The sequence below is a fragment of the Phocoena phocoena genome, chromosome 15 (genome assembly GCF_963924675.1).
Source record: "Phocoena phocoena chromosome 15, mPhoPho1.1, whole genome shotgun sequence".
Lineage (NCBI taxonomy): Eukaryota > Metazoa > Chordata > Mammalia > Artiodactyla > Phocoenidae > Phocoena > Phocoena phocoena.
Window position 1 is genome coordinate 44,305,751 of NC_089233.1, and position 141,319 is coordinate 44,447,069.

The following is a 141,319-nucleotide window of genomic DNA, read 5'->3' on the forward strand; positions in this document are numbered from 1 at the left end:
GGTGAGAAGGCCAGTCCCTGAGTGTGGAGTCCAGGCCCATCTCAGTGAAAAAGAAAAGGGCAATCTCACGTGGGTGTGTTTGCAGCGTGGAGAAAGGTGAAGGAGGATACAGGTGAGGCTGCCAATGCCAGTTACCTTGGGGTGAGCGGGGGATGTATCATGGGAATAATGAAATTTTTTACTTTTTTTTAAATTGTAGTTGATTTATAATGTCGTGTTAATCACTGCTGTACAGCAAAGTGATTCAGTTATACACATATATATTCTTTTTCATATTCTTTTCTATTATGGTTTATCACAGGATATTGAATATAGTTCCCTGTGCTATACAGTAGGACCTTGTTGTTTATCCATTCTATATATAAAAGCTTACATCTGCTAACCCCAACTTCCCACTCCATCCCTCCCCCAACCCCCTCTCCCTTGGCAACCACCAGTCTGTTCTCTATGTCCATGATTCTGTTTCTGTTTCATAGATAGATTCATTTGTGTCATATTTCAGGGAATAATGAAATTTTCTTTTTTTTTTTTTTTTTTTTTTTTTTTTTTGCGGTACGCGGGCCTCTCACTGTTGTGGCCTCTCCCGTTGCGGAGCACAGGCTCCGGACGCGCAGGCTCAGCGGCCATGGCTCACGGGCCTAGCCGCTCCGCGGCATGTGGGATCTTCCCGGACCAGGGCACGAACCCGTGTCCCCTGCATCGGCAGGCGGACTCTCAACCACTGCGCCACCAGGGAAGCCCTGAAATTTTCTAATTAAAAAAACTAAACTTACAATCCCAGCTCAGAGAGTCTATGTACATTTCAATTACAAAAGTAGAAAGCACTCATCAAGATGAAAAACTTCTGCTTATGAAGACAAGCCCCAGACCAGGAGAAACTTGTGTAATGTGTATACCTGACTGTTGATTTCTACCCAGAAGATATAAAGAAATACAAATCAATAAGAAGACACGCTAATTTAAAAATGAGCAAAAAACATGAACAAATACTTCACAAAGTGAAATACACAGTTGTCCAATAAGCAGATGAGAAGAAGCCCAACACCATCAGTTTTCAGGAAAATGCAAATGAGAATCTCAAGGAGATGCTGTTGTGCACCCACCATGATGGCTAAAGTTCAGGGTTGACAGTATCAAGTGCTGACAGCACTGCTGCTGGGGGTGAAGAACGGTCCGGCCAGAAAACAGCCTGGCAGTTTCTCATGAAATTGAACACACACTACCCAACGACTCAACAATACCCTCCAAGAGAAACAAAAACAACAACCACACAAGGGCATTATGCAAGAACGTTTATAGCAGTATTTTTCATGGTGGCCAAAACCTGGACAAAATGTAACACATGTCAACAGGTAATGGACAAACAGATGGGAACCCTACTCCTCAGTAAAAGGAAAGGAGACGCTGACACACAAACCACAGGGTTCAACCCCAGGGACGTCACCTGACACAAAAGAAGGGGGATGGAAAAGTCCCTCGTGCAGAGCTCAAGGTGGCCAGTCTCTGGGGACCAAATCAGAACAGGGTGCCTGGGGAGCCGGCGGACTGATGCCGGGGCTCGAGGGAACCCAGGGCTCCGTACCCGCTTGTGTGTATCTGCGGAAGCTCATGGAATCATCCGCTTACGATCTTACATTCACTGCATGTAAATATTACCTCAATCAAATCAAAGTAGCAAGCCTCAAAGATCAATGTTTGGATAAATTTGGATTTGGAGCCAAGGGGAAGCCAGTGGCACGGGGATGCAGGCCTGGCAGGCTGCGGTGCCCCCATCATGCAGGCCTCCACCCCCTCTACCCCCAGGAGTCATGGTGAGGTTGGGCTTGTCATCCCCCCAAGCCCTTCTGGTCTGTGGGCAGAGAGGCAGGGACTGCGGGTGTGGGTGGAATGTGGCAGGTGGCTGCTGCAGGGGCCACAGGCTGACAATGTCTGTCCCCTGGCTCCCACCCTGAGAGGCCAGGCAGCCATGGACCCCAGACCACAAGCCAGTGGAAGTCAGCGTCTCTGCATACACCTATGGCCGTGAAGATGCCCCCGCACCTGGCCGTCTAGGGGCAATATTCCTGCCCTCACCTTCAAATGGAGGGAAAGGGAGTCAGAGGTGGGCGTGACTCGCCCTCCACCCCACAGCTTCCAAGCTTAGATCAAGACCCAAACTTGAGTCCCAGACCCCACGTAGCCTTCAAGGGCATGGCCAAGGTCGCATCTCCAAGCTCAGCACCTTGGCTTCTTTTTTTAAATTAATTTTTATTGGAGTATAGTTGATTTACAATGTTGTGTTAGTTTCTGCTGTACAGTAAAGTGAATCAGTTATACATATGTCCACTCTTTTTTAGAGTCTTTTCCCATATAGGTCATTACAGAGTATTGAGTAGAGTTCCCTGTGCTATACAGTAGGTCCTTATTAGTTACCTATTCTATATATAGTAGTGTGTATATGTCAGTCTAAGCTCAGCCCTTCAGTTTTTGATGCAACAAGTTCTGACTCCCCAGAACAGAAGATACCCCCCACTCGCCCCCGCCATCATCTCTGACGGAGGAACTGCCCTTGAGCTGAAGCCCATAAAGCAACTCAATCCACTCCCGTCTGCCCAGTGGCCTCTGTGGCTTCATGACGGCGGCTGGGAACATCCGTGTACATTAGTCACGGGGGGAGCCTGTCAGCTACAGAAAGTAATAAAACTCTTGCCAGTGCAAGAGTTAATTAAAGCTTTTACAAGAGTTTGCTCATGGAGGGCCTTTGAGTTCAAGCCAAACCCCAAAAGCCTGGAGAAATTCATGAAATTCACACACATCCCCAGCCTGGCCGTCCTCCTAGGTAGTAATAAGCCATTGACAATTAGCACGTTTACACTTTCTTTAATGACTTAACTTGCAACAGCAGAATGTGAAAGACAGCACTGCGCAGTCCACAGAAGGCGGCAAAGGGGTTCTCAGAGACACACACTCGCCTGCTTACAGAACATTTTACTTTGGGTGGTGAGGAAATAAATTAAGCAAAGAAAGGTTATTGGTGCCACGGCCCATCCAGCTGTAATGATGATGCCTCTCTGTGGGGACTCAGCCAGGACCCCATCTCCTGTCGGTCGGTAGAGCCATGGACACCCAGGCATTGAGGAGAGCCACAGAGGCCACTGGGGCGGCCGGCGGCAGACCTGCAGAGACATGCAGCCTGAAACACACCCAGACAGTAGTAAGTCGCCACCCTGAAGGTGCCCGCCCCATGACCAGCAGCATGGCGTGTCCGTGGGCCCAGGAGAGGGGCTGGCCTGGCCTCCCTCGGGGGTCAAACAGTGGTACCCTCGGGCCAGAAGCATGTTTCCATACCTATTCCAAAAGGACACCCAAGACTCTGACTAGGCAGTTATTTTAGGGATAACTGGACTTCCACTGAGCCGTGCAAGCTTAAATCAGTGGTTCTCAAAGTGGAGCCTGGATGAGCTGCATCAGCCTCGCCTACGGCCTTGTTAGACCCACACATTCCAGGCCTGCCAGAGGCCCTGGGCCAGAGGCTTGGAAGGGCCCAGCCCAGGGCTCTAACATCCCCATGGGTTCCACCTCTTGCTTCCCTTCAATGCCTTCTTTTGAAGAGTCACACCTGGGAGAAAGGGAGCCTGTCACTGGGCCCCTGGCACAGAAGGGAACCTGGTTCACCTGGAGCAGTGGAACTGGGCTGCAGCAGGCAGCAGGTTTCCTGTTTCCAGGGGAATTTAAACTGAGGCCACGTGGTCACTGGGCAGCATGGGGTCCCCAGGATTCAACATCAACTGAAGTGCAGCTACTTTGTAATTCATGTGCAAAAACAACAAGAGGAACTGAGGGATGATGGGTGGATGAATGGATGGATGACGGATGATAGATGATGGATGGATGGATGAAGGATGATGGAGGGACGGATGATGGATAGATGGATGATGGATGATGGAGGGATGGATGATGGATGGATGGATGGATGGATGGATGGATGGATGATGGATGGATGATGGATGGATGGATGGATGACAGATGATGGATGATGGATGAATGGATGGATGGATGATGGATGGATGGATGGATGGATGGACGATGGATGGTAGATGGATGGATCATGGATGGATGGATGGATAGATGGATGGACGATGGATGGTGGATGGATGGATAGATGGATAGATGATGGATGGATGATGGATGGATGGAGCCAATGTAGAAAAAGTTAACTGTGGCATCTAGGGGGTGGCTTGTGAATGTCCACAGAACAATTCATTCAACTTTTCTGAAAAAGCTTGAAATTTTTTCTACTAAAATGTTGTGGAAGAAATCAAGTGAGAACCGACTTTCACGACTGTCCCTTTGACCCTGGATTCGTGGTTCTGTGACACCTGCACCCACCACACACACGACATGTAAGTCCAGCCAGCCCTGGTTCGGGCTGGTCCCGGGGGTTTCAGGAGGATAAACACCTCAGGAGATTCACCTGCACAATTAAAAATTCACCAAGGATGGGGGCTTCTCTGGTGGCGCAGTGGTTGAGAGTCCGCCTGCCGATGCAGGGGACACGGGTTCGTGCCCCGGTCCGGGAAGATCCCACATGCCGCAGAGCGGCTGGGCCCGTGAGCCATGGCCGCTGAGCCTGCACGTCCGGAGCCTGTGCTCCGCAGTGGGAGAGGCCACAACAGTGAGAGGCCCGCATACCGCAAAAAAAAAAAAAAAAAAAAATTCACCAAGGATGGGACAAAGGCAAGGGAGGCGGTGAAACCAACCCTAGCTCACCACACAACTTGGAGTCGGAAAATTACAATCTGGAAATTTTACACGAGGGCTACGGAAACTAATGGCAGAAGGAAAGCCAGTGAAATGGGTTATCCACAACAGCGTGGAGCCAAACGAACGAGGCCCGAGAGTTACAGATGCCCGAGGGAAGGTTCGCCCAGGTGCCTAATTAACAGCAACAAATGGGACGTCAGATGCCAAGGGGGACCGAGGCAGAGAAGCCACTGTCGACTTTAAAAAAATGCACAGTGTGAGAGTTGTGAGCTAAGTTTCATTTGGGGCAAAATGAGGACTGCAGCCCGGGAGACAGCATTTCAGATAGCTCTGAGAAACTGCTCCAAAGAGGTGGAGGGAAGGTCAGTATATGTGTGATTTTCATTCAAGGGGAGTACATGCAATCAAGCGCGTATTTTTTTACAGAAGGTTTCTGCTAGTCACGAGAAGCAGTCATCACCATGAAGGATTTTAGTGATTATCTAGATATGAGGAGATACAAGAATTGGGCTCATAAAATCTGCTCCTGAAAATATGTATCTGCAGACCTGTTCCGCCAGTCTTTCCCAGAGCAGAGTGCCTCATTTCTGCTCTCCACCTGAGCTCCTTTCCGGGGGTGTTGAAAGTCAGCAGCTGCAGCAGCACCTCATTTAATCCTTGTAGAGGTAGGTGGCAGGTGCCAACGACAAGTGCCAATTTGTAGTTGATACCATCTTCGTGCATTTAAATCCGCAATCATTCCGTGAAACGAGGAGGGACGCAGGGAGGAAGACAAACCTGGGCCGTGGGGCGGGCGGTGTGTCTGCCTGAGCTCTTGTGGAGACCCAGCTGCGCTCCAAGGTCTAGCTGGGCCCCCAGGAGCTTTGAAGATGCTCATTCCCAGCCCCACACCCAGATCCACAGAGTGAGTGTTCACTCAGGAACAAACGGTCTGCATTTTTGCCAAGTTTGTGGGGCTATTCTAATGAGAGGCCTCCGTAGGAACCAGGACCCCACCTGGAAGCTGCCGGAGGCCAGAGGCAGGTGCTCTCAGTGCCCTGCCCACATCGCAGTGCCTGGTGGGGTGGCCATGCTACTGGGGGGACACTGTGAGCGCCACCTCTGCCTGAGGGCTCTCTCCAGCTGCCCTGAGGGCTGCTCTCAGCCCACCACCCAGCACTTCCCCCACCTCCAGGGGCCTGGCTCTGAGATCCCCAGCCACCCAGCAAGAACCTGTGCGTTAACCCACCTGTACAGGCTGTGTCCCCGTCCCACTGCCCACCCACGTCTCCCGGCGTGGAAATAAACAAGGACCACCCATAGGAGAACAAGCAAAAGCTATCTCCCCTATTCAGAGCGTGAGACAGCAAGGGAACTCAGCCACTGGCGCGTGGCAGAGACGGGCATGCAGGCCAGGGAGGGGGACGGGGGAGGCTGGAAGCAGGCAACTAGAAGCGGGGGATCCCGCGGGCCTGGCAGGGGGTACATTCGGCTTTCTTCTCTTGTTGATGCTAAGTTGAACACGGGGTCAAAAATTAGGGAAGCTGACAGCTCCTGACCAAGCCGGGCCGTTGGGGTGATTGCAGCAGAGGCTGTGGTCTGGCTTCCTGGGCAGGTGCAGCAGGGAGTGGGCAGGGTGCCATGGTCACGTGTGGTGTGGCTGTTGCCCACGAGTGCACGTGTCTCACTGGGACCCCCCCCCCCCATATGCCAAGTGCTCCAGCCACTGTCTCAGGTCTGCTGGAGGGGCGGTACTCAGCGTGAGACCTGCCTGAGGAGGAAGATGAGGTAGGCGGTCTGTGAGACAGCTGAGCCGAGGCCCCCAGAGGCCTCAGCAGCTCCTGGCCCACCACCTTGCAGGGCCCTCCTCTTCCTGACACCCCCTGGAGCAGACCCAACAACGGCCCCAGAGATGCCCACATCCTAAGCCTGAAACCTGTGACTATGGTACTCTTCAGGGAAAAGGGCCGCTGCAGATGTGAGGAAGGACCTCGAGGTGGGGTGATTACCCAGAATACAGGGGTATGGCAGGGGGCTAAATGTAATCACGTGAAGCCTTAAGAGCAGAAAACGCAGCTTTAGTCAGAAAGAAAGATGTGAAGGGGGAAAACAGGTCAGAGAGTTGCCTCGCCTCGGCGGTCAGCAGCCCGTGTCCCTGTGCTGGGGTCACAGCAGGTTCCAGCACCCGACGTGCTGCCCTGAGCCTTTTCCTCCTCATCGTCTAGTTCCAGAATTTCCAGGAGTTTCCAGAGCCCCAACTCCAGACCCTGACAGCCCTTGGCTGTAAAACCCACTCGAAGAGAATGCGACCCGTGGAAACTCAGCAGGCGGGTGGGGACGATACAGGTGGACACAGAGTCTAACTCTGCACACAGCCCTTGGCTCTCCAATGCGAGGTCATAGGTCACTCTACTGCCACTGTCCTGCAGCGTGAGGCTTCGAGAGCCACTGGACAAGGGCCTGGCTGGAGCGGCAGAGCCGCGTTTGCTGTCAGCACCAGCACTTGCCCCCCTCGAGCAAACCTTCCTAGGCTCCGGTGGCCCCAAGGAGGACCCAGAGGTCCAGGACAACACGATGAGGCCGGGCCAGCACAGCACAGCGGTCCTGACGAGGCACCCGGCCCCCACCAGCCTCTGCTCACGACGCTACCTCTGCTTTCACCCCCTCCTTTCCTGCCAAGAAAACTCCTACCCCGTCATCAGAGCTCAACTTAAATATCCCTTCTGTGGAGATAGTAGGGATGAGTCCCTGGGAAGCAAACAAGGTGGTGCTGGGAGAACAGGGGCCTGCTGGGGCATGAGGGCAGCCGGAACTCTGGAGCAGCGACGGGCCTGCGCAGAGGTGCTGCCTGGAGCCCCGGGGGTTCAGGCTGCCCCTGGGAAAGGGCATGACCCTCCCCTCAGCTGGAAGATGAGCACCAAGGTCCTGCCGTGGGGCCGGCGGTGCCCTGTGCCCACCAAGCAGTCAGCAGAGGGGGCAGCCGCTCCCTCAGCCCCTCCAGGCTAGCCCCCTGGTCCCAGGCCCGGGCCTCAGCCCCCCTCAGGGCGGTAGAGACAGCTGTGCAGGCTGAGCTCCTGTCTCCATGAGAAGCCGCTGCTGCAACATGATGTCGTGAGTCGCTGTCTGGGTGACACAGCGGGAGGCCAAGCAGCCCAGCCCTCGTGAGTCCCCAGGTGAGGGGCAGCATCCAGCCCACCCAGGCGAGCAAGTATCAGGGCCCCTGAGGATGCTTCTTACCCACAAAGCGTAAGGGCAAGAGGAGCAGCGAAATCTCGTCCCATCCCGTCACACCAGGTGCTGCTCCAAACCAGGACCCAGGGCCGGCCGGTGCAGTCAGGCTGACCCACCAGGGCCCTGAGCTGAGAGCCCCCGGATCCACACAGAAGAATCACGTGTAAAGAGCTGGCAACTCTGTCCTTCCAGCCAGGTCACCAGACCAAGCAACGGTTGGGCTGCCAGGCTTAGCACATAAAAATACACAAAATTTGGACTTTATAGAATGAATGATTTCAGTATAAGTACATCCCATGCGATATTTAGGATATACTTATACTAAAAATTTATTTGTTGTTTCTCTGAAATTCAAGTTTACAGGGTGCCCTGTATTTTAACTGGCAACCTTAGGTAACGGGTGTCAGAAGCCAGGCCAGGCCTTTACGTGACCTCTGGGCAGAAGCCACAGCACTGGGACAGGGAAGGCAGGTTGTGTGCAGTATCTAGGAACCAAGCCCCACTGTGCCTGTGGCACGTAAGTTCAGCTCCACCTGTGGATCCAGGCTCCCGTCACCACCAGAAAGGTTCTCAGTTCTCCTGGTCAATAGCATTACCAACTTCTCCAGCCTCCCAACTGGCAAGCACATACCCCTGATACCGACCCAGCCACAAACTTGTTTCCCATCTGTCAGTTGGGGCCTTTTATGCTGAGGGAAAGGAAAACAAACCTAGAAAATCCAACTAGAATGGTCTTAAGCAGCAAGAGACTGGATGGGAACTCATAACTGGAAAATCTAGCAGCACATGAGCTTCAGGGTAGGTTTGATCCAGGGGTTTGTCACCTGCCACTCCAGGGGCCACTACACCAACAGCCCCACTGAGATCAAGTCCAGACGCGGCACCAGCATCTTAGGGTGATTCCAGGCCCAGCCTGTGGCTCTTCCCAGGGATGCCACAGACCCCACGGAGATGGACATACCGACACATGCAGCCCCCCACGTGCAGAATGTGTGATCATGACGGATGGTTGCGGGCGGCACTGGGTGCAGGAACCCCACCCGCGAAAGCACCAAGATCCCCCAGGAGGAGGCCCAGCCTGGGGAGAGTGAAGAGCCCCCAGGCCGAAGATTTGCAGGGTCCCTCCCACCCCCACTGAGAACTGTACTTCCCCAGAGAGGGCCCAGGACTGCTGAAATCCATCACCAGTACAGCAGATGTAGGGACAGAAGCAGGGGGGTTCCCAGAGCAGAGGAGGAAGCCTCCAGCCCCCAGCGTGGGAAACGCCGGGCAAGACCTGCTCGTTTCTTGGATCACGGCGCCACCGTGTGGACAAAGTCTGCTCGCCACCCAGCAGCTCTTCACAGACCAAAAAAGCACATTCCTGCCCCTCCACTCAGACAACCACCGTGGACTTTAGAAAAAAAAGTACACACAGGGCGTAAGGTCTCAGAAGCCCATCGGGCAATCCTCTCCTGGGACAACCAGTTTTTGTGCTTCTTCTGTACATTGTTTGGGTGCACAAAAGTCACACACACACACACACCCTAGACTCCTTCCAAGGCCCCCCACACTCCTGCTCTGCAGGGCTCGGTGATGCTTTTGCCAACAGTCGTGCTGGACAGAATGTCGGCTCACTCGGGCCACCATCGGGGCCCCCATGGCCAAGCTGGCATCTGCATGCTGGCCGGTGCCAGCGTGGCCGGCACGGACAGCCCCAGGCTTGGGACCCCAGGCCGGGGGCGGGGGGACGGGGGGCAAGGAGTGCAGGGCAGCGGCTGGGACCACAGCGCTGGGCCTGGGCCCCAACTCTGCAGAACTTCCCGCAACTTCTCACCCCCTTGTGCCTCAGTTTCCTCAACTGTCAAATGGTGTGGGGATTTGAGAAAAGTGCCCGGCACACAGCAAGTGCTGGAACATGCCCTCTCACCAACACCGCGGCTGTCATCAGAACGAATGCAGCAACACTTCTGGCGGAGCCCCAGGCTCCCTGGGCCCGGCTGTGGCCAAGACGGGCTGCACGAGGCAGGAAGCTTGGGACCTGGAAGCAGCAGGACGGCTCAGGTGTCCGGTTCGCTCCAGCTCCTCGGGGCGGTCGGGGGTGGGGGTGTGGGGCGGTGGGGAGGACAGCCTGAGAACTGGACGGCTCCAGCCAACCAGCAGGGGGCACAGCGTGGAGGCCGAAAGAAAAAGTCTCCTGGGGGGTTTGTGAAAACAGATTCCTGGGCCCCACTCATAGAGCCTGATCACGGGCAGAGCCTGAGAAGCTGCATTTCCATCAAGGGCCCAGGGAGTGCTGACTGGGCACTGGGCAGGGAACCACATTTCAAGCAGGAAGGGGTGGCAGGAATGGCGAGTGATGAACAGACCCACCAATGAATGAGTGGGGCTCAGTGCAGAGCCCACGACCCCCAGCAGGCCGAGGATGGGGCAGAAATAGTGCACGTACACACCTACAGTCACACACATGCACAGACACACAGACACATATGAACACACAGACTCGAAAGCAATGTACACTCTCACACACAGATACATACAGGCACAGACACCTGCACAAATGTATGGATCAGTGGTCTCCAGAAAAACAAAGGCAGTAGGGTGTGTGTATGTATGAAGAGATTTATCACAAGGAACTGGCTCATGGGATTAAAGAGGCTGAGAAGTCCAGACCTAGGACAGTCTGAGTCTGAGTCCGAAGGCTGGAGAAGACTGATGTCCCAGCTGGAAGACAGGCAGGCAGAGAGGATTCTTAGTTCCCGGCCTTAGTTCTTCTATTCAGGCCTTCGACTGAATGGACAAGGCCCACCACGCAGGAGGGCCAAGTGCCTTAGTCAGTTTACTGGCTGCAGCACTGATCTCCTCCAGAAACACTCCTCGTGGACACACATGGGATCATGTTTGACCAAATGTCCGGGCCCTCAGTGGCCCAGTGGACACATAAAATCAACATCACAACATACATACAAAACACACACAGACTTATACACATCTGCGTGTTAGCACATACACACCTTTCATTCACACTCAGAAAAACACACTTCCACATGTTCACATTCAGACACATGTAAAGACTGGATGCACACGCATACACATGGCACATGTACACAGCGCACACATGCACACTTCCCCGGGGGCCCGTAACGCTGCTCTAACCCCAGTTCCTTCCTCCTCTCTGAGCCTCTGCTCGCCCCAGGCCTGGGCGGTGAGGTGCACCATCACCCACATTCACAGACAACAGGGCCGAGGGCCAGAGACAGTGCAGTGACAGGCAGGTCCCATAACCGCTCTGAGCTCCCCAACCCCCGGAACTTCTGAAAGTGGGAATGAGCCACCGCACTGAGGACATGCAGGAGTGACCGCTGGCTCCCGAGGTACTGCAGGGTCAAGGCCGTGAGCACAGGGGAAGCCCAACTCCTTGCCATGCCTGGTGGAGGGCACAAGCACAGTGGCCGTTTACATTCACGACATCCCCAAACCTCAGCATAACCTGAGGAACTGAGGCTTGGAGTCCCCCACCCAAGGTGAGCCAGGTGTTCAGAGGTAGAGCCTCAAGTCTTTTGGCTCCAGAGCTCCCACTCCTAACCGTGGGCCTGGCCTAGAGGTTGGGCAGAGTGCCGGGACCTCTAGCCCAGACACTGTTCCTCTCCTTTGCCAGCTCTGAGCCAAAAAGGTTCAAGAATCCATCACTCATCAGCAAATGCTGTTCCTCACCTGGTTCCAGGCCTGGCGAAGTTCATCCTCTGAACTGCAGTCTGAACCCCGTTTTCCTGCTACTTCCCAGGGAAAGTCACCTAATTCACGCCAGCAGGAGGACAGTCTCCTGCAGGGGGCCACTCAGACCCCAGAATCTAGGCCTGAGGAGCGTACCCTTTGGAGAAGGAACCCCAAGTGCGTGTGCTTCTGAAAATCCCTGCTCATTTTTCTGCTGCAACGTCTCTTCCATGTGTTTCAAGGGTAGAAAATAGCAGAAGTTTTGCTCACAGCTCTTACCTCTTCCTCCCCTCCCCTGCAAATAATCGCTGTTTGGAAACTTTTACAAAGGAAGCGGTTGAGCTTGTAGCTGCTAGATGTGGAGATGAAGAGCAAGAAACCACCACCCGCACCCCAGGCAGGCGGTTCGCGGGGCGGGGCTCCCCCAGCACCTCGCTGCCGGCGCCCCTGCTCAGCACAGCCCTGTGTGCAGCCATGCGTCCTGCCGGCGTACTGCTGGTCTGTGGCCTCGTCCTGGGTGCCACGGGGGACCCTTCGCAAGGTAAGAGGGGACCTCCCCACCGTCCAGGCGCCGTGAGCTTGACCCCCAACCCCGTTCCCAAGGCACATTCCAGGGGACCTCACAGCAGCTGCCTTTGTGGGGAGCAAGCTTCGGCAGAGGGGGACTGGGGGGGTCTGGGGACCGGGGAAGTGCCTTCTGTCCCCCACCGCTCCAGGGGTCTGCAAGTACCCAAAGGAGGCCCGCCACGGCCCCTCCATGGAGACAGCGCACAGGGTAGCAGTCAGGCCGTTTCTATTTGATGGTGCACCCTTCCTGCCTCTGCTGCTGCCCTGTGACTTGGCTCGGGGGAACCTAAGTCTTCATCCTTCCAGCCAGGCCAGAGCTAGGGGGAGGGCGAGGGGAGCCGCCACCTGTAGGCCAGGAAATGAGGCACAGAGAGGTTAGGCGACTTGCCCAGTAACACAGCCCGTGAGCACCTGCCCCATGCGCACGAGGAAGCTGGTAGCCGGGGCTGAAGTGACCAGCGGGAGGTGGAGGATACAGCCCCCAGGTAGCAACTGGTCTTTGCTCTCCTCCCTCTTTGAAGAGGTCTGGAGCCTGGCCACGGGTGACCAGGTCTGGGGTGCCCAGGCAGGTGCCCAGGAGACAGCCTGAGCCTCTCAGTCCCTGGAGGTCACAGCCTCGGAAGTGGGTGACATCTCAGCACCATCTCAGGCACCATGCAGACAGGACATCCTGCCTCTGCCCCCTCCCCCAGCCGCGGTCTTAGCTCACACCATGAAGCCTCACAGGTCCTCTCCTCCGGGAGCTGTCTGTCCTCCTGGGCCCCCTTAGTGCCCAACCGAGGAGGCCACGCCAGGGAAGTGGCTGGACGTTCAGACCAGGGAAGTGACTCCCTCCGAAAGCCTGAGTGAGGGGCCCGCCACCTCCGCTGCACTGGGATGTAACGTTCGTGCCCTCTGTCCCGCTTTCCTAAGCTGCTTCTGCCAGCCTCATTCCCTCCCCTAACAAGCAGAGCAGGATTGTGTGGGGAATCCTGGCCCAGGAGGCTCTGGACGCTGGCCTCCTTCCCTTGGCAAGGCTGCCTCCCCTCTGCTGGGGTTTGGTGCTGGACCAAACCCTCTCCAACCCAGTCCTGCACCTGCCCCCTCGGGAGGTGGAAGACGGCCTGCCCTTGACACAGCCCTCTGGCTGGCCTGGCCCTCCCCCATCAGGCCTGCTCTCAGCCCCACAGCCCAGATGGAGGAGGGTCCAGAGTCCAAGCCACATGCAGGGGCCTTGGGACCCGGAGCCTCTCTGAGCCTCAGTCTCACTGTCCATGAAATGGGTAAACCACTGCACCCCTCAGGCCCTGGAGGCACCTGGCTGCAGTGGCCCACGGAAGGCAATGCCCCGGGCCTGGGGTGGGGGGCAGCTGCCCACCCGCACCCCTGCTCCTGAGCCTCTGCTGGCCGCAGCCCCTACGCCATACAGATCCTTTCTGCTGCCTCCTTCAGGTGACAGGTGACGGCCCCAGCGAGGGCCTCGGGCTCGAGTGAGTGGCTTGGGGGCCCCTGTCTGGGGGTCGAGAAGAGACAGCTCGGCCCCAGACCCGAGTCCGCCCCTCAGCCCCACGGCCTTCCTCTAAGAACAGATCCTAGAGCCTTCCGTGGTGGGAGGACAGGGGCCCCGAGTGTTGCCACCTGGGCACCTGGCTTCTCCCCGCCCCTGGTGCTCAACTACGCTGACCTGACCCCGGCAGCCTCCCTCCCCAAGCCCTTCAGAACCTAGGAAATTGCTACATCGATTTCTTCAGCCACTTTTCCTTCAGTTGAAAATGGAAGCCCTTTTTCAACCTGACTCTCATCTCTCCTGGGAAGCCCTCCCAGTCGGGCTCACAGGGGCCCATCTTCCCATCACAGGCCGCCTGGCAAGGTCTGGGGTCCAGCAGCCGTCGTCACCAGTGGCAGGACCCAGAGACCACCCACCACAAGGGAGGCCCACACCGGTCTGCATCCCAGGGTGGCGGTTGGGGGGGGACTGCTGCATCTCGGCGTGAGGGCCAGTGACCCACCCTCTGCATTTTGAGGTTTCTTTTTTCCAGTGGGGACACCCATTTGCCCTCAGAGCGCCACTGCAGCCATTTCCCATATTTGATCATCATGGCACTATGGCATGTCCTTTATCGACAAGATCTTCCTACGGATGGTCTCCTGTATTCCCACCACAACCCTGTGGGGCTGGTGCCATCATCACCCATCATACAGGCTCAGGAAGGTCAAGCAGTTTCCCCAAGGCTGTACAGCCTTTGAGAGGCAGACTTGGGACTCACTCTGGGCATGTCCCAGTGGATTAAGGCAGGGACTAACCAGCATCTTGTTTGTGCCGGGGGACACCTATGCTCTCAAAACAACGGGGCTACTCATTAGTCAGAGCCCCCAGAGCACAGCCGGGTGGGTGTGGCCCCACGGAATTAAGGGCAACCACCAGCACACTGAGTTCTGGTGTCACGAGAGGGGGCGAGGCTCGGAGTGAACCTCCAGGTGGGCAGTGGACACCAGCACCCCGCTCCCTGGGCACAGCTCTCCTAGTGTGCGCTCCAGGACCCCGCCCGTGGCATGACAAGGGCCCCGTGATGCTGGCAGGGAAGCAGCCACCACGAGGAGACCACCGGGGACACGGTGGGGCAGCCTCCAGTGGGGGCCTCAGTGTTTGGCTCCTGAGCACCCTGGCTCCCTTCTAGGGTCCCCCCACCTCCCAGCCACACACAGGACACTCCTGAAACAGGAAGGGTAGGGAGCCTCAGCTGCCTGAGCAGCCCCCTCTCCCTTCCACACCAGGGAAGGAGGGGCTGCGCGGCCTGAGGCACTGGACTCTCCAAAGGGCCCAGCACCCCTGGACGCACAGCCAGCGTCCCAGGCTCCAGCGCCTCCTACAGGACATCATCGCACGTCTTCATTTTTCAGAAAAGCAAGTTGAGGGATGTTTACCAAAAACATTTGCTGCTGACTCATTTTACCAGCTGTTCTTTGTCAGGAAGTTACTGTCCTCTCCTGGGACATTTGCTGCATGTTTGGTGGTAATTGGAGGGCAGACTCCATCCTCTTTAAACTGCATAGAAACAGTTAACTGTTGCCGCAACCCGAAGGGCTGCTGACCATGTCCCCCAAGCTCCAGCCCCACCTGCTCAACTGTGGATCTGCCTTGAACCCCTCGATGTTTGTGAAGTGCCCACACACTGGTGGAGGGAATTGAGTGCCCCAACTGGTGAGGGCAAGCGCAGAGCCTGGCCACCGAAATCAGTGGGGCCGGTGTTAGTTCTGAAGAAAGGGGTGTAGGGACAGGACAGGACAGGAGCTGGAGTAGGAATCACTTGTGATTTAGATGGAAAGTTACACTTTTCAGCAAGAAACATCAGAATGTTTCCTTGACGTTTTGCTTCCCATTCTGATCACATGAGAGGAGAGACTCCTTGACTCCCTTGAATCAGGTTGAATCAGGGGGTGTCGAAGGGGCTTGGGGTGACTTCACAGAAGCAGGTGGCCGGGAGTCCGCTGGTGCAGCCTGAGCAGCCCAGGGGCCTGCAGGATCCCCAGCCGTGCTGGCTCCTGGAGCAGGTCCCAGCTGTGCCAGGGCAGGTGGGACGGATCTGCCAGAGGCAGGTCCCGCACTGGTTCCTGCCCACGCTCTCAGTTCCAGGGCCAGCTCCACCGCCCAGGTCTGAGACGACAGGCGCTCGCATTTCCACCCCGGGGGGTCTGCTCTGGCCCCAGGAAAGCTGGGCCTCTGCCGTCCTCCCTCCAAGCCTCGCGCCCCTGCACACTGCACTCGCCCGGGGCTCTTACAACTGTGCATCCGGGGGCGGCTGGAGCCCCCGCTCAGTACCCAGGCACAGCGCTGCTGTCACCCTAATCTTCCCAAGTCTCCGGCCCCCCATCTCTTGCCCAATCTCTTGCCGTCTTGAGTCATTTTTTTCAAGACCACCTGAAGAGCTACTTCTCTCCCAAGAGCAGTAAGGGGCCCTCTTCTCTCCTTCCTGACTCAGCCCGCCCCTCACCAAGGGGTCTGCCCACCTCCCTCTTCCCAGTGCCTTTCTGGGCCAAAGCCTCCATGCCCCACCTGGCAGGGGATGGGGGAGGGAGTCCGGCTTATTTGGAAACCTCACTTCTCTGCGCCGCCTGGCCCTCCCCCACCCCAGCGTGTGTGATGAAGAGTGTTTGTTCCTCCTCACAACCTCTCCTTCTGGTTGTCCTTTCAGTCCACGTCACCAGGCCACCACCTGCCACCGGCGTGACTCACGATCCCCCCCCCCGTGGCCCCCGCACCCAGCCTGCAGCTAAGGGCAGTCAGGTCTGCCTCGTGCTCTGCCCTCTGCTCCCCTGGCCCATTTCCGTGCCTTCTAACTGGTCCCCACCCCCAGCTCCCTCTTTGAGCCCCTTCTGCCAGATCACTGTCCTGCCCCCAACCTGGAGTTGCCCACAGCACCTACTGAGAAATACTTCTTGAGAGAAAAAGAGCACAGCTTTCACACCTAGGTTTAACCCGCCCTGCACTCCTTCGAGGCCTGTTTCCTCCCTGTAGATGGGACCACGGCCAGCCCAGGGGGTACCCCTTAGCGGTGGTGGGAGGGGGCTAGCTGGCTGGGGCCCAGGGCCCCCGGCTGCCTGTCTTCTTCCGGAAGGAGAGCCCCTCTTTGGGCTTATTCTGCACCAACCTTGCCCTGTGGACGTTCTGAAGAATTGCTCTGAAAATAGGTTTGACTTTTCAACTTTTTAAAATTAAAAATGGGGTTTTACTGTTTGTTTAGATAACTCTGCTGATGAAACCTCACTTAACTGAAGCCTATATTTCAGGAAATGTAGTTAAAAATAAACCAACTTCAAGTTTCCTACAACCTCTTTGTAACTTTACCAAAATTGCTTAGAACTGACATCACACGTTTGGCAGAGACATCATCAGAGGTTTGGCCTCACCTAGTTTCACTTCATTATTATAATCATGTTAAGTTCAAGCGAAATTAAATGTAGTATACTTTATTTAAAAAACAGGTAGCAGTGGTTACCTTTGCAACACTGAGAGTGAGCTCTAATGTTTCTGTTGTACTTTTCTGTGTTTTTCAAGTTTCCTACCAAACAAGTAAGCTTATAATCAGAAAAAGCAATATATGTAATTTGTACGAAGAAAAAATAGCCGTGGATGTAGACCCACAAACACATGGGCGACTGGACCGTCCACCAGGTGGTCCTTCCCGTCTGCTGTTCAGACTATGCTGACAAGCAGAAATCGAACGGTTTTCAAAACAGAAAAACACACTGGACTTCCTGTCGTCAACAGCAGGCCAGCAGCCCTCAAAGCACCAGAGTCAGAGCCACGGGCTCAGGGCCCAGCCAGCCGACCAACCCAGCTGCCGCGTCCAGAGACCTCAGCCACGGCCCACCCCAGAGTCTTTGGGGACGTCATGTGAGGGCCGGATTATGGCAAAGGAGACTCTCAGAGACGTTGGGGACAAAGCTTCGTGGGGGAAGAGCGACAACCTCACCTGCTGGGAAGCTCTCATGGGGGTGGAGCAGGCCTCCCAGCTGAGGGGGCCTCACAGAGCCATCCAGAGCTCCATCTCGACCCAGGGACCCAGCTGGGGCCCACCTGCCAGGAGGGGTCCCGCTTGGGCGGGCAGTGCCAGCCCCCCTTACAAAGAGGCTGTCATGAGTGCCAGCGGCTCACCCCCAGGGTCATGGGCCCTCTGCAGATTCTACCCAGACCAGACCCACGCCTCCTCTGCCCACTGCCAGAGCCCCCTCCACCGCTCCACCCAACTGGAGAGGAGACCCCTCAGCGAGGCCGCATAGGGCCGGCTCTGGCCGTCCTGGTTCTCGCACCCGCTGGGGGTCTCGTGTGCCCACTGCCACAGCAGATGTCCAGTTCTAAGGGGGGCTCTGTGCAGACCTCAGGCGGCGGACGGTGGGACCAGCCTCCTCCGAAAACCTCGTTCTGGGCTGAAGGGCTCACTGACACCCTGGCAAGACCTCCCCACTGAGTTGAGCTGAGCTGGCATCCGCCATGTCTCCCCCTCTGCTGTGACCCACGTACAGGCCGGCCCCCAGAAGAGGTCCCAGCGTACTGGACTGACCTGGCCGAGGCTCCTGGACACATAGCTGCACACGGGCCGTCCTGCCGGGTGCCTGGGTCCCGGCCCAGCAAGGCCACTGACCCTGACCCCAACCCCCAGCTGAGGTGAAGGTCCTCAGCTGGGGGGCCCTGTCTCCAATGGGACACCCGCGTCCAGCCCCTGAGGAACAAAACCCCCAAGCACTGCCAACCTCACACCACTGTTTTCCTCCCACGAGTCGAGACTTCTTCACAACCAGGGAACCGTGTGTCCTCAATACGGCGGGGCCCACACCCAGCACCCTGAGTCTGCAGTCCCAGCGAGTCCCCCGTGAGGAGGGGACCCGGGCAGCACTGCCCCCTCCTTTCCGCACGCAACACCCGGAAGCTCGTCCACAAGTCTCTACTTCCTGTGGCTCCAGCGGGTCCACCACGTGCTGACCCCACCCCCACTGAATGCACCACAGGTGCTCCCCAAGGTCACGGCCAAGGGAGGCAGAGTGACCTTCCAGGGCAGCGCAGGGCAGTGGACCCTCCACACCGGCCAGGATGCAGCTGATCCCCGATGCAGGCCGTGCACGAGGCGCGGACCCCACTCTCCACATGACTCAGTGAAAGAAAACAGCTGAGCTGGCACCAGGGGGTGGGTCAGCTCCGAGTCACTTCTGGCACAAGATGACTTCAGGAAAATCTGGGGAATTCTTAGAGAAGTAATCTACAACCCTAAACCCTCTTCCCATTCTCCCTCCCCCTCATTTTAGATTTTAATATAAAAGTAGTCTGTGACCACTGCAGCAAAACTGAGAAACATAAATTTGAAATCAAGTCACCCCTGAGCCACCAACTAGAAAAGCCACCACCCACCTGTTGCCCAAACACCCCAAAGGAGGCAACACACGGGTGCCGCGGGACCTGGCAGCTGGGCGGATTCGGTCGAGAGTCCTGGGGGCGGAGGACGGCCTTTGAGCACTTCCCCTCGGCCACTTGCTGGGGACAAGCTGAGGGGTCGAAGCCAGAGGGCGGACTCATAGGCCAGGGCCGACTTCTCGGAACACCAGGGCTCATCCTGACAGAGGTTCCAGGCCTGAGGGCGGGCAGGGGTGTCCAGGCTCCTGTAACTGTTGGAAACAACCTGGGTTCTGAAAGGACAGAACCCAGGGACACATGCGGGCAGGGACAGGACGGAACCACATCTTATCCACCTCTGCGCCGCCCACCGCACTGGCCCTCGGCTGAGGACGGGGCAACCACGGGGACGGAGGGCAGACGCATTGGGGGGCGAGAGATGGATGGGCCGGCAGGGTACACGGCCATGGGAGGGGAGAACAGGCCGGGTGGGCGGGTGGGCCGGGCACCACACTGGGAGCAGAGGCGGGAGGCATGATCCCTGGACCAAGGACCCCCCCACAGCTAACGTTCTTGTCTGGTTCTGTTTCTCGTCCAGATTTTTGTTCCCAGATCCTTAACTCAGGTGTGAAGCCAGGATTTCCCAAGACTATCAAGACCAACGACCCGGACGTCCTCAGGGCAGCAAGACACAGCGCCGAGAGCTTCAACAACTGCAGCAACGATGCCTTCCTGTTCCGGGAGTCACACATCAGCAGAGCCCTCGTCCAGGTGGGGTCTGGGCTCAGGACTGCCCAAGGCGGCCAGAACCGGACCGGGGCCACCAGAGTCAAGCACCGAGGCCGGCGCCGTCTCTCACTGCACCAGGCTCCTCCCGGACAGCACACAGGGAGGAGGGCGGGCGAGGGCGGCTACCACGGGCCACAAGCTGCCCCGCCGCCCACCTTCAGGGCTGCCTGCCTGCCGGGCTGCCCGCAGGCCACTGCTCCACAACCCCAAAGCACTTGCGGCCATGTCCCCCAACCACTGCCCCGTCCCTGCAGGAGTGTCACACCCTGCAAGGTCCCCACGCTTCTCAGCGGCCCCATACGAGCAGCTCAGTGCTCCCCCTCCCACGGGGACACCACGAGGCAGCCAGGCCTGGCTCGTCCTGGGTCCCGAGAACACAGGTCAATGAGGGTACAGGACACAGTCAGTGACAGGACGCAGCCACTCTCGACGAGCAGGGGCCCGGTGCAGCCAGTCAGCAAGCTTCGCAGTCACTGACCAGGGAGCTGGCCTTGGGGAGAGAGACCCACAGCCCCAAGGATGTGTGCTGCCCAACACCACCCCACATGCTGACTCACGATAATGGTCACCCCTGGGTACAGGATTGGGGGGGTGACTCTATTATCTCTCTTCTCTTTGGTAACCTCAAACTCTCAGGGCGGGATGCTGTCCCTATCATGGAGGGTGGTCTGCACGGGTATAAGTAGCCAGTGTCAGGACTCCAGGGGCCCAGACCCGGGGACTGGGGTCTTCAGCCTCCACCGTCTGCAGGAGCGCATGCCCAAGCCTGGGGGGAGGGAAGTGGGCCCCCAGCTCACCCCATCTCTCACCATGTCCTAGACCCAGTGACCCAGGCCCGCCCTCTATCCCCTCAGATAGTGAAGGGCCTGAAGTTCATGCTGGACCTGGACATCAGCAGAACCACCTGCAAGAAGACCAGGCACTCGAGCCTGGACGACTGCAGCTTCCAGACCAACCGCACCCTGAAGCAGGTAAGAGGGCTCTGGCCTCCCCACCGCTCACCACCCCCCAGCCACCTCCGCAGCCTCGGAAATCACCCTCGGCACTGCTCTACCTGCGAGGTTCCTGACCCCACCCCTGAGCAGCGCCCACGTCCACCCCCAACACGGGAGAGCGAGAGGCAGCCCCCCAGGACTTCCCAAACGACACCCCTCCTCGCTCCCACAGGCACACCTCCAGGGAGTAAACACTGCAGGTTTGGGGGTGGGGGGAGAGCAAAAGAAAACTTGTACATAATTGAGAAATTTTATATACACACACGGGGAGAGTAGATGTGGCAAAATTTGGTAATTTGTAAATACATGTGTTGAGTATATATTTTTGAATTATTCTTTCAACTTTTCTGTAGGTTTGAAGTTTTTCAAAATAAAGCCAGGGCAGGGAGCAAATTCTTCAGTAAAGAAAACACACATGCACATGCGTGGGCGCACACACAGACACGCACACACGTGAGCACACAAGCACAAGCACACACGTGTACAAACACACACACACACACACCCGCCTGAGGCAGTGGCACTGGGAACCCACCTCTGCGGCGGGTGAGGTTACCCTGGCGGGGTGGGAAGCCTCCGTGAAGGGGAACTCTCAGATCACCCTCGTTTCAGACTCTCAGCTGCTACTCTGAAGTCTGGGTCATCCCCTGGCTCCAGAGCTTCAAGGTGCCTGTCCTCCGCTGTCACTGACTCCCGCCTCCCAGCTCCATCCTTGCTGTCGTGGGCCCTGGGAAACAGCATCTCCTGAGAGCAGAATGGCAGTCGGCTGGATATAACACATCAAGCCTCCTCCCAAACTTAACTAGTCTCCCCAACGCTGTCCACCTAGATTCAGGGTCTGCACAGACAGGGCAAGTCCTCCAATGGGGATTACACGGGTTCTCGACCCCAAGGGACCCTCCCACATCACTGCCCTGAGATCCCAGGCCCTCGAGGAAAGCCCAGAGGGCCATCTTTCCATCTGAATAACTGTCCCTGCACTGGGCAGGGACCAGGCATCAGTGATGTCTTGGGTGAATAGTTAGGAATAAACCTGAATAAAGAACTGATCACCTTGAAGCAATGCCGCTGCTTGACCTGCTAAGGGGAGAATGGGGAAGTCAGGAGGCCCCCTTCCCTCCACAAAGCCCTGGGGGGCCTCGCCACTGAACCGTACTGAAGACCAAAGCCCCAAGGCCCCCCACCTCCAGCTGCGCTGTCCTCTGCGCATCCCACCCCCACGTTCTCTGCTGCCTGAGGCTCGGCAGCTGCGCCTGGGCAGGTAGGTGGGCAGGGACGGAGCAGATCCCACGGCTCGGCCCGGAGAGGGAGGCAGGGTGGGGGACCTGCTGGGCGGGGGGCACCGCCGTGGGTGGGAAGGCGGGAAGGCCTTCGCAGTGGAGGCGGCACAAGGCTGGGCCAAGCGGGAGCAGGGGACCCAGACCCCTGCACCATGAGCCTGGGCGTCCTCGTCCAACTACGGATTAGCGCCAAACGTGCTGTCACCTTTAAAAGAACGACTCGGTAATTCACAGGAAACAGAAAATGTGCATTGAATTCGGCGACTTAGCTCGCTGTCATAAACGTGACAAACGCGAACCCCCAAGTGAAGTTCCTCTGGCTCCTGCGGCGATGAGAGTCACGATGATTCCACAGCTGCCTCCATTTCTGCGGCCCTGACTCACCTCCTGGTCACTAACTCAGGGGCAGTGGCGGCCACTATGCCACACGATGCTGGACTCATTCGAGACTCTGAAGGCCCCTGAAGGCAGCCCTCTCGTGAACACAAGCAAGTTCAGCCCCTGCTTGACCCCGTCCGTCAGCAGGACGGCAGGCACACCGGGGTCCAGCACCAGGGCCAGACGCTTCACGACACACCTGTGGGGCCCCTGTGACTGATGCAGGGGACACAAGCTCTAAGGTCCCCTCCGTCCTCACTTTCAAACACACACCAGAGCACAAGGCCAAGTGTCTCCTGACAACTGTGAGACCAACCGGACGCTGCCCCACAGGCCTCACGTGGTGTGAGAAAGAGAGGTGTGACGGGAAGCAGCCTCATGGCAGCCCTGCCCCCAACTCCCCCTGTGCCCGTGACAGCGTCACTTACCACAGGGAGTGGATGTCAACCAGTGGTGGCCCATGCTGCCACCCAATTCTACCTGTTTCTTAAAACTTATCAGCTTTGCTCTAAGAGGGAATGATTCTGACAGTGGGAAGCTGCACCTTCATCTCATTCACTGTCACTGGGAAAATGTAAAGTTAAGGACACAGGATTCTAAGACATACAGTACCAGAATTATGACCAAGAAGAAGAAACACTTGAGGTCTCAAACTGACCAAAACCAGTCTAACTCCCGACAGGCACGCCTGCCCTGCACTGTGTTCCAGAGCCTCCCCCGCCAGGCCCTCCGCCCCTGCTCACCAGCCGTGCAGACTCTGGGATCCAGCTTCAGGGCCTCCACTCCAGATGCAGCCCAGCCCTCCCCGGGTTGCAGACGGGCCAGGCCCTGAGGAACGCAGCCACCCAGAGGACCACCTGCAAGGCTTAGCCCCGCTGCTGTCCCACCTCGGTGCCCGGGACATAGGCACCCGCAGGCCTGACCCCTGGACTGGGCAGCCACCCTGCCTCCTCGCCCCCAGCCGCCTGTGCCCCTAGGCAGGTCCCTCCCCAGCCTAGGTTCCCCCATGAGACGCGGCCACGTCTCCTTATATCACAAAGAGGTCAGTGCACATGAAAACTCAACACGGCAGAGAGAAGGCTGATGACAAAAACCTCAACGCGGGGCCTCTGTCCTATAAAGGCAGCAACTGACTCCTGATGGAGCTTTTGTAACGATGACAAAGCAGCACACAGTGAATGAATCACTTAATTTTAAGATCATGTTAGTAATTCCCATTAGAGTAAATCCGTTTCATGTTTACAACAAAAACCTATCATATATTTAAGCCTAATGAAGCTATATTTTGCACCTCATCATGGCAAATTACCAGATAAAATACAGGAAATGACACTTTGAGACAGAAAATCAACATCTGAGTCAAAACAAAAAAAAGACACCTTTGCTGAAAACTGTGAAAAGCTACCAGCTTCTCTGCACTGAGAGCACAGCCCTCAGTTCCCAACCAAGAAGAAATGTTCAGGGTCAGCACGCTTGGGTTCTGTGTTTTCGAGGCAGAATGGTCAGGTTTCACCTTACTATTCCTGCAGACTCGATACACGGGTGCACTGTTGCCTGTTAAAAAGCATTTCCTATGAAGTTACAACACCTGACAGGACACGGGTCACATCACGGCCATGCAGCCAGTCTGACTCTGCTGTACGCAGCTATGCGTAAAGCTGGCCCCAAGCAGGCAACTCGGAATGAGCCCCCATCAGACCCCGACTCTCTCCCCTAAAATGGTGCAGAGCAGGTAGGGGAAAGGAGCTATGAACCAGCACAAGGCACAAACGGTTCAAGTCTCACCACGATGTCGGCCATCCTTGACGTTCAATGTCATCCCCTAGTCAAAATACTGCCTTTTCAAGTTACAAAGACAATTCCAGAGACACAATCCCTGATGTGTTCTCACAAATACGCAGGAAAGGAAGGAGCAGACATCAGCCCCACCTTGCAGAATGGAAACAGGAGAGGGGTGTCATGTGGACTGAGTCAGCGTGGGAGGCAGGCGGCCACAGGGGAGGCCCCGAGCGAATCTAAACATGACCCCAGCAGAACGGCCCCTACGACAGGCAGAGGACAAGACCTTACTCACTGTTACAGTAGATGAAAGCACAGAACTTCCCAGGCAACACCATCCAGAGGTTAATCAGCAGGAAAGTCCATTTAATTACCACAATCACACGGATCACCCCCCAACCGGGACCACGTGTGGACACCCCGTCAGGATACAGAGCAGCGTCAGGCTTGTAACACTAGAACAGACGCAACCCCAGCACGTGCACTATTCACACCTGGGTCTGGGGTGAGGAACCAGGTGTGTGAACAGGACTCCTGCTGCCCAGCGCCCACCTTCACTCCCCATCCTCTGATCCACACGGCAGGCTGTCCACGGAGAAGCCGGTGAGTCCTCTGAGCTGCTGGAATCAACGTGCTCTTCCTCCACACACACCCAGGTCCTTGCCTGCAGAGCGCTGGCGGGTACCCGGGTAGGGAGGGGCCAGGTGCAGCAGGAGGGTGGGAGCCACGGGAGGGACGCCCAGGGCCGAGGCTCAGGTCTCACTTGATTTTGGGGAACGTAGCCGTGCCCTCTTCACCTGCACAGCCCATCCAAGGCTTCACACACGTTTCCTCTGAGCTCTCCGCGCCCTCCCGGAGCCCCTCTCACAACGACAGGTATCACCCATTTAACAACAAAGACATCGAGGCTGGCGGGACACAGCCAGCAGCAAAAGCGAGACGCCAGCCGACTCACCCACAGCTCCATCCCCACACCTGAAGCCTGTTAAGTGCACCAAGTCCCTGGGGCCTAAAGAATCACTGCACTTGGGAAGGTTTTTAAGAGACAAGGGACTCATCTTCCCCAGGGCAGATGCAAGGCCAAGTCCAGGTGTCCAGGTAACAGTGCCCCGAGAGGCTGCACCACACCTCTGCGTACCGGCAGGTGCAGGTGGGAAGGGTGTGTCCACGCACCTCCTGGCCCAGGGGTGGCGCACAGGGCAACGACGGGCCTAAGCAGACTGCAGGCGTAGTCTGCAGAGGAAAGGGGACCTAAAGGAGCCCAGGTACAGGTGCCCGTCGTGCTCGTGCACCTCGCTCACGTAAGCGGCCACCTGCCCATCGGGGTCGTGCAGGCTCCTCCGGAAGGCCCCGCTGTCACTGAGCTCCAGGACGAGGCTGTACCGCGGCACGAACTTCATCACCGTCTCCTGGCTGAACAGCTGAAAGGGAAGCACAGTGAGAGGAGAGCATGACACGGGCCACGTGGAGTCCTGCAGGCCGGGCACTGTGGCTCTTGTCACCTGCTGTGCACGTCCCACCCACCCTGCCCCCCACCTCCCCACCGGCTCGCTTCCACACGGCACTGCAGCTGCCTTTTTAAAATACCGGCAACACCCCACACCTGAACAATTCAGTCAAGAAGTAGCTTGTGGAGCCAAGCAGGGTAGGTGCGTGCAGGGGCGGCCCAGACCAGAGAGTCGGTCTGAGCAGGGAGAGTCCACGCTAGAGAAGAGAGAGGGCCATGGCTCCAAGCAGGGTGTCAGGGCCCAAGCAGGGGAGATGGTGTCCTGCAGCAGGGTGACCTGGCACAGGCCATGAGCCCTTAAGAGGTAAGGCCCCTGCACACGGCTGGGAGGAGGGAAAAGGGCTGGCATGGGTGCTAGAGCCCTAGCCGGGGCCATGTGATGCTGGGGCCACATGACAGCCGAGCCACATGACAGCTGAGGCCACGTGACAGGGGACAATGGCTACAGACAGGGACAACTGGGGAATCTGATCACATAGGTATGAAGGAGCATGAGACCCGGGTTTCTCACCTTAGAGAAGGGAAGTACAAACACAGACGGTAAGAAAACTGGCATAAATCCTGTGGTATGGGACCGGAAGCAGAGATACAGCCTTACTTACGGTTTTCAATTTAAAGAAACAGATGAAGACACATAAATGTAGGTGTGAGGGTCTGTGCACGAACACGTGTGCATACATCCCCAGCTCTGTCACGAGGGCCTGGGAGCAGCGACCCCCCGTCAGTAAGCACACTTAGCACCTGTCCCCTCTAGGAGAAGCTGGGCTCCCTGACAAACGGCTGATCCCAGAGCCCGGCAGGGAAAGAACAAGAGGCGCCTGAACAATGTGCGGGGCCAGGAAGCAGGAACTACTCCAAGAACGACTGGGACACATGCAAAGGTCAAGGGGCCATACGGAAGGGGCTCCCACTGGCCACAGCCGGACAGTGTGAGCGTCAAAGTAAGCAACGATGATTAACAGATCATAATCACTGATAAAACCATCAACCCCGAGATCATAATGACACTTACTAACTATCCCCACAAAATACTTATTAATTACAAATGATAAAGAGTAACTTCACAGTGGAAACCCGGCAGCCACCACTGGATGAGGTGACGGGCACTGCAGGGACAAGTGGACACCACGCACCTCCCGACAGGTCACGCTGAGGGCACCGGAGAGGCACAGCCTGAACCTGACCGTGAGAAACACCAGGCAGCCCGAGGCAGGGACATTCTGCAGCAGAGCTGACCGGGGATCCTGAAGGTCAGGTCTGGGAGCCACTCCAGGCTGAAGGGGGACAAGGACAGGTGGCGACTAAGCCAGCCCGATCCTGGGCACAGTCCCATTACAAAGGACACCCCTGGGCCACTGGCGAGCCTGAGCTGGGTCTGTGCACCGGAGGGTCACCCGTATCCGCGGGACATCCTATCCCAAGGGGGTCATCGCTGCTATAGGAACAGCGCTTGGAGCATCCGGGGGCGACAGGTCAGCCACCTGCCTGCAAACAGCTGAGGGAAAGACATCCTCTGTTCCCTTCCTGCTACTTTTTAGGTCTGATGTTGCCTCAAAACTAAAAAAAGAAAATCCTCAAAGACTTCAACAACATTCTGAAGAAAATCTAACCTCCATTTCAAGTCTGCAAGGCCTGTGGTCCTCTCCCACCTCCCACCTCCCACCTGCCCCAGACCCACCATCTATCTCCCAGCCACATGACGACGCCGGGCCACTCCTGCCCAGGACGCCCACGTCCGGGAACACGCCCACCCCGCTGGCCCTTTCTCACACACGGTCTTGGCTCCTGATGCAGACACTGTTCTAGGCGCTGAGGATAACGGAGAGAACTCAACAGAAAAAGCACCTGCTCTGATGGTGCAGAGATGCAGCCTACCAACCAGGGGAGAGATGCGATCACCACGGACAGAGCACATCCTCTGATGGGTACCAGCTTCAAGCACTCACTATACTCAGCTAAGGGCATCATCTGCATATTCTCATTAAATTTTTCATCACCTAATGAAGTGCTATTATTCTTCCCACTTGACAGATGGAGAAACTGAGGCAGAGAGACCACATCCCCTGCCCAGGGCCCCACAGCTGGTCAGGCCTTCCTCAAGACCCTTCTCCTTGCACACTGCCATTCTGCCCCCTCCAGGCCCCAGCGAACAGATTAACTCTGCAGCCGACGATGCGTCATTTCTGAACAGTGACCTGCCGAACTCGGAACAACACTGAAGGCCATGGGCCAGCCTCACTGAGAAGGTGCCCACAGCCCTCGGCAGGGCCCAGACACAGGGCTACGTGCCGCACAGACTCAGCAACTGCTGCCCAGCACCTTCCAGGACCTTAAGTCTCAAACAGGTTAGTATTTGAAACTAAGGACATGGGCGAAATCCCATGAAGGGGGTGATGAGGCTCCGAGGACGCAGGAGGAAGCGGGGCGGGAGGAAGGGGCACCTGCAACCACTCAAGGAAGAGCTGAGTTTGCTGAGGACGGGGTCTCAGGGAGAGCGGAGAGCAAGAGGGACAGGCAGGGCTAGAGGCCCCAACAGGTCACGACGGGGAGGGTGACGATAAAAATACCCAGACAAGGAAACCAAGAGAAAAAACTCAGAGGGCTCAAATGTTTACATTTACGTTACAAGGCAAAGAATAAAATATGTTTTAAAGAAGTCATTAAAAGCACCAAATACTATAAGCAGAACTAGAATTTTCAGAGCTTCCATAAAGGTCAAAAAACCCATAATTAGATGCATTTTCATTTTGTTTTTTGAAATCAATAGTTCTCATAGTTACCTTAAAAATCATTCTTTTAAGATACGGTCTCTCGGATAAGAAATCCAACATGGAAAACCCAGGATTGGAGCGAATGGTCGACATGCCGACCCAGTAACCCCCGGAGCTGCTGGCTCGGATGTTGTCTGGGAATCCAGGCAAGTTCTCCACAAACAGGTCGGCCCCTCCCTTCATCAGGCCAGACACGTAGAACCTGAAAAATTCGCCCAAGCAGGCAATGAGTGGCAGCCCCCCAACTGAAGGAAAAATTTTAGCCAAGCACCAAATTGGTCTTGGTCCCAATAACCAAATGGATACAACTGTAAACCCGTCCATCACGAACGATGGCACGTCTGCTCCAAGAAGCCCTCAGCACCCTGGGCCCACCCAGCAAGAAGCAGGTGCGGGAAGCAGGGCCGGACCAGGCCCACCAGCAGGGAAAAGGGCCGGGATCGCAGCCAGCATTCCATCAAGACTCTCCCAGCCCATGACGCGCAAGAAGGCTGAGGAAGGGAGAGGGAAGATGACTCTCTCATCACACAGGACAGGCACCCGCTGCGTCCCAGGCTCTGCAGCTGACACCTCACAGCCGCCTGGCCCACAGCTCGGTGGACTTGACATCAGCTCACGCACCTCCTGATCCTCGCCATGGTCAATTCCGCCACCAGGACAAAGTCCTCCGCAGGCGAGAGCTGTACCCCGTTGGGAAACCGCAAGTGGTCCAGCAAAACCTTCACCTCCTTGGTCTCGGTATCGTACTCCAACAGGCTGCGGGCGCCAACAGCGGAGGTCACACGGGGTGTCTGGGGGCCCCTGCTGGGCTAGAGCCCTGCTCCCGGTCTAGGCCCTCAGGCACCCTCCTCCAGACAAGCCCACAGTCAGCTCTCTTGCTGACCTGAGCACTGGTTCAGCACCAGGGAGGGCCACCGTGGCTGCAGCCTCACAGGAGTCCCCTTCAGAGGTCACCTGTGAGGTCTCCCCCCGCTGCAAGACCACACCCTCAGACAGCCTGGCCATTCTACCTTCATTTCTCCAAAGAAGAAAGTGAGAACATCTCGCTGTTTCATTGTGTCCGTCACCTGTTTCCAGGAGACAGTAAGATCCTCCCTTAAAAGCTGAGTACTATGCTCAGAAACACCCCAACAATTCCTGGATGTAATAAGCTCTGTGAAGTCACCCTGCCTGTCTACAGCCTCCCTGAGGAGAAGATCCAGAAGGAACACTCACCGACCATCATCTGTCCCCTCCATCACCAGCAGCAGATAATCTCGTCTTTGCCATTTGCTGCTAGAATCCGTAAAATAAATCTTCCTCCCATCCCGAGTTACTGTAAGATCATTCACGAAGGACATTTTCCTCCCCTCAATGGGTGTCTCGGAGGACAACAGCAGTTTTACTTCACCTGAGGCAAGGCGGGGGGAGGAAGAAAAGGAAAGAAGGGAAGAAAGAAAGAAGGGGAGAGACTTGCTTGTATTCTAAGAACGTGTAACTCAATAATTTCAAAATATCAATCGGCCTAACTGATTTACAAGGAAAAACTAAATGAGCTTCTCCGTGTCCTGACAGAAGATTTATTCCTTCTTACAGTAAAAATCAGTGTTTTCCTTTCTTTCTATTAGGTGATGAATTGTTTTAGACCAGCTCCACTAAAGGCAGAATCCTCCCTCTAAGGATGAGGAGGAACTCCTTTTATCAAGACCAACTGACTTAAAAATCTGGTAAGAATCTTAGGCTAAAAAGGCAATTTTCTATTTGTCTGCTTGAGAGAAATACAGAAAGTTCACCTCATCTGCTTTTAAATTTAAAAGGCAGGAATCATAGTAAATCTTTTTAGATTGTAGCACAAACGTTCAAGGAGCGCTCAGCACTTCCCACATATAATCCCATTTAAACCCCCCACAACTATCGCGCAAGGCAGGCACTCCCGTCATCCCTGCCCCGTGGGTGAGGAAAGCAGGCACAGAGAGGCTGAGTAACTCTCACACAGCCAGCACCCAGCAGAGCGGGGGCCGCCCAGGGGCCCGGTGCGCCACCCACGACGGCAACTCCTCCCTCAGCATGAACCTCCCGCTGAAGCACACACAGCAATACTGTGGCACTGATCGAGGTGACATCGTGCTCAGTCAGGGGAGAGAAAGAGGAGAAGGAACTGGAGGAAGGAAAAGACAGAGAGGCAGAAAACAAACAGCAAGACCAGATGCAGAGAAATACAGAGAAGTAAAGATAGGAAGAGGAGCCTAACATCCTCAACATGAGTCCTTCTGAGATCCTGTGGCTCAAACACAAAGGCCAGGGGAAAGGAGGGAATGGGCCAGAAGCAGGCATAAGTGAGGAGCCACACGGTGTGAATACTGGCTGGTATCTGCAGGTAATATTTTCAGTTCCATTCAGTGAATAAGAAAAACATCAGGGTCTCCAGTAGACTGTACTGAACAAATTCTACTAAATCCATTTATAAATAAATGCACATACTGTTTAAAAGATCAGCAATCATCACAGAAGGAAACAAGTCACTGTCACTTACGTTTCCAGGGATTTACTTCAAATAGCCCTTTGTATGCATCAGCCACAAAAAGGGTCCCGTTGGGCCCGGCCCGGATGCCCAGGGGTCTCCCACAAGCAGGCTCATCATCTCGGGTTTCTAGGGAAACAGACAGGAATCAGTGGCTGGTCCAAGATTTGTGGCCCCTCAGTGTCCAAACACCTCCTCCACCCCGTCCTAAACCTGCATCATGCTGTAGAGAACAAAACAGACCATGGCTTCAGAGACAGACTCAGCCCCCCATGTTCCAGCCCCCTAGAGCTTAGGACAATTGTCCAGCATGTCTAGAGGCACCACCCGAGAATCTGGATGTGGACATAAGCACAGCAACTGATACTCAAGAATCAAGTTCACATCAGCATCCTGAGACGCAAACAGTTCACTCAGGGACGTCAGCAGACACAGGCCCCACTCCCAAATCCCCCAGAACCTCAGGAGTCGCATTTAGGCCCAACAGCTGGACCTGAATGCTGCGCCCATCCAGGGACATGGCGGCGTCCCTCCTCCCGTCATGAAGGGAAAGCTCCTGTTTACTGCTGAGATCCACTCTCCTGTTCTACTACCTATACTCTTTTTAAACCCGTGGCAGAGCCTATTTATTGCCGGGCACTCACTGCAGGGCACTTACCGCAGAGTGCTTACTATAGGGTGCTCACCGCAGGGTGTGCTCCTCAAGGTGTATACTGCAGGGCACTTACTGCAGAGGCACTTACAGGCAAAATACGGAGTGGGAAAAAGCAGGTTAAATACCCAAATGTAGAGTATGATTCCATCACATAAAACCATGTGTGGGTGTGAGTATCCATGAACAGAAAGAAATCTGAAAAGTTATTCATTAAATTGTTAACAGTTACATCTGAGAAGACTCTGAGGTGATTTTTACTTTCTTCTCTGCGTTGTTTGCATTTCACCATAAAAATGCATCATTTTTAGAAAAACATTCTAGCTCTTAAAAAAATAAGTCTGGGAGCTACCAGTTTTTAAACAGTGAGTTTCTAAAAGCTGAGCGACCTAAGGGTATTTCACTCTGGATGCAGGGCTGAGGTTCCTGAGGGGCTAGAACAGGAATGCGCTCCAGCATGTGAGGAACAAAGCCCAGCACCTCCTGCAGCAGCTCTGGGGTGTGGGGGCCCGGCAGGGCCACGGCCACAGCTGGATGGGAAACTGCAAGCACAGGTGGCAAATGAGGAGCCCAGGCAGCCTCTAGCTGGGCCGTCAGGCTCTCCTCCTCCAAGGACCCGACTTCTGGGGAAGACAGCTCCTCCTGGCACCCTCCTGGGTGCCTGGAAGAGACACACACCAGGGGTCACTGACTTACTGCATGGGCCTGAGCCAAACCGGGCGATGGTCTCTACTTCACCGTTTTCAAGTTTTACGACTCGACCATCTGCTGTACCAGTGAACATTACATCTGTTTAAAGACAGGAGGGAATAAGGGTATTACTGGGTTAGCCTAAAAACTGTGCTCTCACAACCTTCTACAACAGAGGCGGCCAGTCTGTGCTTTTTATCTCCAGAGAGGAAACGGCAGTTTTGAAGATGAAGGCAAGTGGTGTCTGGGGACAAAAGTCTTAACACGTGCAGCGATAAACCCCACGGGGGCCTCAGACAGCATGGCTGTGACCCCGAGGCTGGATCCAGGGCACAGCAGACACCAGTCAGGGATAAAAACAGGATTTTCTACCCTCAAAGAAGCGGGGACCCTCGGGCTGACGCTCAGCACTCGGGGCTGTTCACGTCTGCTTCATGTCAGTGTCTGCTGCTGAAGCCGATTACACCCAACCAAAGGGGAAGAACTGCTAGGAAGGCCCTCGGTGTAAAATTAAGTGCTCACTTCAGCAGCACATACACTAGAACTGGAACCACAAAGATGATGTGCAAATTCATGAAATGCTCCATATTTTTAAATGTATATTGCAAACTCTAGGGCAACCACTAAAAAAAGTTTTTAAAATAAGTATAACTGATATGCGAAGAAAGGAGAGAAGATAGAATCATAATGTTCAGCTGAAACTACAAAGTCAGAAGGAGAGTGGAAGAGAAAATAAGAAATAAAAAAACAAAGGCAATGAACAGAAAACAGTAACAAATATGGGAAATAGAAATCCAACTACAGTTAACCCTTGAACAACCTGGGAGTTAGGGGTGTCAGCTGTCACCCTGTGCACTGTCGAAAGCCTGTACACAACTTTATGGTCAGCCCTCACATCCTCCAGGCTCTGCATTCAAGAGGTTCTGCATCGCAAGGTTCTGCGCCCGCGGATTTAAGCAACTGCGGACCGAGTAGTGCTGCAGAATGTATTTACCGGGAAAAAAATCCACGTGCAAGTGGACCCACGCAGTTCAAACCCGACTTGTTCAAGGGTCAACTGTATATCAATTATCATTTTCAACATCAATGGTATAAAAACCCCAATTAAAAAACAGAGACTGTCAGAGTGTATCAAAAAACAAGACCCAACTATATGCAGTCTACAAGAAACCCTCTTTAGATATACAGACACATATAGAGTAAAAATGAAGGGACAGAGAAAGATATACTACACTAACACTAATCAAAAGAAAGCTGGAGTAGTTCTATTAATCTCAGAGCAGCTGCAGACCTAGGAACACAATCAGGGATAAAGAAGGCCTCCACGTAATGACAAAGGGTCAACTGTAGAGAAGACATAACAGTCCTTAACATGTATGTGCCTAAAAACAATCATCAAAATACATGAGGCAAAACTGACAGAACTGCAAGGAAGCAGATGAATCCATGATTAGGGGAGGAGACCTCAGCATACCTCTCTCAGAAATGGACAGATACTGATGGACAACAAGGTCTGACTGTACAGCACAGGGAACTATATTCAATGTCCTGGGATAACCCATAATGAAAAAGAACGTATACATATGTGTAACTGAGCCACTTTGCTGTACATCAGAAATTAACACAACATTGAAAATCAACTATACTTCGATATAAAAAAAAATTAAAAAGAAATGGAAAGATCCTGCAGACAGAAAATTAGTAAAGACACAGTTGAACTCAACAGCATCACTGATTAACTGGATATCAACTACCTCATCCAAACAACAGCAAAATATATATTTTTCTCAAGTTCACATGGAACATTCACCAAGACAGACCATATTCTGGGCCACGACACACACCTTAACAAATTTAAAAGAATAAAAATCATACAACGTCTGCTCTCAGACCAAAATGAAATTAAACTAGAAATCAATAACAGAAAGAGAGCTGGAAAATCACAAAATACTTGGAGATTAAACAACGTGCACTTCTAAATAACACATAATTCAAAGAAGAAACCTCAAGAGAAATTAGAAAACATTTTGAACTAAATTAAAATGAAAATACAACTTATAAAAATTTTCTGGCTGCAGAGAAATCAGTGCTTAGAAAGAAAGTTGTAGCATCAAAGGCATATATTAGAAAAGAAAAAAGACCTAAAATCAATCATCTAAGTTTCCATCTCAGGAAACTAGAAAAAGAAGAGCAAATGAAACCCCAGGTAAGCAGAAGAAACAAATAATAAAAATTAGAGCAGATATCAACGAAATTGAAAACAGGAAATCAACAGAGAAAAATCACCAAAACTAAAGCTGGTTCTTTGAAAAGATCAATAAAATACTGGGTTGGTCCAAAAGTTTGTTTGGGTTTTTCCGTAAGATGCTACGGAAAACCCAAATGCACTTTTGGCCAACCCAATAAATAATCCTCTAGCCAGGCTAACAAAAAAGAGAAAAGATAGAAATTACCAATATCAGAAATGAAAGCGGGAACATCACTATAGACCCCGTGGACATTAAAAGGATAACAAAGGAACACTACGAACAACTCTATGTTCACAAATTTGATAATGTAGATGAAATGGTCCAATTCCTTGAAAGACACAATCTGCCAAAACTCACGCAAGAAGAAAGAGACAATCTGAATAGGTCTGTATCTATTGAGGAAATGAATCAATAATTAATAACCTTCCAAAACAGTACCAGGCTGAGATGGGTTCATTGATGAATTCTACTAAACATTTAAGGAAGAAATGATACCAATTTTCTATAATCTCTTCCAGAAAATAGAAGCAGAGGAAATACTTCTTAACTCATTCTATGAAGCCAGCATCACCCTAATACCAAAACCAGACAAAGTCATTTCAAGAAAACTACAGACCGGACTTCCCTGGTGGCGCAGTGGTTAAGAATCTGCCTGCCAGTGCAGGGGACACAGGTTCGAGCCCTGGTCCAGGAAGATCCCACATGCCGCAGAGCAACTAAGCCCGTGCGCCACAACTACTGAGCCTGTGCTCTAGAGCTCGCGAGCCACAACTACTGAGCCCGTGTGCCACAACTACTGAAGCCTGCACACCTAGAGTCTGTGCTCCGCAACAAGAGAAGCCACCGCAATGAGAAGCCCGCGCACTGCAATGAAGAGTAGCCCCCACTCACCGCAACTAGAGAAAGCCCTCACGCAGCAACGAAGACTCAACGCAGCCAAAAATAAATTAAAATAAATTAAAAAAAAAAGAAAACTACAGACCAACATCTCTCATGTACAAAGATGCAAAAATCCTCAAGAAAATATTAGCAAATCAAATCCAACAATGTATAAAAAGAATTATACACCCCAACCAAGTGGGATTTATCCCAAGTATGCGAGGCTAGTTTAGCATTTGAAAATCGGTTAAGTAATCCACAATATCAACAGAGTAAAGAAAAACTACATGAACACATCAATAGATGCAGAAAAAGCATTGACAAAAACCCAACACTCATTTCATGATAAAAACTTTTAGCAAATTAGGAGTAGAGGGGAACTTCCTCAACTTGATAAAGAATATCTACAAAAAACCTACAGTTAACATCATACTTAATGGTGAAAACTAGACGCTTTCCCACTAAAATCAGGAACAAAGCAAGGATGTCTGCTCTCATAACTCCTTTACAATACTGGACTGAAAGTTCTAGCTAAAGCAATAAGACCAGAAAAGGACATAAAAGGTATACTTATTGGGAAGGAGGAAATAAAACTATCTTCACTTGTAGATAACATGATTGTCTATGTCGAAAATACCAAAGGATCAACAATAACAAAAAAAACTCCTGGAACTAATAAGCAATTATAGCAAGGTTGCAGGATACAAAGATAATATACAAAAGTCAATCAGTTTCCTACATACCAGCAATGAACAAGTGAAATTTGAAATTAAAATCAGAATACCATTTACACTAGCTTCCAAAAGAATGAAGTATTTGGTTTAAATATAACAAAATATGTACAAGATCTAGATGAGGAAAACCATGGAACTCTGATAACAGAAATCAAAGAGCTAAATAAAAGGAGAGATATTCCATGTTCATGGATTGGAAGATTCAACATTGTCAAGAGGTTCTTCCCAACTTGATCTATAGATTCAAAGCAATCCCAAGCAGCTATTTTGTAGATATCCACCAAATGATTCTAATGCTTATATGGAGAAGAAAAAGATCCAGAAGAGCCAAGACAAAAAGCTGGAGGACTGACACTACCTGACTTCAAGACTTACTATAAAGCTACAATAATGAAGGCAATGTGGTAATAGCAAAAGAAGAGACAAATAGATCAAAGTAACAGAATACAGAGCCCAGAAATAGATTCACAACTCATCTCTAAGAAAGAAGCAAAGGCAATATAATGAGGTATAGATGGTCTCTTCAACAAATGTTGCTGGAACAACTGGACATTCACCTGCAAAAAGATGAACCTAGACACAGACCTTACACCCTTCACAAAAATTAACTCAAAATGGATCACAGACCTAGATCAAGTAAAAGACAAAACTACAAAACTCCTAGAAGATAAAAAAGGAGAAAACTTAGTTGACTTTGGGTGTGGTGATGACATTTTAAATATAACACCAAAGACATGATCCATGAAAGAAAGAATTGATAAGCTGGACTTCATTAAAACTAAAAACTTCTGCTCTGAGAAAGACACCATCTAGAGAATAAGAAGACAAGCCACAGACTGGGAGAAAATATCTGCAAATGATGCATCTGATAAAGAACTTGTATTCAAAATATATGAAGAACTCTTAAAACTCAACAATAAGAAAACAAATAATCCAATTTAAAAAATATCCCAAAGACTAAAACAGACACCTCACCACAGAAGATATACAGACAGCAAATAAGCATATGAAAAGATGCTCCACATCATATGTCAGCAGGAAATTGCAAATTAAAACAGCCATGAGGGCTTCCCTGGTGGTGCAGTGGTTGAGGGTCCGCCTGCCGATGCAGGGGACGCGGGTTCGTGCCCCGGTCTGGGAGGATCCCGCGTGCCGCGGAGCGGCTGGGCCCATGAGCCATGGCCGCTGGGCCTGCGCATCCGGAGCCTGTGCTCCACAACGGGAGAGGCCGCAACAGTGAGAGGCCCGCGTACCGCAAAAAAAAAAAAAAAAAAACAGCCATGAGATACCACTTCACACCTATTAAAATGGCCAAAATCCAGAACACTGACACCACCAAATGCTGGCGAGGATGTGGAGCAACAGGAACTCTCATTCACTGCTCGGGGGGAATGAAAAATGGTACAGCCACTTTGAAAGACAGTTTGGCAGTTTCTTATGAAACTAAACATACTCTTATTATACGATCCAGCAATTATTTTGGTATTTGCCCAAATGAACTGAAAACTTAACTCCATGAAATAATTTGCACACAGATGTTTACAGCAGGTTTATTTATAATTTCCAAACCTTGGAAGCAACCAAAATGTCCTCCAGTAGGTGAATGGAAAAATAAACTACGCTACATCCAGACAACAGAATATTATTCAGCAATAAAAAGGAATGCGCTATAAAGCCATGAAAAGACATGGAGGAACCTTAAATGCATATCAGTAAGTGAAAGAAGTCAGTGTGAAAAGACTATATGCTGTATAATTCTAACTCTAAGACATTTGGAAAAGGCAAAACTAAGGAGACAGGAAACAGATCAGTGGTTGCCAGAGGCTGGGGGCAGAGAGGGATGAAGAGGTGGAGCACAGAGGATTTCTGGAGAGGCAGTAAAAATTTTCTGTATGATACTATAATGATGGATGCATGTCATTAAACATTTGTCCAAACCCATAGAACGTACACACCAAGAGTGAACCCTAATGTAAACTGTGGAATCTGGTGATGATGATGTGTCAATGGAGGGTCATCAATTATAACAAATGTACCATCTTATGGGAGATGTTAATAACTGGGCAAGGGGCTTCCCTGGTGGCACAGTGGTTAAGAATCTGCCTGCCAATGCACAGGACACAGGTTCAAGCCCTGGTCCAGGAAGATCCCACATGCCGCGGAGCAACTAAGCCCATGCACCACAACTTGAGCCTGCGCTCTAGAGCCCGCGAGGCACAACTACTGAGCCTGCATGCTACAACTGCTGAAGCCCCCACGCCTAGAGCCCGTGCTCCACAACAGGAGAAGCCACTGGGATGAGAAGCCCACATACCGCACGAAGAGTAGCCCCCGCTCAACGCAACTAGAGAAAAGCCCGCGCACAGCAACCGAAGACCCGATGCAGCCAAAAATAAACAAATAAAATAAATTTTAAAAAATAATAATAATGGCGAAAGTAGGGGGTAGGGGATATATGGTAAATCTCTGTACCTTCCCCTCAATTTTGTGTGACTCCAAAACTGCTCTAAAACATAGTCTATTTAAAAAATTAAAGGATGTTCATCGGCAACTCCGGAGGCTAGTGCCTCCCTCCACTGTCAGCAGCAGTGGGTCCCAAGGGCCTTTGTGCGGTTCACACCTGCAGCGGGTAACCAGAAATATCACCAAAGGACAAGCAGCTCCTTTAAGAGAGAAAAGCGAGGCGTGATGAGAGAGCAAGATGAGGCATCAGGCCAAGTAGAAAACACAAGAAAAGCATCCTCTGAGAGATTTTTTTAAAAATCACTGTAATTCCTCAAAGTTCCAGTTTTAAATGTCAATACCGGATTTTTTTAACCAAAAACACAAAATCTGTGAAATTAATAAACATCAAAATCTTTTTAAGAGAAACATGAAGCTCTATCACGAAGTGCCCATCCCTCCTGAACAATTCTGACTTTGCCACCAACTGCAGAAACACTCAGTCCTCGGGCCAGCCAAACAGTAGGGCTGGGAAAGAGGGGCTGGTCCACAGCAACAGAGGTGGAGGCGTGGGCCTGACAGGCCTTTGGAAGGAAACAGAAGCACACTGGCCGCCCATGCCCACAGCCGTTCCACCGTGCTTTGGAAAGACGGCCAATGAGCAGAGGTAAGCAGTGGCTGGGAAATCCTCTCATCTCAACCCTCGGCAAACTTTTCATTAACTATATTTTTTTATTCCTGAGCTTAACTCTCATTCTAACAGACAGAAAAGACCTGTTCCAGGTTGCTACAGACTCAAGAATTAGAACCAGACCCTATTCCAGTTCTTAGGTTTGGGCAACTTTGAAGCAGATGGTTACCCTTAAATGTACCCACCAAAGTGAGCTTTTAAAAAAAAGTGGAAATATTGAGAATGGTTCCTGTTCTTTTCAAAAATGAAATCTACACAAAGACAATCTGTGCTAGGAACGTCCTATCAAGTAACACCTACCCAATGTGATAAATGAACTGAGCACCAATGTTTGTCCACATTTTTTCCTTTCTCCTTTCACTTTAAAGGGTGCAACAGTTTGAGCAGAAGAAAATGCTTCACAAACATGAACTCAAAATCACCCAGCACTAAAATGGCCTGCAACTCGGAGAGGTGAGAGGTTCCCGCAGGGCATCTGGTAGACAAACACGCGCACGACCGCAGCCAAGTAGGCTGCCCGGGGCTCCCCACGGAGCTGCCCCCACAGGACCCCACTCAGGCAACAGACAGCGCCAAGTCCCAGGGGTCTACTTACCCCCAATATGTGCTATGGACTCTGGCCCAACAAGCTGATTTTCAAAAAGCCTTTCCGCCTGTCGCAACTTCGTATTTGGTTGCAGGACACCAAGCAAGAGCGGGGGTTCTTTGAAGCTGTAAAATAACGCAATTACAGGGATTTGTCTATAAAAGTACATGAAGAAAGTATTCACGGAGAACCTACAAGGACCTACACGCATAACTCCCCATTCTTTGACAAAGAGCACATGTTCCAATAACATCCTTAGTTGCCAGAAGCACAAGTTAAGAAAAAGAACTTCCTGGGATATCAGGAAAGGTTACAGCACAGAAGAGAACTGAGAACGTAAGCGTGGCTGATGCAAGAACTCCGCAGGAGCAGCCACCCAAGGCCACCGGGCCTCCACCCACCCATCCAACCTGCTCCACCCTGCGGTTCACATACCCAGGCCTTTATCCTCCCCCGGGCTGCCAGGCCACCCAGGTCCAGCTGAGACGGAGGGAGCGGAGTGGACATTTCACAGTGACAGCCTCACCTCCCACTCCAGAGGAGACAGAAGATGGCTGGGCCTGGCGCCACAGCCCCAGCGTCTGCACACGCGCACCTGTCTCCCGCCTGTCACTCTTGGGGGCCCCCCAGCTCCCTCTGGCCTGGACCCCTCCCCACACGAAGAAGCCGCCCCAGGAGCTCTCCCCTTTCCACACACAGGCAAATACGCCATTTCTCCCAACCCGTCAGCAACTTTTGCTGATGCCACCTGTACAAGTCAGGTCCTCTGCTGCCAGCCTGGTCCACGCCACCATCTTCCCTCCCCACCTCCTCCCTTGTCCCCCACAGTCTGCTCGCAACCCAGCAGCCCACCTGCACCTTAGGAAACACAGTCAGATCACGGCATCCGCCCCTCAAACCCCTGCAACGGGCCCTCTCCCCCGGAGCCAAGGTCTTCCATGAGCTCCTCACCCTGAAGTCCAGCCACAGCCTCCTCTCCTCCCCTCACTCTGCCTCCCTGCTGGTCCCTGAGGGCACCAGGCATCTCCCATCCTAAGTCTGCTGCCTCCTCTCCATCACCTTCTCAGTGAAGCCTGCTCCCACCACCCAATTTAGCATCCAACACGGCCCCCAGAAGCACAGACCCCACCCCACTCGACTTTGTTGGCAGCACTTTTCAGCTCTCACTTCTCTATGTCAACTGTCTGTCCCCACAAGAACACACGAGATCAGGGATTTGTTGTGTTTTTTCCCTGTTGTATCCTGAACACCTGGCACCCAGGAGGCTCCCGGGGAGTACCGTGGGAGGGAGGGAGGAAGGGAGGAGAGCTCCCACTTCCCCCCCCCACTTCACCCACCAGAGTGGGACAACCAAGGCGGGGGGGGGGGGGGGGTGATGTGGGAACTCTCCACCCCCATCCCCCTCCAGGCAGAACTCTTCACTCCCTTCCGCCTCCTACTCAAAACACAGCACAACTCCCCCCAAATTAAATCCCCCCGCTTCACCATCTGCTGCCTCCCAATTATGGCTTTCTACCTGCTTTTCAAAAACACACTCTTGGGTTAACTAAGGAGTTTTATTTCCAAAGGGAGAGAACAGGACCATGACTTGCAACACACCTGGGTTCAAACTCTGCCCGGGAAGGTCACACCTCCCAGGTGCAGGTACATGTGTAAACAGAACAACAGACGAGCACACAGAGCAGGGGCAGAGGAGCCTCCCCTGAGACTCAACCTCCCTCTGCCCACGTGGACGCTGCTGGTTTCCCTACACTCAGGAGGTCCTCGGGGAATGGCTGCAGCATCAAACTAGTCAGTGTATCATGTGCTGTCCCTGCCCCCAAGGAGTCTGGGTAATCTCCGCGGGGAAACAAGGAAACATAGGAGAAAATGCAAAGGACACACAAAAAGGGCCCCCAGGCCCGCCGCTGGGCGCAGAAGCATCAGGGAACAGCAGCCCAGGAGGCCCAGCCCAGCACCTCGGGCCGGCCCAGGTCCAGGGACTCGCATTAACTCATTAATTGTTAACTCCTATTCACTCGTGCTACTCCCCCTAACTTCAGTCACCACTTATGCTCAGTTTCCAATTTTATCCTGTTTCTCCCCATGGTTCCATTTGATCAGGATCACTCTTTAGTCTTCCTTCTGAGGTGGAACTGAGGAAATGCCCCTCCGACTGTGAGCTGTGAATGTGTCTCACAAGCATGTGGCCAGGACACAGCCCATGGGCCCCAATTCAGCAGTGGTCACCGCAGCCTCCACCCACCACTTTGTGGAAGGACTCAGCTTCCATCCAGAAAGGAACAGAAACATTATTTTTCATAAAAGGATAGGACTGTTTCTGCCATATTTAAACCATATTTTTCAGTTACTGTAAAATTTAACATAAAAAACACGTGTTTTAAAGAAGAGATTTTTGTGGCTATGATTTAAAAATCCAACAGGAATAGTAATTCTTCTAGCAACTGAAAGCTATTACCATTACTGTCAAAAGTATGCATTCTATTAGCAGAGTGAAACTGTAAAACTCAAAGATAATAAATAAATAGTAGCAATAAAATGCTACAGGTGGTCAGAGATGTGAGGAGCAAATAGAAACACAAAAAATAAAACTCAGGCAAGGCCCACGGGAGACCTGCAGGGGAAGGAGAGAGACAGTGTCCCATGCCCCCTGACCCCTTCAGGAGGGAGACACACTGGGGTCCTCAGAGATGCTCAGGAAACCTTTGAGCCACCCAACCCCTCTGGTTCCACGAGCGGACGCTCCTGTGCAGTGAGGACCACCAAGCTGATGCAAGTTTCCTGCGCCCGTGCCAACCACAGGTGACCACACCACTGGGCTCCCATCTCTCCACATGCAAAATGTATCTTGACGTACACTGAGCAACACCCTCCAGGAATCGGGATGTCACTTATGTCGTGTCCACTAGTCCCCAATCTTCCTAACAAAGAAAAGAAGGCTGCTCCGCACAGCAGGATCTGGCCAAGTCTGGCAGCCTTCCCGCTGACTCTGCTCCCTAAGGACTGCCACCAACTGCATAACAAGCCACCCTGGGTCTCCCCTAGTCTTGCACCCTCTGTGTCTGTCTGTCCTCTGTTTTCCTGAATCCCCTGCAGACAGAGCCCCCAGGACACCTCCGCCAGCTGAGCCCCACCAGCACTGAGACTGCACCGCTCACCCTAGTCAGTGGGTCTCCCCCTTCCTTGTTCATTTTGCTCTGAAGGGAGTTTTACAAAAGTCCTGTTTGCTGCTGTTATCAGCACTTTTCCCCAAACCCCAGATCGTTCCCGTTCTCACCATCTGCCAGCCTTCTGCCTTCATTCTGGCTTTGGGGGCCCACAGCCCCAATGTGGGAGCCAGTCATTCCCTAACTCTGAGCCCAGGAGAGGCCCGTCAGCCACACCGGTTTCTCTGGGTTTCTCCTCACCCGGCACATCTACTCCACAGACGGGGCTCATTCTGCACAACCTCAAAACCTTCCTGGCCTCGCTCCCCTCCAGGCTGTCAGGACTTCACACCTTCTTTCCCCGAATTGCTTCACCACTCTGCACAATAAATGACCTCTACTGATATCATAGGTCTTCGGTCATGGAAGCTCTAACCCTCCCTGTCCCCTCAGATGCCGGATGCTCACCTGCTCCCCACTGCCTCCTCTCTCCAAGGCCAGCTCCCCAGCCCAGGTTTTGATCCCCAGCTGTGGACACAATTCATGCTCCTGCCTGGCCAACTGGATTATCCAGAAAGGCCCAGGCAGTTTGCATTTGGGGCAGGCTTAGCCGCATCCTTCTACCCAGTGAGGGGGTCGGCAGGAGGGAGCCCCTTGGAGAGGACGCCCAACACACCACCATGAAGCCTCAACTCTCATTCACAAACCACCAACGTGTTATTCAGTTGTACCTGTTAGATTCTCTCTATACTGAGCCAGGGTTCTTATCTAAAGCTTTAAAGTCTTACACGAACTCACTCATAGTAAACTTCAGACAGCCTCATCACCCTGGGTGGTTCTGAGGGGAAACAGGAACTTACTGAACCAGACTGCACAGCCCTTGATGTCATAAATAATTGTACCAAGAGGAGCCTGGCTCTGCGTGACTGTAATTACAAATGTGAATACATTCACAAGACCCTGAGGTGTACACTATTTTTTCAAGTTATAACGGACTGCATTACCCACAGATCCCCACTGATAAAGGGTAACTTAGGAAAAATAGAACAGTAATTACAAGGTTTACTAAAAATCAGCTACTTATAAATCCTTATTCCAGCAAACATATTTGTGACTGCTGAACAAATAACACTTATCAATTAAAAAAAAATCAGTTACCTAAAAAATGTAAAGAAGGCAACTTGAACTTAACCTGCATTTACGTGTGCTTTTGACACTTCAAATGAATTCAGGTTAATCATCTCTAATACTTAAGCTTCTTTTGTTTGGGATTTTTCTGGTTTTTAATTTTGCTTTGTACAGTTTTGTGTTTGAAACAGTAACATGGATAAAACTGTACAACATCTAACTTAACATGAAACACAGGCACTAAAGAAATCACTGATCTCTATTTCCCATAATAACTTACCTTTCAGAGCAGGTTGGTTTATCAGTCGAGAAGGCATTTCAGCCCGTTTACTATATTTTGTCAAGCAACAGCCCCAGCCCCCCAAGTTGTGCAACAGCTCACCTGAGAGGCTGTGGGTCTATGGGAGAGTCCAGCAGCATCATGGCACCAAGCAGGGGGACGGTGAGGAACACAGCCAGCATCAGGAAGGTGGCTCGGAACACTCTGCCACTGAAGGAGCTGCCAGAGACAAAGCACAGGAAGGCACTGGGCAGGGCTCAGGCAGAATGGCCGCAGTCTCGGCCCTCTGGGCAGGGGCAGCCCTCCCGCCTGGCCTGCCCGCCACCACCTCCATGTCAGTGACTAAAGGTCAGCACTGTGCACTCCATGCCCTTGCTCTTTTGTTAACCTTTCAGCGTGTGGGACACTCTTCTCGGTTATTTCCAAGGTAGTCTGCTAAGCTGTATCTTGGATCCTCTAGCAGAGGTTAAAAGTGGGCAACCCAAAGAACTGATGGGCACAAAGTGACAGAGGAGAGAGTGGCGCTGAGGCAAGGAGCCACCCTCATCCACGGGGAAGACAGCATCCCTCAGCCACCACCTCTGGCCGCCTGGACTCAAAGAAGCAATGCTCAGAGACAAACTCAAGAAGGAAACAGGGCTTCCTATTAACCAGTGGTGCACTGGTTAAGAATCCGCCTGGGCTTCCCTGGTGGCGCAGTGGTTCAGAGTCTGCCTGCCGATGCAGGGGACGCGGGTTCGTGCCCCGGTCCGGGAAGATCCCACGTGCCGCAGAGCAACTAAGCCCGTGCGCCACAACTACTGAGCCTGTGCTCTAGAGCCCACGCGCCACAATGACTGTGCCCACAACGACTGAGCCCACGTGCTACAACTACTAAAGCCCATGCGCCTAGAGCCCGTGCTCTGCAACAAGAGAAGCCACTGCAATGAGAAGCCCACACACTGCAACAGCCCTCCCTCGCCACAACTAGAGAAAGCCCATGTGCAGCAACAGAGGCCCAACACAGCCAAAAATAAATAAATAAATACATAAAATTAATTTAAAAAAAAAAAAAGAAGGAGACAGAAGCAGAATGTCCTGAGCATCCAACCCCAACCATTTTGGGCATCGCACCTCTAAGAGCTCAAGAGGTGACCCCAGCTCTTCTGCCTGGGAGAAGCCTGACAGATACAGACAGAGAACCTACAAGATCACACCTCCAGGCCGTCACTGCAAAAGCCATGGGGAGACCTGACAGTGCCCTGGGACCTCTAGCGAAGCGTGTGGACAAATGACCATGGGCGACTGAAACTCCTCTCCAACAATCTTCACACACATCCTCACTCACCCATGGACCAGGGAGCACGTGAAGCCTCCTGCTAAGAAGTAAACTGCCCAGGATCACTGTTCCCTTGCATCAGCGTATTCAAATTCACTGAACACCTGAAATCAAAAGTAACTTAAAGCAAATTAAAATCATGAGCTCCTAAAGTGGAAAATCTTTTTCTATCAAAATAAGTTGACTTGAAAAAAATCAGGACTCACACTTAACAAAGCAACTTGACGTGAGGGCAATGTTTCACTTCACTTTTGACAAGATGGTTTCAATGAAGAATGCAGAAATGTGGGGGCCTGGGTGCCAGCCCCAACTGTCCCAACTACAGCCACGCCACTTCAGGTGAGCTGTTGCACCCCAAAGCCCACGGTTCCCCACTGTGACTCGGGGTTTGCGGCAGAGTAACCTCAAAGTCCTACCCAGTTCTGAACATTCATGATTTTAATAAGCAAATAAAGCAGAAAACAAATCGTTCTGCTTCTACTGGGGGTAGGTGGAAATGAAAGAATGACAGAGTGCCCCCTGCAGACACATGGACAGCATGCTGAAGTGCCTGAATCCTGCCCCCAGTCTAAACAGGAGGACAGACTGTCCTTAGGGCTGCCAGGAGGAACGTGGTGGCCCTGCTGATACCTTGGTTTCAGCGAAGTGAGACTGTGCATGACTCCTGAGCCCGAAACTGTGAGAGAATCAATTTGTGTTGTTTATATTAAGTGTGTGGTTGCTTGTCATGGCGGCCACAGAAAACTAATACAGTTTTTTTTTAATTTATTTATTTTATTTTATTATTTATTTTTGGCTGCGTTGGGTCTTTGTTGCTGCACGTGGGCTTTCTCTAGTTGCGGAGAGCGGGTGCTACTCTTCATTGTGGTGCACGGGCTTCTCGTTGCTGTGGCTTGTCTTCGTTACGGAGCACAGGCTCAGTAGTTGTAGCATGTAGGCTCAGCAGCTGCGGCTCGCCAGCTCTAGAGCGCAGGCTCAGTAGTTGTGGCAGACGGCTTAGTTGCTCTGTGGCATATGGGATCCTCCCGGACCACGGCTCGAACCCATGTCCCCTGCATTGGCAGGCGTATTCTTAACCACTGAGCCACCATGGAAGTCCTAATACAGTTTTCTGATTAAACTAAATCTGTTACCTGGAAACGGGGTGCTGCTATAACGAATACCTAAAAATGAGGAAGTAGCACTGGAATCGAGCTGTAGGTGGAGGAGGAAAGAATCGTGAGGATCAGGAAAGAAAAGGTCTAGATTTCCTCGAACTGACTGTTGTTAGAAACACGGACCTTAAAGACTCTGCTGGCAAAGGCTCAGGACGAAGTGAGAACAGACTGTGAGCTGAAACATGGACATGCAAGGCACTGCTGGTGAGACCTCAGGAGGATGCCAGGACAAGGACCAGACCTGGAGGAAAGCAGCAGAGAGCCGGGATGACTGTATCCCACAGTGAGGGGGACAGCACGCCTGTACCTGATGAGCCGGGACACCTCCAAGCAGAACTGAGGTGCACCTGTACCTTCATGCACAGGGGACAGTGCTGACCTTTGACATTCCCTTCTGCTAATGAGTACCCCAAACTGCACCTATTTTCCCTCTAATAACCTCCAAAAAGCAAGTTTTGTTCCTAACCCCCTTTTCACATGGGATTGAGGACGCCCCCCAGCAGATGAAACGCCGAGTTGCCAGGCTCCTGGCAGAAGACAGGTGACCAGGAAGGGAAAATCAGGCAACCCCTCCCTCCCAGGCCGGTCTCCAAACCCCATCAGCCTTCTTCTATCGTGACCGACTCACGTGGTCAAGGGTACAAGAACAGAGAGCATGCAGCGCACACGTGGCACAGATCAGCACTGACCACCAGACACAACAGCAGGCGGACACGACCTGAGAGGCCTGCGAGGGGCAAGGAGCAAGGGCCCCGAAAAGTATGATGACAAAGACGGTGAAAACAAGAGGTGCCATGCAACGTGCTCAGGAGGGTGACCAGGCGGAACTGGACCGTCCGCTCCAGGACGAGGGAAGTGGATGGGGCACGGTGGCCGGCGCACGGCCCACTGCCAGAAGGACGAGACCGAGGGCCAGGTCTGACCCCAAGCCCACAGTCACTGCTAGCAACGCCACCTGCCAAGGACCGGAGGAGACGCCTGGACCTGGAGCCTGGAGTAGCATTTGAAACACTCTGCACAAGATGACTGTGTCTGCCCTTCTGGGCGTTGCAGGTAAATGGAGCTACCGGTGTGGCCTCTGCGAGCCACTCCGTGCACTCAACACAACGTGTCCGGCTTCATCCAAGCTGCAGCACATGTCAGCACCTCTGCCTTCCGCAGCTCAACACCACCAACGTTTATCCGCTCGTCTGCTAACGGACACGGTGGGAGGGGAGATGGGGAGTGATTATTTGATGGGAACAAGGAGTTTCATAGGACGAGGAAAAGTTTTGAAACCACAGTGGTGGTTGCCCAACACTAAACATCACTGAACTGTACACTGTGAGGTGGTTCCCTTTATTTTATGTGAATTTCACCTCCAAAAAAGTTAACGGTGATGAAAATATTCTGAACTTAGACTGTGATGACTGTTGCAAATCTCTCTGAATAAACTAAAAACCCCTGAATTGGACATTCTAAACTGGAGAATGATGGTGTGTGAATTACATCTCAACAAAGATGTCAAGAAAGTAAACAAAGTCAGTGACCAGCTCTGCAAACCGCCCGTCCACAGGCTGGGACATGCATCACTCACTCGGTGCCCAGTCTGTCAGCGTGGTGGCCACAGCCAGTGTCTGCACAGCAACAGGGCATCTGCAAGGGTGCAGGGAAGGAATGACTGGTCCTGTGGTTCCTTTAAAAGTGGAGTCCCAAAGAGCGGGCCACACGGCACCGCACAAACCCTTCCTTCCGCAGGGCCCCCACAAAGAAGGACGGGCCGTCCTGCATAGGGGGCTGATGTAATCCCCCTACCCCCGGCCCCTGCTCCTCAGGGGAAGCTGCCTTGTGCAAACTCACCAACAAAAATGGTGACACTGGCCAAAGAGCCCCTTTCCCTTTTCCTTGCTGAACACGATTCCATATAAAACAGATCCTTCCCATCTAGCTCGGACTCTATGTTGTTAACTCTCCTTTTCTACACTGCTGTGTACATTTGAAAATCTTAATTTAGGAATGTGATTTAGAGCTTGTGGCAGCGTGCTTGAAGACCTGGTTGCCCCTTCCTACGACGGGGAAAACGAGGAGTCCAGCCAGGACAGAAGGCAACTGCATACAGCTAGAAAGGCGGCCGGAACTGAGACAAAGGCCTGTGTCCACATGGCCCATCCTTGCCGGGGACCCAGCCAGCCCCCTCTTACAATCAGAGTATAAAGAACTGGAGAAGAACTTGGAGGCCACCCAGCCCAGTGCTCCTGAAGGGGGCACCTCCCCTGGGGCAGCTGTAAACAAGGCCCAAGATTCTGTCTTAACCCTACCATTAAGGAAGAAACCCCCAGTTGTGCCTGATGTGCGGCCGGACATCACTGACCTGATTCAAACCCCTCCCCAGTGAAAGAAGTCCATCAACACCCTGGCTGACCGCCGGCCAGCCCCTTTGGAAAGTTCTGCACAGGGTCAAGTTTTAGAAACAGCAGCTCAGCCCCAGGCTGTTTACTTCCTCACTGCAGGCTGAGACACATTAGCTCAAAAGACCCATCAGCGCCAAACTCCAACTTTACATATCCAATTACTTTAAAAATAGCCCAAACACAAATTTTTAGCCATTTAGAGCCTGCCTGCTTTGCATTCTCTGTGAAACCTCACCAGACAGCTATTACCCATCGATAAAACAGCCTCGCCACTCCCACCCCACTCCTGCCCTTGGAGCTCTCTGACCACCTGCCTTGACCCGGGAGCCTCTCTCATCCCCTCCCCCGTGAGATTCCCCCACACGCAAACCCGTCAGTGTCACCCACGAAGCTCACGTGACTGCTGCCACCCCACAGCCACATCACTTTCCTTCATCAGCCCCAGCATCCCTCAAACCCGCTACGTAACACCAAAAAGGGACTGAATTTTTAATTTTGGTTCATTTTAATTAATTTAGACTTAAGTAGCTACATGTGGCCAAGCGGCTGCCGCGTCAGACAGCACCACCTGGGAGCCCACGAGCATTTAATGACCACCTCCATGCACGGCAGGCATGCCAGGCCCCATCAAGTTCCCGCCCTCCATGCATCCTGGTGTGAACACGGCCCACCAGGGAGTGACAAGCACACAGGGGAACAGTACAGCAGGTTGGGCAGAGGGCGGGGAGAGCTCGAAACCCATGAGCTCTGCCCAGAAACTTCACGAGAAACCACTGAGCAGAGCCATGCAGCCGAGGAAACACAGGACTCAACGAGCTCTCGGCACAGGCGAGAGCTGCACTCCCCTGGGCACTGAGCCTGTAACTGCTGGGTGCACAGGTCCTGGGGGTGAGGTCGGAGGGCTTCCCACCCAGGCTCTGGGCACATGGTTATTTTAGCCCAAGGTTCATTAACTCTTTGACAGGCCCATCTCACTGCCAGCTCCTGTGAGCTGGCACAGTCAGCCACAGTTCTGCCTCTCCTGCACGGCTGCCCCCACCGCACACCTGCCCTGCGTCCACTCAAATAAAGGACCCTCCATTCATCCATACCATTTTCACCGACAAAGTGCTGCACGTGCCCATCCTACTCTCCTTCCCAATCTGGGCTGACACATTCCAGAAGGTCAGCAACTTCCCTCCCAGGTGCCATCTGGGAAATCAACTTGTTTGCCCCAACCTCTACACCCGCACCCTGAAATTTCCTACAGTCTCTAAGGCAAGAGAGCGATCACAATGACGCAACAGGATTTGACAACTACCATCGGCTCAGCCACGACTTACAAAATCCTGTTGCGGCACCAGCCAAATGCGGCAGAGGGCATTCTCTAACCACCTCTGCACACAGGACATCAGGGCCTTGAGTCGCAGACAGAAGTCCTGACCAACAGATTCAGTGAGATCAAAAGAGACCTGTGATTTTTATGGAAAACCTGTTAGGCCCAAATCCAGGGGAGACTGGAACCCAAGGTGCCAAGTATACCTGGAACCTGAGAGTCACACACAACTCTTCACAATGCTTCTCACTGTCCAGCGGCCAATTCTGTCCTTCATTCATTTTCATGTCACTTGTGACTCCATTCCTCTGTAACTTTACATAAACCACATGACTCACAGAGACCTCAACGACCTCACCAGGAAAACAGAGCTAATGCCACCTTTCATGCCAAGAGTCAGGAGATTGAGCAAGGTATCGTTCAGTGTCCTGTCCACCGAAATCTATTGTCCTGCTTCTATTAACTGAACAGTATGTCCTTCAAGACTTCCTTTATTCTGTTCAGCATGTCTAAAGTTTACTCTATCATCATCACGTTTCTAGCTCCTTCAGATTCCTTTACTTCACCCATTATACACAACGTTTTCCCGTCTTAGGGTGAACCCTCAACTTTTAAGGTAATCCAAGATGACAATCAGATAAACTACTAGAAACCACCACAAAAGAAGTGAAAAACAGAGAAGAACTGCATGGTAAAAATAAGAAAAAACTAAAGAATTACAATATACACATACAAAAGAAGGTGGGTGACAGGAAAGAGACTGTTACAAAGATACAGAAGAAGAGCAAAGAAGAGAAAGAGGGAAACACAGGAAAGCCAAGAAAATGTCTTAAATCAACACAGGGCAAAAGGCACCCAGGGAAAGACCAGCAACGGGTGAGGACTTTGGAACATTCAATTAACCCTACCATTAAGGAAGAAACCCCCAGAGAAACTGAAATACAGTTGAATTAACTCTGCCCCCTGCCCTGGGGCCTGGAGTGCCTGGGGGAGCCCAGCTGAGAGTTGGGCCCATCAAACGAGTGCCGTCGGGCACTCTATGCCCTGCACCTCCAGACAGACCCAGGCCGGCTGCTTCCTGGTCTTCTGGGCATGAGTGTGTAGAGACTCGGTGTTGGCACAGTTTCAGGAGCACAGCACTGCCAGTCCGATCATGTGTGTTCTAAAGGCTCCTAAGTCATCAGCAGATGATTTCACAACACCCACAGTCAAAAAGGTGTCCAACCTGTCCTGGTTTGCCTAGGGTCAGCACTTAGAGTCCCACGTTCCAAAGTCCAGGGCAAACCAGGATAGCTGATCACCCTACAGTGAGGACTATATACGAAACATATATCCAACCTTTCCACTGGCCCCGAGACATATTATTGAAAACTCTCCATGAATCTCCTTTCTAGAGCCCAAACGCTCCTCTCTGCCATGTCTCTCCTTCAAATGTGTTCCTCTCGTTATCATCAGGGAATACATTCGGTCTCTCTCGGCAAAAGCTGTCTCACATTCAGTATGTACCACACCCGCTGGCACTCCAAGAAATATTCCCAATATTTCTATCAACATATAAGTCAATCAGTTCCACACTTTGAGCTTGGTCTGTGTGGGGCCTCTTGGTTCTTCCTAAAAATCCAAAGTTAGGACACTCAGGGCATAAAGTTAAGAGGAGAATTTTAAGAATTTTATAGGCTTATGCTTCAGTTTTTAGTTAACAAAGCAAAGTATATTTAAATTCCGGAAGGTCCCTATGCATCTCCGTCCCTACCAGGAAAATGTGCAAGCCTGGACCCTCACAAAAACTGCCCAAAAACGCCCCTTCGGCTCCCCGTTCTTCCTGAAGGCGCGGCAAGAAGGGCAGGTGCGGAGGCCCTCTCCGCGCGCCCCGGGCTGCTCCGCAGACGTCCCCACGGGGAAGTGCGGCAGGGCCGGGAGAAGGGGGGTCCCGGGAGCCGGGCAATGACCGAAGGGCCGCAGGTGCACCGCGCGGCGAGAGCCCGCTTCCTCCCGTGAAGCGAGGCCCCCGGGGACTAAACGAGGCGCTCGCCGCTGTCACCGCCTCGGGGTCACGGTCCCGCTCCGGGCCCGGCCTACCTGCCGCCCTTGGCCTCCGGGACCCGGGCATCGTCCGTGACAACCTGCGGCCGCACGGGACGGCGCTGCCGCAGCCCATCCGCCTCGCTCATGGCGCCCGCGCGCCTGCTGCCTGAGCCCCGTTCCCCCGCCTACGGCCCGGCGCGCGGAAGTGACGAACAAGCCCCGCCTCCCTCCTCGGCCGTGCGCGGAAGTGACTTGGGCCCCGCCCCTTCCGGCCGCCGGGGCGGGAGTTGCTGCAAGGCGCTCCCCGGCTGGTCCCAGCGAGCGCGCCGTCCCGGAGGCGGCTTCAGGCGTCTGCATCGCCGCGTCCTAGCCCGCCGTCCCAGCCTTTCACGTCTGTTCTGACCTCGAGGCGAGGCCCACCAAGAATCCCGTGGCCGTTTCCTAACCGATGGGGTTAAGGGGAAAACGCGCCGGAAAAGGGCAGCCGGCCGTGTTCGCCATTGTGTCGGTCGCAGCGACGTTCGGCGGTTTGTAAGCGTGTGGACGGAGCTGTCGCCAGGAGCAGCGGACAAGCCGAGGGCCGCGCCCGCCGACTGACCCGCGCGATCTCCTCCCGGAAGAGCCGACTCTAGCCGGTCGTCGTGAGACACTTTGGGGTTTTAATGAGGAATTTTGCCGAAGGAGACCAACGGGCTCGTGAGGGCGTCCGGCAGATGACGGAGCTGAAGTTGTATGGGATTGGGGAAGACACTGGGAGGAGGTTTTCCCGGCAGAGGAAGCCGGCTCCTGTTACTCGGCAGCGTCTCCAGAAAAGGCCACTCAAAATGAAACCCTGAGAATCGATTTTCTTGCTACTAGGCAAGGCGGTCCCCAGGCCAGTGTGCCACGGCCTTTCTGGGTGCTCGAGGGCACCGGACTCCCACCCAGCTGTCCCCAAGAAAAGCTCGGAAGACCCAGCGTGGGGGAATGAAGATTCCTTGTGTGAATCCAGGTCGGCAGGGTCCCGGATTATAGTTCAGGCCTTGGCAGCATCTTACTTCATTCCCCGCGGGATGCAGCCAGTACAGCTGCTCTGCCGGGGATGTTTTTAACAGCGCTGCATGATCGGCCCCTTCCTGCCTGTCTGGAGTGTCCCTACCCTGAATCCTGTGTTTCACACACTCAGGATGCTTGCTATTTCTAATTCTGTGCCTCCCTGCCTTGGTCCTTATTGTTCCTTCACCTCCACTTGGTCAGACCGGTTTTATCACTCAGGACCCACTTCATTTGCTGAAAATCCCTCCCCTAATTTCACAAGCAGGACATCTTCCTAGTGTCTAAGGCACTTTCACTGGAGTTATTTGTGTTCCATGCCAACTGAAAACAGCCAGGAACATGGCTGTCCAAGAAAATAATAAAAGGTTAGGTTTATTCAACTTGCTGCAGCAAAGGAATGCACCAGAGGACACATGAGTCTCCTCAAAACAGGGGTGTTATGGAAGGGTCCTCGAGGGGTGTGGGGCTGTAGTTGGCGGTAGATGGTCTTGGCAAGGATGGGTCAGAATTTGTAATCAGGAGAGCCACTGGAGGGGTCAGTGGTTTTGTCTTGGAGCACGTACTCTGCGTGAGCTGAGTCAGGCGTGTTGCACGGCATGGTTTAGTCCTGTTTTTCTGTTTGGGTGTCATGGTCAGGCCCACTTTGCTAGCTGTGGTTTCTTTCCTTCTCAGTCCCCCCACCCACCCTCCAGCATAGCTAACACCCCGTTCCTGGCAGGGGGGTGGGACCACTCTGATTGGTTAGATCAGGTCCCTCAACCTCAGTGGTGTTGACAGTTTGGGCCAGATAATTCCTTGGAGGGAAGGGAGAGCCGGGAGCTGTCCTGTGCACTGTAGGATGTTTAGCAGCACCCCTGGCCTCCACCCACTAGATGTCAGCAGCATCCCACCTAGTCATGATAGTCAGTAATGTCTCCAGGCCTTACCAAGTGTCCCATGGGTTAGACCAACCAGAACCCACTCCCCTCACCCTGAGCCTGTGCCAGCGGTGCTGCTTCCCAGTCACTTGTTTTTAAGTCACCTGTGCCAGGAGGACCGTCCCAGGGGTTAGACGCCATAATCAGAGTCTTGAGGCCTTCACAGTGTCGGCACCTGGCTGAAAGGCATGACATGAGGGTGAAAATAAACACGTTTGCCAGGCAGCAGGGGCAAGTGCCCCAGCTGGTCACTGTGATTCGTGTTGCCCCAGGATGCATCACTCTTTAAGACAGGGGTTCTCAACTTTAGCTGCACATTACAATCATCCAGGAAGCTTTGAAATATCCTGATGCCTCAGTCCCATCCCAGAAATTCCAGTGTAATCGGTCTGGGGTGTGGCTTGGGCATAGGTAGTTTTAAAGGGTCCCCAGACACTTTTCCTTTTTTTCTTTTTGGCTGCGTTGGGTCTTAGTTGCAGCACTCAGGATCTTCATTGCGGCATGTGAGATCTTTCGCTGAGGTACGCAGGCTAGTTGTGGTGCACGGACTCCAGAGCATGCAGGCTTGCTAGTTGAGGCGCGTGGGCTCTCTAGTTGAGGCGCGCAGGCTTAGTTGCCCCGCGGCATGTGGGATCTTAGTTCCCTGACCAGGCATTGGACCTTCTTCCCCTGCATTAGAAGGCGGATTCTTTACTACCAGGGAAGTCCCTCCCCAGACACTTTTAAAAGCCAAAGTCGAGCATCACTGCTTAGAGAAGAAATAGAGACATATATACAGCATATATCCAGTTTGGGGGGGACAGGGGTCTGAGTCCAGTGTCCCTAAGATTGGAGACCAAGAGAATCACCCCACCACCACTTTGCTTTGGAAGCCTCAGAGACTGTCTGCAGGAAACATGAGAGAGGCAGCTCTGCGCCATGAGGGGCTGGGGGGACTCAGGCATGACCCTGAGGGCTTGGGACCGGAGGGGCTGTGACTTGTCAGGGGGAACACAGATTATGATGAGGAATGGGCTGGGTGGCTTCCCACACACAGGCGGTTTCCTATCATGACCTTGACGGGAGTTACCTGGGTGTTTGTTTACGTCAATTTGTTAAGCTGTACATTTATGTTTTGTATACCTTTCTATATATGTTTGTTATATTTCATCCCCAAAAATGTCTGAAAGCAAGCTGTTGCCTAGATTGAAAGCTGTCTTTGTCCGGATCACTTTCTTAAATTGAAATGGAAATGCATTTAGTGTTGGGCTTGATCAGTGATCCCCGAAACTGGACCAGGGCCTTGCCAGCTGTGCAAAACACCTGGGAATTGTTGAAAGCCCAGATTCCCAGACCCCCAGCCTCCCAAAGACACCACATCCTGACACCATCACCTTGAAGGATAGGATCTCAACATGTGAATAGGAGGGGAGGGGGGCAAACATTCAGGCCATTGCAGGGGTCGAGCATTCCTTTTGATCCCATGGTGCAAAGATGGGCATGGATGTCCATTTCAGTCTTGTTTCTAATGTAGACAAATTGGAATCACCTCAGGTGTCCATTAATAATGGTTAAATAAATGCTCACATTCAGTGGTTTGCCATATGCAATCAATACAAGGAATAAGATGGGGAGATACCTGCATTATATTGGGAGGGAACAAACAAGTACAAAGTAATATGTAAAGGGCCTCCGTAACTTATGAGAAATGCTTGGGTGAAGTGGATGTTGGAATTGAGAACCTTTCACATTTAAGGAACATTATGCATGACTTTCTGTTCGTGTGATGGCAGATTAGATAACTGAGACTCACGCTGGCAGTGAGGACAATGATGAACGAAATATTTGAAACATCTGCGTGAAGACACTGGCAAGCCCAGCATGGTGACCAGGTAACAGAAAGGACAGAGAGAGGCCCAGGAGGATGAGCCCAGGGTCGGGAGCCACTTTTTCCCCCGAGTGCATTCGCAGGTCCAGAGGAGGAAGTTGAGAGGCCAGCCAGTTCCAAGACACATGTATAGGATTCCTCGTGAGTCCTGCCAGGTCAGCAGCGGTTGCCATGGTGTTAGTTACCCTCCTTCCCTGTTTCACACCCATCCCTCAAACTTGTTCCTGGAATCACATTCCGAAGTAAGAACAGGGAAGGCTGCATACAAGCCTTCATCTCAGGCTCTGCTTTCAGGGCAGTCGAGACCAAGGCAGGAAGAGAGACTAGAACATGAGAAGTTCCAACATATGGGATGTCTGCGTCCTCAGAAAAGAAGTGAGAATGACAAAAACTATATTTAAAGATATAATGAATGATGGAGATATTTCCAAAATTGATTCAGGTAGACATCAAGCGACAGACCCAAGAAGCCCTATGGAGCCCAGGCAGGATAAATAAAAACAAGTCAGTGAAAAATAATACTGTGGAACCAAAGACAAATGGTTTTCACAGACCAGAAAGGATCTGTTTGCTTGGTTTCACCCTTGTTACACAGCAGAAATTCCCAATGATGAAGGAAAAGCCTCTAACTCAGATTGGACGTCACCACCTTGCCTCCTACCCCCCCCCAGAGTCACTGCCTCTGGGGAAGCTTTCTCTGGGCCTGCACCTGGGTGCTGCTGTCCCCGGCCCAGATACCAATACAGAGGCCAACAGTAAGATGCCTTAAAAATTATAAATAAAATTAAATGTAGATGTTCCCCTAAGCTCTCCCAGGAGGGGATCTGAGCATGGGGGTCAAAGATGGAGTCAGCTCCATCCAAACCCAGCTCCGCCATCTTCCCGCCTCCTCTACCAAGTGGGGACGTGTCTGCTCAGGAGGCGCCAAGGGGACGAAGTGGGCTGAGGAGTGGGGCACCTGGCAGGGCCTCCTTGCCCACTGTGCTCAGCGGCAGAAGCATTTCTGTTCCGACATTGGGTATTGTGAGGGCTGGAGGTGGGGGCAGGTCAGTCTGCGAGGACTCGAGTTAATTTCACTCGAGTCAGGCCGAGGCAGTGGGGTGAGAATTCACACTACCTTTCCTGCGCTACAAGTTCAGCAGCTGTGGGTGAGCCAGGACAGGCATTTGCCTGAATCACCTCGAGATTTACCCTTAGATAAATGTGCGGTCACATCACGACGGTCTCTGAGTTCTGCCTGGTCCCTTCGCTGCTTCCACACCATCCGACATCCGTCTCTGCTCTGCATTCTGCATCTTGGCCACTCCAAGTTGGGTCTTTGTCAGGACATTTCAGCCTTGACAGAAGATCCGAAGCAGGAAGTGAAGCCTGGGGCCGGGATGGGCAGGGGCAGCTCAAATGTCCCTGCGCATCCCCCAGCTGGGCCCCAGGCAGGCCCTGCTCGAGGCTCACCTCCGTGTCCTGTCCTCTCTCAGTGGCCTGATGCATCACATGGCCAGGGACTGTGATGCTGGGAATGACCTTCACAAGCCCCCAGCAGCCAGGAGACAAAACCAGGATGGCTTCACCAGAAGGCGGGGGGGGGGGGGGGCGCTGTACAACTGGACTTGTTAAAAGCTTCTATAACCCTCTCCTGCTGCCCTGCCCCCGGCCAGACTATTCTGATGAGAGGAAAGTCCTGCTGTGACTTCCCAGGCATCCAGAGGTGCAGATCTGGGTTGTTCCCGGGTGAGCCGCCTTTGTAAATTCAGCATCCTCCACAGCCTCCCTCCCCACACCTGGGGCTCGGCATGGACACTCTCCCTGGGACAGCCCAGCTCCTGCTCTGGAGGAACATTTCTTGTCCCACCTCTCAGGGCACCAGTTCAGTGCGTTCTTCTCTAAAGCCTGCATCTCATCCACTGAAGGACACAGAAACCCTGCCCACCCCTGGGCAGGGGGTGGGTCGCAGGCAGGCTGAGCTGCTCACCTGTGGGTCTGCATGGGCGGCGCTTCCTGGGTGTGGTTTTGCATCCTCGTTCTCTGTGCTCTAGGCCAGCATCCACGGTCAGGGCTCCACGTGACGAGGGGGTCTCGTGTCGTCCAGCGTAGTAGCTCCTGGCCATGTGGCACCTGAGTATTTAACTATGGCCACTGCCACCAAGGGACTAAGTATTTTATTGTTTTTTTTACTTATATCTAACTAGCCACCTGTGATTAGTGATTGGCCAGCACAGTGGTCTAGAGACAGGTAGGTTTACCAAATAACAGTCTAAGATAGGTGAGCGCTTGTTGTGTATTTCCTCCCCGGAAGAGTGAATTTTTTAAGTGTTCTCTTTTGAGTGAATAGGTCTCTTCCAGTTTTGTGCCAAGGATTATATTCAACAACAAAGAATAGTGTTATTTGATCAAAAAACATCACCACAAAAAAGAAGAGAATGAACAAAATAAAGCTTTATTCGAACAGCCCTGCAGGTCATTTTGAGGCACTGGTCGCTGTCCCAGTCTATAGCTGTCATTTCATAAGTAGCGCCCTAACCATAATCTGCCAAGTCCAGCAAACTGCTACCGGTACAGGCGGTGAGAGCTGCCAATCTGTGCTACAGCCAAGACCACCCGTCCTCACCTTGTCACTGAGAGGCCAGCACAGCCACGTATGGCGGGTGTTGAGCACTCCAGGTCCCCGTGAACACCTGCACAGCTGCAGGGTACCGCCCTCTGTGGGGTGCAGGTTGAGGCAGCCCTCCCTGTCCTCCAGGACCCAGCTCAGCAGGCCACCCGCCCAGCACTCCACATGTGGTCCCTCTCGTGCTTGGCTATCAATAGGCACTTTGCAACCTAATGGTCGACGTTGTCTTGCTAAGTCCAGAGAACCGAAGGCATATTGGAAAAGGGAGAGACCAGGCTCAGAGTAGGGAGGTAGGGCAGTTTTCAGGGACCCAGTTCCGGCTGCATTACTGAGTCCCTGGCTTCCCTGAACAGCCCTAGGCATGGAGCGCGCCAACCGGCTGCTGAGTGTCCAAGGCCGGGGGGAGGGGAATGTTTCCAGACCGCAAGCTGCAGAAACCACATGTGACCAGAGCCCTTCAGAGCTGAAAAGGGAGCCCATCCCCACAGGTGCTTTTAGCAGTTAGGTTTCATCACACACAAACCAAGAGAAGTGGAAACATACACCAAAAACAGATGCTGTGGGCTTGAGAGATTTCAAGATGGCTGTGCTCAGACGGAGGCACAAACATTTCCAATTCGGATTTCAAGTAGGCCAAATGGTACCCAAAAGTGCACCCTCCAACCCTCCACATTTCCCCAAGAGCGGAGGCAAAGAAGGAGCTTTTCATAAGTGTTAAGAAGAGCGTGTACAAGTAAACCACACATTGCACGTATGTGTTTGCACCATTTTTCTTCTAAAATATAAAAGTATAAAAATAAAATTTCCACCTTGCGTTTCTAGAAACACCTGGAGAAAACATGACTGCTTGTAGTTTCCAGTCACCCGAGCAGGCACAGGGGCTCCACCTTCCTGTGCTGTCGGGAAGACACGGGAACGGAGGTGACGGACTTTTCACCGGGAAACCAAATTCAGGGCAAGTGGGAGAAAGCTCACCCTGTGTGAGGACCTGTCATGGGTCCCCACGTGGAGGGAAGGCAGGGACTTGGGGCTTCGTGTGGAGGGTAGCATGGGTTCCGCTGGGGCGTCTAGGAACAAGCCGACTCGGGAGCTGTGTTCTAGGAGCGTAAGTTCGGGGCCTGGCTCGGGGTCTCGGCAGAGCCATCGTCACTGGGCGGCCCCCGACTTGTCTTTGTACTCCTGGTAGGCGCTCAGTATCTCCGTGATGACAGTGGGGTCCTCCATTGTGGTGATGTCCCCCAGGTCCTGAGCTCTGCCTGTGACGATCTTCCTCAGGAGCCTCCGCATGACTTTTCCAGACCGAGTTTTTGGAAGACGTTTCACTACCTGGCAGGGAAGGCGCAGCATTAGCCTTCGGGTGGTGCCCAGACTCCCAGCCCATGTCCGATGGCGTTGAGATGAGGAGGGTACTGCTCAAGGGAGGACGCCCCTCCCTGGGCACCCAACAGGAATGGGTGATGTACAGCCCACCCCAGAGAAGAGCGGGGCCGTGGCCTCTGGTTTTATCCTCCTCCATCTGGACCTAAAGCTGAAATCAGCTGTGGTCAGGGGTTTAGCTGAGCGTCCACCGGGAGGCTCTCCCCTACCCAGGTGGACCTCACTGCCGACACGCGTTTCTCCTGCCCGCTACACTGGGGGGCTCCCAGGTGGCAGCAGAACCAGGCATTCTCGGGGCGCCTTGTCTCCTCCCCCAGCCAGGGCCGTAATTGGCTTTTTCTAACATAAGAAGCAAGGGGTGCTCAAGAGGAAAATGTCTTGCTTAGTGTTTGAAACTTAGCCTTTGACATTTTCCAACTACAGGCATCCAATGTCAAGGCGATATGTAACGGATGCGTTTGGGACCTGTAACAGTGGCCTGTCTTTTGAAAGAGTCCAGTTAACTCATGGGGAGTTCTGGTGAAGCTCTGGTCACCGGACCGACAGTCTGACTTTGTATGGCACTGAGTGAAGCTGGGCCCTCCTGCCACCGAGGCCCAGCTTCCAGCCAAGGAAGGAGTGAAAAGCCAGCAGGGCTTAGAAGGTGGCCCAGTTCCTCCTTGAAACTGACCCCAACATAGGCTCCCAGACAGGGTCTGGTGGTGTCTCCTCACCGTCCCGGGGACCTCTGGTCCCACTCCAGGCCTCTGTTTACAATCCACGATGCTCCACGGCCCAGCCCGGCCCCTGCACAGGTGGCTGTGTCTCCCTCCGTCCGAGGACGCAGCAGCCCACCGCCCTTGCCCACCTCCTGCCACCGTCCCCCATCAATGGTGGGAAGCGAGGAGGAGCAGTGCTGTGGCCCCTGAGGCGCGTCCACTCACCAGGACTTGGTCGGGCACCGCATACTTGGCAATCTTGGAGGCCACCACCGACCGGAGCTCCTTCACCACCACGTCTGCGTCACCCGCGTCATCTTTCAACACGATGAAGGCAAACGCAGCTGGAAGGAGACCAGAGGTTCAGGTGCATCAGACCACGACCCACCTCCTGGGGCAGCGTGTTTCACACAAATCGCCATAAATCCAAAGGGGCTTTAAATCATACGCCGGTGACCCTGTGGCAGCTGGTCTCTTTAGCTGCAACCCCAAAGGTGCATTTCCATTTTCATTCAAGGTGGAAGTGACTCCACTGGCTCCGCTGAGCGCCCCAGGTGGCGGGCACGTGTGGAGAGACCCTGGAGCCGTGACTCACGTCTGTCCGCACACCCATGACACAGCCGTGACGTGGGCTGTAGAAGATTCACTCTCCACCCCGTGCGACAGGTGTGGAAACACCGCCCAGGCACTAGTCTCTGGGCACGTGTCCAGCCTGTGGGCACCAGCCACGTGGCTATTTAAAGGTAAGTTAAATGTAAAATGCAGCTCCCCAGTCACGTGGGCCACGCGTAGCCGGGGCCCACCGTGTGGACAGCACAGACAAAGAATGGCTCTGTCGAGGCAGGAAGTTCTGTTGGGCTGTGCTGGTCAACCAGTATTTTAGCACAAACACCAGGTTTTGTTTTCAATACCCCAGTGAGGATCAGAATGGCTCCCACGGGTGTCCAGCACGTTTCTCCTTAACCCACCGGGGATGATCTCGCACACGGACCCAACTCCAACTCCATTTCTCTCCACGTGAGCAATCGCTATCCCAGTGCCACTTAGGACGGTCTGTCCTTTCCCCCTGACCCACACTGTCCTGCCTCCAAGCCAAAGCTCTCTCCACTGTCTCCTTCTTGCCCACTGGCCTGTCCGTCCCTGCACTAAGCCCACCCCATCCTGATCTACACTCCCTGCGCACCACCTAACCCCCACTGGTCCTGTCTGTCTGCCTCTCCCCTCTCCCCTAGCCCCTCCAGCACATGAGCCCCCGGGGCAGGGACTTAGGTCGCTCTCCAGGTCTGCGTCCTAATCACACGAGACCTGGGGGCTCCCCTCCGTCAGATCGAGTGCAAACAGAGAGAGTGGGGACAAATACACACCCACAGCTTTTGCTGTTGTTCATGTTTTACAAGTGGACAAATGCTCAGATTTGTTAGAAATCAGGAAAATGCACATCCTCATCACACCCAATACACAAATTCTCCCCCAAAGCCTGGCAGGCAACGCCCGAGTTGCTTAGGATACAAGGAAGGGCTGCTGGTGGGAGCGTGATGTGGGCCGAGGCCCCTGAGATGCACACTCGAGGGCCCGTCCTGTCTCATCCCCTTGACCCCCACCAGCACCCCGCATCCCCGCCCCTGTTATCATGGGTGACATCCTCACGGGCACATCCTTCTGTGGCAACTGAAAACGCTTGTTTAAAACACTTAAATAAGTGTTCAATTTTCCAACAGGTTGGCTTAGGGACAGTACATAACAGAAGAAGAGCACACAGACGTGGCTGGGAGGCAGGTGACACTGGGTCATGGTGCATCCTGACAGCAGGAGGGAGAGTGCCCCGGCCACTCAGCCAGGCAGTAGACGTCAGTGTGCCCAGCAGTGCAGCATAAGGTCAGGGAGTGTCTGGGTCACGCCCGGCCAGGCCAGGCCAGTGTGACTGCTACATGCCTGGCATTACAACACTCAGGTGACCCGGCCCCTTCCCAGACCCACCGCTTAGGAACTGACGAACTTTGGAACAAAGTGTGTCCCCAGTAAGGACCGGTCCGATCACTGGCTCTGTGCTCCCCTGGCCCATCGCTGTGCAGGGGGAACCACAGGTTAGACTCCTCCAAAGAGTCTCAGGTCAGTCAAGGAGCTGCTGCAAGGCACGGGGCGCTGTGACGGAGCACATGTGAGGGACGTGTGGGCAGCACAGGGCATTTGCACACGCTGTCCCTGACAGGGCCGCCAGGGCTCTGTGGACGGGGAGGAAGCTCCCCAAGCTCAGCTGGGCCAAACAGGTCACAACTGCTTGTGGGTGAGTGTCCTTAAAGGATGGCAGAACCAGGACATTTCAGAGTCCTGACTTTTTTCTAACACTTGTGCCTGTTCAGCCTCCTCACCCAAAATCTCCACTTGAGAGAGACGTGAACCAGCAGCCTGACCCACGAGAAAGCCCTGGCCCCCGCCCACCGAGTCTGCTTCTCATACAGCAGCCCTGGCCCCAGGGCCAGGAGGGTCCTCAGGAGACACGCACCTTCTCCTTTGATGTCGTGCGGGTAGCCGATGACGGCGGTCTCGGGCACTGCAGGGTGGTCAGCCTGGGCGTGACAGAGAACACAGAGGTGAGGCAGTGACTCAGCCAGTGACGACCACCCCAGACCCCAGGCAGCGGCAGCCGGTGGCGGTGCAGGGCACGGAGACCGGTTGGGCTCACCATGGCGTCCTCAATCTCCGCCGTCCCCAGCCGGTGGCCACTGATGTTGATGACATCGTCCATCCGCCCCGTGATCTGGTAGTAGCCGTCCTCACTTCGGTAAGCCCCGTCTCCTGTGAAATAGTAGCCTGCACCACAGTGGGGGATTCAGCACCAGCTCCGAACTGGGACCCAGCGGGGCTCCCATCCTTCTGTGAGGGACACCCCCTGGACAGGAGGAAGCGCCGAAGCCCCCCTGCCGATGCACCACCCCCCATGGAAACACCTCTCCGGTGCTGCTAAGCTGGTGCCAGTAAAGGGCAGAGGGGCTGCCAGACAGCAGGAGGCTGCGAACGTCTGGAAGCAGAAGATACGAGGAGCCCGCTCGAGCTCCCCCAGAAGTGTCGCTGACGTGCTTGCGACTGCAGAGCATCGGTTCCCAGGGGCACACGTGTACGTGAACTCCCACCAAACGATACGACACAAGTCGGTAAGACAACGACATGGAGACCGGGGGGAGGCCTGGAGCCACCACGATTGTCGCCAAGGTGGCGTCCTGCTCTTCTCCTGGGAGCCCATGGCCTGAGCCCCTGGGAGAACCCCGAGCTGGACCGCTCCTGGCTCAGAGGTAAGGAAAGGAGGGAGCGTTCACGCAACCCCCGGCCCCTCGGAAACGGTCCTGAGACTGAGTCCAGCGGCGGCAGGAAAGGCTCACCCGGGTAGGCCTTGAAGTAGGCGTCCATGAATCGCTGGTGATCTCCGAAGATGGTCCGGGCCATGCCTGGCCAGGCCTGGGACAGGCACAGAGCCCCGGACACATCTCCACCCTTCAGGACATTTCCCTGCAGACCCGGGAGATGGGGAGACAGAAGGAGTGACCATCTCGCGTTCTCCGAACTGCCGGGCCTGAGACAGGAACAGGACAAGTGCCCCAGAGGGAGCTGCCCGGAACTTTCTCCTCTGAGAGGAGACCCTGCGGTGGGTGCCGCGTGACGGGGGAGGGCAGCCGAGGCCAGGGGGTGGCGGGGCACGTGGACAGGGAGACTCACCTTCTCATCCATGAGAACAGGGACGATGCCAAACAAGGGCCTCATCGCCATGCAGGGCAGGATTTCTGCCCCCTCCTCCGAGGGCCGTGGCGAGATGCAGATGCCCCCTGTTTCTGCGGAGAGGATAGGAAGAAACACCAGTGGGCCTGGGGCTACTGACACGTGTATCCAGACCGTGTGGACACAGGGTCCACACACACAGCTGCTCTCCAGAGTGGGAGGGGGTAGACCTGCCTATCCGGGGCAAGGAAACAGCCCCCAGTGACAAAAGGACCTCTGAGGAGAAACCAGGCTTGGGTGCCGGTCCCCTCCACTGTGGAAATGATAGCGGGCCGGGGGCCAGGTTCAGCCCCAGGAGCCACGGCCCCCATCCCGTGTTGTGGGGACGTGGGGACGTCGGAAAGGAGGGCAAAGGGAAAGAACGCCCCCACGGGTCCTGCCCCCAGGCATTTCTCTGGCTCCGGCCTCCATCAGCCTGCATGGGAAGGGCCCCCCCAAGACTCTGCTGTAGGGAACACCTGGGGCCTTCCTGAACCATGAGGCCCACGCCACTGGGAACGTCTCCCTTTCTGGTTTCTTGAAGGACAAGACCTCAGCCATGTTTATTACGTCAGTGGTGGTCTCTTGCCGCCAAAATCCTGATAAGTCAGACACCCCAGAGGAGGGGGGCAAATCAAAACACAGTGGTGCAAAAAAACCTCCTTTCCCTCTAGATCCAAATCTAGACTCAAGGTCGCTTAAACAGCAGGACACATCACTGGGCTGTACCGGGTTCAGGAGGTGGGCCGCCAAGGAAGGGAACCTTCGCAGGGCCCTATGTCGCCCCTCCGCCCCCTCCCGGGCCCCATCTTTCAGACGAGGAAACCAAGGCTCAGGAAAGCCTGTCTCACAGCTGCAGAGCGGCAGCTGCTGCCCCAAGCTTCCTCTCCCCACACGCCAGGCGCCCGTTGAGCTGATGCTCCGTGCTCCCTGCCCCTCCCCCGGGGACGTGCTCACCTGTCTGCCACCAGGTGTCCACCAGCGTGCACCGGCTGTCCCCCACCACTCTGTGCAGCCACTCCCAGGCCTCGTGGTTGATCGGCTCCCCCACTGCAGCCCCACGAGAGAGAGAAGATGTTAAGACCTCCAAAAGGCTGAAACCAAAAGGAGCTGATTTCACAACGAAAACAGCTCTATAATTTTCCCAAAAGACACAAAAGGAGACTTGAAAAAGCAGTGAGATCATCAGGTTTATGGCTATGGAAGAACACAAATGACAATGAGATATTTTCACCATTAGAGGGTCAAAAGCCAAGAAGTTGGCAAGAGTGTGGAGGAAACAGCACCACACACGCTGCTGGAGTGCGGTTTGCAGAGCAATTCGAGTGTTTCTCTCCCTGTTTAGAAGTGCACACGCCCGTGGCAACTGCTTTGGATGCCTGCCGGTGACGGAACCCACTAAAGCCAGACACACTCATCCTGTGACTGGAGGAGGTCGCTCCAGGCACCTACCCCCAGAAGCAGACACGGACGAGGATGTTCCCATGGCCAAGAGCTAAAAACTGTCCGTGGAGAGGAAAATGGCGAAGTGAATCGTGGCACGTTCGTGAGGGACCACCACCGGCCAAGGCATGAATTGGCCCAGGTGCAGGAGCCGCCGTGCTATTCACCCACCTGCCAGCACGGCTCACTGATCCTGATGGGAGAAACACGTCCACACATCGAGGTGCGGGAGTCATTCTGGCTCACACACCATTTAACTCAGACCTTACGCTAACTGGAACAGCCTGTCTGTGGCCTGTCAAACATACACTGCACATCTGCGTTAATCATTAAAGAAAAGGGCAGGCTGTCCAGAAGTAAAGAATGTCTGAAGATAGAGATAAATGCCTCCCTGGGACGCCAATGCTGGGACTCCTTTGATGATAAGACTCCCTGCCCAGAGCCAAGGCTATACTGACTCTCTGTGCACGTGCTGATCTGCTTTTTTGAAACCTTGAAGGAACGTATCCCTGACCCGTTTGACGTTCTTTGTCCTGATAAGACATAAAACTGCTGAAAACCATGCTTCTCTGGAGCACTTCCCTTACAGCTTATAGTCCTCAGCTTGGTTTGAATAAAATTCTCTTCTATTCTTATTATAGCTTGGTTACTGATTATTTTCCTCGACAATACCCTGGTCTCAGGAAACCCCCGCAGGGCTCTGCTGTTGGAGCTGGTTATGCAGCAGGGGTGCCCCCAAGCTACACAGAGCCCAGCCAGCTGGTGAGGACTCCCTGGGGGGAGTAGGGGGTCCCTGCACGCTCGCTGCTGCCTGGTCCAACCAGAGGGTGGCTCTGGTCACAGCCCTTAGGGAGTGAGGCCCGTAGGAGCCCGCCCCTGGCCTAGGGGATGCGTAGCAGAGCACTCTGAGCATCTGCCTTGTCACCTGCGTCCTGCTTCCTTAGTAACCGAATCCCCTGCAGGAGAGCAGGCCTGGCGCCTTCCACCTCCCAGGACCACCTCAACTCAGGGTAACCCAGGTCACCTTTCCAAAACATTCTCACATGACTTGGCGACGTCTATCCTGATTACGAGTGGAGATAACCTTGGATCTCACAACTCCCTCCCTGCCTGGAAACACGCACGCAAGGGCAGAATGGCACTGATGACAGCGCTGGGAACAGCAGGGGGTGAGATCCTGGGCAGCCACTAGGGAAAGGGCTCGGGCCTGACCTTCCAACGGTGGTGAGTTTTCATAATGAAGACGGAGCACAGACAACATCACAACGCTGAGCCCCAGACCCTCAACGGCTGTGGGCTCCCAGAAGGGGCTTCCACGTGGGACATCTGCTTTCTACTGGCTGCAGCCGCATCATATGGACTCAGCGCAGACACAGCCCTTGTGATGACGCCATCCAGAGACCCGCTCTGGCTCTGGCACACACACGCCGCCTGCAGCCGCTCACCTGAGCCCGGGGCCTGCAGGGAGGATCCTGCAGCCGCTCACCTGAGCCCGGGGCCCGCAGGGAGGATCCTGCAGCCGCTCACCTGAGCCCAGGGTCCGCAGGGAGGAGCGGTCATACTTCTTCACCCAGGAATCCTCGAATTTCAGCAGCAGCCGGAAGGCCGTCGGGGATCCATAGAACTGATTGATCTTCAACCTCTGCACCATCTCCCAGTACCGACCTACGAGAGGCCCCAGGTCACGTCACCTCCATGAGCCTTACTTAGAGGCGGCCCACGTTACCGGGCGCCAGACGTGTGCAGACACCCACGGTGTCCACGAAACGCACTCCGCATCCACCTCTGGGACGGGAGGGGCTCCCCATGGGGCCGCCTCCTGCACTCCCCGCGTCAGAGGCTGGAGCCTCCGCCTGGCCCTGGGTGCTGACCCACACGCTGACAGCCCATGTCCTGACCCACGGGACACAGCGAGGAATCGGGTCAAAGGGATATTACCGTGAAGTAGCACCAATGCAGAGCCGCATTCAGGCACATTTAAATGGTCTCTAGTGGCGACCCGTGCTTCCCCCGGAGCAGCAGCGGCGCCCAGGATGCACGCGCCCCGTCAACCCCCCAACTCGCCGCCACCGCTCTGCACACAGGAGGTTGAGGCCACCTCAGACTCGGCTCTCATCCCTAGCCGGGCCCCCTGCACGCCTTCCAGGAGCACATCTGGCCCCTGCGGGAGGCTGGAGAGGACCTGGAAGCGGGGGACCAAAGTTCCAGGCACCAAACCGTCAGCGCTGTGGACCGCCTGGGCAAGAGCCTGGGCAAGAGCCTCGCAGAGCCGCCAACCTTCAGTCACGTTTGAACAAACCCTTGAAGATGCTGTGCCACAAGGGAGGAAGATGCCAGGGGAGCAACACGTGGGTCCTCAAAGGGATCCCTCTCCATGGTGGCGGCTCCAGGCCACAGACCACAAGCTCGGCCCGAGTGGCCTGAAGGCACGGGCAGCAGGGCGCCCGGGGAGGCTGGCCACTGGCCTCGGCCTCGAGGAAGGGCAGGATCCGGGCAGGTGGCCGCAGAGGTTAGGGGGACACTAGCGTGGGTGGTCTCCCGAAGGCTCCAGCGACTGGAGCCCCTCCCATTGCGTGTGTGATCCCACTGCAGACCTGGCCCGGCCCCTGCCGCCCGGCAGCTTTGTCACAAGAACCCACGAGCCCGACCCGAGCAAAGCCTCCACCCCGCAGCCCGCACCCCCCAACCTCTCCTCCTTCCTCCTGCCCCTGCTGCAGTCCGCACCAGCATCGGGGTAAACCGGGGTGCTCTCAAAAAGGACGCTGGTCGCTCCATTGCAGAGAGGCCCGTACACCACATAGCTGTGTCCCGTAATCCAGCCGATGTCAGCCACGCAGCCAAAGACGTCACCTGGCCGGTAGTCAAACACAAACTGCAGAAACAGGAGGAGGGGCTGTCAGGAGGCTGTCACCCATTCCCACACATCACAGGGCGTGTTCTGTCACCGAGGCACAGCTGCTCCCATGGCCCCCGAGAGCAGGAGTGAGGGCAGAGCAGCCACAGCAGTGATGAGAGGGGAATCACTGGGGACAGCAGCGCCAGGACCGCAGATGACAGCAAAAGAAGCCGGACTTTAGAGGGGACACTCTTTGAGCCCCAGCACAAAGCCCATCCATACGCTGGAGGTCGCCTAGTACTAGTCCTGAGGCGGGTAGGGATGGGGGTTTTGGGGGAGCGGGCGGATGTCAGGGCCTGAAGGAGCTGGCCACACGTGTACCCACAGGTAAAACTCCATCCAGTCCTATGTCTAAAATAAGGGCACCTTTCTGCATTAAGTTACACCATAGTTTTTTTGTGTTTTTTTGTTTTTTTACACCATCGTTTTTTAAATCCTTTTAAAACTGCAAAAAACAAAAGCCAAAAAGGCCAAGAAACGCACCAAGCATCATCAGCTTCTAAGAGTCTGAGAGACACGGGCGTCTCCTTACTCTTGCCAAAAAGTCAAACCTGAACCTGACCCTGTCTGCGGGTCCACTTGCCCTTTTGCAGGAGATGCTGAGGACAGAGAGACACACAGCCGGGCGCTATAACCAACAACATTCAAGGAAATGAAGAGATGGAGGAAAACCCATTGGTTAAACTTGGCTTAAAAGGCTTACCCAAAACAGTCAGTGGGCAAGAGTAAGCTACAGTACCTAGGGATGCACATTTGGGTGACAAAACTAGAAAGGGCAGGGACACTGTGGGCCGTGAACGGGCTTCTGTGTGAGGCTGGCGATGTTCCAGTTTTTGACTGAAGTGAGTTTGTCCAACAATAATTCATTAAGCCACACATTTGATTTCGGTGGTTTTCTATATCTGTGTCCTATTTTGCAATAAAGATGTTTTTTTAACCTTTGGGCGAGTGGCCCAGTCTCTTGCTGCCACAGACACACACTGAGGTCCCCCAGGAGTTTCCAGACAGCACAGTGGTCTCGAGTCTGCCAGGGTCCTGTGGAGCCGTGACCCAAGGCAGAGGGGTCTTTCAAGGAAACCACTCCCACTGCACTGGTGAAGCAGGACTCCCACACCCCAAGGCCCACAGCATTCTAGAACTGAGAGGATTTTTAATACGAGGACCCACAGTGCCACATCTTTCAAGGGGCTGGTGACCTCTCTACCTGCTGTTCTTGGAAGAAGAACAGGTGCCCGGGACCAGCCACTCTCCAAAGGGCACCCTGACCCCACTGCTCACCCTGAAACCTGCCCACGTCCCCACCGTCCCTGCAGAGTCAACTGTCCTTTTCCCTGAAGAAACCAACAGTCCTAATACCTTCAGCGGGTACGCGGACGGACACACACACACACACACACACACACACAGATGTACACTCATAGACACACGCTTATGTACAGAAGGCAGAAAGTTTCTATTCCTAATGCTTTAAAATGCCCTCACTGTATTGAAGAGAAATTCAAAAGATGGTCCCGTCCTTACATCCCCACTTCTTTTGCTCATGTAGACAGTGTCCTGGTAATGCTTGAAAACAAAAAATGAAGACTCTGTCACCACATTTACAGCCCCCCTAATGCTAATTTTGTTAAAAATTGATGGAAACACGTTGACCCATTCTGTGACCTTCTTGGTGTTCGGTCTCAGTAGCTACATTTTCCAAAGTGTTCTGACCTACACAACGTGTCATTCTTTGCAACATGCCCACCCAGAGCTGAGCAAGGGGCTTTCAGACGAGAACAGCTCTGTGATGCTCACGGTCACCCAGCTGGCACATGTGTGACAGGCTAAAGACCAGCAGAAGACACAGGTCCAAGGATCCAGGCCCTTCCAACAAGGACAGAAACTCAGCTCCCCAAGCCCACCCCTCCACCACGCTGATGCCAGGACTCCCGGCCCTGCTCGTGAACACATGAGGAGAAGACGTTAGCAGGAGCTCTGGCCCCAATCAAGCCTCTCCTGGCCCCCCGCCTGGAGCCCCCGGGGCAGTGCCCTACCCGGTGCGTCAGAGCGGCGTACAGCAGGTAGCCCGCCTGGGTGTGGACAAGCCCCTTGGGCGTCCCAGTGCTCCCCGAGGTGTACAGCAGGAAGAGCGTGTCCTCACTGCCCATGCTCTCTGGGGCGCACACTGGCTCCTCCTTGGCCATTTCCTGTGAGGGAGAAGACCAGAGAGCCCGTCAAGGGCAGTGACCTCGCCCCTGCACCCGGCGTCCCCGAGAACACCTCTCCCCCTCGGCCTCAGGACTCGGCAGACAGGGTTCAGAGTTCACCTTCTCTAGCCTGCCCTAGTTTAATTCCAAATAAAAGGATGGATCCAGTCATTTCTGTCATGTTAAATGTTTCCCTCTGTTTGTGGAATTTGAGTTCCATCTTCCCTACCAGGATGGAAGCCCATCAAATAGCAAAGGGGAACTCTGGGCACCTCTGAGGGACCCAGACTGAGAACCACAATCTGACAAGACTCAGACTCAGTTAATCCAATGACCACCTCTTCTCCTCAAACTATACAAAAGGAGATAAACCCACCTGCTCAAGGGGGATGTCCAGATCCCCCATGTGGACCTTGTTGTCTGTCCTGTGAGCCACGAGGACATGCTGGACGGTTGGGCAGAGCTTTACGGCTTCGTCCACAATCTCCTTCAGCTCCACCACACGCCCTCCCCGGAGTCCCTGGTTGAAGGTGATGACCACCTTGCACTTGGCTATTGGAGTCAAAGGCAGGTATTTCTGGTCAGTTTCCTCCCCACTCCGGCCTTCACAGCCCAGACAGCCACACACCCCAGGCCTAAGGGTGTGATGGATAAAGTACATCCTTGAGCAAGAGAGTCAACACTAAAAAGTGAAGTTCCACCTGCTTTGGGATCTTTGTGCTCAGAGCAGAAGGGCCAGCCTCTTCCCAGCTCTGGGAGGAGCAGGTGTAACTGGAGATAAGCCACTGGAAGCTCAACTCTGCCAGACTCCCGCTCCCTCCCACCTGCCCCGGGGCCTTCCCAGGCTACCCTCCACCCACCACGCCCCAACCCGGGATGACCCGGAGGGATCACGGCTGAGGTGGGCTATTGTACAACTGGCCCCTGAGAAAGAGCCTGGAACAACCATCCAGCTGCCATGCTGATGGCCAAGCACAGCCCTCAGACCTGTGACGTGGGCACCGAGGCCTGATTTGGAGCCACAGGCAGAAGTGTTGAGGAATCACCCCACCCAGTAGTCCTCAACTAGCCCCTCGGGGTTCATGCTGATGCCCGGGGCCCCATCGCCTTCCAGGGTTTCCCTGCGGTCTGAGCCCTGGGCACCCACAGTGGGAGCTCCCCGGCCTCACTCCCTGCAGCCCGCAGCACCTCCCAGGACCACCTCCCCAGTGAACTGCTTGCACTTGAACTCTCGCCTCAGGTCGGCTCCTGGGGGCCCTACCTGAGGCGCCAGCCTCCCTCAGCTTTCCAGTCTGAAACGTGCTTTCTAGAGAATGCTCACAGCCTCTCTTCCTCCCAAGAGCCCTAGAGGCGGCACAGCCCCGCGGGCCACCTGAGACCCCTCCAGCACAGGCCTTTGCCTGGGTCAGAGAGATGCTCTGAACTGCTTGGGGCGCCTAAGACAGTGTCATCAGCTCTGCATGCCAGGCCCCGGCCACACACACTGTTTGCTCCTCGAGCCTTGGCAATCGGTCACCGTGGGGAGACAAAGTCAGGTGGACAGAGCCCACCTGAGACGCTCCAGGCCTACATCCCTGAGCTGGGACTGTCCAGGGAAGCTCCCTGTGGGGCAGGAAGGCAGATGGCCAAGCAGGTAGAAAGGGACCTTGCTCAAGGGGATGAGAGACAAAGAAAGCTCAGGACCCTCTGGAGAAAACAGTGGCCCCTGCCCAAGCTGGGTGCTGGAATCCCGGCCTCCGAGACACAGGCCTCACTCCCGGTGCCCATCTGTGCGAGGCCTCCCTGCCCGAGTGGCTCTCCAGGGCAAGAACCTCCGGGCCCGACACGCCCAGTCCCCAGGAGGTGCTTGAGGAGCACCCTCTCTCTGCGGTCCCCGAGGGCGGGCAGCAGTCCCCAGGAGGTGCTTGAGGAGCACCCTCTCTCTGCGGTCCCCGAGGGCGGCAGCAGTCCCCAGGAGGTGCTTGAGGAGCACCCTCTCTCTGCGGTCCCCAAGGGCGGCAGCAGGGCCATGGCAGGTGCACGGCATCAGCACAGGCAGGATCAGCAGACACTTTGGTCTGGGGAGGATTCACTTTCACCCTGGCTTTTGATCAGGTCTCAGCTTCTGTATTTGTTTTTAATTGCTCCCATAGCCAATTACCACAAATTTAGTGGCTCAGAACCCCCATTTTTTTTCGCTCACGGTTCTATAGTCTGGGTGAGCTCGGCCGGGAGACTCTAAGCTGGGTTCTCTGCTTGGAGCCTCACGGCCAAAATCAAGGTGCCGGTGGGGGTGAGGGAAGATCTCACCTGGAGGCTCTGGGGAGAATCTGCTTTCAGGTTGCTCAGGGTGTTGGCAGAAGTCAGGTCCGTGTGGCTGTAGGACTGAGGCCCCCATTTCCTTGCTGTCAGTCAGGGGTCGTCCTCAGCTTTTAGAGCCACCTACACCCCATGCACACAACCTCCTTCATCCTCAAAGCCAGCAAAGGCAGGTCAAGTCCTTGTCACTTTGAATCTCTCTCACCTCCCTCTCTGCCACATGTTTTCTGCTTCAGCCAGAGAAAGTTCTCTGCTTTTAAGGATCGGTGGTTACACCGGGCCAACCAGCATCATCCCCCCACTTTAGGGTCCCATCACATCTGCAGAGGCCTTCTGCCACGTAAGGTACATATTCACAGGTACTGGGGAATTCGGGCGTGGACAACTGCTTGGGCCACTAATCTGCCCTCATAGCATCTCGCAGAGCCATTCTCCACCCTCCCCACGCCTCCCTCTCTCCACTCCTCACACAGCCTAGACCAGGAGGGAAGATAAAGGAAGAGGAGTGGCCAGAGTCCAGAGGCCAGGCCAGGGGGACATACTAACCAGAGAAGCTGCCTACTCACGGTGAGACCTGGTCACCACACTGACACTCTCCTTCCCAGTGGTGGACAAAAGACAGCTGTGAATTATCTGACCTGGTCTCACGCCACTTCTCATGGACGAGTAGGGTCTAGGCCCCCTCCCCTTAAATTTGGGATGGCTACAGACTGGTTTGACCAATGGAGTATAGCCAAAATGATGCTATGCATATTCCAGGGTCAGCCTGTAGGACGAGTGGCAGTCTCCTTGCTTCCTCTTGGAGCCATAAGCCACCATGTAACAAGTCTGACTACCTGAGGCTGCCTTGCTATGGGGAAGCCCAAGTTAGTCATGTGAAGAGACTACCTGAACAGAAAGAGACCCCTGGCCACCCCCAAACATTCAAACCAATCCAGCCAATATCCCAGATATCACAAAGCAGAGGGAAGCCATTCCCACTATGCCCACCTGACTCCTGCCCCACAGAATCATGGAACATAATAAGAAAATATACTCTTCTAAGTACTTACTTTTGGAGTAGCTTGTAACACAGCAATAAATAACCAAAATACCACCCTCACTGAGCCAAGAGAACACAGACACCCTGTCCCAACAGGGTCTTGCCCCCAGGAAACTGACACCTGAATAGCTGGACATGGAGGCTGTAGGGTGCTGGGGAAGAGCTGCTTAATGGCGAAGTTCTAGAGAAAAGTTATAGGACTTTCCCCTACTGAGTCCCTCATAGCTGACTGGGCCCCTGCCTTCCCATGGCCTGGCTGTTTAGGATTCCTGAGTTCTGGGAGTTGCCTGGCATCCAGTTACTAATTCTCCAGGGTCAATTGCTTTTGCTTGTTTCAAAGAATCTTAACAGAAACACTTGGTAACTGTGGCCACATCAGCAAGAGAGGAAAGGAGCAGCTAATGTAATGTTAAAAGCATTGGTAGAATGCCTGGGTTCAAATCCTGGGTCTGTCACTAAGTAGCAGTGTGACCTTAGGCAAGTCACTTAACCTTTCTGTGCCTTAGTTTCCAAGACCAGATGGCTTCACTGGTGAATTCTACCAAACAGATAAAGACAAATTAACAGCAGCCATTCTCAAACTCTTCCTAAAAATTGCAGAGGAGGAAACACTTTCTTACTCATTCTGTGTGGCCAGCTTTACCCTGATACCAAAACCAGACAAACAGATCACAAGAAAAGAAAATTACGGACCAATATCCCTTATAAACACTGATGCAAAAGTCCTCAACCAAATGCTAACAAACTGTATCCAGCAGCATATTAACAAGACTATACATCATGACCAAGTGGGATCTATTCCTGGAATGCATGGATGGTTCAGCATACTAAAATCAAGGATAGATATATAGATCAGTGGAATAGAATAGAGAACTCAGAAATAAGCACTCACATATACAGTCAAGTTATTTTTGACAAGAGTTCCAAGACGATTCAACAAAGGAAACAGTCTCTTCAATAAATGGTATCACTGGATATGCACAGGCCAAACAAAATGAAGCTGGGCCCTTACCTCACACCATATGCAAAAATTAACTCAAAATGGATCAAAGACCTGGGACTTCCCTGGTGGCGCAGTGGATAAGATTCCGCGCTCCCAATGCAGGGGGCCCAGGTTTGATCCCTGGTCAGGGAACTAGATCCCATATGCATGCTGCTACTGAGAGTTCGCATGCCACAACTAAGAAACCCGCATGCCACAACTAAGGAGCCCATGGGCTGCAACTAAGGAGCCCTGGAGCTGCAACTAAGGAGCCCTAAGACTTTGCATGCCACAACTAAGGAACCTGCCTGCTGCAACTAAGGAGCCTATATCCCACAACTAAGGCGCCGGCAAGCCCTGGAACTGCAACTAAGGAGCCCGCCTGCCACTACTAAGATCTGGCACAACCAAAATAAATAAATATTTTTTAAAAAATGGATCAAAAAAAAAAAAAAAAAAATGGATCAAAGGGGGCTTCCCTGGTGGCGCAGTGGTTGAGAGTCCGCCTGCCGATGCAGGGGACACGGGTTCGTGCCCCAGTCTGGGAAGATCCCACACGCCGCGGAGCGGCTGGGACCGTGAGCCATGGCTGCTGAGCCTGCGTGTCCGGAGCCTGTGCTCCACAACGGGAGAGGCCACAACAGTGAGAGGCCCGCATACCGCAAAAAAAATAAAAATAAAATAAAAAATGGATCAAAGACCTAAATGAAAAAGCTAAAACTATAAAAAACTCTTAGAAGAAAACACAGAGGCAAATCTTTGTAATGTTGTTCTTGGCAATGGAGTCTTAAATAATATACCAGAAACACAAACAACAAAAGGAAACAGATGAACTGGACTTTATCACAATTAAAAATTTTTGTGCTTCAAAGGACAATACTGAGAAAGCAAAAAGACAACCCACAGAATGGGATAAAATAATTGCAAATCATATATCTGATAAAGGTACAGTATCCAGAATATCTAGAGAACTCAACAATAAAAAAAAGACAAATGACCAATTAAAAAAATGGGCAAAGGACTTAAGTAGATATTTCTCCAAAGAAGACACAAATGGACAAGCACATAAAAAGATATTCAATGATATTAGTCATTAGAAAAATGCAAATCAAAACTACAATGAAATACCACTTCATACCCATTGGGATGGCTATAATTTTTTAAAAAAGGAAAATAACAAGTGTTGATGAGGATTTGGAGAAATTGGAACCCTCATACATTGCTAGTAGAAATGTAAAACAGAATAGCTCCTTTGGAAAAGTTTTGCAGTTTGTCAGTAAGTTAAACATAGATTTACCATACGTGCCAGCAATTCCATTCCTAGGTATATACCCAAATAATTGAAAGCAGGTATTCTTATACATAAACGTTCATAGCAGTCCTATTCACAATAGCTAAAAAGTAGAAACAAGTAAAAATACCCATAAACAGATAAATGGATAAACAAAATGTGGTTTATCCATACAGTCAAATATCATTCATCTACAAAAAGAAATGAAATACTGATACACACTACAACATAGATGCACCTTGAAAACGTGATGCTTAGTGAAAGAAGTAGAACACAGAATGCCACATACCGTAGGAGTTCATTTTTACAAAACCTCCAGAACAAGCAAATCGGAGAGAGAGAAAGCAGATTAGTGGTTGTCAGAGGCTGGATGGAGGGGAAATGAGGAATGCCTGCTTAACGGGTATGAGATGTCCATTCGGGACGACGGGAAAGTTCTGGAATAGTGATGGCGGCTGTACAACGCTGTGGATGTGCTTAATGTCTCTGAACTGTGCACTTTAAAATGGCTCAATGGTAATAGAAAAAGGGAGAGGCTAGAAATAGCAAGAGCGTTATCTCATATAATATTTATGAAGACTAAGTTAAAATGAAGAGAGATGGCCTTCACAAACTGCTTAAAACAAAACCTGGCACACAGGAGGTGCTACGGAGTTCAGAGAGAGAGAGAAAGGAGGAGCAGCACCAATGCTTGAAATTAGAGGGGAAATGTTGAAAGGGAACAGAAAGGCTCCCCAGTCTTTCCTAAAGAGAGTGGTCAACAGAGGTCTGAGAACTATGCCCTTCAGCTCTGTCCATTACCCAAAGGCAAGTCTTCTATGAGACACAAAGAATTCCCAACAGCCCCCAGGGGACCCAGCTCAGGGAACCCTCTAGGATCTCAAGGGAGCAGGGGTCAGGCTGCACAGACACGAGGCCACCATTCAGACACCCAGCCCTCCGACACCAGAAAAAGGAAGGAGACGATATTGCTCTGCACACCTGTCTGGGAGGCTCTGACCTACCTGCAGACAGAAGGCCTTAAAGACACACCACGAGGCCCACACCTGACTCCAAGTCTCAGGAGATGGCCCACCCCATCAGTCCTCATCACAGAAGGCTTCTAGCTGTTGACCTGTGGAATCTTCCCCATATCTCCCCAGCCTCATCTCACCCTACGTTTCTTCCCTCCTGCACTGCAGCCACACAGCCTCCTCCAGTGGGTACATATGCCACTCCCTCCACCTGGAATCTTCCCTTCCTTCATCTGGTTAAATCCAACGCACTCAGATCTCAGCTGATAGAGCAAATGTTCATTCAGCCATGCGCTGTCCTTGGTAGTGTCCATCATCTGTATGTGTGACTTTCAGTGATGTCTGTCACCACGCTAAGTCCCTGAAGGCCAGGCGACCCAGGTTCCTCCCTCCCTCCCACTGCCCACGTGCTCACCATCATTGATCCTCGCAGCCAAGGACCCCGCACTGAAGCCAGCGAAGACAACAGTGTGGATGGCTCCAATCCTGGCGCAAGCCAGCATTGCGGCCACAGCCAGTGGGGAGACAGACATGTAGATGGCTACCCGGTCCCCTCGGTGGACTCCATGCCTCTTGAGCGTGTTGGCCAGGCGGCACGTGGTCTCCAGCAGTTCCCTGCGGCACAAGGAAGGGAGGGCTGTCAGAGAAGGGGAGGGCCAGAACGCATAGTCATTTGGCTGCAATAATTCTGCAAACTGCAGGCACTGGAGCCCCGGCCAGCCAGGGGGAGGGCAGCCACTCCAACACTTGATGCATGGAAGGCTCTTTTCAGAAAACACTGTAACTTTGTAAGCTTGTCCTGACACAGATTCACGGCCACAATGCTGAGAAAAATCGCCTGTCCCTGCATCCACTGAGAGCAGAGCTTCTCAGAGACCTGGGTCATCCGGTCCCGGAGCCTTCTGACACGTCCTCCCCGAGAGGCCCCTGTTCTCTGGGTCAGCACAGGCCTTGCTGGGCAGGGGACCCCGGGAAGGGGACCCCAACTCTGTGAAGCCTCAGTGATTTGGGAAGGAAAGAGACCCGCAGCCCGGGGCAGGGCTGGGTGGTGAGGGACCAGGACACTGTGCCCCGCCTCCCGTGCCCACATGGCCCCTGCCTCCACTCCAGGGGCTTAGGCTTGGCCAGCCAGTCAGAGAGCAGCATCCCGCTGAACAAGCTGATATGCTTGGGGTTAGCACGTGACCCAACACAACCCCGAGAGGATGACAGTCTACCAGAAACCAGAGCAGGAAATGGAGGAAAGTGCAGGAGAGCAGAAGCAGGTGGACGCTGGGTTCAGCACTGCTTCCCACGTGGTCCCACCGAACCCCACTTCCCACAGGAAGGGACATTTCCCATTGTCACTGCTCTTGTTTTATTGTATTTGTTTTTTTTTATATTTTTTTTTTCTTCCAAAGGAAAAAATTATATTGCATTTGAAATTCATTGATGGTTTCTTTTCAATACAGCGTATGAGGACACAAATTTAAGGGTCACTGTAGACTTTTAAAGCACATACAACATCTGTAACTTAGTTTCTTAAATAATTTTTAAACAATTTAAACAGAAATATTTTAAACACTCGAAATCATAGCTCCAATGTTGCTCATAATCTCAGTGCGCATGACTTGCTGTATTTGTTATTTAACAGAAAGCTGGCATGGAAGGGCAGAGTAAGTCCACCCCACCCACGTGGCTCCACCCTTCCTGGCCAAGACCCAGGAGCGTTTGTGGTTGCCCTGTGCTCAGAGGCCCAGAAAGGGGCAGCCCAGCAAGGGCCAGCAGGAAATGAAGGGTGGGCAGTGACAGGCCCTGGGGGAGACCAGACGAGAGATCACTAGTGTAACCAAGCAGGACATTATGGGGCCTTCCAGGGACAGACCCCTCCCCCATATCCTCTGCTTTAGCTCCTCTCTAAAGTACCTAGATAATAGTATCTGATGCACATTCCTGAGTTGTTTTACAGATGCTAAAACCCCCACCAGACGGAAGAAATTACCTACTTGTAGCCTCTGGACCTACTGGAGCCTGAGGATTGATTATGTTAACAGCCCTGTTAGTCACCATCAACCAGAGAACTGTGGTGAGCTGATCACATACCCTGGGACTCCCCTCCCTCACCTTGCCTTTAAAGAGGCTTTCCTGAAACCCATCGGGGAGTGGGGTGTTTTGAGCACCAGCGGCCCTGGACTCCTTGCTTGGTGCCTGCAGTAAACGCTGCACTTTCCTTCACTCCAACCCGGTGTCAGTAGGTTGGCTTTACTGTGCACGGGCGAGCGGACGGACCCAAGTTTGGTTCGGGTAACACGAGTGCAGCCTGCGCTCCCCCTCGACTCCTGCCCAGGCTGGCACACTGCCTCTCTGGTAGGACCCTATCCTTTCTCCTTAAGGCTTTAGGAGGACAAAAGCACCATTCACTGACCCCATCCACCCCGCACCTGAGCTTGTGATGAAAGAAAGAGCACCCCGACAGCCCCCAACAGCAAACTCCCCGGAGCCAGGGCCCAGAAACACGCCTCCTGCGTGCGGGGAGGAGGCTAGGATAGTCTGTGACAGCACTCAAGAGGCAGCTATGGTCAGTCACACAGAAGGATAACTTAAGCCCAGCGCAGGTGCCATTTTCAACAGCGCTAAGGACTTAAGGAGTCAGTGCTGGGGAGATGGAGGCTCAAGTGCGTCAGAGATCAGTGGTGATGACATCCAGTCCTTTTTCTGCAGACGGAAGGCAGCATTTTGAAGTCGAGGAAGGCACAGAGCCGTCCAGACAGAGAGGCCTAGGTTACTTTCTATAGGAGTTGCACGGGCATGGGAGCTCACCTTTCTCAGCTGCCACAGGATCACCTGAGAAACAGCAGGCCCCTTCCACCTTGTTTAACTGTCACGAGTGTTAATGAAAAGCTTCACCCACTCAGGACCCGGCCAAACATTCAGTAGAGATTATCTTTACCATCAGACGTCTTTGTTTGAAATTACTTTCTAGAAGTACTAAAATCAACTAATTCATTTTGATGAATTTGTAAGATGTTAAAAATTCCATACTAGGCACCATGGGGGCGAGTAGGGCACCAGACAAAGAAACGACAGGGAAAGTGTCCTCCTGCAATCCAGCTCCCACTGGGGAAATGAAGGCACATGAAAGTGTGATGGGCGTTTATCACCTCAGCTTCTGGTACAATTACTGAGGCAGCAGGGAGAGCTTTCTGGAAAGGTTGGCCGTGGGGAGGAGGAGAAAGGCAGCAAAGCGGAAAGGACTCCCTTCAGGGGCAGAAGTTGCCCGGCGGTCAGAGCTGGGCAGCTGACCTATAGCCCCGGGAAGGTCTGGAGACCAAGCTGAAGTAGCCCAGGGGTTCCCTGGAGGATCGAGGGGCCTTCTCATGGGCCCTGGAACTGAGTCTGCTGGGTCCCACACCCTTGCCGCTGCATCCAGAGAAGTTTGTGGTAAAGAATCTGATCCGGGTAAATCTCTCGAGTTCACTCCCCTTCCCATCCTCTCTGCTAAGGCCATAAAACTCAAGGTCGAAGAGATCCTTGAAGCCTCCCTGGGGTTCCTGGTCACAGCGGTCCAGCCTCTGCTTAAACATCACGTTGCTGGGAATCACCCCACACAGCACTAAACAGTCTTCCTAGAATCAGGCCAAGACTTGTAGCTGTTCCACTTCCACCCCTTGGTCCCAGCTCAGCCCTTTAAAGATGTCCAGAGAAAATCTGTCATTCAATGATAGCCCTTCAGATTCCTGAATAACCCCCAACACTACCTCGCAAAGCCTTTTCTCTCCCAGGTTCTCTTGCCCAGCCCTCCATGACGCCACTCCCATTCTCTAGAAACCCCCAGGTTACCAAACGGACCCCGGGATTCCCATGGTATCTGCCCGGGTCAGAATATAGAACGCAGACCCTTGACTCCAACTCTATATTTAACCATGTAAATGAAGAATACACTTATTTTCTAATGCCTGACAAAGGTGGCCCAAATTCAACATGCGGTCACTAACCCACTGACCATCGCTACACACAGAACAAGACTCTGAACAGGGGTCCTCCATATCACAGTCAGTAAATTAATTTTTAAAATCGGACTTTCCAGACTATCCATTTGTCCCTATTTAATTCCATCTCAATTTCTCCTCATCTTTCCAGTTCATCCATTATATTTTTAAACTTGGATTTTTCATTTTAAGCTTTTGCTTTTCATTAGCAATCTTCTCCAGACTTAGACCACTGGAATATATGGTCAGCAAACCTAGGTCTTCAAATCACAAAAAAGTAAGTGTTATTCAAGTGATCCTGTTACGTGAGGTACTCAAAAATCATTCAAAAGCAGTTCTTGGATACTCATAACTTCTCAGACTTTCACAAACCGAAATGCTGTTTCTGTATCAAACAGAGAATGCAGCCACTCAGTGATGGGTGCTCTGGGCTGTTACTGCAGGATGCACTGGCTTCCTCCTTGCCTGCGAGATCTTTCCAAGGGACAGTGACACGCGGCTTTCTGAGAAATGATCTCAACAAAATGAGTTAGAGTTCTATTTTCAAGTGCCGGGAGAAATATAGCATTCGTCATGCAGGTTCTGAATAAGATCACGTTTGTCTGAGTAGACTCCTCAGGGCCATGCCTTCCATGTGGACGCATGCAAATGACAGGCACAAATACACAGACTGGCCTTATATTCAGGGTGCTGAACACCAGCAAAATGCTGCCTGGCCTTGGGGGAAGGAAGGAAATCTTCTACAGCCAACTCTAAGCTTCAAGTGGGAGGAGCATTCATCCAATGCTAATCCGTAACCAACACGACATCTGCCCAAACACAGACAGAAGAAAGGCACCTCTGGCCCAGCTCAATCCAAAACAGGACACAGCTGGACAGCCCCAGGGGAAGTAAGATAAGCCGGGTGCGTTTGTGTGCGTGTGTGTGTGTGTGTGTGTGTGTGTGTGTGTGTGGTGCTGTTGTATTTAAGAAACGCATCCGGAATGCATGCCTTGCTTACTTGCTACCATTACCATTACTCTGGCTCTTGTGCTCATTAAATAAACACTGGAAAAGAGGCTACCTCCTTCTGTGTCCACCTGCCCCACTGAGTATGAGCTTTACTTGGGTAGGGATTTGTTCTTTGCCTTCCTCCCAGCATCTGGAACCCGGCCTAGCTCAGAGAAGGTATGCAACAGATATCTGTGGACTGGAAAGGAAGAGCAGGTAAGCAAGAAAGGACGAGAGCCCTGGCGGGTGCAGGGTGACTGGAGCCCGAGCTCTAACCATGAGCGCCAGGTCCACCCCGCAAATGCCTCCCAGCCTCCTGTACCTCCTGTACCCTGGCAGGAGACATCCTGCCCCTCAGAGAGGGCGATGGGCAGGGCCGCCCCGCTGATAGGCCAGCACACAGCTCCTGTCCTCTGCGTTTCCTTCTGCCGATAAGGGAAGGAACCCAGGGAACTGTGTCGATGTGTGTGTGGAAGGCCTGTGACAGTCACTTCTTTCCTTCAAGCCTGGTGCTGAGGGGAGGGGTCAACCTCATGGTCCAGATGCAGGACTGGACAGGACACATCTTTCTTCGGTACACTTCTCTAGACTTTGATATTCTCTTCAGCAAGCCATTTCTGGAAGATGGAGGTGGTGAGAGAAGCAAGGGCTGGCTTTCGGAAAGCGGAGCACGGCAAGAGGGTCCCCTTCTCACAGGGAGAAGCTCACCAGGCCTCGGGACCAGCTCCTTCCCTCTGGCAGACTCCTCTGGCCCAGACATTACTGTAGCCACTAAATCTAATCTAACATAATGACATGTGCTTACTCTGCTACTTACTGCCACCGAGAGAACAGAAGCCCAGGAAATTCAGCTGAGCAGGCTCATAACCCAAGTATGAAATTCCTCTCACGTCATGATTTGATCACGTGACCATGACCTTGAGCGAAGGTAAGCTGCAGTGAACTATAAAGCAGCTGCCACATGTCGACACAAAAACGCCCAAGCTGCCATTGCCAAGGAAGGCCCCGGACACACTCAGCATTCACAGGAAACAAGAGCTGAACTGCCACAGCTGACACCAGGCCAGCCAGTGAGCTTACAATCACTAAAGCTGCATGTTTTCTAAATTTATTACAAAAAATAAATGTATTCTCCTTGAGGTTTTGCTACACTCTGCAGAAAGTTCTGGACTCAGAGAATTTCCCTCTCAGGAGAGTGCCTCAGTGAACGACATCTGATCAGAGATGGGGCTCCCACCCAGCTCCTCATACACCCAGGGTCTAGACTGTCTCAACCATAGAATGGCCTAATAATAGGACCACTGCTAAGGTGGTCTCGAGGACTCCTGTGGTCTGAATGTCTGCAGAATCCTAACCCCCAAAGATGATAAGATGATAGTATTAGGAGATGGGGCCTTGGGGGGGGGGGGTAATTAGGGCACGAGGGTGGAGCCCCATGATGGGATTAGTGCCCTTATAAGTGAGACCCCCACAGAGCTCCCTTATTCCTTCCACCATGTGTGGACACAAAAGGAAGGCGCTGGCTGTGACCCAGGAGGAGGGCCTGACCAGCAGGTGACCGTGCTGGCACCTTGATCTTGGACTTCCAGCCTCCACAACTGTGAGAAATAAGTCTCTGTTATTTATAAGCCCCCCCACTCCGCCCAGTCAGTGGTGTTTTGTCATAGCAGCCCAAACAGACTTAAGACCAAATATGAAGTCCTAGGCACATATAAACGGATCCTATAAACAGTAGCTATAATTATTGCAGAATGGCAGAAAAATAAAATTGGTGAAAATCAGTGGTTCCTTAACAGCAGGAAGGAGAGTGAAAATGTCAGTTTGCTTCTGTGTAAATCTCAGGCAGCCGTGTCACTGGCTCAGGGTGAATGAGAGTCACCAGTGTATGTGAATGCGGTTCGAGAATCCCTCCCCTGAAGGCCCACCTGCTCCACGCGCCCTGCCGTGGCTGTTGATGGGAAGCCCTCATTTGGGGTGGGCGGTGGGTCTGAGGATGCGTCATCCACAGTCAGGGCTGCGGCCAGCTACAGATTCCAGGCACTTGGCAATGGCCTGGGGTTCCGGGAGCCTGGAGGGAAGGTAGGCCCACCGCCATGCCTGTGCACCCCGCCCATCCGCCACCTGCCTTGTCACCCCACCACCTCCACCAGCTGCCCCGTCTTCTCCAGCCACGCTTGCCACCCACTGTGACCACAAGGGGCCTCCTCTCCGGGCCAGCCTCGGCCACCTGCAGGCCCACGGGCTCCTGCCTCCTCAGCCTTCCCCAACCCGCTCGTGTTACTGCCCAGGGAAGCCTCCTCCTCCCCGCCCACTGCCACCACATGCACAGTTCCTTCAGTGACAGCAGGAACAGCGCTGCTCTGAACCCTAGGCACATCCGTGGAGCACTCACAACAGCCCGTGGGCTGGGAGCTACCATCACGACCCCATTTTCCAGATGAGGAAACTGAGGCACAAAGGAGTTAAGTGACTTCTCAAGGCTATTCAGCTGAAAGGGTCAAGGGTCAGGTCAGGATTCAAACCCAAGCCTGGCTCCAAGGGCAGCTCTCAAAACCCACAGCTTCAGAATAACTGACACCCTATTTCAAAGGTTCCCAAACCTGAGGATTTTTGCCATCTGCCAACTCCATCGTTATTTATGTAACATTTTTCCTTGGATTGAAATGAGCAAGAGAAGTGTTCAAAACCGCTCACTGTGGTTGAATCGAGCCTTCCTCTAATCAGGATGGAGGAGAACTGGGGCGGGGTGGGCGTGCTTTTCTTCACGCTTCAGTGTTTGGCTCCACATTCAGAACCACCTGCCCCAGGGTCCAGCTCCCTCTCATCCTAAGTCTTTCTCTCCCACTCTTGACGCAGCCCTGGTGGAACAGAAGTGACAGGTCAGACTTGAGAAAAGGTCTGTCCTCTTCCCTGATTCACACCTGATTTCCCTTGGACCTCGGCACTGGCCTTCAGCCCGAGTCTTGTCTCCGGAAAAGAAGTTCTTTCCTTTCCAGACTCAGAGCCCCGCTCACATCGAGGCAGGAAGTGCCAACACACGAAGAACCCCAGAGGCTCCCGCAGGCTGGTAGCCCTGAGCGAGAGCGGTCTGAGGCCCCAGTCCAAGGACAACCAGCAGGGAGAATGGGGCTGTCGGCCCAGATGAAGCAAAGGAATCCACCCTCCCAGTGGCCCAGAAACCTCGCTCCAGCTTCCCAGAGGAAGTTTAACTGGATCTGTTGATGGGAAATTGCCAGGCCTCTCCCCCATCCAGACCCCCACTGTTCCCAGGTTCGGATGAGGTCCAAGACAGACACAGTGGGTCAGGAGACAGAATGAAGGGCCAGGCAGGTCCCCTAACCTGGCCCATTGCCCCTCCTCTCGTACCCAAAGTGACCCCTCCTGCCTCCAGGGCCCCAAGGTCCCCAGAGCCCCTCCAGCACGTGCGCTTTCTGCTCCTCACGGCCCCGCCGTCACACCAGGACTCCACAGTCTCTAGGCCCACCTTGTTCCGCAGCCATCCCTTGTCCCTCCTAGAGGCCACCTGGAGCCCTCAGGCACTGACCTCTCCTCCCCAGCTGGAATCGCGGTTAACATGCGACTCCTTGTCTTGGAGGTCCTGGAACACATAGCCCTGGTCAGTGAAGGGGTGCGATGTCTGCACACGGACCTACAGGCCTGTCACCAAGTTAGCGCCACAGGGCAGCCCGCCATTTACACCTTCACCGCCTCCAAGATGCCACAGCACATCTCGCAGATCAGACACTGCTGGGTCCAAACCCTGTTTCTGGCATTTCCAGCTGGGTGAGCCTGAGAGCCCCCTCAGCTCGCTGGGCATCAGGTCCCTCACTTTACAACCCAGGATGACCGGGAATCCAAACGAAGATCGTAAGTGCCAGGGGCCCACGCAGCGGGGACTGCCCCAGCCTTAGGGTCAGGGCCAGGGTTAGGGCCCGGGGACCTGGAGGACAGCCAGCCCCTGGCTGGTTACAGGGAACCCTCCTGCAAGCGGGTCTCGGGCAGCAGACAGAAGGGTCCAGCACGGTGGGCACGGGGGGCTACATGTCAGCCAAGCATCAGGGCGGCCCTGCAGGGTCTCAGGGCTGCCTGCCAGGCTGCTCCTTCCAGGGGCCTTGACTTTCCATCTCAGCCGGAAGAGGAAGTGGCCAAGGAGTGGGCGGGGAGGGTGGGGGAGGGGCCTGGGGTGACAAGCACCCGAGCAGGCCTCTGTGCTGCCCCAGAGGGGACCCAGCACAGCCACAGCAAGGCTGTCGGCCCCCCTCCCACCACCAGGTCTGCAGCTGCCAGAAGCCGAACCACACAGCTGGAACAGAAGCACCTCCTTAAAGACTGGTCCCCACGGGGCCAGCGCCCCTTCCCTCCGCAGGCTGCTGCCCCTCCACCTCCCACAATGCAGCCCTCTCCAGCATCCCCTGCACAGCAGAAGGGAGTTCACAAAAAGCAGGCATCCAGCTCCAAGGGAGACATCTGTTATGTGTGGTCCTCCAACTAAACGTCCGCCAGAGGGTTCCCAGAAAGGGCCCCATCAAGGAGGTTCAACTCTCTGTGGAGGTCATTCCTGCTGCAGTCCCAAGACAGGGCCATTGTAAAATGTGAAATTCCAAGAGCCTCAGCTTGCCCAAAAGAATGAGAAAGAAAACTAAGTGTCACATATAGAAAGATTCAAAGCACTTGCCAGCTTCAAAATCTGGAGCCAAGTCTTAAAGGAAAGTTAAATGCTGGTTTAAAACCAGCTCCATCCAAGTAACCCAGAGCTCCTACCGGATTCTGAGAGCCAGCACGGGGATTCCTGACCAAGTTTTGCAATCAGAGTTACTCAGAGGTCAGCAGGGGACACTGCACGCAAGCCTGGCAGCCACTAGCTTCCGGTGCCTCCGCCGAGGAGAGCCCACCGACAAACCCACTTACCCTGCCTGCCAGGGGCCCCTGTCCTGGAGCCTCATGGTCACCGGCCCTGGTTCACCCCAAAGCACCCCACCCTCAGCCTCACTATGTCCATTAATGATCTTACCCTTCAGTTGCCCTAATATTTTAATAACGGAGTTTGCTCACTGCAAACTGTAGTTAATCTGGGGGTGAGAAGCACCAGGTGCAAGGGTCGGGGGGCTGCCTTTTGGCGGGCTCCAAACTGTTCTCCTGATGTGAGGACCTCTCCCTGCAAACCCCACCCGGCCCTCCCGGCCGCAGCAGCCGCAGGGCCACCCGTGCCCTTCCCCTCGTCAAATCTGAAATCCTCTACTGACCTCCCTTCACCTGCCCCGACCTACAGCCAAATCAGACCCACATCCTCCCAGACCCAGGTCTGGGCTTTCACTCCCCTGTGCTGCTCAACACCCAGTGGAGGAGAAAGCAGGGTCGGAGAGCTGGAGATTTGCTCCAGGTCACACACAGCTGGGGACAAAGCAGGCGGGAACACAGGCCTCCGCCCACCCCGCCACCTCACCCCACAGTGCGCTGGCCGGCCCTGCCCTCGGCCTCCATGCTCGGGCCTCCCCTCCTCGGCCTCCCAAAACCCAACCCCCCAGCACTTCCTCAAAGTCTTCTCCAACGGCGGCGTTACAGCAACTTCCTGCTTCCTCCCCCCAGAGCCCACAGGGCCCTTCCGTGACCTTAACAAGTGGCCACGTAAAGACACCCGGGGCCCGGGGCACAAGCCAGCTTCTCAGGAGGTGCCTCCAGGCTTCAGAGCTCGCGGCACCCTCTACCCAGGGGTGCTGGTATGGCTGCCCCAGACAGAGGGCTGCCCCAGGTGCTGGGCCCCATTCTGTATTCTCAGTGGGCCCCCCACGCTAGGCACCAGTAACGCCCAGTGCCTGGTCGGCTGGCCCAGGCAGGAGGCGTCCTCCGCGCTGGCCGAGGGGCTCTGAGGCAGGCAGCGGGGAGGGGGCCTGCCGTCCACTCTGCGCCTCTGGGCAGGGCTCCCCACTGTGCACGCCCCTCCATAAGAAGGCCCAGCTGGAACAACTACAGAAATCATCGCCTCTAGGGCTGGACCCACAGTGGAAACTCCACTCGGCTCACATGTGGGCACATGGGGGTGCCAGGCCTGCTCTCCGCACTGCAGCCCAGACGCCCAGGTCAGCTGCGCCGCCTGGCCACGACCACAGCAGCGCTGCCCCATGGCAACCCGCGTTCACAGAGGAGGGCCAGGCCAGGGCTGAAACATGCTACAGATTAATTAAAAGGTCACATCTTAGATAAATAACAAGGGCCTACTGTAGAGCTCAGGGAACGATATTCAATATCCTGGGATAAACCATAACGGAAAAGAATATGAAAAAGAATATGTATGTGTATAACTGAATCACTCTGCTGTACAGCAGAAATTAACACAACATTGTAAATCAACTACACTTCAATAAAATAAATTTTTAAAAAACTTTTTTTTTAAAGGACTCATGTCTGGACCCCTGTTCAGAGAGCCTCACACGGGAGATCCTGGTTCAGAGCCTGGAGAATACTCTAGGGCTGCTCTCTCCTCTGTCCGAGCGCAGGCACCCTCCACTGAGAGGTCCTGAGCACAGAACACCAGGACCAGCCACAGTGTCTGCTCTGCTCCATGCCCTCTACCCGTCCCCAGCTTGGAAACCCCTGGCCCAGAGCCCGGGCTCCAGGCAGGCAATGGTCTTGAGCCCCTGCACAACCTGCCTAGAGGACAGGGATTTGTGTTTGTCCACATCCCCATCGCCAAGGGCCTCTAGAATCTGTCTGCTTAAACCGAATGTGAAGGACCATCTTGCGAAATAAGCACGTGGACGGCTGGAAAGAACTGCTCCCAGTGCTATCTGGCTGCACAGCCTCTGGGAGCCACCCAGATTATGTGCCTGCCTGGCCTCTGCAGCCCTGGCCTCGGAGGCCTCAGGCAGTGCCAGGGGGCCCAGGTTTGCAGGCCTGCTGGCTCGCTGGGGAGAACAGCTCCCTCAGGTCAGTTCTGAACACACCTCTGGGCAGAGGAGGGCTGGAAATCGGATGGGCGGCCCTCTGGCCCTGGCTCCGGCCTCAGGTCACAGGCTGCCCTCTTCCCCGGGAGACACGTGCAGGCCATCCCAGGCTGATCCCAGACAGCAGAGGTCCTGCCCCTTCGCCTCCCATCAGGGAGGGAGCACCGCGCCTGAAGGACAGAACCCCAGCCCACGAGGCTGTCCTTCTCCCAGAGCCACGCAGCCGGCAGGCCCCCGAGGCCTCAGCCCGTCTGCCAGGGTGCGCCTGGGAATTGCCGCCAGCCAAGCAACAATTGCAGGCGGGGTGGGGCCGGGCTGAGGACACTGCTGCCCCGGGGTTCCCAAAGCTGGTCCTGCCAGGCCTCCCCCACCCTAGGGAGGTGCAGCTGCATGTACACCCCAGTGCTCAGAACCCTGAAGACAGCAGACAGGCCACCCCTAGGCAATGGCCCAACTTCCAGAACAGGAGCAGGGCGGTGCCTGCAACCCAGGAGAGCGGTTCCGGAGGATCCTTGAACACCAAGAGCAGGTTGTAGACAAGTGCACGTTTAGGGCGTGTGTGCGAGGGCTTGTGCAACACATGTGGACCTACATATCACTAGGGCTTGGGACAGGAGAGGGTTCACGTTACAAGCTCTCTGATGATTCTTCAGAAATGCACCTCTTAGGAATTCAGCAGACTCAGGAGGGAGAGGCTCTGTGCACCTGAGGACTGAGATGGGTCCCCCAAGCTTAGGACAGACCAGACAGGCGTGGTCCCCAGGAATCCACCTCCAGCACCCCAGCCCATGAGAACCACACCCCCACGCAGTTTCCTTCAAGGGCTCAGACCATGGGTCTGGAACTTGGTCTTCAGGTCGCCAAGGCCTGTGACCATCCTGGGGCACCTTGGGTGCCACCATGTGAGACACTTGGCAGGAATGCACTTTATTTTAGTGGCAGTTTGTATGCTGGCAGGACGACGAGCACCAAGTGTAGGCAGCTCTCCTCTGAGACAGGAGGAGGAAAATCTCATGTCAAAAACCTAACATGACCAGGAAAATTATGAATCCAAGTCCCTCAAAAACTAGCTGCAGGGGCTTCCCTGGTGGCACAGTGGTTGAGAGTCCGCCTGCCGATGCAGGGGACACGGGTTCGTGCCCCGGTCCGGGAAGACCCCACATTCCGCGGAGCGGCTGGGCCCGTGAGCCATGGCCACTGAGCCTGTGCATCCGGAGCCTGTGCTCCGCAACGGGAGAGGCCACAACAGTGAGAGGCCTGCGTACCGCAAAAAAAAAAGAAAAGAAAAACTAGCTGCAATTACAGACAACCCGTTCACACACTTCTCTTTTCCCTCTAACAGTAAATAACAACAGTCACCTGGCACTAAGACCAGCTGAAGTTTGTAAAACCATTTCTTCAGGCTGAGCTTGTTTATTTTTAGAGAGAGAATAATAAATTCTTTGCCTGTACTTATAGGTTTATACCTTGCCCGGGGCTGCTCTGCTATGGAAATGAAGTTGTTCTTTGTTTTAACAAGATAGCTGCAGTCCTGAGACTCCCCCCCAGTTACAAACACACACTCAGCAGTCCAGCTGAGCGGCTCTCAGAGGTCTGACTCGGCCCAACCCCAGTACTGGGTCCCGGTCCACGGGAGGACCGGAGAAAATTAGCCCACAGCTGAACTCCCCTGACCTCCTCCACCCCCACCCATGGAGACTTAATCTGCTGGACAATCACACAGAGATCAAGTTGGGCCAATAAGGGTGAAGAACAGCGGAGCGGCTTGTCTATTAGAGCAGTGCCCCCATCTCCAGTGTGCAGGGCCCGGGGGTCCCAGACCACAGGGCTGCTGATGCGTGGACCCCATAGAGTCAGGAGGGTGTCTGTCCAGGGCACCCAGGTCAGTGCAGTGACTGGCAGTAAAGGCTGGGAGGGACTGTGACGGCCGAGGGGTATTGGGAGCAGGGGAGGGACAAGCAAGGCAGGACGCACTAGGAGCCACAGCAGATTAACGAATGTCACTTTGCTCCATCCAGAAGTTCAGCTGAACACAGCTTCCCCAGGCTTGGTGCCCTGGATCTGTGATAAAACCTGCGTCTGAAAAACAAGCAGGAAACCAGGGGTCCCCGCGGTCAGGACCTGCTCCTCTGAACCCTCCTCCTGAGATAGCGCTGGAAAGGTAAGTTGAAGCTTGAGTAAAGGGCTTTTCCCGCAGGGATGCGGTGACAGACCAGAGACCTCTGAGCAAGCCAGTCCCGGGAGGGGGCAGGGCTTTAAGGCTAGCACCTGCCCCCAGACGCCGGGTCCGCTCAAACCCCCCAACACACAGGCTTGGCATACACAATACGTGAAGAATTTATTTAAGGAGTCACAGATACACATATCAGGTGGAGCCCCTTTTTGTTTGTTTTATTTTAGCTCCTTTTTAAAGACCATTTTATTTGTTGAGCCACAGTTGTAAGCACACTAAGAGGGGCTGATTTTAGTTACCCCAGCGTGTACTTTATTCAGTCCATGTTCATGTTTACTCTTCCTGAGACCAGAGAACATTTCCCAAGAGGAAACATGGCCCAGAACAGGTCACAGTCACACGGGACCGCACCAAGAGTCTGCCCTGTGCCTTGAACGTTGGTCATATTTGTTTCTGAGGACCCAGCTCCTTCCAGGGGAATCTAAAAACAACAAGTATTGCCCAGGTAGGCAAGGAGGCCGGGGCTCCTCCTGTCACAGCCCGGCAGCAGCGTTTGGTGCTGACGTCCAGCACGACAGAGGGGCCCTCCCTCAGGGGACACATGGTACCTGTAGGTGATCCTCACTTCAGTTCCGGGCTCATCCTGCTCCCAGATCAAAGCGACGCTCTCCGGGGACTTCCGAACATGCTGATCCAAGCAGTTGACTGCACAAAAACAGGTTCATGGACATTACACTTGGTGCCACTGGAGTCGGAAAGGGGAGGGTCAGGTTTGCAGTGGTTTGCGCTGCTCTCACTGGGGTGGACCCTTCCCTCATCAGAGGCGGGTTTCTACTTCCTTGCAAGGAGAACGGTGATAGAGCCCGCAGAAACGAGGTGGTCACTACACAAAGATGACCTCGCAGGTACAGGTGACCCCTGGGAATGCTCTGAAGCAGGTGCTTCCCACCAGGAGTCCCAACCCCGGCCCCCACCCAGGGGACCCTGACCCGACTGGCCCCGTGGTTTTCAAGGCTCCCTGGCGGTTCTAACGTGCACGGCCAGGGCTGAGTGCCGCAGGCTGGGCTGTGGGAAAGAAGACTCGATGCAAACAGGGCGCCCCAAATCAGTGCGCGTGCGTGGGGTGGGCTCTCATGTGGTGGAGGTGCGATCCAGGACAAGGGCCCACATCCCTTCTCAGGTGTCCAGCCAGCACCCTGCTCCAAGAAGTGATGCAATGATGGCAAAATGCCTTGCTAGTTTTCCAGGAGGCTCTGCTCCCTTCCCCTCCATTACCCAAGCTCAGGTCACATGACTGCCCGCAAAAACAGGTCAGTTGTGCTGGTTTACCGTCAACCTGAAGATTAGTAGGATCATGTTCATTGCTAACCTCCTATTCACCACCACTGGCTGGACTTCAGGGTGAGCTTGGCTCTGGCCGGTTTGTGCCAGAGCCCCTTCCAGCCGGCCCTCGTGGCCTGTTTTCATTACGCACTTCCCCATCAGCAGAGGAATAAATACCACAAACAGCTCTGGGGGCAGCAGCCACTGCTCACTTGGTCTTCAGGGTCACCCTCATGTCCAGGTACATACATTTTTCTTTCTTTTTGGGGCAGTTACTATCTTCTCCAAATCAATCTCCTCCTACATAAATGGGAGATGCACCCACTGCTGCATCTAACTCACAGGGCTGGGCCAGCATCAGGTGGAAGGCAGCACTGAGGTGCTACCACCGGAATCCAAGGCCAACTACCACCTGATAATCACCCTGCTGCGAGTTACTACAGATATTTCCTGATGGAAAACCATTCTGACCAAAGTCATGGGAGGCCCTCCCCATAACAGACCACGTGATTCCCATAATCCTCAACAGGGTGAACTCACATGAAAACATTTACAAACTTTAGCTTGTGTGTGTGTGTCTGTGTGTGTCTGTGTGTCTGTGTGTGTCTGTGTCTGTGTGTGTGTCTGTGTGTGTGTGTGTCTGTGTGTGTGTGTGTCTGTGTGTGTGTGTCACATTTTTCCCTCTCAGGTTATTTTATCTGTCATTTACTCTTACAAATTAAAAAGTTTCATTTCAACTTTCTGGCTCCTAACAAGTATATAAATTATACCTCAAAAAATTTAATAAATAAAGATAGATGTCATGGGCAAAATTACTACTTGCACAGGAAGGTTCTTTGAATGACTAGAAAAATAGAAGAGAAAAAATGCCAAAAAAAATAGAAGAGAGGAAAGCAGGAAGGCAAACTGAGAAGGGGCTTGGTGGCAAAACCTGGATTTACACAATAAACCCAACATCAATGTGTGTGTCAGTCTGGTCCAAAGTTTAGAAATCAAGAGTTTTCACACTAAAACCACAGATTTCTGGCTTCTCTTGAACAAGCAGCAGATGAGGCCATACCCTCGCCTGGCAGCTGAGGTAGTGACCACTCTCAGCAGGGGCGGATCCCGTCCCCTCCCCTCACTGGCCGTGCCGAGTCTGCTGAAGGCCTTCCTGCCTCGGGGCCTTTGCACAGATTCACCCTGCCTGGGGTACACCGTCCCACCCTCACCACTCCTGCCCTTCATCTGGTGCCCACCCTCCCACAGGTCCCAGCCTACACGTCCTCATTCTGTTATAGAGCACTTCTCTTCCCCTGGACCTCATGCCTCCCAGACTCTTAACTCTTCCTGCAATGTATCCAGCTTGCTGCCCCTCTGTGGGCAGGGGCCAGATGCCCTGTTCCTGTTTGGACACCTGCAGCCTGACCCGGGGCTCAGAGCAGAGGAAGCACCTAAGCTATGGATGACGGATGGACCTCCCAAGTCCCTGAGCTGGAGGGCAATGTGGGGTCCAAATGACACCAGGTTGGCCCCATGCCCAGGGGAGGGAAGAGACCTCTTCTCATCTTCATGGCTTAGTCCCTCAAGAAGTTTTCTTTTTGGTCTAAATTAGGGCTTCTAAATTCCCCAGGATCCCCAGAGGACTTATGAGCATGTAGCGAGGCCCCACCCTAAGTCTCTGACTGAGCAGGTCGGGTGGGCCTGAGCATTTCACTTCTACCAAGATCTGACATGATGCTGTGGTCCAGGACCACGCTCACACAGGCAGACATACGCACACATGCACTCACGTCTACCTGGTACGTATATTCCCAATTCCAGGGGGCCTTTCTTTTTCCAATGGGGACAGGAGTAATTAAAGACTCTTGCGAGCTCTGTAAGACATCTGGCCACACCTCCACTGGATGGCGGCCTGGGGTCATGGTTAAAACCATGCTCTAGAGCCAGGCCACTGTCCAACCACTCGCTAACCGCTAACTGCAGACTCGCTTGTTTATCTCTAAACAGCACCGCTAAATCTCACTCTCCTAATCTGTGGTGGTGGTAATGGTTCCAGACTCTAGGAGTCACGGTAGTAATTAGATGCCACTGGAGTTTTCCTGCCATGGGGTCAGATGTTGTGGCTGTGTCCCCAAGGGAAACACAGTTCACAACTGCCATGGACAACACTCAGATGACACAGCGCCCAGAGAAAAGCACAGTGCAGGGTGTGGGGCGACATGGCTCTACAATGCCATGTATATGTTGGCTCTTAACACGTATGCATGGCTCCCGCTATTGCCTCAACAGCAGAGAGGAAAACAAAAGAGGAAGGAGGAAGGGAAGGAAACTCTTACATCCCCCATTTTAAAAAAAGTCTCCACCCAAAGAACTGGGCAGTGAGACAAGGCAATTTCCTTTCCAAGTATTTCCAAGAAGAGTTGGGCAAGAAGAGAGTGCAATTTAAGGCTTGGCTCAAACCGGACCTCTTATGTCAAGCCTTTTCCAAGTTTCCCAGCACACAATGATGTCTCCCTCCCACCACACCATTCAGCGCTCACTCATCTTCCCAGCTCGCTAAACCCTCCCCCATCCAGGTCAGAACGTCCCTGCAGGCAGAGACCATGTCCCTAAGATTCCTTCAACACGGGAGGGGGGCAGGGGATGGTGGAACACACTTCCTAATTCTCCCCTTAGCAGCTGTAAAAACCTTGAGAACGTTCCCCAGGGTGGATCTGCTCCTTTACTGATCTGCGGTCCATCTCATTAGAATGCAGGCTCCGAGGCACTGGGGCATTTTCTGCACCGTTCACCACCAAACATGAGTTGGAGCCTTTATTTCCACATCTGTACAAGGGGGCCACCAGACACTTCATGTTGGTGTCACAGGTATGATGGGAGATGAAGCATCATCTCATTCACCTAAGGACAGGTCTGCACCCAGGCCTGTCACAGCTCTGCAAGCAGGTAAGCTGGTGTGTGTGGTAGGTTTGGGTTTGTTTTTAAGAAAAGGTGATGAGAGGGTCATCATTTCCATCATAAACATGTACACACAAAGGCAGACATTTTCATTCAACAAACTCTTGCTGGTTGTTTAAATGCATCCCTGCCCCTCCCTACTTAACAGAAATTCAATTTTAATCCGAAGAGATAAGGGAGTTAATATTCACAAAAGAACTCACAATAGGTTTTATTTAAATAGAAAACCTCCTTGGTACAATTTGAGGTATTATATCAGTCACAAAAATTGTATTTGCCAACTTTCCAGAAGCATCTGCTATTTAAAGTAAGTCGCGTCTCTAACAACTGGGGAGGATTCAGACTTTTCTGAGGGACGCTCCTTCTGAGACCTGAGGTCATGTGTCCACTTAGAGTTCTTTGAAGGACCTGAGAGAGCTACTTCAGTTGCTGGAAGGACCATGCAACGCGGGAGGCAGGCTCTTGCCATCTCAGTGTGTCTGCCATCTGAATTATTCGAGGCACATCATGAAGAGGAGAGAGCTACAGCGAAATGGTTTCCACTGCTGCAAGGAACGTTCTCAAAAGCGTCCAAGGAATCTCTGTGTTCAATGCTTAGTTAACAACAGTGTCTCTATACCCGAGCTTGAAAGTAAGAATAAACACACTTGTTTTTTAAACTCAGACTCAAAGGAGAGTTTAGTTTTGTGTTTTGAAAGCAATGCGTCACTACCCTCCAGTTCTGCACTTGCAATTGCCTGACATCTCGGTGTTTATACCCAAGGAGCAAAGACAGCTGTTGAGCCCTACAAGGGAAAGAGCCAAACTTCAAAAGCTGGAAAGAATCCTTTTCAGAACGTGGCACTGCAGGGGGGGGGTGGCTTTACCTCCCCAACCCAGGGCCTCTGACACCACGACCTACCCACCCCTACAACAATGGCCTGGCTCTCCCAGGATCCAAGAAGGGCTTTCAGAGCCACGTCAGCCACCTGTGTGCCCTCCCCAGCCTGCTTCCTGGAACAGGCTGATCAGGTGGAAATCCCCATGGTCCCGTTCAGAGGAAGCACAGCAGGCTTAGCAGCACTGATGAACACCAGGTTCAAGGTCACAGCCTCCTTCCAGGATTCCTTAATAATTAACAAAGGCCAGTGACTGGGTGAAAGGAATGTTCTAAAGACAGTGCAGAGTGCTTTAGAAGTGTTTTCTCATTCAATGGTAACAGCAGCCCCAGGTGTCCCCAGGTCACCCGGCGCTGGTCAGAAGCCTAGCAGCCTCTGCCTTGGTCTCTGGGACCTCTGGCCACCAACGACCCTGGGCCTAGTCACCACCCTGTGAGAAGCCCCTTGTTGGTGCTTTGGGCCACAGCTCCAGCTGAGCCCAGCCTGCAGTTCAGGCCCCAGACCTGGGAGTCAGCAGCACGTAGATGACTAGAGTCACGTCGATGATGGAGAGCAGAGGCAAGCCACTGCCAGCCCTGTCCAAAGTCCTGACCCATGGAATCCGTGAGACTAATAAAATGGCAACAATAGGAACTGTAACAGAATTCAGTTACCCACTATTCTCATGTTACAGAAGAGGAGACGCACGAAAGAACAGTTAGGGGAGAGAAGGAGGGATAAATTGGGAGATTGGGATTGACTTATACATGCTACTATATATAAAATAGATAACTAATAAGAAGCTACTGTATAGTGCAGGGAACTCTATTTAACACTCTGTAATGACCTATATGGGAATAGAATCTAAAAAAGAGTGGACATATGTATATGTATAACTGACTCACTTTGCTGTACAGCAGAAGCTAACACAACACTGTAAAGCAACTATACTCCAATAAAAAAATTAACTAAAAAAAAAGCACTTGGCAAGACTTTAAAAAAAAAAAAAAGAACAGTCGGGGAAAACAAGGATTCAAACCCAGGTGTGACTCCAAAGACACACCTGGAACGACTCAACAGTACAGAACCACCCACAGACTCTTTTTGTTTGTTTAACAGAGTTGTCTCTGTTAAACAATTCCCAATTCTGCCCACTTTAGCAGGTTGGACATAGGTCAGTGGTTCTCAGCCTCAAGTATGTATCAGGAGCACCTGGAGGACCCACCCCTGGGTTTCTGGTTCTGGCCACCTAGGATGGGACCTGAGGACTTGTATTTCTAAAAAGTTTGCAGGTCGTGCTGATGCTACTGGTCCAGGGACCACACTTTGAGAGCTGTATGTACAGACCTTCCTGAAGGGGTAAAGGGAGTTTCAAGCGATGCTCCTTTGGAACAAGCCATCATCACACAATCGTCACACAGACAGATCATGCCAGAACACCCCACCCAGCCCACAACTTTCTAGTGGCTCCCAGGGCAGCCATGGCTTGGCCCGGTCCTTTTTCATACCATCGTCTCTGTGATTTGCAGACACTGGCGAACAGCAGAGATATTCCTGACACATGAGTGGGTTACATACACATTTGAGGTGAGAATACGGCTGAAAAGCTGTTTTTCTACAAGGCAGTTTTCAGTTTCTGGCTAAGGTAACCATAAAGGAGAAATAAGTGAAGAAAAAGGGGCAGAAGAGTTGCTTGCTGCTGCACCCTGACCCTGAACTTGACCCTGACCAAGTGAGGCTCTGGAGGCCCTGTCCCATTATGTCTGTCGTTACCCATCCCCCCCACCCCCCCACCCCACCCCCCGACCCCCGTCTTATCTGAGACTGAAAGGTGGCACATGTTCAGAGTCAACCTTGAATGTCCCGCAGCCTCAGGCCTCCCAAGTCCAAGGCAGCTTCCAAAGGAGCTGCATCGTTTTGCGCCGTCCCTCTGCACTCAGCTCTCCCCCATCCAGGGTGCATTCCGCCAAACCCGCAAACCTAAGGGTTTGGTTTTTTCCCAATAGTTCAAGGACACTTGCTGCTGACTCAAGTTTAGAGAAAACACTTCTCTACTGAGTCATTTTTATTAAACCAGCAAAGCAATATACCATATAAAAAAAATCTGGTCTGAAGTTCCCTTAAGTTTCTTTGTTTGAAAAATAACTGCAAGATACTACCTATAATTCTATGACTACTTCTGAATTTCAGAAGTTGAAATCACTACGACTTATTGGTCACCAGTAAGTGCCAGGCCCGTTCCATCACTCTATGTGCCTTGGCCTCACAACTAGTCCCTCAGGTGGGCATTACTGCCTCCGGCCTACACAGGAGGAGACTGAGGCTCAGAGGAACAGAAAAAATGGGCCAGTAAATGGTGGAGCCTGGGAGATTCAGACCCCACTGCCCAGTTCAGGCCTTGGCCACCAAGGCCTACAGATCCTTTCCTTAAACACCCCCTAGATCTCACCTATCCCCAGTTACCCCCTTCCTCCTTGACAGGCAGCCCCTCTGACAGCTCCACCCCAGGCCTAGCCTGCCTGGGCCCTCCCTCACTTCCTGGGCCTTCTCCGCTTGCTGGGCAGGGGGTGGGTGCAGTGCACCCTTCCCCACCCCACCCCAATCCCAAATCTTGACAAAAACAGTAGTGGATCCAATCTCAGCAGACACCAGAGGACTGACTGGTGGTGGAGCTGGCTTCTGGGATCTCAGTCGCACGAGGTCTAAAGCCAGCCCCGTGGGTCTTGGGGGCGAGGGTGAAACTGAGCACTGGGAGGCCCCACCATTGCCTCCTTCCCGCCCGCGGGCTGACTCCCGCTGCCGGCCGGGCTTCCTCCTCCCCGCCACCCGCCACGGCTCGATTTGTTTACACGAGCAGGGCTGCTCCCCAGGCGGGTCCCCGGCCGGGACCTGGCGGTGACATCGGCCAGAAGCTTTTCGGTTCTGTCTCTGGCGCCGGGGCGAGAGCAGGTAGTCCTGCTCCTGGAGCCCCTCACCGCCTCCACCGCGGCCCGGCGCGCTCGCCGTGCGGGACGGTGGGAGTCCCAGTTAAACTTGGGGGACGCCGGGTGCCCGAGCCGGGACTGGGGAGTCGGGCCGGGCCGGGAGTCTCCGGGGCTAGTGGTTGGGGGCGGGGTGACTGCGCAGCTCGCCGGGGTCGAGTCCCGAACGCTGAGGAGGGAGCATGTGGGGCCGCCGCCGGCTGGGCTCGGGGTCCCCTCGGGCCGCGTGAGCTGGGGCGCCCCAGCCCCCAGGCCCACTCACCGGACACGTTTAACTGGCCTCCCAGGAACCAGCCGATCCTGCCGCTGCGGAAGTCGCAGTCGCTCACAGTGTGGTAGGGGGTGTCCCACACCAGCACATCCCGCGCCAGCGGCCCCCAGAAGGCTGCCGGCTCGCTGGCGGCCAGCGCGATCCGCTCCTGGTACGAGCCGGCCGGCGCGGCGGGGGCGGAGGCGCTGCCCCAGAGCCGGGGGGCCGCCAGGCCCCGCGCGCCCACCCCGCGAAGGCCGCCCAGGAGCCGTACGACACCGCGGCCCAAGCAGCTCGCCGCCATCGCGCCTCAGAGCCCCGCGCGGCTGTGGCAACCGTGCCCTCGCGTGCCCGCGCCCCGCCCGCCCCCGCCCCGCCCTCCGGCCAACGCCCAGCCCAGGCCCCACCCTCCGGTCAACGCCCCGGCCAGGCCCCGACCCCCGACCCCGCCCTCCGGCCAACCCCGGGCCCTACCGGTCCCAGTCTGAAGAATCTACCCGCCCCACCTCGTCCCACCTCTCCTCTCTTCTCCCACCCTAGAGCGGAGCCGGGAAGCGAGAGGGAGCAGCTGGGGAAGTGGTCCCAGAGCGGGCTGCCGGGGTTTCAGTTGGTGCGTCCTCAAGCCCCGACGGCTGCGCCGCGCGGGAACCTGCAAATACGCGCGCCGCGGACGCAGGCTCTCCCGGGCGCCCGGAACTGTCTGGCGTGGGAGAGAGCCGGCTTGGTCGGCCTCAGGAGACCGACGGAGCGAGGCCCTTAGGTGGGTCCGAGGACCACCAGTTAGGTCAATTCAACATCTCAGAGGCTGAAGGCAAAGTATTCATCCTTTTGGGCGCCCTTGCGAGTGAACCCTCTAGCGGCCTGGTCGGCCTGTACCCGTCCCCCGCCCCCCACCAAGATGCCCACACACATAAGCAAACCCTGTGGGCTATGAGCTGGTCCTGGGCGCAGGAGGCTGTGGGGACCTGGGGCGGTGGTCTGGGGTCCGGTGCTTTCATGTGGTAGAGAAGTAAACGCTCCACTAACCGTAGCTGATTTGGAACCCTGGGGAGTTTTCGCTCATTGCTCCAGCATCTGTGGCCTGGGTTCAAAACCCGGCATTTCTAGCTCTGTGACCTCGGGCGAGTTCCTTAACGTCTCTGTGCCTACACCACCTCCACTAATGAACTCACTGAGTGCCCCTTCCAGGTTGCATGTTTCAGACACCAACTCTTTTATTCTTATGCAGCCCTGAGGAGGGGGAAACAGGAGTGATACCTCCCTCCCTGGGCTGTACCCAGGAAGCCCAGTAGTGGGGGTGGTGTTCTTGTTGTCAAGCCAGGAAAGATAGAAGGGAACCCACAGAAACTTGTCTCAACCAGACTCTTAAATATTACAGCACCCACAAACTAAATACATAATAAATAAGGTAAACAGAAGGAAAAGGGTAGTTTTGAAAACTGGTTGGTTGAGTTCTAGGCTGGGGAACCAGTGATAACTAGCACTAGACATGGGCCCTGCTCTGTGCCAAGTGCTCGACCTGCATTTTTCACTTAATTTAAAAATTATCTAATGCTATCAAGTCCCGCCCACTCTCAACTCCTGAGTGGAAAAAATGAGGGCACTGAGCCCTAAGAAATAGGTACATGGTGGGCAGAACCCTACTCCCACCTCAATTTCTGCTTCACCACTTGGCCTGAATCACCTTTTTAATAGAATAAATAAAATTGAAATAGGGAAAGACCATAACTGTGGCTGGGGGCCCCAAAGATGGCCATCAACTTCACCCCCTTGTGTAAGTGAGAAGCTCCCCCTCAAGTGGGCAAGCAGTGCTGCTCTGACTGTCCCAGTCCAGGCCCCGCAAGGCCACAGCTGCAGCCCCTGCTGTCCTGGAACCCAGCTGCCATACTGTAAGCTCTAGCCTTCTGGAGGAAGAGGCCCCATGGAGAGAATGTTACTAAATGCAAGTCCGTGTGCCTGATGCCTGTAAGGCCAAACAATCTCAAAACATCGGAGTTTGGAGCAGAGAAACATTTATTGCAGGGCCATGCAAGGAGACAGGTGGCTCATGCCTTAAAAACCCTGAAGTCCCCAAAAGATTTCAGCAAAGCCCTTTTATAGGAAAGGTGAGGGAGGGGCGTGGTTAGTTGTTGCAGACTTCTTGGTGTCAGATCCTTTGTTCTTGAGGTTAGGTCATGGCCAGGTGATGATGTTCCTATAAAACCTCCACCAAAACAAATGTTATTCTCTGTTCTGACAAGAACGGGAAGGGGAGGCATTTAGTTCTGTCTCCCTGCCTCCTTGTGGCTTTTAACACTTAACAAATCCCGTAAGCAAAGCAACATCATTACCCTTCATTTTACTTGTTCAAGGTCCCAAGGCTTGACTTTCACCCTCCAAGGCTAAAAGGAGGGGGTGCATGCGCCGGCCGGTTACCTTACCTGGCAGCATTCGTCCAGCACCTAGTCTGGCTCCTCCTGCCAGTGCCCAGGCCCGACTGAAGAGGGAGATCTCAGCTGGCAGCACCCTCACGGCCAAGTCCCCAGACCCTGCCCAGCCGTCATCACTGAGGGAGCCAGGTGCCCAGGACCCGGCTGGCCCTCAGGTCACCCAAAGTGGGGCCAGGTCCCTCAGACTGTGACCAGTGGAGACCGCCGCCGCCATCAGGTCGCGGAGGTGGGGATGGGGGAGAGGTACGTTCTGCTTCAAGGCCTGGGCCCGGCCAGTGGGCAGCCGAGGCCAGGGCTCTGGAGCTCCGTGGGACACAGCCCCCAGCCTGTCCCCGGGCCCCCCAGGGCAGATGGCCGCAATCCACCTCTCAATTCACTCTGCCACCAGAACACCCGCCAGCTGACTGTAACAGCCACATAAAGGCGGCTCAACTGCCCCACCCCTATTACAGGAACAGTGGGCAATGTACATGGAATTGACTCTAAAGAAAGATGTACAGGGGCTTCCCTGGTGGCGCAGCGGTTGAGAATCTGCCTGCTAATGCAGGGGACACGGGTTCGAGCCCTCATCTGGGAGGATCCCATATGCCGCGGAGCAACTAGGCCCGTGAGCCACAACTACTGAGCCTGCGCGTCTGGAGCCTGTGCCCCACAGCAAGAGAGGCCGCGATAGTGAGAGGCCCGCGCACCGTGATGAAGAGCGGCCCCCGCTTGCCACAGCTAGAGAAGGCCCTCGCACAGAAACGAAGACCGAACACAGCAAAAATAAATTAATTAATTAATTAACTCCTACCCCCAACATCTAAAAAAAAAAAAAAGAAAGAAGTGCAAAGCTGGTGTTCCCTTCAGGCTGGGTAAAGAGAAGTGATCGTGGGGACAGAAAACATTGCTGAGCCAATCAGGTGGTACAGATTGCACTTCCTGCAGCCCAGTTTACCCAGGATGAGGCCACTAAGGCCAAGGCCACCAGCTGCCTCCTGGAAGCGGCTCTCTGGGAACTATGGCAAGTAGAGCCACACCCCACCGCCCGTCTGGCCACATCCACAGAGCAGCTTCCCATGGGGCCTTGGCAGTTCTGAGAGCAGCCGGTCGTCTAGGCAGCGTGGGTCACAGAAGCCCCTGCCCTTAACACGGGCAGGACCGTCTGCTGCAGAGGGCTGCAAGTTGGCAGGTGCAGATGTGGGAGGCCTGGGAGGGTTTTCAGGGGAGCTGGGCTCACTTTACGTCTCAGGCCTGATGTTCAACTCGGAGACAGCAACCCTCACAATCCTAAGAGAAGGTTGCCCTGGTCCCCACTTTACACATGCAAAAGCAAACACAGAGAGGGGACACACCCACCTAAGGCGGCACAGCTGTCAAGTGGGGGGCCTTGGCCCCCAGCGCTCACAGCTTTAGCAGCTTCAGGGTGTTTGACTTCTTAGTCAAACACATTGCTCGGAGCACTGGACCCTCCTGAGAAGCAGCTTTGTAGATACAGGTTCGGGAGACCCACCTGTCCCCCTCAGCAGACCCAGCACTGAGCCACCAGAGCTCCCCGCTCCTTGGCCCCTGTTCTCCTCACTCCCACAACTCCCTTCAGTGATGGACCACCACCCACCCCGTGTGCATGGGCCAACATGGAGGCTGTCAGCTCAACAGCAATGAACTAGACACAGCCCCTGAGCCCAAGGGCACGACCAAGGAAAGGGGGAGACAGGGAGACAGGCACCAAATCAAATGACTGAAATGCGAAGCAAAACCAATACAGAAAATCCACACTAAGAGCCTTGAAGTGGGTAGGAGGAAGGAGAGGATGCAGCTGCTGGGGGTCTGGGATGGGCTGCACAAGGGTATCAGGCTCCCTGCCCCCAGGCCCGCATTTCCCGATGTCCCCATGACCTCAGTGGCAGCGATGACGTGTGGGCACACTCGTATCCGTGGCTTCAGCAGTTGGGTCTCCAGGACCCCCACGAAGCGCCCTGTAACCCTGCACACCAGATCCCCGGGAGGAAACATGCACACAGCAGCCCCAGGGCAGGAGGGTTCACCACCAACGAGTGGGAGAGACCAGATGTGAAAACCAGAACAGACTCCAGGTGGCACAGGGCTGGCAATGGTGTCCTCCCAGAGCTGGGGACCCCCATCTGCTTAGGATGGGGCCATGTGGAGCCAGCAGACCTCGGGGTGGGTCTGTTCTCATGCAGCTCTTGCAACAAGCTCCCTAAATGCCGTCAACACCAGATCCTGGAACCCCTTAACTCCCTCTAGCCCTCTGTGAGCAGGAAAGACTGAGGTGTCATCCATCCACAAACCACAAGAAGGACTTTGGCTTTTGAGTTCTCCGTGGCCCCCAGCAGACACTCCCACAGTCCACAGTGGTCAAGAGCGCCATCGGAGAAGACAGCGGCATCTCTTGTGATGTGTCTTTGGTACCTCCAGGAACCGGTTCTCTCGCTGCCCAGGTCCACAGGGACCTCACAGCCATGGCCCCTTCCGCCTCTCTGCATGGACACTTGCTGTGGCAGCAGGCCAGGGGCGATCACCAGACACAGAAGGTCCCTCTGAGGGCCGAGCTCTAGGAACTGTGAGCCGTGGCCACCGTCACCCGTGGATCAAGCCCTGGCTTCCTCCTCCGTCCACCTCGAGGAAGCCGGGTGGACAGAGGGCGCTGTCAGGGAGCCAGGACAAGCGCACCAGGCCCTCGCGCTGCCCCCAGCCCACCGTGCAGTAAGTGCCTCGGTGTTGTCATGTGCAAGATGAATGAGTGGGAGCCAGACCCTGAATCCTTCGGCTCTCGAACGCCAGGTGCTGTGTTTATCCCCATGGGGATATGGCAGACAGAGTATCCGGCTTTTTCTGTTTCCGTAAAATCATAGCTTCTAAGGCATGGGGGTGGCACAGGCGTATTTAAGGGCTAATGAGCTTAAATCTCATGCCCTCCCCGCCCCTTCCCTTGTCTTTCTTTGGCTCCCAACTAGTAGACTGCCCCCTCCCAGCTAGAGGGCTGCTGTTCCCCTCAGTCTGCTGTTTCTCCTCCCACTTCAGGGCTCCAGCAGTGAAGTCATGCCTCCCTCCCCTCACCCCCGAACCCCAGCTCACTTCCTGCAGTCTCCTGTTGAAGCCGTCCCCCTAGAACCAACTGTATCCTGGACTCAAGTGCAACCAGGGATAAACAGATTTTGGTCCAACAGCTTCTGAGAATGGCAGCAGTTCTGGCTGGGAACGTTTGTATTTTGACATGCATAAAATTAAAAATTGAGGGGCTGGGCAGCTAGGGAAGGTGCTCTCGGCTGAGTCTCGGAGTTTCCTTTGAGACCGAACCGCGAGCAGCGGGCAGGTAGAGGGGGAGGATGCTTCTACTGCCAAGGGCAAGGGGGCAGGACGGCCAAGGGCAACAGTGCTTAGAAGAGCCGGCTCCCACACCAAGACCTCATCCTGAACAGCCTGTGGGTTTCCCACACACGCCAGAAAGCCCCTGTGGCCACTTGTCCTCGTGGTTCATCCTGCAGGTCCATCGTCTGGCAGAGGCCTGTGCAGTCCCCTCACTCTGAACCCGAGGTCCCGATGCTCAGTGGTGGCTGCCCTGTCCCCTTCATGGTCTCAGGCCAGTGGAAATACCTGCTCAGACGCTCGTTTGGCAGTGATCGCCCTGGATGCTGGGCTCCTTGGGATCAGAGGAGGATGAGAGGTACGGAGTGAAACCAGGGAGCAGCTTCTGGGCTGGTCTGAGAGATCGGTCTCTTTTTCTGCCTGAGACAGCAGAGGCAGCTGAAAACACATCACCATCCCTACCTGGGGCCTCTGGAATGTCTCTGGGGCTCCCCAACCTCTCAGCTCAATCAACCCAAATGTGAGGGTTTATGATATGAGCACGACCTTGAGACAAAGGCCACGACAGGGAAGGGTCAGCCAGCAAACATGTGCTGACCGCCTGGGATGGACACCGCTTCCTCTGGGGCTGGCCCCTGGGGGTCCCAAAGAAATTAAACAGAGCCCAGCCCTGAAGGCACCAGCTGAGAATCCAAGAGGGTGTGTGTGGATTGAGCAGGGGCCCAATGAATCTGGATTGATTGATTGATTGCGGATTGATTGAATGGGAAGATGAGGGATAGAAAACAAAACAATCAAATTTCTAGTACCCAGTGCCCATTTTGACAAACTTTAAAGCTGGCCAACACTGCCACCTAGTGATGGATTCTGCCTTTAACTTCGAAGTTGCTTCAGGACCAGCGGACAGGAAGAACACAGCGCGGGCCTCGAAGCCACGTCTCCATCAAGGGAAGTCCAGGAGCATATCCTGAACAATGAGGCCCTCATCAACGAAGACTAGTTGCGTCCAGAACAGCCCTGAACTTGAGGGACAGACAATCTGGGGAAGGAGAGGAGAGATCTAGTGTAAGCGGCAGAGAGAGATTAAGGTGGTGGACTGGGCATAGGAAATAGCGGGAATTATTTATTTTAAATGATGATAAATTGAAAAATGATGAGGCCTTTGTGTCTGAGTCCGTGTGGGCTCCTATAACAAAGTATCATAAACTGGGCAGTTTAACCACAGAAAGGATGGCTAACGAAACAGTTACATGACTGTAGACATTTCAAAGGAGAGACGACCACCGTCGGTGGCTCAGTGGGTGGGTTGGAAGGATGGGTAGAAAAATTCCTCTACACAAACGTGTTCAAGCTGTGCTTTTAGATGTTTGACCCGCAAGTCAGGCCAGAGCACAGCCACATGCCTGCCAACAGGTGGCGCCAGCATGTTATTGGTGATGATTGACTTATTTATCCGTTTACTTTGATGGAAAGGGCGAAAAGGCAGCCAGCCTTGGATGAATTTTTAAGAAGTGGGGAGGATCCAGAGAAGTCAGAACGAAACCATGGGTCTCTACCGTTCCCTTCTGATAGATGCCTTTTTTTTGGCTGTGTTGGGTCTTCTTTGCTGCGCTCAGGCTTTCTCTAGTTGCCACAAGCGGGGGCTACTCTTCATTGCTGTGCGCGCGCTTCTAATTGCGGTGGCTTCTCTTGTTGCGGAGCACGGGCTCTAGGCTTCAGTAGTGTGGCACACGGGCTTAGTTGCTCCGTGGCATGTGGGATGTTCCCGGACCAGGGCTCGAATCCGTGTCGCTTGCATTAGCAGGCAGATTCTTAACCACTGTGCTACCAGGGAAGTCCCTTGATAGATATCTGTGTGGAAGCCTTAACTTGGAGGGTGCTTCTGTAAGAACAGCTTTGCGCGCCTTTCCTTGGGCCCAGATGTCATGGGTGTGATTCTGCTCTCACCAGCCGGGTAATAGATTTGGGAAAGAATACAATACACTTGGGAGATCAGTGCTTTCTGTCCTAAGGTTGTTGAACCCTTTGCGTCATCGGGGAGTCCTGCACGTGGGGCGCGCACTAACAGGGACCATCAGTGGTGACAGGGACACAGCACGCTTATTTTGGGCAGAACACAGCTGTGTGAGAAACTCCCCAAGGAGGAGCAAACTTTGGCAACATCAGAGGGTGTAGCTGAAGGTGGTCATGCACCAAAACAGGGTATGCAGCAGCCTGTGGGATCCCTGATGAAATCCTGTGAACGGGACCTGAATGAGAAGAAGTTAACATCGGAAAACAGAGAGTTTCACAGTAATTCTCTGAGAGCAGGTCTCCCTAGAGCTATACTCAAGACAAAATTCTTGGTCCCATTCCCAGGATTCTGAAACCTTTGCAATCCCTACTCAGCTTCCAAAGTGAGGCTCGAAGAATCCCAAGACCAATATCAGATCAATGGCCCAGTGTTCTTTGGCTGCCATTACACATGTGTCCAATCATGGCATTGTACACCTCAAACGTACACAATGGTCTATCAATCAATTATATCTCAATCAAGCTGGAAAAACAGAGGTAAGGGGTCTGATGGTGTATACATCTTAATCTCAAACGGTTCGGAAAAATATAACGTGTGGACAGAGAGATGAGATGATAGACGGGTGGAAAGAGGGGCTGAGGCTTGGTAAGCCTCGCTGAAGAAAGACCCACAAAACTGTCAGCAAAATAAAATGGTTGTTTTGAACCACAGCCTTGGGGCAACTGAAGCATCTTCTAGACCCAAACATCTAAAAGCTTTATAGTTCTGCCTTTCACATTTGTCTAATCCACCTGCACATATTTTCCTGTGAGGTGTGAAACTGATGTCCATTTCATTTTTCCCCGTTTGGATAAACAATTGTCCCAATAACATATCAAACAGTGAGCCCTTTCCTTCGTGGCCGGCCTTGCCACCTCTGTATCCGCATGCGCGTATGCTCCCTGCTCTTGGGTCTGTCTGCTTCCCCAGCCAGCACTCTCAGGCCTGACCGTACAGCTTCACCCGAGTGTCCACATGAGGCAGAACAAGTCGCCGCCTCTGTCTGCTTCAAGGCTGGCTTAGCTCTTCTGGCCTTGAGCCTTATAAACTTGAGAATCATCTTAGCAAGTTCACTTAATTTCTCTGCAGCTCAGTTTCTCACCTGCTGTGAGAATAAAAAAAGACAATATGGACATGATTTGTAGACCACAGAGAATGATAGTTTTAGTTTATCGTATTTATACTGGTAAACTTAAGAAAACGACACTGATTGCTATATCTTGTTCTTCTGTCATTTCTGAAAATATCTCCTGGAGTCACGCATGTTTCTCAGGCACTGATGTGCTGCTCCTGTCACCAAAGTGCAGCGGGGGTGACACTGGTTCATAGTAGGAATCTGTCCAAATTGGCCTTGCTAAAATTATAATTTTTTAAAAATCTCCTTTTTGGCTTTTATAGCCACATTTCAGCTGGAAAGCAATTTTGAAAGCTGGAGACAATTCAGTCCTGCTGTCAGTGGTCAGATTCCAATTTGCTGCATGGTTTGAGTAAGGGCTGAAGGGGGACTGTGTGTTTCCTGTCAAGTTGGCACTTCTGTTGACCTGACAGGAGATGCAGGCAAAATACGGACTCTATCCTTAAACGTTTTCATTGTATTTTTAAATGAGATTTTGTCCTGTGTGTGCTTAGCCCTAAATTGAGAAAGAGGAATTTCTATTTTAATAATATTATTAATATTAATAATCACTATTTTATTATATTTTTACATACTAACTTTACAAAACTTAGAAAATATGAAAAAAAAGACCAAAAGTATCCATTTACCATGATCCAAAGATAAATGCTCTGAACGTTTCAAAGGAATTTCATCTGCCTTCTTTTCTTCTTTTTTAGTGTCACATATACTATTTCAAATCCTGCCTGTGGCCAGCCTGTCCCTTGGCTGGTCAGCGGCCACTCCTTTTTCTTCTTTGCTGGAAGGAGCCCAAATATACTTAGCTTTAGGGCGAGAGAAGCTTGGGGAACGCAGGTGCATTTTTGGTCTAAGCCCAACGAGGAATTCTGCCCCCTTGACTCACGATTGGTTTAGGCCCAAGAGTGACAGAAGTTCTGACCAATGGGGAGTGAGGAAGCCTGTCGAGCGCCGAGCACCCTGGCCTGGACAAACAGGACAGGCGAAGGAGGCAGAAGGACAGACCCTACCTGGGTCCCCCAGCTGCTGGAAGGCCCAGCCCAGATTTAAGTTCACCGGACAGTGCATGGTTGTCCACGTTGGGCATGTCCCTCTCCTGTGCCCAGCGGCCCCCGGGTGGAGTTCTGCTGTGCCCCTGGGACTCTTCTTAAACGCTGTTTGCACAGTGTTCCAACCGGTTATTATCCCATGATTTACTTAGTGGATCCCATGTTGCTAAATAATGATGATGACAAGTGTTCTCACTGGGGTCTTGATACTAACGGGAATGCCAGTAATCGTGTAACAATAGTATTTATTTTGCTCTTTCTCTACCATGCTGGAAACCAAGGCAAGCACTTTACTCACATCCTTCCATTTAATCTCCACGAAAACAACGGTGTTCTATTATGATCCCCATTTTATGACTGAAAATACTGAGACATTAGTGTCCTTATACATTTTAAATGGTCTATATTACTGGTTCTAGTCCCTTTCTCTTTTGCCTCTTCCTGTTTTCTCCTTTTTTAGATAATTTTGCCCAAATTTAGATAAATTTGTCCACTATTTGTATAGTTCTATGGCAGTTAAGTTTCTTTATTTCATTTTTATTCTGCTTTACATATCTTTTTCTACTTGTATCCTTTTTTGGGTTCGTTTAGGAGTTTTCAATCAGCAACTTTTTTTTATAATTAAGTTTAATTTTTTTTAATTTTTAAAATTTATTTTTGGCTGCGTTGGGTCTTTGTTGCTGCGCATGGGTTTTCTCTAGTTGTGGCGAGTGGGGGCTACTCTTCACTGTGGTGCACAGGCTTCTCATTGTGGTGGCTTCTCTTGTTGTGGAGCACGGGCTCTAGGCGTGCGCGCTTCAGTAGTTGTGGCTTGTGGGCTCAGTAGTTGTGGCACACGGGCTTAGTTGCTCCATGGCATGTGGGATGTTCCCGGACCAGGGCTCAAACCCATGTCTCCTGCATCGGCAGGTGGATTCTTAACCACTGAGCCACCAGGGAAGCCCCCACATGGCAACATTTCATGAACCTCTTTCCATGTAAGTATGCCTCATTGTTATCATTTTTAGTGGCTGCATAATATTTTATTTTATGAGTGTGCTGTATGTAAGTTGCACAGGTTACTAGCTCCCTCCCCCAAACTCAAGCCTGGATAAACTAGAAAGAGAGATGGAGGCAAGAATCTGAGAACCGGCCTGAGGCAGCAGAGGGTCCAGAACAGGTGTGGCCACATCGCTCAGGGCCTGCTCTGCAGGTCCAGCGGGACAGAGAGAAGGTGACTTCCAGATTCTTCCCAGCACCTGCCCTCCCGCCCGTCAGCCCCAGGCTTCAGCTGAGCTCTTGGTGCCAGAATGAATGAGAGAAGGTGGGGCTCATTGTTAGCTGCTGTTGCTGCAGTAAGGATAGGTGACATTTAATTTTCACAAAAGTCTGGGACAATCACAGGATAAGAGAAACAGACCAAAGGAAGGAAACCGTGTTTTCTCATCCGGAGAGACGGCAGAGCTAGGCCCAGCCCGAAGGGCGGCGGCGCCCATTCCCAGAGGAAGCCACCTGCTTAGAGGGTCCTCACCCTCCTTCCCACGCTTTCTTCTTCAACGAGAGCCGTGTTTCCCCCTCAGCCTCCCCATCAGCAAGGTGTAAGCTCTGGACTCTGAACTCAGAAAAGAGAATTAGACACCGACGCTGCCCCATAGGAATTTACAGAGCGACACAGGGTAAGTGCTGCAGCCCGAGCGTGAAACACTTGGGGTATAATGTTTCCAGGCTAATGGAGGCGCCCTCGGCAGGGCCAGCAGGAGGTGCACGTGCAGAAAGAGGGGGTGTGTGAGACACCAACACACCACAAAACGTTTATTTTAAAATAATAAATAAAGGAAAGGAAATACAGGCGAGGAAACATTCACGAAATCAAGTCACTAAAGTGCTCTCAAACATAAATTTTAAAAAACCAAGAAGCCTGGTCTGAACTTAAAACACTGTTTATAGATATTCAACAGTTGCTCAGATATGGTCCTGTGCTGTTTCAGAAGGGAAGGGAGAGAGGACTTTCTTGGTTGGAATGACAGACCCGATCAAATGACACTCAGGAGGACATAGAATCATTGCCTAACAAGAAAATGAAAAAGTCCAAAGCCAAGTTCAAGGTAAAAATGTTATGTTTCATTCATATGAGTTCTGCATGAAGTCTTCAGTATCTATGAAGATATGTGATTCTCTGTAGGTTAAATAATTTTGTATTTTTGGATTCAAAGTAAGGACAGCAGACTTAACCTGTGAGTCTACACAGTATATTGAACCAAATCTTGGGATGTCTGGCAGTGAAAATGGGTTTTGGACTTAATATCCTCCCTCCTCAAGTTCTACAGAAGAGAATAAAAGTTTTACACCAAATTAACTGATTCATGTGCCTTTAAGGAATGATTTCCATTCTAGAATGAAATGGAATTTTCCATAAGTCACCATTTGTCTTCTTAAAGCAAGTGGCATTGCATTTCATCCTGACACCGGAAGAAGAAAATCCAACTGAGAGTATTTGTCTTCGACAACTTTTGTCTTTTGAAAAAAGCTGGTGAGGAATGTGCACATTTCCAGCCTTTGGTGGGGGAGAGGGGACCTGCAGCCTCATAAGGCCCCCTCCTTCCCTGGCTGGAGCCCCTCTAGCCCCTCAGAGTCTGAACATCCTTGGGTACCAGACCCCTGCTGCGCTCTCTTGGTCTCCTGACGTGTGGTGCTGGAGAGATCAATGGCCACGTCTTCCAAGCCGCTCTCGGGGCTGCCTTCCTCCAAGCCCCTCTGGGGTCCTGCCTGATGCGGGCTAGAACCTTCCTTGAGGTGGTCAGAGCCCCAGAGTCCTGCCAGCTTTTCTTCACTTTCTGCTTTCCTTATCATCCCTGTGGATTTTTTATGCATCCCTTGCAAAAAAGGAAAATAAATAAAAACAGATATCTCTAAATACAGCAATTAAGTCAATTTCTTCCATGTCACTGTTCTCCAAATCCCATTAGAATTTCCCTTATTGGTACCTGTCTTGGGGCCTGCAGGAGAGTGTCGTAGGTAACTCTCAACATCAGGGGTTGTAGACTGGTGTCTGCCAGCTGGACACAGCCAGCAAAGTGCCTTGTTTGGATGACATGGTGATTTTTAAATTTTTATTTTAAAACTTGTTGGCAACATTTTAAAATCAGGAGATTTACATCAAAAGTCAAACTTCCAGCTTCTCTCAAAAAGTCAGATGTCTGGCAGCACGAGGCCCAGTTTCTTGTTCGGCCACAGACCTGCGGACTCAGTAAGCTCCACCCAACCTGCTCGTGTAAACTCAGAGGGGTGGGCCCGGTTACCTGCCCAAAGTTCCCTCCAGGCTCTCCAACCCTTGAGGGCAAAGGTGATTGGTTTTTTCAGTTCCGGCACAGTGTCAGGTGGGTAGGGCTTCAAAAAGTGTTTGCTGAACAAAGCCCCTCCTCCTCCCCAGCCTAAAATGCCCCCTCGGCCCCCTAATCCTAATCTCACACCCTGCCCAGCGTGCTGTCTGTCACTCATTCCTCCAAGCCCGAGTGTCTCTGGTAACAGCCAACAGACCAGTAAGGGTGCCAGCTCCTCAGAATGCCCCGCCTCAAAGCTTGGACCTCACCAGTGAAGACTGTTCCAGCACCAAGAACTAGGGGACAGAACAGCTACACGGCAGATTATTAATGGCCGAGCCAGGACCAGGAACTGGACCTCCTGAGTTCAGGGTGCAAGGGGTTAACAGTCTGCAGGTTCACTGCCTGCGCCTTCCCGCTTCCTATTACCATGAGCTCTGAACTGTATGGTTTCCAAAACCTCTAACAGCTCTCAACATTTGGGAAACATATTTCATATAATGAAAGTGTGTCATTCCACTCATAAAACCAGGGCCTGATTGGACCTGTCTACACACTGCCTACGTAGTTCCAATGAAAAATAAGGCAACTGATCAGAGTCCAAGCCTTGTAATTCATTAAGAATTGGATGTGATATTCTGGGCCTGAATCTGAGTAAATTTACATTGCTTGGCTTGGCAACGGCCACCGGGCATGCGGACCCCCAACATCTCTGGCAGGACACGGCCACAGGACCCTCTTCCTTACCCAGGAGCCAGGGCACACAGGAGCCCAGCAGGCCGCCCTCCGCGGAGCCGAGGACTGAGTCGGGCAGCGGGATGCAGTGTCGTACCATCGCCCCGTAGAGCCCGTATTCAGCCATCACGCTGCTGCCGTCCCAGCGCTTCTCCCGCTTCCGCCACTTGGCCCGCCGGTTTTGAAACCAGACCTGGATTGAGGCGGGAGGGGAAGCAGAAGGGCTTACGGGAGGCGACCCCAGCACAGAGGGGCACAGGTGCACCCTCTTGGGGGCACCTGGGACCCAGGCCTTTCTCGTGGCTCGCAGGACTGGTCGTGCTGGGTGATCGGGACCAATTTCCACCGAGGTTTCCACGGATCCAGGGATGACAAAACAAAATCAGAGTATCCCACAGTGTGTAAAGAAGTCGATTTTTACACTGATGGGAGCAGCTCACCAGGGCAATGGTCTCTTCTAACCTCGGTTGTTGGATTGCTTTATCTTCATAATAGTGTCGATTATTGTTAAGCTGTTTAAAAAGACTGAGTGGCATATCTTCTGACCTGGCGAGGATGTGCTGTCAGCACAGAGACTGAGGCACACACAGGACGGCTTTCTATAAAGACAAAGACCAATCCTGTGTGCCTGTGAGTACATGTTCCAGGGCCAGATGTGCATATGGCATGGGGACAGTTTGCAGAAAAGCCTCGTCAGGCTATTTACACTGGTTTCTTTGAGGGTTTGCAATGGAGTGATAGTCATTTTTTCATTAATATCTTGACATAGTTTCTAGATGCAGCACACACTGTGTAATTTTTAAGAGTGATTTAATAAAAGGAAAAAAGGCTTGAAGGTTACAGGGGTCATCCTCTCTAAATGAACACAAAGGAAAGCTCTAGCATCTAAGTAACCTGCGATTTGGGTGCGGAGGGGGAAGTGCTGGGCTGTTTAGAGGTGGCTGTGGGCTGACTCACTGCTTGTAAGGGCAGCATGTTCTCTGTGGTGTCTCTGGGTGGTGGGACCTGCACCTGTATTCGGTCTTCGGGGAGTTCGGTCTTCACGGCCAGCATTTCCCGGGCGTACACGTCAGGGTAGTGGGCCTCGCTGAAGGCCTTCTCCAGCTCTTCCAGCTGGTGGGCGGTGAAGACGGTCCTGGAGGGAGACCCGAACACACACGTGGGCACATGTCCACAGGAGACTGCAAGGCTTCCAGCCTCAGAGGACCCCATGCCTGGCCCCTCTTTGTCTACTTCATGAAAACTGGATGCCCCACCTCTGAATGATTAGCCTCTGGAAAGTCCACAATTTAATTCAGACCAAACAAAGTTCTTTAGGTCTTTTTTTCTCCTCAGTGAATTCCATCAGCTCATTCTAGGAAGACCCATTTTAAAGGCCCGCAAAATTGTATCTTTAAAATGCTACCAAGGCTGACCTGCAACCCCCTGGGAATTGCAGAACTACATTCCCAAATGGCTACTGAGCCCTTCCCGCTGCTGCCCTAATGCAGGGCCAGCTGATTCTCAGGCACTGTGTCCCAAGGAAAGGGGTGAGGGCAGGTACCTATGCCTCCGCTTCTTCCTCTTGCCGGGGGCGGGGGACGCCTTCAGGTCACTCCTGTCTTCACATGGGCTGTCCTCATCTGTGAGCACAAGGAGAGAGGGAGGACTTTCAAGGTGAGCATATTTTTCACTTTGTTTTCTGGATTTTACTTTGAGTACTGATGCTGTGAACCTGCTGGGGATGTGAATATTTACAAGTTCGCATTTTTCACACCATGCTCCAGGTGCGGAGCTTAGCACTGCTCGTGCATTATCACCGTTCTTCTCCATAAATTAAAAGGACTCCAAGGCAGCTCTTTTTACAGAGGAGGAAACCAAGGCACAGAGAGATTAAGTAACTTGCCCAAGGTCACACAGGTAGTCAACAGTGGGGTTGGGATTCAAACCCCAGACTGTGTGAAGCCAAAGCTCCTTGAACACTAATTGCATTTCCTGTCCCTTCAGCTTCCAAATTCATCCCCTTCCTTCTGCCTCTAACTCACCTTCCTCATCTTAACCAATACACCAACATTTCTCAAAGGGAGGACAGAGGTTTGTGACATCAGACCCTCATCAGAGCTGGCCCCCTGCCCTGCTGTACCGATTCCAAACCTCTGGAAGTGGAATCTGGGAAATTCATTCTTGGCAAATGTGCCCAGATGATTCATAGATGGCAGGTGAAATAATTTTAAGAACCCAATCCACTATGCTTTATCTTTTGAAATCCATTATATCAAAAGATCTAGGTTGAAAGGAAGGTTAGAAGACCAAACTATTGTCAGGTTCATTGTTAAAAAGCATATTTGCTTCAAGACACTAAAAAGTGAATTAAGAAACGCAAAAATAGTAAAATAATGTCAGTTTTACTCCTACATCAATTACTTCACCAGAAAAATTGGATTATAATATTATGCTATCCATGCTGTCCAATCTGGTATACCAATAGATATGTAAGGTTATTGAAATGTGGCCAGTCTGAATTGAGACCAGCTGTAAATGTGAAATAGTCAGTGGATTTTGAAGACCTAATACCCCCAAAAGTAAACTATTAATAATTTTTATATTGAGTACATGTAAAACGACAATGTTTGGTATGTATTGGATTAAATAAGATAGAGTATTTAAATTTGTTTCAACTATTTATTTTTCCTTTTTAACGTGGCTTTGAGAAATCGTTACTCGCAGTCACATTCTACTGGACAGTGTTGGTCTTGGTCTTGAGAAACGCCCTCACAGACTAGGATTGCATTTTGCCTTTAGCGTTACGGTCCTCACATCAAAGAGCCCATCCTATGAATGTGGCTCCTGCATTTTTAGTGAAACAACTAATAGGGGGGTTCATTTGATCTTACCTAGACACTCATGAAACAAAGTCTTTTTAGAGCTGGGTGGACACTGGCCTGCCTGCTGATCCCGTCTGCTTACTTTTTTTTTTTTTTTTTTTTTTTTTTTGCCTCGCTGCGGGGCATGCAGGACCTTAGTTGTTCCCGGACCACCGTACCTGCTTCGGTGGAAGCGCAGAGTCTTAACCACTGGACCTCCAGGGAAGTCCCCCGCCTGCTTCCTTTAATCAACAGTGGAGACCACTACACTCTTTCTGCCTCGGCTGCCTGGATGCTCAGCTCTGCGGTCCGCTACATAGTTTCTCTCCGTCCACCCCTTCTCGTGTAATTCTCCGTTCTCTTCCCCCACACCCCAAACCTCTCGATTTCTCGGCCCTGTCTTTGTAGATTTCCATTGCTCCCTTCTGTTCCCCACAATCCACCCCGACTTCTCTAAGGAGCTGGGCACAGCTACCATAAGACGGGCGAGCTCGCTTCTCACGTGCTGGAAGGAGGGGAGAAGCGCGGTACCCAGACTCGCTTTTCAGCACAGGGAGGACAGTTCCAGGCCTCCGCCCCGCGCTCTCCAAGAGCCGGACAATTCGTCAATCAATTCAACAAACCCCCCAGCTCTGGCGGGCACCGGGTTCTGTGCCACTGACGAACGAGGCAGGGCCAGGCCTCCCGCCCTCTGCCGTTCCCAGAGGCCGAGCCTCGCGCGGGCACGGGGGAAAGGCCCCCGGAGACCGCGACCGGGTCGCTGAGACCCCAGGGTGGGTCCAGACCGGGTGGTGGTGGTGTCGGCGGGACCAGACCCGGAGGAGAGGTCAGGGGCAGAGGGCGCGGCTGCGAGAATGCGTTCCCCGGCGAGGCCACGCTCTGGGGTCCCGACTTCCCTAGATCTGGGGGGCTGCGTTGGGCTTGGCGGGGCCCCGGAGTGTCACCCTGCGCGCCCGAGCCGAGGGAAGGGACAGGAGTGGCACGGACTGGCCTCCTTACCGGACGTCGAGACGCTCTCGCTGCGCTTCGGGCGGGCGGCCGGGGTCGGCGGGCGGCCGGGGACTCGCGGGGCGCTGGGCTCAGGCCCCTCGGCCGGCAGGAAGGGCACGTCTGCGAGGAGGAGGCAGGGCGCCCGGGCGGCCGCAGGGGGCTGCGCGCCGAAGCCGCAGAGGAGGCCGAGTCCCAGAGGGAGGGCCCCGCGCGCCAAGCAGGAGCCCCAGAGCCGTGGACCCGCGCAGGGCGCGGCCGCGGGGCCTTCGCAGCCGGATCCCGGCCCGGGGCCAGCAGGTGCGGGCAGCTCAGCCTCCAGGCCCAGCAGGTCGGTGATGGCAAAGCCCCGGGGGCGCGAGCCGGTGGGCGGGCCTCCGGGCACCAGTGCCCTGCTCCTGGCACGCCCGTCGGAAAGCGCGTCTCGACCGGTCATGGCTTCTTAGGCGGCGAGGCTGGACCCTCTCTCGGTAACCTTTGCGGAGGGGGCGCAGCTCTGAGGACGATTTATAGAGTCGGGCGCCAGGAGGGCTCCAATCAGCGGGGCGCGGATGCGTCACGCCTTGGACCCCGCGAGATGGGGACGCCACCAGTTACCCTCCCTTCGGTCGCCGCCCTCCCAGCTGCGGTGCCCTCAATCAGCTCCCACTCCCCTCTCCTTTCCAGTTGTCCCCCTGCCCACCCCCACTCCCGTTCTCGGTGGGAGGAAAATAGGCAGCAGACAACTCTATTCCTAGAATAGAGTCGTCCCCTCCCTAAACCTCTACTCGGAAAGCCGCAGGCTCCAGATCCCGATTCTGTTCTCTCCCCTTCCTGATACTCCGGCGGAGGCCCCGCTCGCAGCCTCCCTGAAGCCTCCCTCCCCGCATCCAGTCACCCATTAAGACCAAGGCCCCATTCCCAGCCACACTCTCAACACTACCGATATGACCCCCTCCAGCCCTCCAACGCCACCGCTGGAGGCAAGGCCTTCCCCGAAAATCCCCAAGGGGAAAGGAGTGGAAAACGTTCATTTAACCCGTGCCCACTCCAACTCCAGCCAAACCCACCCCAGCGTTCTAATGGCCGAGCCGTCCGGGTCGCAAAATTCACACACTGAAGGAGCTGAAGAAGAAGTAGAGAGAGGCGGGAGCGGCCGGGCCGGGCCAGGGCGTCGGAGAAGGGCGCCGGGTTTTGCAAACTGCATTACAGGAGGTCCAGTGAAATCAGAATTTCAGATGAACTGTGATTCTTTTAAATTATAAGTGTGTACCAGTATTTTATCTGGCGACCCCTAAGTGGGGATGGTAAATTGGAAAATAGGGCCTGTCTACTGGGACCCACCCCTCTTCATAGAGGCTAACAAATTATTGTCAGATTTTATGACTATTCAAAGAAAGCGTGATTTTCACGTGCAGTGCCCATATTTGTTAAAGTGGGCGCGAAACGAAACACGTGGGTAAACTTCTCCTGGCTCGCGCTCCGAAAATTTGAGCCCACCCAACCTGAATCGCTCGGAACCCTGAGCCCACCCTTCTCCAACGCGGAACCCGGGAAGCAGAATCTCTCAGTCCCGCCCCTGAGGGCGAGCGGCCAGGCGGGCGCCCAGCGAGGGGTGCGGCAGCTCTCACAGCGCCGCGCGGACGCCCCACGGGTCTCTGCGCGCACCATCAACACAGCCGGATCCGGAGTCGGACCCCGAGCCGAGCGGGGACGAGCCCGAGCCGAACCGGAACCCGAGCCGAGGAGGAACCCGAGCTGGAGCCGAACCCGGCAAAGTGGATCTACAGCTGGCTGCGCCTCGGGGTGGATCCTCTGCAAACCTGAGGATTAAACGAGGGGCTTCCGATAAAGATAATTACAAGAGGCTGCGCATTAACTTTTCATTATTAAAAGAAGACCCAAATCTCCCCCTCGCAAGCTGTTCCGGGGATTAGCAAAACAATAACTTTCCTTTGGGATAATTGTCCTTTGAGTCGCTCGGGGTCGGGGGCGGCTTTAGACGCCAGCGTCGTTTTTGGCTCCGCCAGGAATTTCTCCCAAAATTTATCTCTGGGTTTAGGGGAAGGTGTTAGGGGTACAGGACCCAGCCAAGATGCTCTGGCTCTTGGCCCGGCAGAGCAGAAGTTTGTAAATCAGAATTTGGGGCCTCAGTTAAGGAAGACAGCTAACGATGCACACATTTGCAGACGTCCGGAGCAGGCAGGCTGGACAATTGGCCTTGAGGTGGCCCCGCCCGGGACATTTGCAAGGGACGGTCTCAGAGGCAGACGTGTGCGCCGCACCGGCAGCTTGGAGGGCCGACGGCGCCCCCTCGCCTGGGCCCGAGTCTCGAAGTTTCTGTCCCTCAGCCTCTGTCAGAGGAGGCCTCGAGTAGATGGCCAGGGACCCAGAGGTACCAAAAGGCCATCCGGGAGGAGGCCAACTTCGACAGCACCACACGGTGACCGCCACTCAGTGCCAACAGCACACCGGTTTCCAACCCCTTCGGAAGGATATTATAAACCCCATTTTGCAGATGAGAGAACCTGAGGTGTATTAACCCGCTCACACCTGACACGGAGAGAGAAATCGGGAGAGCAAAGCGAAGCAGAGAGAGACCCCGAGAGCCCCGAGGTTGGAGCTATAAGGGGACCTTGCAATTCCTGAACAGAAGAGTCACTGCCCCCTCCTCCGGCCACACCGCGGGAGGGACCAGGATGGAGGGAGAGCTGAACCCCGGGCGCCTTCCTTTCCGCGGCGTGGCGGCGGCGGGAGCGCGGCGCGGGCGGGCATTCTTACTGCCCCCTCCCGGGTAAGAAGCGCCGCGCCCCGCTACGCTAATCCGCGCCACCACTCCCACCCCTAGCTCCTGCGGGTCCACTCGCGCCCCTTGACTCTGCGGGATCGGCTCAGAAGACCCCACCCCTGGGGAGCCGGCGAGCGCTCTGCGCAGCGTCCGCCCAGTGGGGGAAGCGCGTCCAGTGCTTTAGGAGACTTGGAGCGAGCCGGCTCCGAGCCCACCCACGTTCCACGCGTCCCTCCGGGCGCCCGGGCGGTTGCCGAGTCTACGCAACTGGGCGACAGCGTTGGGGAATCCCTCGGCCGCCGGCGGGGTGGAAGGTAGGCGCCTCCCAGCCCCCCTCCCAACATATACAAATCTGCCGACAGAGCCAGAGGCCTCTAAGCGCGTCCCCGCCTGGGTCAACCCCCGGAGTCGTTTTGGAACCCTAAATCCGTTAAGGGGTCCGGATCTGCCTTCATCAACCAGGATTATCTGGGATTTAACTAATCAGTAAAGGTTTCTCCGCTCAATATTTTCCAGGGAAGGTTTCCAGCCCCTGTCTGTGGCCAGCCACTAATGTGCTCTCCGCTTCCCTCGTTCTCCCTGCGTGGACGCGTCCCGGCTCCTCGCCAACGACAGCCGTCTCGGGCTTTTCGGAGCCGCCCCCCCGGCCAGGCTGGTAGCATAAAGCGCAGATGCGCTAGGAGCGGGATGTGCACCGCGAATAAAGAGCATCGCGTGTGTCTGCACGTTGGAACCCTAGGGCTCTGCTCCTGTGGAGTTTCCTCCCGCCTCTGTCTGCTTCTTCTCGGTTGCTTTTGTGTCCCCTTTAAAGGTTGTTGTAGCAGATGCTGTTTTGCCCTGTCCACATCTGTGCCCTGACCATTCCACCTGCAGCCTGCAGGGCCTCCGGTGCCCAGGACCCACGTCTTTGCCTGGGGACTTTCTCTGGTCTGCAGAGTCCTCTGGCCAGAGGGGCCGAGGAGTACATGCCCTGAGAAGCCGAGGACCAAAGAAAGCAGGAGTCGGTGTATAAACACGGCCCCGGGTCTTCAGTGGGATAACTCAGGCCTTCCAGAAGTCCCTAGCCGGGTTTGCTCAAGTTATCACTAATTATCACATCCCATATTGCTTTCTTCCTAAGTGCTATGGGTGCCCCACCCAGAGCCCATTTCCTGGGCTCTTGCACCGCCCCCCACCCCATCCCTACACCACCCAGTCCCACACCTCACACCCCACCCCAATGTAGGCTCTTGCCCCTAATCAGGAGAACTGCCCTCTGCTGACAAAAGCCTCTAACCCAGGCCACACCCACACCCACACCCACATACACAATGGTTGATGACTCATATGACTTGGTAGGAGGCTGCCCCCTTACCCTCGGAGGGACAACTGTGCAGAGCCGTCTCTGCTTCAAACCCCTTTCGGCTCACAGGTCAGGCCAAGGCTCACCTGGACCCAGGTGTTCATCTTCATCCACCCTTTCCCTCCTCTCTGGACCCCTCCCTCCTGAATTCCCCCTCCCTCCCCCCCATAAAGCTCATGCATCCACACCGTGCTTTGGGCTCTGCTTCTAGAGACCTGTTCCTGTCTCACTGTTGAACTCCCCTACTGGCATTGCCTGAAATCCCCTCCCAGGTAAACGACTTATCCTGGAGACTCAGAGTCCACTCTGGGTTTTGTACAGGAGTAGTGGTGAGTGTCCAGTGGCTATTCTGCACTCCCTGACGCTTCCCCACTGTTTCCTGAATAATTTGGCCTCGTTCACAGACGCCTGGCCTGTCACGGCCCTACTCTTTTTCTCCAAACTTTCATCAGTCTGGGGGGTGGGGGGAAAGTGATGCCATCCTGTAAATGTCTTTGCAGCATGAATTGGCTGGCTGTGGTTCCTATGGGTTACATCCAAGAATGCTGTCTTGGGCACTGGGCTTCCTTCCACCTCTGGTGTCGCCCCCACCATCTTTGTGCCCCTTCCCACGCCCCCAGCAATCCGTCTTTATTCCACAGCCACAGTGACCCCGCCATGGAAGCCCAGTCCAAAGGACTCCTCTGGCTGAGTCCTTCCCAGATTCCCCTCACCCAGCCGTAAAAATCTGTTCTGGGCCAGGTGCTGTGCTAAGCGCTAGACACACATCAATTAATTTAATACTTGTGACCAACCTAACGAGGGAGGCCTATTATTATCCCCATTTTGTGGTTGAGAAAACTGAGGGGCAGAGCTGCAACTAGCCTGGCAGGGCTTGGAGAGGTCGGGACCCAAAGCCTGACTGTTGGGCCTGAAGCAGCGAAGTCAGGATGGGGAAAATGACAATGTCAGGGGTTCCCTACGCTTTTCTGAGGTTCAGCATTGATTTTATTTTGAATTTCTAGGTGCTGAGGGCCTATAAAGCCCTCAGTCTTGCACTGTTCCAGGTGCTGTCAGTCAGCGGTGTTGTGGGCTTGAGGCAGATTTCTGCAGGAGGCTCAGGTGCCCATGCTCCGTCTCTGCTCTTTAGGTCCTGAGATAACAGGGAAACCACCCCAAGTAGGAACCCAGATAACACTGGCCCCCGGGACTGTATTTCCCTTCTTCCTTCCCTGACCTCCACCCACCTCTGTCCTCTTTTCCTCTCCCCACCCCCTTCCTCCTCAGCTCCTCCTTCACTTCAGCCCATCAAAAGAGCGCATGGCCACACTCCTCAAGTCCCATCTGTAAGTCCAACGAACCCCAAGACCAGATGAAACGCATGAGCGAGCACAGCATCCAGCACCGAGCGGGGATCCCTGAGCAGAGGAAGACTCCGGGAAGGCCTGCATGGCCTCCCCAAGGGGACAGGGACCTGCAGATGGAAGCAGGTGTGTTGCTTGGGCATCAGCGGGGGTGGTGGTGACATGGGGTGGTGGTGACATAGGCTATGTCGGCCAACAGGTCATGGGAAGGGGTCACTAAGGGCAGGTGGGTGCTGTGGGTGACTTTCATTTCCAGTGTCAAGTGTTAGGTCATCTACTGGCAACTGAGAAAACTATCTAACAGCAAATAACATGCTTTTAGCCAGTTCGCAGTGGCAGTGAACACACGATCACCGGCCTGACTCACGTGTAGCCACCCAGGCTCTTGGCCAGGGTGAGATGTGTTCTCCCGGGGAGGCGGGGCTGCAGGTTCCTCACCGGAGACACAGGCGCCTCCCACCTGAAGGAGGTCCTCCCTTGCCCCACTACGCTCAGCTCCTGCCCTCTTTCCGCAGCGCACCTCCACGATTGTAATTACTCATTCGCCTGCTGGTTTACTGAGCCTTACCTGGCCCCCTAATCAGACCCCGAAGCTGGCACTGACTGCCGGCTGCCCACCAGCCCAGGTCACCTGCAGCACCTGTAGACAGCTCCCAAACACACCTCAACACCTGCCCCTCCGCCTGACGATGTGCACAGGCCCCGGGAGTGCACCAGCCGGGCCTGGGGGCCTGGGGGGGTAACGCCCCCCAGCAGCAACCCTCCAAGGACGATTGGGAGTTGGTGGGTAAATACCCCAGCATCCTTGTCAGTTTGGGCTGAGATGGGTTCAGTCTCAGTCGCTCCCAGCACCCGGTCAGGATGGAGACCTGCAAACCCCACTCATTATCACCGCCTTCCCTGTGTCTTGCCCCCTCATCAGGGCTGCCTAGTTTCACCTTCCAGACGAACTATTTCACCCAATCCCCGTCCTCAGGGTCTGCCTTGGGGGGACCCACCCCTAGACAATCGGTAAGCTCCACAAGACAAGGGCCGGGCCGTCCTGGCGCCCGTGGGCCCGGCATCCGGCGCACGGCCAGGATTTGCTGAGGGAAAGAATCCGCGGCGGATGGACGTGAACTTCAGCGCGCGGCACTGACTGGGTACTTCTCCTCGAGAGCCCCTCCCCCACTCCAAAGGCCAGGTCGGAGGAGGGTGGGCTGAGAGCACGGCTCCCCCCGCGCAATCCGAGGGCTGGAGGGGCAGGAAGGAGCCCCACATCCGAGCCACAGCCCAGCCCCCCGACCGGCCCTCCCATCGCAGGGATGGGCTGTGCGTTTTATTCCTGCCTGGTACCTCTTTTTACAAAGCTGTTTGGTTCACTGCTTCCAACAAAGGTTTTGAGATGTGTGCTGCAGAGCAGCCACCCTGTAGCTGTGTTTCGTTCGCGTGGGGTTTTCACTGGTGAAGGCTGAGGGCTGTGGGGCCGAGGCCTGGCTGGGTGAGGGGACCGCGGGGACCTGGCGGAGCCGGCCATCTGCGCGCAGGGCCGGGACCGTGCACTCGACTGACCAGGTCTGACTGCGGAATCCTGCTCGTTCTGGCTCACTCCCCCCCAAACACGCTAATTAATGGCACCCGCAAATCAACGGGCGGAATCCTCATTAAAGAGTGGAGGAGGAAGCGGGAAAGGAGAAGGTAAGACTGAAAATCCACCGTCGAGGGCGCTGGCCGCCGCGCAGTAGTTAAACAGCTTCCTGAACGCAACAAAGATGCCTCTGTTCAGAGAGCAGCTCCCCGGAGAGAGGAAACGGCAAACGCTGGGACACTTCATTCGTAAAGCACAATTACCGGCAAGGCTTTCAGATACCCAAGGAGAAGAGCCTTCCTAGCGGTTTCTGAACCTGGTCCTCTCGCGCTGGGAGGGACACTCCTCGCTTGCTGGGCGCTCGCTGTGATTCCCCGGCCCGAGGTCCCCTGCATTTCATTTGTTCTGAGAAATGATCAGATTTTATCCTTTTTAATATTGCCATCCTCAGTTATGTTAGTAGGGCAATGCTGGCAATGAGTTACGAAGTTATTCCCTGTGCGTCTATCTTCTGAAAGAGATTGAAGAGAATTCGTATACATTCCTCCTTAAGTGTTTGATAGAAATCGGCGCTGAACCCATTGGGCCTGCTCCTTTCTGTTTGGGAAGGATATTAATTGCCGATTCAATTTATTTGACAGACATAGGCCAATTCAGATTGTTCATTTCCTCTGGTATGAGTTTTGGCAGATTACACCTCTCAAAAAATTGATCCAGGGAATTCCCTGGCAGTCCAGTGGTTAGGACTCTGTGATTTCACTGCTGAGGGCACGGGTTCCATCCCTGGTGGGGGAACTAAGATCTGCAAGCAATGCAGCACAGCCAAAACAAAAAAAAAAGTTAATTAAAAAAATTGATCCTTTTCATCTACGTTATCAAACGTGTGGGCATAGAGTTGCCATAGTATTCTTTTATTATCCTTTTAATATCCATGGGATCTATGTCCCCCTCTTTTATTTATGATATTAGTAATTTGTGTCCTCTCTCTTTTTCTTAGTTTACCTGCCAAAGTCTTACTGAGTTTATTGATCTTTTCAAAGAACTGGCTTTTGGTTTCATTGGGTTTCTCTATTGATTTCCTGTTTTCAATTTCATTGACTTGTTTTTTTTTTTGAAAAAGCTGTCATCTGTTAGATGAATTAAGAATTTTTTGCATGAAAGTTTTTATTTTACCTTCACTTCTTTGATACTCTTCCTTTCTTTATGTAGAGCCAAGTTTCTGACCTGTATTACTTTCCTTCTCTCTAAAGAATTTCTTTAACATTACCTTGCAAGGTAGGTCTACTGGCAATAAATTTCCTTAGTTTGTGTTTGTCTGTGTTTGTTTTATTTCTCCTTCATTTTTGAAGGATAATTTCACAGGGTACAGAACTGTAGGTTGGTAGGGTTTTTTCTCTCAACACTTTAAATATTTCACTCTACTCTCTTCTTGCTTGCATGGTTTCTGGGGAGAAGTCGGATGTAATTCTTAACTTTGCTCCTCTATTGGTAAAGTGTTCCCCACCCCCACCCCGGCTTCTGTCAGGATTTTTTCTTTACCTTTGCTTTTCTGTAATTTGAAAATAATATACTTATGTTTCGTTTTGTGGAGGGAAGTTATCCTACTTGCTGTTTGAGCTTCCTGGCTCTGTGGTTTGTGTTTGAAATTATTTTATGAAATTCTCAACCATTTTCGTTTCAAATATTTCTTCTGTTCCTTTCTTCTCCTTCTTGTATTCCCATTATACGTCTGTTACACCTTTTGTAATTGTCCCACAGTCCTTAGATATTCTGTGCTGTTTTTACGTCAGTTTCTTTGCTTTTTGAGGTAGACTTAAACTCAGAGATTCTTTCCTCTGAGAATGTCCAGTTTACTAATAAGCCCATGAGAGACATTCTTCCTTTCTATTACAGCGTTTATTATCTCTAGCATTTCTTCTAGGTTCTTTTTTAGGATTTCCATGTCTCTGCTTACATTGCCCATCTGTTCCTGCATGCTGTCTACTTTATCCATTAGAGCCCTTACTATATTAATCATAGCTGTTTTGTTTTTTTTTTTTTTTTTTTTTTTTTTTTTTTATGCGTTACGCGGGCCTCTCACTGTTGTGGCCTCTCCCGTTGCGGAGGACAGGCTCCGGACGCACAGGCTCAGCGGCCATGGCTCACGGGCCCAGCCGCTCCGCGGCATGTGGGATCTTCCCAGACCGGGGCACGAACCCGTGTCCCCTGCATCGGCAGGCGGACTCTCAACCACTGCGCCACCAGGGAAGCCCTATCATAGCTGTTTTAAATTCCTAGTCTGTAATTCCAACATCCCTGCCATATCTGGTCCTGATGCTTGCTCTATCTCTTCAAATTGTGTTTTTTGCCTATTGGTGTGCCTTGTAATTTTATCTTGTTAGACAGACATGATGTAAATAGGCCTTTAGCAATGTGGTGGTGAGATGCGGGGAGGGGAGAGGAGGCATTCTATAGTCCAATGATTAAGGCCTCAGTCTTTCAGTGCCTGTGCCTCTTAGCTGTGAACTTCACAGGTGCTTCTGTTTTTTCCCCCCCTCAGGTGGGACAGGATGGCTGCAGGGAGCTGAAGTTGGGTATTTCTCTTTATGCAGTGGAAGGCTAGGGCTGACTAGAGTTGGGTAAGCCCCTCCCCCAGGCCCTGATAATACCCCAGCTGGTGAGGCTCTGGTTAACTGATTTCTCCTGAGGGCAGGCCTTGTTAAGAGCAGAGTAGTACAATGTGTTCAAAATGGTTCCTGGTGCCCACCCCCTGCAGGAAGCTCCTGGGGGGTTTTCTCTGATATTTACTGTGGGAACCTGGTGGGCTCTTGGAGGGAAATCTCACAGAATTGAGGCAAACACCCTATGACCAGGATCCCCCTGGCGTTTTTCACTTTCAGGCTTGTCCACACTGAGCCTCCAGCAACTTGTCAATCCCAGGTCAGGTTTCCCTCCCCTGGTGCCGATTCCCACAGAGGCTCTACTCCTGTTTCTGCTCCGGTAAATCGTGATTCTTTCCAAACTTAGGGGCAGCAGTGTGGTCACTTCTCTTATGCATCTAAGAAGAGTGGTTGAGTTTTTCAGTCTGTTCAGTTTTTCACTTGCTGTTAGGATGGAGTGGCAACTTCCAAACTCCTTACATGTGGAACCAGAAACCAGCTGTCCTGGGGCTTTGTCATGTGTTCTCTAATGATCAAGGGTTGTCCCATGTTCTGTAGGACTTCAGCTGAGGTCATCTCACATAAGTTTTCCTGACCCTCCATTTGTGTTTACTTCTAGCTGACAAGAAGATACCACCTGGTATCAGCCAGCTACCACTTTCTCTGTTAATGTTAGGCTTGGAGGTTTCCTGGACCAATGAGTTAATGTAAATTAGAACCCCAGGCCCACATGATGGCAGGCTTATGGCTACAGATTATCAAGGAAGGCATTTTCCTACCCAGGGCCTGGTCAGACACACCAGGATAGACAGTCTTCCACAGCCTCATGGTCCTTCCCAGAGTGGGATTTCAAGGGTATCACCCCCTAAGGGAGAAATGGGTTCTGAGTGTCTTATGTTAGGGAGTAAAAATGCAGCCAACACAGAGACCTTGCCACATTAACAGCGAAAGAAAGATAACTGGTTCATAGCTGGATAAGCTAACAGAATACAAGCATGTAAGTAGCTCGCAAGAGACTACGAAGTCAGAATGAAATCCCACACAATTTATACAGCATAGCAGGTTCAAAGTCCGCTTGGGAATCAAGGCAGTATTTGCTTAGCTAACTGACCTCCTCTGAAAAGAATAATAAAACTTCTTTTATCTCCCAAAAGACAAATGTTTACACCTTAAGATAGGCATTAACTCCGCATTTCTAGTGGATTAGGAGGCCCATGACCCAGCAGAAGTGACTGTGTTGTAAAACTGAGGACTGGGCTTTTCTGGTCCCTAGAGAGACTTGTTTACATTCCAAAGGTTAGAGAAATGACTCAAGCCACTATGTCCCCTGAAGAGACACCCTAAGACAGGGAGAGTGAGAAAACTGCCTCTTTCCCCTTCATTCAGTTTTATCTACCTTTATACCGCCTCATACAGACCCAAGTCCTTTCCTTCTATTAAAATAAAATCCCCTCAATGCGATGTGGTATTCTGGCTTGGGTTCTAGAATAGAAAAAGAACATTAGTGGAAAAACTGAGAAAATCTGAATAGAGTTTGAGGTCAATTAATAATAACGTGCCGGTATTAATTTCTTCATCTTGATAAACATACCGTGGTTATGTAAGATGTTAACACTAGGTCCTGGAGTGTGTATGATTTTGTGTGCACCTTTTAACAGTACACTCTCTGTTTCCTACAGCTCTCCAGCTCTCCTGGCCGTCAAAGCCAGATGTTCTGGGGGATGATCATTTTGCTGCAGGACCCCCGGGCTGGGGAGCCTGATGTGGGGCTCAGACCCCTCACTTCTTGGGGAGAACCTCTACCATTGTGATTATCCTCCTGTTTGTGGGTCGCTTACTTGGAGTGTGAGTCTAGACTATACTGCATCTGCCTCTCCTACCTGTCTCGTTGTGGTTCCTTCTTTGTATCTTTAGTTGTAGGAGATCTTTTCTGCTAGTCTGCAAGTTGGTCTCTTCGATAGCTGCTCTGTAAATGGTTGTAATTTGGGAGGAGGTGAACTCAGGGTTTTCCCACTCCCTCCTGTAAGAGGTACAGTCTTTTCAACAAATGAGACTGGAATAACCGGACATTCATGGGCCAGAAAAGAAACAGACTGAACACAGACCTTACACCTGACCCCAAAGTTACCTCAAGATGGATCGTAGACTTAGATGTAAAGCACAAAACTATAAAGCTTCCAGAAGATAACATAGGAGAAAACCTGGGTGACTCTGTTTGGCAATGAATTTTTAGAAACACCACCAAAAGCACTATCCATGAGAGAAAAAGATGATAAGTTGAAGTTTATGAAAATTAAGAATGTCTGCTCTGTGAAAGACACTGTTACGAGAACAAGAAGACAAGACACAGACTAGGAGAAAATATTTACAAAAGACACATTTTTTTTTTTGGAGGGGGGCACTGGATCAAAAGACATATCTTTAAAGGACTTGTATCCAAAATATAGAAAGAACACTTTATACTCAACAAGAAAAAAACAAGCGACCCAATTTAAAAATGGGCAAAAATCTGAACAGATGCCTCACCAAAGAAGACAGGTGGCAAATGGTCATAGGTAATGACAGTCAACATCATATGTCATTAGGGAACTGTAAATTAATACAACAATGAGATGCCACTACACACCTGGACTAAATCCAGGACACTGACAACCCCAGTGGCTGCCCGAACGTGGGTGAACAGCAGGAACCCTTGTTGTTCACAGCTGTTAGGGATGCAACCTGGTGCAGTCACTTCGGAGGACAGTTTGGCAAGTTTCTGACACAGCTAAACGTAATCTTAATGTACAATCCAGCAATCATGCTCCTTGGTGTTTCCCCAACAGAGCCGATAATTTATGCCCTCGCAGAAACCTATATATGAATATAATAGCCACTTTTTTCACAGTAGCCAAAACCTGGAAGCAACCAAGATGGCTCTTCAACTGGTGAATATGTAAACAGAGTCACAGGTCCAGACGACAGAATATTATCTGATATTTAAAAGAAATGAGCTGTTAAACCATGACAAGACATGGAGGAAACTCAAATACGTGTTTGTCAGTGAAAGAAGCCAGTCTGAAAAGGTTACATGCTGTCCGTGAGCTACATGATCCCAGCTCTGTGACATTCTGGAGAAGCCAAAACTGTGGAGTTGTAAAACCATCAGTGGTTGCCAAGCGGTAGGGGTGGGGTGCAGGGAGGGACGGCGACGTAGAGCACAGAGCATTTTCCAGGTGGTGAAACAATTCTGCATGATGCTGTAATGGTGTATATGTGACATTATGCGTTTGTCAAATCTATAAAATAGGCAACCCAAAGAGCCAGCCCTAATGTAAACTATTGACTTTTCTTAATAACTATGCACCAACACTGGCTCATCAACTGTAATAAATGTATCATAAAATGCAAGTTCTTAATAATAGAGGACACGGTGGGGGGAGGGGTGTATATGGGAATTCTCTGTACTTCCGGCTCAGTTTTTTAAAATATAGAGAAGTGGTGGGGAGTGTAATTATTGAAGCTGTCAAGGCCCACAGAAGCCGGCTCCCAGCTCTCCTCATGCCCCTGGTTCTCACCCTCGTGTTTGGTCCCTGGAAATTCCCCCTAAATGTTGAGAGAGAAGCTATGACTCTGAAAGGATGTGTGTTAGATTTTATTTCTAGGGTAGGTTTTCCATTTAATTGGTTCACAAATTGCTGCTGGAAACGGAGCTCGAATTCTCTGCTTCAGATCAAATTTTCAAGGCTCTTCTGGTTGCAAGTGTCAAAACCAACTTGAATCAATTTAGGCAAAAGGCAAGTTTACTGGCTTGTGAAATGTGACACCAAGTCTGATAACTGAGGGGGGAGGGTACAGGGTGCAGCTGGCCCTGCAGGAACCCCTGGGGACTCTCTCCCTCTGGCCCACACCCCTGGGCACAGCTGGCCCTTCCTCACCTAGACCACACACCGTGCCAGGCCACCACCGGCCCTGTGGACCGGCCGGAGCTTTGGGGGTTAGTGTGAGACCCCATGTGCGTGAGGACCCCACCAGGCTGGAGATGAAAAGCCTTTCATTTTGTTTATTACAGGAACAAAGATATGTCACAGGAACAAAACTGTGAAATCGAGGTAAAATTGGAAAACGTACATTTAGAAACATTCCTGGCAGCTCTGAATAAAAACCAACATAGTCCATCAATTTCCATTTTATATGTTATCTTAAAGTGCTTAAAAATAAAAGGCATGACAGATGGATGGAGAGGCAGATACACATGTATATAAACACACATAGAAATTGACTCTATAGCTACTTTTATGACAGATTTAGCACAGCCCCTCCAGGCTGAGAGGGAGGAGTTAATCCTACTCAAATGAAGCCGGTTTTCTCAAATTCAGAGAATTGATTCCTAGATGATGCTTTAGGAAGCTGTTTCTGCTGGGGGCGAGTGCTGTAATCCCAGCTTAGACGCCAGTGGCCACAGTCGCCTCTAAGCGCGTCCCACGTCACCCCCCAACAGTGACAGGGCAGAGCAAGGGCTCCTGAGACTTGTGCCCAAGTTAAAATATATTTTCATTTATAGTTTATATTACATGGATTTCCAGTACCCAACAACCTTTTGGTAAAAGTCAATGAAAATACTTCCCCTACGAGCCTAGATGAATGTTTTAAAAATGTATCAAATAGGAACATATTTCTAACATACATCTTCTTTGTTTCCGTGCGGATAGAATGTTGATCAGTCAGAAGTAAAGGTGACGATGTCCCTCCTTTGCCTCCACTTCAAAATGTACAGCAGAGACACACGCTCTGCGAGCTTCCCCATGACTGAGAAGGCTGGGGGCGCAGAGCTGGCGCCCTTCCTCACACGTGGTGTTCCCAAGATGGGTTTCGTGCGTGTTGAATGTTCTGGTTCTAAGGAAGTGCCATCGGATGCTTCGCGCCTGCCCAGGTGACTTCTGGGCTGGGGCTGCCCTCCCCCCGCTGCTGTGAGCATTGGCAGCCATGGGCTCACAGGGGTCTCCTCCCTGGAGAACCACCCAGGGGGCCAGAGCCACCTGCCCCAAAGTGCCCGGGGCTCAGCTTCCCCCAGGACAGCCACTGGCTGACAGAAGGTCCTCAGGGGGGACCCCTCCCTCAAGAAGGGCTCACGGTGGTACAAGTCAGCCCCTCCCCTGCCCCATCCCACCTCCTCAGCCCTTCCTCCTGGGGGCCCTCCCTCAGCAAACCCCTGCTTCGGGCTCTGCTCTCCGGAAACCCACCCAAGCCAAGCGGCTCCTGAAGGATGGGCCTCCGAGTCTTCTGAGGGTTGGTGACTGTCACTCGGACTGTTACACTAAAAAGGGTGTGTGCTACTGTTCTTCAATTTTACCTCCATAAACCTGCCTTCTAAAAAAAAGATGAACCGCCATGGGAAAAGAGTTGCTGTTGCACCTTGCATGGAGAAAAGATGTCTGTTTACAACATGTTAACCAAGAAAAAACTCGAGAAAAGCAAAGGGAAGCATGGCCAGGGACCCACTTCCTGCATTTGAAACACTCTCCTGCCGCCCCTGTGGGCAGCATCTCGCGGGAGGGGAGGGGGACTGAGCTAAGGGGTGGGTGGTTCCCACGGTGTCCTGGGTGCTGACCAAGGGCAAGCATGGGATGAAAATCTCCCTCTTGGGAGAAAAAGAGGAAGCAGGAGACGGGGAAGAGAAGGGAGAGGCAGGAAGGGAAGGCGTGGACCTAGGGCCTCCAGAGGCCTCTGGGAATCATCATATGGTCAGGGCTCTTCCCTTCAAAAGAGCGCTGCTCAAAGCTCTACAGGCCAGCGTGTGACTATTTGGGGCCTGGCTTGGTTTTTCTCTTGTTTGTTTTAATTTTCACTTAACAGCTGTGTGTTAATAGAAAGTCCCCCTCGCTGAAGGATTTGCTGGGACTTCTGTAATAAAATAGAGGGATCTTCAACAAACGCTAGAAGAACCCTCTGCAAACGTGGAATTTTTCGAGTGATTATGAGGCCCAGAACATATTGTCACAGGAGGCTGCAGGCCGCCCTCCCCAGTGAGCACGGTGACAGATGTCCCCGTTCATGTCCAACGATCAAACATCGTGCAGAGGCCCCTCCCCTCATCCACAATCTGTTCCCCTCTTCCTGAGGCCAGTGTCACCGCTTGTCAAGAAACCCACATTTCCCTGCAAGTTGCCAGCCTTCTCCAGAGGTGAACCCATGTGCCCTTCCTTGCCCCATCCTTGGCCTGATCCTGGGACACCATGCTGAGCATAGAGGACACTTGGGGACAAATAGCATCATTGCTGCCAATTGAAAATAAAAGCCAGTGTGGACACATCCTCAGATGAGCATGGCTACAGGCAAGAAAAGCAATAGGGGAAAAACTCGTGAAGATGGTGACTAGTCCTCTCCTGGGAAGTTATCCTAAGGAAGTAATTTAACAGAAAAAAAGATGCTCAACATCACTAACCATGGGGGGAAATGCAAATCAAAACCACAACGAGATATCACCTCCTACCTGTTAGGCTGGCTTTTATCAAAAAGACAAGAGATAACAAATGTTAGTGAGGATGTGGACCCAGAAATTTCCAGGATTGGAGACCCCAAGTCCCGGGGTGGGCAGGATGAAGCCTGGGGCAAAAAGGGGGAAAGTCTTCAGGAGGGACAAGTTGACTTCCAGGGAGCCAGCCCCTTGCACCACGGGGCACTCCTCCCCACCCTCCAGAAAGTCTCCAGAGGTGAAGGCGTCGGGCACAGTGGCAGGCAGGGCTGAGGCACCAGACTGAAAGTGGCAACTGTGAGAAAAAATCCTGAGACCACTGCCCTGCCCCTGCCACCTCCAGGCCCAGGGCACCAGCTTGGTGTCTGATTACCTGCAGGGAAACCCACCACACACACTCACAAACTCACACTCACACACAGAACTTCCATCTGGTTTTAGTTATTCTCAGTACCAAAGGGTGGCTGGAGGCAGCCCTTAATGTTGGAGACAAAGACCAAAACAAATCATGGAAAACTAGGGAAACGCAGTGGAGACAGGGAAAACATAGAATGCACAGCTTTAAAAAAACTATAGTTAATATCCTCAAAGAGATGAGAGATGCTGTGTCTATGAAATCAGAACAGACAGGCTTTTAAAACAAGGAACAGTTAAAAAGTAAGAATGACCTCCGGAAATTAAACACATGACAACAAAAGCAGGAGTTTAAGATAAGGTTGAAAACGGGGGACTTCCCTGGTGGTCCAGTGGTTAAGACTTCCAATGCAGGGGATGCCGGTTTGATCCCTGGTTGGGGAGCTAAGATCCCACAGGCCATGCGGCACAGCCAAAAACAGAGGTTGGGGGCTTCCCTGGTGGCGCAGTGGTTGAGAGTCTGCCTGCCGATGCAGGGGACGCGGGTTCGTGCCCCGGTCCGGGAGGATCCCACGTGCCGCGGAGCGGCTGGACCTGAGAGCCATGGCCGCTGAGCCTGCGCATCCGGAGACTGTGCTCCGCAACGGGAGAGGCCACAGCAGTGAGAGGCCCGCGTACCGCAAAAAAAAAAAAAAAAAGAGGTTGAAGACAGCACTCAGAAAACAAGTGGAGAGAAGCAAGGGGTTGAATAACAAGAGGAAAAAATATGAGAAAATTAGCGAATCACTTGAGGGATACAACACATGGCTGATGAGAGTTCTAGAAAGAGAGGGCAGGAAAAAATGGAGAGAATTATCAGACAAAGCACATGAGAACATGTCCCGGAAGAGAAGAACTTGTCTTTCCATCTAAAGCAACAATGGAAGCCTGAATACACTACAGTAGAATATTTTCAAAAGCTGAGAGAAAAAAACTGTCAGCCTAGCATTATATACAACTGATATTATCTTTCAAAAACGAGGGCTAGTTCACAGATAACATAATCTTATATGTAGAAAACCCTCAAGATTACACATGCACACACACACACACACACACACTGTTAGCAGGATACAAAATCAACACACAAAAATCAGCTGTGTTTCTATACACTAAAAATGAACATCTGAAAAGGAAATTGAAAAAAAATTCCATTTATAATAGCATCAAAACCAATAAAACACCTAGGAATAAACCTAACCAAAGAGGTGAAAGACTTGTATGCTGAAACTACAAAGCATTGCTGAAAGAAATCAAAGAAGACACCAATAAATGAAAAGACATCCTGTTTTCAAGGTTTGGAACGCAATATTGTTAAGATGTCCATACTACTGAAAGTTATCTACAGATTCAATGCATCACCTATCAATATGCCAAAGATATTTATGGCAGAAATAGAAATTCTAAAATTCATATGAAATGTCAAGAGACCTAGAATAGCCAAAGCAATCTTGAAAAAGAACAAATCTGGAGAACTCACACTTCTCAGTTTCAGGACTTACTACAAAGCTGCAGTAATCAAAATAATGTGGTACTGGCATGAAGACAGACATGTAGACCAATGGAGAACCCAGGAATAAACCACTGCATGTACGGTCAAATGATCTTTGACAAGCATGCCACATCCATACAGGAGGGCAATGAAATTCCCTATCTAGGAATTTCCCCCATGCAGGGGGAGGATGGAAGAATGCACTCATGAAACAAGAACAGGATGCTATCAAAAGGAACAGAAAACAAAAAGGAGCTCTTGGCATTTGAAAAATGTGGTAGCAGAAACTTAAAACTCAATATAAGGGTTGCGAAGCTAAAAATGAGGAAATCTTCCTCCAACATATAGAGCAAAAGAAGGTAGAAATAGGAGACAGGAAAATTAGAGGATCTAACAAGGAAGTTCCACCACCCAATAATAGGAGTTCCAGAAAGAGGGAACAGAAAGCAGAAAGGAAAATGGAAATTAGCCTACTCACCTAAAAGATTTGTCATCAGCAATAAAACACATTAAATGAAACATCCAAGAAATGGCATGGATAAGGCCAGGCTAAATGTCAGAGGATTTTAAATCTAAATGTGTGAAGAGAGGATTGCAAATTCAAAAGCACAAACACCACATGAAATGCATGATCGTTGACTAAATCTTGGATTGTAAAAACCAGCTCATCACGGCCATGTGGGAACAAGGGCCTGGAGTCTGTAGATCTTCTGATCTCTCAGTAAAATACAGAAATCCAGATTTTCAGGTAAAATACCTATTTTTTAATGTAGCTCAAAGTTTTGTTTTAATAATCTTTGAGCCAAATAAAACTTCCCTGGAAACCACACAGGACCTGAGGGCTGCCGTTGGTGAAAGGACAGATCGTCCTGTTTAAATCACTGTACCCCCCAACCCCCGTGTAGACACCCATGCTCTGCCACTAAAGACCCACCATTTCTGCTGTTGTATCTGCGTGGAAGCTCAGAATATCTGGCATCTCGTTCCTGAGAACCCTGCACTATACACTTACAGTGTGAGTTTTATGTGTATGAATGATACCTCAGTAAAGTTACTATGTTTTTAAAAGGCCAAACATGCTCCAGTCTAACCCAAAACTTGAGGAGCTGGGGCGCCGTCCACTGACGGCAGGTCAGGCAGCACCCATGGCCTCATCCTTTCCTGCTCCTGAGTCGTGAGCCGCATGGGGAGTTCATACTGAGTTTCCCTTAATTCACTGTGAGTTAATATTGAGGGCCCATTAATTACTGATTTCTTCCAGATAATACTTGTTAAAGCAGAATTAATACTATTGTTTTAGAATAAATACTGCCCAAATACTGTCTTTAGTAGGATTGTAATCAGCTTTACCCACTTTCCATCTAATCTGATCGAAGCAGATTTTGCACAAAATCTTTTTTTTTTAATTTTGTTGCTATTAAAAGGTCACCTATGTGGATCTGCCTCAAACTCTAAGTTCCTGGGATGAATTTATAATTATAAGTTCATAGATGACCTAACCAAGGGTTGAATTACTATACTTTTAATTAAAATAGAAAAAAGGGAGCGAGAGAGAGAGAGAAAGATGGATTTTCACGGATAGTGGAATTTGTGGGGAAATGTTGGTACTGCATTACTGAATATATTTTAGCCTATTTTTCCCAGCTCTGTGTTTTAAGTCTGTTCATCATAATGCCCTTTGACTCTCTGCACTTACTCCATCATAATTATCCTTTAATACTCTTATAAATGAACTTTTAGCTTATCTTCCATTAATTCTCCAGAACAAGCACAGCCATTGAAATAAAGCATTTAACCCTTTTGTGTTTGGTCTTCCCCTTCCCCGAGGCAAGGAGGAAATTCCTAGAGGGGAATTTCATTGCACTCCTGTATGGACGTGAACAGGAGCTGCAGTCACCCGCCTCTGCTCCCAAACCCAAGTGAGATTCACAGCTTGTGTGTGAGGCCAGCGAGTCAGGAGGGCCTCCTGGCACCCAGTGGGGGGAAGGCGAGGGCTTGAGGACACTCAGCCTGGGATCAGAGCCCCAGGAGATGCATGGGCCCTGGGACAGGATGACGCCCACGGGAGACAGGGACCTGCCCCGGTCTTCGTAACACATGAGGAAGCTCCAATTTAGACTCCAAGCAGCTCAGATGGTCAGCTAAGAGCCTGGGGCCAGGCTGGCCTGGGTCCCCCTCTGCCACCTGGCAGCTGTGCGACCTTCAGCCATAGTGTGGCCTCTCATCAGTCTCCCGTCTGTAAAGCGAGAGCAGTGTGTGCTCCACAGGTGTGGGAAGGATGGACAGAACCTGGCGTTAAAAACTAGACGACAAAAACAAAAACAAAAAAACTAGACAACAGGCCCACGAGGAGGTGCTTATGCTGTGTCACCAAACCCAGACCCCACCTCACTACAGTCTCGCCTCCCCCAGAAGTGGAATCGTAACCGTGTCTATCAGGGCTAATGAGGTCATCTGCCTGATCTACCCCTGCCGTCCCCTAAAGGGAAGTGACCTTGCTATAAACAACATGCTTTCTGTCTCAAGTAACTTCCTTGTTCCCGCTCCCTCTGCCTGTGAAAGTCTTTCACTTGGTACAGCTCCTCGGAGCTCTTTCTATCTGCTGGACTGAACACTGCGTGATTGAAATCGTTTTTTGCTCAAGTAAACTCTTACAATTTTTAATATGCTTCATTTCTTTCTTTTTCTTTTTTTGGTTGCACTGCATGGTTTGCAGGATCTTAGTTCCCCGACCAGGGATTGAACCTGGGCCCACGGCAGTGAAAGTGCCGACTTCTGACCACTGGACTGCCAGGGAATTCCTTTAATATGCCTCAGTTTATCTTTTAACACAAGGCAGGGAGAGTATTTAGTCCAATAGGTGAGACTCACAGGCCAGGCCCCCTTCACGTCCAAGGGTGCTTCCTGCGAACGCCTGTCGCTCTGCCTTCCACCCGACTGCTGGGAACGCCAGAGCGTCAATGCCCCAAAACAGCCCCAACCCACAAGGGCAGGAGCTGACAGCCACGGCTCCAGCTTCCTGGCCTTCAGGTGGGATGGCCCGAGTCCGTGCTCACCGGTCCCCAGAGCCCACCGAGGCAATGCCCCGCCTGCCCCATCCTCCACTCCCCTGCTCAGGTGTCCTGGCATCAGCAGAGACACTTGGCAGTAGCTCCTTTGTCCCAGCCCCACCTCCCACTTCCCACCAATGCTGAGCCCCATAAGTTGCCTCCACTTTTTTTCCAGCTTCACGTTTAGCTGGCATCTCCTGCCCAGCCACCAATCGACCACATGTGATCAACCCACTTACCTTGGCCACCGTCAGGAGAGCTGCTGTGCACACAGTCAGGGGGAGGCTGTCTCGTCCTGGTGGGCTTTCCCCAAGCAGCGGCAGCTGTTGTCTGTGTCTACATGATCGCAGCTCCACGGAGCCCCGCACTGTGCCTGACCCTCAGGAGATGCCAAAAATGGCGGTCCTCATCCCCGTCCTCAGGGAGCTGGAGAAGCCAGGATACTCAGAATAGGGGTCCCAGTCTGGGGCCCACAGAAGCCGAGCCCAGACGGGCGTTCACAGGCTCTGGTTCACTGAAGGGCAACACCTAGGAAGAAGGAGGAAGCAGGGCAAAAACGCGGTTTCAGGTGAAGTTTGGCTCCAGCCGGATCCCGCAGGAGTTCTGGAGATCAAGGGCACTGCAGGGACTGTCCTGTTGAGACAGGAGGCGGGGGCTTGGTACCCAGAGGTCCTCACCCTGGCTGGGCAGTCAGAAGCCTCAGGCGGCTGGGTGCCAGGGGGTGGAGGCCGCAGCTCTGGGCCAGGTGGCTTCCCCTCCCCGGAAGGGTCCAGGAGCAGGTGGCAGGAGCGGGCTCCAGCCCCCTCAGCAGCTGGGGAGGACACACCCTCTAACCAGAAAAGGACACGGGGCAGGGGGATGGGGGGGCGTCTGGGCAGAGCACTGGAAACATCTGCTACTGACGCAGGCTGGGACCTGGGACCCGGGACCCTTTGCTGCAGTGCTTGCACCTGGACAAACCTCTCCTCAAGCAACAAAATACAAAGAAACTATAAAGGACTAAAAATAACTGCACGCGGTTGGGGCAAACTATGAACAGCAAGATATGCACAAATTAGGAACAAGAAGACCCAAAACCCAGCTGCCACTTTTAAGGTGCAGGAGCAAAAGCAGGGTACTGCCCACAGCACCACCAAGGGGGCGCGCAGACCACCCAAGTCGCCCCTCTGGCCTGACCTCTGGACTTGAGACCAGCTCGCACCTCCCTCAGCGAGTGAGCAAGGGTACCTGTTGTTCTCCCTCCTTCCTGCTGCAGCACAAGCCCCCGTAAAGCCTTGCCTGAATTCCTCGTCTGGCCTCTTATCAATTTCTACGGATTAAAACCCCAGCTGGTAACACTACAATGGCCTAAAGCTCTAGAGTAAGGGAGAGCTGGTCCAAGGACTCAGTACAGAAGGTTCAAGGAGCCAGGAGGTACAAAAGGACCAGGGGTCAAGGTCAAAGCAGGATCTAGCAAAGGAGAGTGTCTGATCCAATCCTTGTGTTCCCGTGGAACATTGTTTACAAAGGATTACATACAGATAAATCACATTTAGTTATACAGTTCATGCGCCCAGTCTACTGAAAAGTGTCAACTTTCATGAAAGCAGTGCTATCTGGGAAACCCAGAGCAGCTGCAACTACCTGAACAGGCAGGGGACTTCCCCGGGGACACTGTGGGGTGATGGTGGGAGGGGGGACCTCCCTGCAGGCCTGGGACTTGGCTGACCTTTACGGCTGTTGCCTGCCGACCCCTCAGCCAGGCGCCCCCTCCCTCTGGTCTTTTCCCTCCCAATCTCCGAGAAGACGCTTCCTCGCCCACCTCCAGCCCGCACACACTGTTCCTACCCCCCTTTCTCCCTGGTCCACTCT

At 52.9% G+C, this 141,319-nt stretch overlaps 4 protein-coding genes across 6 annotated transcripts; 1 reads left to right on the plus strand and 3 right to left on the minus strand.

Moving 5' to 3' along the window:
• The first annotated feature begins 12,120 nt into the window (after window positions 1–12,120).
• Window positions 12,121–21,552, plus strand: CST7 (cystatin F). The gene is made up of 4 exons (XM_065893607.1): window positions 12,121–12,187; window positions 19,677–19,849; window positions 20,722–20,838; window positions 21,475–21,552. The coding sequence occupies exons 1-4, from the start codon at window positions 12,121–12,123 to the stop codon at window positions 21,550–21,552; spliced, it is 435 nt and encodes a 144-aa protein (XP_065749679.1).
• Window positions 21,553–25,510: 3,958 nt separating this feature from the next.
• On the minus strand, window positions 25,511–52,915 carry APMAP (adipocyte plasma membrane associated protein). Its single transcript, XM_065892705.1, has 9 exons — window positions 52,814–52,915; window positions 44,657–44,773; window positions 40,010–40,125; window positions 32,426–32,518; window positions 31,090–31,206; window positions 29,793–29,967; window positions 29,199–29,333; window positions 28,587–28,779; window positions 25,511–25,720 (listed from the first exon to the last, which is right to left on the minus strand). The coding sequence occupies exons 1-9, from the start codon at window positions 52,903–52,905 to the stop codon at window positions 25,511–25,513; spliced, it is 1,248 nt and encodes a 415-aa protein (XP_065748777.1). The 5' UTR covers window positions 52,906–52,915.
• Window positions 52,916–59,755: 6,840 nt separating this feature from the next.
• ACSS1 (acyl-CoA synthetase short chain family member 1) lies at window positions 59,756–100,895 on the minus strand. 2 transcript variants are annotated; one of them, XM_065891801.1, is made up of 14 exons: window positions 100,598–100,895; window positions 92,843–92,939; window positions 78,578–78,777; window positions 71,913–72,088; window positions 71,384–71,536; window positions 69,179–69,326; window positions 67,982–68,119; window positions 65,969–66,061; window positions 64,973–65,085; window positions 64,639–64,765; window positions 63,945–64,072; window positions 63,765–63,828; window positions 61,487–61,605; window positions 59,756–60,512 (listed from the first exon to the last, which is right to left on the minus strand). In XM_065891801.1, exons 1-14 carry the CDS (start codon window positions 100,887–100,889, stop codon window positions 60,333–60,335), a joined length of 2,028 nt encoding a protein of 675 aa, XP_065747873.1. In that variant the 5' UTR covers window positions 100,890–100,895; the 3' UTR covers window positions 59,756–60,332. The 2 variants fall into 2 exon arrangements, with proteins under 2 accessions (XP_065747873.1, XP_065747874.1); XM_065891802.1 differs by having other exon boundaries at window positions 60,333–60,512; window positions 64,973–65,079; window positions 100,598–100,889.
• An 8,571-nt stretch (window positions 100,896–109,466) lies between these two features.
• On the minus strand, window positions 109,467–118,888 carry VSX1 (visual system homeobox 1). 2 transcript variants are annotated; one of them, XM_065892886.1, is made up of 5 exons: window positions 118,434–118,888; window positions 116,135–116,213; window positions 115,603–115,726; window positions 114,604–114,784; window positions 112,334–113,409 (listed from the first exon to the last, which is right to left on the minus strand). In XM_065892886.1, exons 1-5 carry the CDS (start codon window positions 118,855–118,857, stop codon window positions 113,120–113,122), a joined length of 1,098 nt encoding a protein of 365 aa, XP_065748958.1. In that variant the 5' UTR covers window positions 118,858–118,888; the 3' UTR covers window positions 112,334–113,119. The 2 variants fall into 2 exon arrangements, with proteins under 2 accessions (XP_065748959.1, XP_065748958.1); XM_065892887.1 differs by lacking the exons at window positions 112,334–113,409; window positions 114,604–114,784 and adding an exon at window positions 109,467–109,481 and having other exon boundaries at window positions 118,434–118,857.
• Window positions 118,889–141,319: the final 22,431 nt, after the last annotated feature.

What these genes read in the sequence shown, in the direction of transcription:
- CST7 (XM_065893607.1), top strand. Translation starts at nt 12,121, where the DNA reads ATGCGTCCTGCCGGCGTACTGCTGGTCTGTGGCCTCGTCCTGGGTGCC. An exon ending in CACGGGGGACCCTTCGCAAG is followed by an intron (nt 12,188 to 19,676) that starts GTAAGAGGGGAC and finishes TTTCTCGTCCAG; the next exon opens with ATTTTTGTTCCCAGATCCTT. An exon ending in TCAGCAGAGCCCTCGTCCAG is followed by an intron (nt 19,850 to 20,721) that starts GTGGGGTCTGGG and finishes CTATCCCCTCAG; the next exon opens with ATAGTGAAGGGCCTGAAGTT.
- APMAP (XM_065892705.1), bottom strand. Translation starts at nt 52,905, where the DNA reads ATGAGCGAGGCGGATGGGCTGCGGCAGCGCCGTCCCGTGCGGCCGCAG. An exon ending in ATAGACCCACAGCCTCTCAG is followed by an intron (nt 40,126 to 44,656) that starts GTGAGCTGTTGC and finishes GTTATTTTACAG; the next exon opens with CTTCAAAGAACCCCCGCTCT. An exon ending in GAGGGGACAGATGATGGTCG is followed by an intron (nt 29,334 to 29,792) that starts GTGAGTGTTCCT and finishes TGGCGCCCGCAG; the next exon opens with CCTGTTGGAGTACGATACCG.
- ACSS1 (XM_065891801.1), bottom strand. Translation starts at nt 100,889, where the DNA reads ATGGCGGCGAGCTGCTTGGGCCGCGGTGTCGTACGGCTCCTGGGCGGC. An exon ending in GGACACCTGGTGGCAGACAG is followed by an intron (nt 65,086 to 65,968) that starts GTGAGCACGTCC and finishes TCCTCTCCGCAG; the next exon opens with AAACAGGGGGCATCTGCATC. An exon ending in GCACGACATCAAAGGAGAAG is followed by an intron (nt 61,606 to 63,764) that starts GTGCGTGTCTCC and finishes GTCTCCTTCCAG; the next exon opens with CTGCGTTTGCCTTCATCGTG.
- VSX1 (XM_065892886.1), bottom strand. Translation starts at nt 118,857, where the DNA reads ATGACCGGTCGAGACGCGCTTTCCGACGGGCGTGCCAGGAGCAGGGCA. An exon ending in CGAGAGCGTCTCGACGTCCG is followed by an intron (nt 116,214 to 118,433) that starts GTAAGGAGGCCA and finishes TTGTGCTCACAG; the next exon opens with ATGAGGACAGCCCATGTGAA. An exon ending in CTGTGTGCCCTGGCTCCTGG is followed by an intron (nt 113,410 to 114,603) that starts GTAAGGAAGAGG and finishes CTTTTTTGCAAG; the next exon opens with GGATGCATAAAAAATCCACA.